Source organism: Pteropus medius, unplaced genomic scaffold (assembly GCF_902729225.1).
Source record: "Pteropus medius unplaced genomic scaffold, Ma_sr-lr_union100, whole genome shotgun sequence".
Taxonomy (NCBI): Eukaryota; Metazoa; Chordata; class Mammalia; order Chiroptera; family Pteropodidae; genus Pteropus; species Pteropus medius.
In genome coordinates this window covers 6,974,547-7,118,725 of record NW_024344437.1, presented here as the reverse complement: position 1 = coordinate 7,118,725, position 144,179 = coordinate 6,974,547, and the positions used below count along the sequence as shown (strand labels likewise).

Below are 144,179 nucleotides of genomic sequence, written 5' to 3'. Positions count from 1 at the left end.
GCATTCAGGTGAGGAGACATGAACGTGTGTGTTGTGTGTGATCATACACAAGCACACACGTGTGTGTGCAAGAATGAGAAGCACCTTTAACCCGGGTCTGCTTCCAGCACGGGGTGCCTGATGATGGAAGAGACCGGAGGGCAGAGCAAGCCACCTTGCCGGTCTAGAGCACTCATCCAGGACATCAAGCCCCAGTGTCCACGTGAGGAGAGAACAGGTGTGACCACCTCTGTCAGCCATACTTAAGGAAGGCGGGTCTGTGGGAAACTACTGAAAACGGACTTGGCAAAGGAGCCGCCGTCCTGCCCCGACTTTCCTCCCTCCTACGTGCAGTCACAGCCCGAAAGGCGATCTCCACCCGTTATACCCTCCCTGGCTTCCTCTCAGGAAAACTTGGAGGAGTTCCCTCTCCCTTCTGCCTCGAGGAAAGAGGAGGCACAAAGAGATACAAAAGGAATCACGAGCGCCCAGTGGGGAAAAAAAAGATGATGTGGGCAGAGAACGGTGCGCACAGGGCAACGGACAGAACTCTCGCCATCGTCACTTCCCTTGGAGTCCCTGATTCTCACCTAGTTTCTATATCAACTTGTTAACCTCGTGAGGGTTATCTTAGTCAAAACGAGACAATATAACGGGTACATTCACATAACAAGGTGCACACAACATGCGCCATGTCACAATACGCCTAACGTGAATAGGGGAGTGAGGGCATGACTGGCGACCCTTCCATGTCATGGAACTGAGGACACGTTGAGTACATACATGACTACATGACAGGCCGACTGATTTACACACTGAGCGAGGACACTGTAATAAATCTGTATAGGAGCGACAAATAAGGTATCTGTAAATTTCATTTTTGACTTCACATATTTAAGAAAGAATACTTTTCAATAAATGATGCTCGAACAATTGGATATCCACATGCAAAAAATGTGAATTTAGACCTCTATATCTCACCAGATACAAAAATTAACTCAAAATAGATCACAGACCTAAGTATAAAAACTAAAACTATATAACTTCTAGAAGGAAACAAAGAAAGGCTTTGTGATTTTGGATTAGGCAAAGAATTCTTAAATGGGATACCAAAAACACAAACCATAAAGAGAAAATGATGAATTGGATTTCATCAAGGTGAAAAATGTTTGGACTTCAAAAAACACCAGTACAAAAATGAAAATACAAGCCACAAAGAGAAAATATTTGCAAATCATGTATCTGATAAAGGACTTATATATCCAAAAACAGTTCAATAAGACAACCCAATTTTAAAATAGACAATAAGTTTGAATAGAGACTTTACCAGAGAAGAATACGCAAATGGCTCAGAAGCACAGTAAAATGTTGTCAACATCACTAGGGAAATGCAAATTAAAAACAACAGCTATAATAAAAGGCAGACAATAACAAATGTCAAGGATGTGGAGAAATTGGAACCCACACGCATTGCTGGTGAGAATGTAAAATGGCACAACCATTTTGGAAAACATTTTAGCAGTTCCTTAAAAAGTTCAACAGAAACTTATCCTTAACCTGACAATTTTACTCCTAGAAATCCAGCACGAAAAATGAAAACATCCATTTACACAAAAACTTGTACACAAATGTTTCTAGCAGCATTATTCATAATAACCCCAAACTAGAAAGAACTCAGATGTCCATTGACTGGTGAATGGATAAATAAAATGTGGTATGTCCATACATGGAATACTATTCAGCTATGAAAAGGAAGTAACAACTGTTAATATATTCTGTGACATGGATGAACCTCACTGAAATAATGCTAAGGGAAACAAACCAGCTCTAAGGTGCAGGCACCCCCAAGTTAAAAATCTCTGTGATCCTTTCATAAGACTCCACTCCGAGGAGCTCATGAAAAATGTTGGTTCCTGAGCCACATTCTCCCGCCCTGCACCTCAGGGACTGATTCAGTGTGTCCAGGGAAGAGGCCAAGAATCTGAAAGTTCATCAGACTCCCAGGCTGAGTGAGCACTGCCCTAGAGCTCCAGAGGTGGTGGGAAGGCAGGGTACAGATGAAGGAGCCCTTGGACCTGCAGCTCAGAGGAGGGCCGAGGGCTGTGAACTGGGAAGCAGAGCGCACCCTGCTTTCGCCTGGGTGAGAAAGAGGCCCAGGGAACCCTGGGGTGGGGAAGCTGCCTCCACGACTCAGTTTTTTAATGCCAGTGAAAGCCTGTGCCTCTGCCACGAAGATCAAATATTACCTACAAACAAGAGAGACTGTAACACGGGTGCCGTTTGACAAGACTGTTGAGTCCTGCACTAATTTATCCATTGCAGAGTGCTGAGTGCAGGCAGAAGAAAAGGCATAGAAATGCAAATGCGCTTTGCCTACATGAGAGTAAAAGTAGTAAGGAGACCCACTTCCTATTTATGGCTAATTACCTCATGATTGTGAACTATCGTTATCACCCTGTCCTGAGTCAGGGAGAGACGTGGAGTCTACGTTGCATGGTGGGGCACTTCTCAGCTCGGGGTGCTTACACAGCCTGGCTGTCTGCCCCAAAGCATGGGCTTTCTCCCAACCTAAAAAAGGTGGCGGGGTATTACTGACGCACAGTTTCCCCCCCTGCCTTGTTTTGAGAACTAGATGTGCATTTCCCTCCCGACAAAGCCCAGAAGCCGAGAAAGGCAGATTCCTTCTGCACAAGGGATCGCGTGCTCTCTACATGCTGGATGGTGCTGGATGGGACCCAGGGGTCCCTGGAGAAGGGGTGTCTCCCCTGCGCTCCCTGACTCTCCTAACTGGACACCATCGGAGAAGCCACACACGCAAGTTCCTCCAGCTCAGATTTGAAGGGCATGGAAGCTAAAAGAGGAAAGGGGGTGGAGTCTCACTCTGGGGGAGGTGTTGGTTGGATTGCATGGAAATGATTTACGTTCTTGCAACCATTCATTATGGATGACAGACTGTATGCCTTATGATTGATAGACCATCTTTTCTTAAGTCACAAGAAACTTTCCTTAAACGCTTATTTCTCCTATGTGTTCAGAGGCATGGGTGCTGCCAATTCTGTTATGCATGCTGCCAAGAGACAGCACTGCTGAAATCTACAGTTCTCAAGACACAATTTTACGTGGAAAAGAAGTTTCTACCATCCTTCCCTAATCAAGCGACCCTAATAAAAACCAGAAGCACAGCATGAAAAATATAAATACATAATAAAGATATAAAGTCTTGCTGCACACTCTCTTCTTAACCCCCCTGGCACCCACAAACGGAACAGAGGTAAACTCGGAGCCCCCAAGGCCCTCTTGGCAGACTGGCTCCTGCATACTGGAGAATTACCTGCATGGGCGTAACTCGATGTCAGTGATGTTTTGAGAAGTTAGCATTTAATATTTAATTTGCTATCTGCTTCATCGTTTCTATGGGCTAAAAATACTTAAGAAACGTGAATGTTCATATTGCATTAATTTTCAATATTTTTTTCTACTTTCTTGCTGAGGTTTAAGAGGAGCGACAAAGACAGATGGACATTTGGACAAAGGCTATTCCTGAATTATTTAAGAACCTAAAAGCTTTAGGTTGCGTCTTGGCAGAGTACCAGCTGTGCTCCCAGGGCACTCCAAGGGCATGGCGCTGTCAGGACGGAGGGGAGCCTGCCCTCCGGGGTCCCCAGGGCCAGGCGGGAGGGGCAGTTCTCCGGAAGGCGCAGGGTCGGGGTGTTGGAGCAGCCATTTATGTCCTTTTAAAGGACAGTGACAAGATATACCATTTCAGTCTGCCTGAACTTTGACAAACAAGTCAAGAAATGTGCCTAGCAAATATCCTCTCAGATTATGGAGAGTGAGGAGCACATTTTATGAATAAAGTGTAGAATCCAGCCGCTAAGTCGCTAACCGTCTCACCTGCGCGCCCCAGGCGCCACACCCCTCCCAGGCAGGCGGCAGGTCGTCTGGGGGGCGGGGGGAGGGGGCGGGGTGCATCTCTACCAGAAGCAGCCCTCAAGCTCTCACGCTTTGAGGATATAATCTCTTATTTTATCTCCCTCGATCTCGGCATAGTAGCTACTTCCTGGGATTATAACTCCCTCTGGTTTGTGCTCTTTCAGCCCCCAACACCTATGTAACCAATGCCCCATATTAAATTCTTTGTTGAAATAGCTGTGTTTGTATTTTTTGACTACACTGTGGTTGTGAACTGAAGAACAGTCTGTTGGAGTTACATCTTTTTTCAATATGACCAAATTTCATCTGACTTACGTTCTTTGGGATTGACATGAATTTGAAGTCTTTTCAAGTTTAACCATAATTATACACTTTCTATTTGTTTCTTTTTAAAATATCTCAGCAAGTGGGGTTCTTTAATGCAGAGAAATAAGAAGAAAATATGTTGACATTCTAAACAGTATAATCCTTAGATGATGGACTTTTTTGTTGTTTTTAAAATTTTCACAATAGGTATGTATTACTTCTATAAGCAGGAGCTAAGAGGTGTTTTTTTTTTTTTTTAAAAAAAAAAAAAGCCCTTACAGTAATTTTTGGTAAAAGCCAGCCCTATTTCAAAAATAATGATGTACGTTGGGGACACAGGTCACTCACTGTGCAAATTCTGCAGGTCAGTTTCCTCCTTACATTCATTTGATCCATCTGCAAAGGGAAGTTTTCCCCTTTCTCCCAGGATGTTGGGAGGACTAAAAAAGGTAAAATATGCCTGAAAATGTGAATTCTGCAGGGGGGGGAAAATGTGATGGCTTTATAAAAGAGGAACGTAGGGGCCATTCTGGGTATTTTAAAGATTTGGTCCTAAAATGACATCCTATTTAGAGAGAGTAACTATGGGGCCATCAAATTAACAAAAGGGCAGGTTTCTTCAGGACATAAAATACACACCTAAAAAGAACTCACTGAAAAGTCATCTGTCTCTAAAACTTGGGAACACGACCCACCACTGGCAACGATTATCTTATCTTGTCTTTTGGAAACAGATGTTTGGCATTCTCAGTGACTGATGCGTCTGGCTCTTAGAAAACAATCTAGTGCAGACAGCCCTGCCCTTTGTTTTTCAGTGTTAAACCAGGATCGAAGACCCTTAACAAGGCGGCTGCCACTGCAAAGTGAATTATGGCAACTCCCTCCACATGAAGAGCTATCTAGACAAATGTGTCCCCCTCTGGCTGGAGATTACTCAAGCAGAGAGACTGCAGATAGCATTCATTGAATGCCGTGCATGAAAATGCACAGCGAGCAGCTCGACAGTTCTGATTCTGCATTTTCAGTTGCCCTGTTTGTCTCTTTTCTGGGATGTTCTCTATGATACAGAGGCTGTTTGGTATTTTTCAGGACTCTCTTCCCTTTTCCCCCCATACCATAGAAAGGTTACTTTTGCAAATCTTCAGAGTCATTCCAAACACATAAACTAGCCAATTTACCTTCAGTGAAAGATCTTTAGGAAGAAGCAGATTTATATAAAAAAGATACTCCTCCAGCCCATCCGAGGCATTCTTCTAATTTTTTTCAGCGTGGCAGTGCAATGAACTTTTGGAGCAGTATTGTCAGTGTTTGAATCACAGAGCTCCAGTCCAGCTTGTGAAATGAGCCTGGTAATAAACCTCTCTCTCAAAATAGGGACGTGAATCACCCTACCCTGAATAGAAATTGGAAGGTTCAAATTATAAATATATTAAGTATTAAAAGGCAAATGATATCAACAAAAGAGTGAGTAAAACTAGAAATCAAAGATAGTGGAAGCAAGCATTAGTCCAATCCTATGTAAGAAAAAATAATTCCCACTGTGATTTGGAAATGTGGAGAGTCAGGGGTGGATAGGTCGGGGGCCAGACAGAAAGCTGACAGCCCGGAAACGTAACTGGCAAAGTTGCTGCAATCTGAAGATCAAGTTCTCAAGACCTAGTAAGAGGCTCAAAGGAAGAATTTACAAAGGTACAGTCACTGCTCAATACAAGTTTCAAATAGTTGGTGAGTGAGCCTTTGTACTTGTACACCAGCTTCATTTATTGGGAAAACATATTAAAGAAAACTCTTCCTTGTTCCCAAATGGGATCGATCTGATGTAAAAAATGAATTAAGCTTTGCTGCTGCTTCCCCAGAGGAAATTCCATGTAGTGTACATTTTAGTTCTATTTCAAACCCCTAGTCTGGGCTCCCTCGTGTCACGGGTAAAACCCATATAAACATCCACATGTATAACGAAAGGATATCTACAGCTGACTGTCTTTTTTTTTTTCCCACCTCAAATGCTGCTGCAATTCCCAATCGGTTCCTTTTGCTCGATACATCTATGGGGTCAGATTGGAGAAGGTAGATTGCCTGGTGATAAAAGAAGCAGTGAAAAATAAATCATGGGAAACTGAGGCCCTCCAGCTAGAAACAATAGACACTAGGTAAATTACTCTCATACCTTTTCAAGCATTACTGAGTTCACAGGTAGGCATCAAAAGTACCAAAAAAGGTGGGGTTGGAGAAGGCTTGAAAAAAATGAGAACAGTGAGCTGAAATGGGAATAGCAAGCAATGAATGAGCTAACTTATAAGACAGGTTCTGCCCACAGCTAATACAAAGAAAATATTCATAGTAATTATAAAACGGCTGGGTTACGATAATAATCGTAATAATAAATGTGAATGGGCCTAATTCACATATTAAAATAAAAAGATTTTCCATTTGGCTTGCAAAGCAGACTCAACTTATGCTGCATATAGCAGATACATTAAAACAGTGATTTGGAAAGGTTAAACATAAAGGGAGGAGCAATAAAAGTAACAAAGCAAGAGATGAAATTGAGATATCAAAGTAGAATTTCAGCCCAATGCATTATATGTGACGACGAAGGGCACTAGAATTCTAAAACCGACAATGAAGATATAGCATTTATGAATATCTATGTTCCAAGTAACGCATCAACCATATTCATAAAGCAGAAAACTATCAGAAAACTAGAGGATTTAAGAAGAAATGGATATATACACATTAATAACAGATTTTTAAGACACCGCTCTTGTCTAAAAAGTAAAGATACTGAAAAGCACTAAGTATTGGAATCGATGAGACACTTTAAAAAATAATGATAAAATTTATAGTCACAAACACACATACCATCACAAACGAAAACTAAGGTATCAAGGTACGTGCTGTTTATAAGAGACATGCCAAAAATGTAAGGACACAGAAAGACTGAAAGCAAAAGAAGAGAAAGTTTACATCACACAGATACTAACAAAAAGAAAGCAAGAGTGACTATATCACTAAGAGACAAAAGGGATAACAGCAGTATTACTAGAGATAAAAGAGGTTCTGCCTAAGGATAAAAGATTCCATCCACCCGGCAGATAGCCTTACTGTGTATAATGAAAACCGGATAGACCTTCGGTGTGAATGACAGCTGCATCAACATTGTGGGAGGCCTTTGCACCCCAAGGTTGTGACAGACGGTGCAGCGTGGCAGGTGAAGAGCAGGGACTCGACAGCCAGGACACCAGGTGTGATTCTTGCCCTGGTACCTACTAACTGTGTGATCTCGGACAAGCTACTTAATTCATTTCGGTTTCCTCATCTGTCAAGTGAGGATAATAACAGTATTCACCTCATATGCAAACATAATTTCACATATTAACACATTAAAGGAGAAAACCATACTATCTCTCAGGGGATGCAGAAAAAGCAAGAAATTCAATATCTATTTATGATTTCTTTAAATGTACACAAAGGAACTTCCTTAACTAGATAAAGAGAATCTTAAATTAAAAAAAAAAAAAAGCCTAGTGGTGAAATGTTGATAACTTTTCTATAAGACAAACACACTGCCTATTATTTTCACTTCTATTCCACACCATATCAGCCCACCCAGCCGAGAGGAAAACAACAAAATCAAGTAAAGGATTGGAAAGAAAAAACAAAACATTATTTGCAGATGATATAATTGTCAAAGTAAAAATCTCTAAAACACATATAGACAAATTGTTACAATTAATAAGGGTTTAGCAAGATTGCTGAATACAAATTCATTATATGAAATGTAGCTGCATTTCCATACAATAAGAAATGTTAACTGCTTTCTTTAAAAAAATGATACCATTTGCAATAGCAATAGAGCTTGCACAGAAATCTAACAAATACTGTGCAAGGACTATTATGGGAAAAGTCTTGATTTTATTAAAAAATATTAAAAAGACCCAAGTAAATAGAACTCTATACCACGCTCGTTGATAGTAAAAAGTGTTATATGACTTCATTATCTATAAATTAATCCATAGATTCAATGACGGTTAAAACAAGTTTCCAGGAGGAATTTTCATGAAACTCGAAAAGCAGATTCTCATTTTATAAGAAAAGCAAAGGGCCAAGAACAAGCAAGATACTCCCTACTAGAATTATCTTGAAGTCATAGAAAATTAGGCTCATAATTTAGCATCTATAACTTAATTGTTATAGATACTAAACTGATGCTGGAATTAATGCCGGGAGAGATAAATAAACCAACCGAGCAGAACAGTAAGAAACGTATACGCATACATGAAACGACCTAGGACACAGGCTGCACTCCAAGCAGTGGGGAAATAATAGATTATTCAATAAATGGTGCTGAGTTTCCATGTGAAAAACATAAAATCATTTCTCGCACCATATGTAAGTCAATTCCAGTTGAAAAAAGCGAATGCCCAGGCGGTTTCCTGATAGGCAAAAGAGTTTTAAATGAACCTTCCAAAAAAACCATAAAAATCATAAAGAGAAAAATGAATAATTTCAACTGCATTAAAACTAAGAACTTCTGCTCATCAAGACATAGTATAAGAAAAAGACAATCCAGAAACTGTAATTAAATCTTTGCAACATATATTGTGCTGGCTGGAAAATTACTGCTTGGCTATCGCCCATGGGAACATAGGCTATCGCCCATGGGAACATAGGCTATCACCCATGGGAGCATAACATTCTAACAATAAGCTTTCTGCTTCTGTACCCCAGCTTGCACAACCGACCTGTGGGTTGACAGGTAGTGAATGGGAGAGAAATAGACCTTTGTGTTTCAGACAGAATGAGGAATGGGATTTAGGGCTTAAAAACTTTGTACCTCTACATTTCGGGGCTGCTTAATTTGGGGTCTGCGTACCCCTGGCACACCCAGCTGGCTGAATAAAGAGTGTGTTTCCTATAACTCACTGATTTCTGGTGGTCCGTGTGTCTTTCGGGGGCTGGTGGCTTCAACAATATAACCAACAAAGGATGAGCAACTAGAATTTATGAGTAAGAAAAAGATTAACAACCCAATAAGAAAAACGGGCAAAAGATATTGCAAATATTAACTGAAAACGTGAATGGCCCATAAACAAATGAAAATATGATCAACCCTATTAGTCAGGTTGTAACTAAAAATTAAAACCACCAGGAGATAACATTTAATACCAACAGACTGGCAAAAATTAAGGAATCTCTCAGTGCTAATGCCAGTGAGGATGCAGAACAGGGGCTCACAAACAGTGCTGGTGAGAATGTGAATCTACACAGCTCCTGCGAAAAACAATTTGAACATTTTCATCCTTAACACTCTACAGAGATGCGGCTTTAAACCTTTTGACTACCAGCCACGATGATACATATTCTATCCCAATCTGGTACAGCAACATGCTTTTGAGTGAAATTCATTTAGGAAAACGCCACCTACTCTTACTCTGCGTGACATGCTTTAATTTTTTATATTTTTTTCGTACAAGTCATTTCTTTTACACCAATCCTGCAGCGAATTTATGTGGAATCAGCCCCAGTAGCGCAGATTTCTTACCTTGGACCACAAAGGGAGTTTTAAGGAGAGAGGCTGATGTTCCAGGTGAACCCAGGTACCTTTCTCTCAACTTCCACTTTTGTCTGATCATTTTTCTTCACATTTCAGGAAACTCCCTTGGTTCGTTAGAATGCCCAACATGCATAAATCTCACATAACTCTCTTGGTAAGTATCTTCTTTAATCCAACAATTTCAGAAGCATGAAGTTTGACATTCTAGAATCTTCCCAGTTTTGCCATGGTAATGTGTCTGAGGCCTCCCTCTTAGAATAGGATATATTTCTTTGATGTTTACAATGTGATCTTTCGTGTGGGTTCCCATGTATGAGAACAAAGGAACAACTCCATGTTTCAACAAGGCCTGGGGGACATGCACAAAGTCCCTCCTCCTTTCTCCTCTCTGTTCACCATTCCGGTGATTATTAACAGCTATCAGTTCTGGTTGAAATCTATTGAAGCTGGTTGCATTTATCGGGGAGGAACAAACTTTCCTCTACACTCAAGGTTCCTCCAGCTGGTCTAATAATCAAATAGACAGGAGGCAGATTAGCAAGAGAAAACAGCCAAATTTAATACATACATGTGTATGGGAGCCCCGCGTACATGAAATTCAGAGGCAAAAGGGGACATGGGTGCATAGGACATCCTGAGCTCAGGAGGAGGCGAAGTGCCCTGGGGGCTTTGAAGGGTCATTGCAGGATAAGAACAGAGGTTTAGTAAACAGAATTTTGCTCCACCCTATACATAGGTCAAAAGGAGTTATCTCTGATGATAGCTGATTATGGACAAGGCCCCTAACTAGTTCTTCCTTCTAGGTGGTTAAGGGAGGGGCAGAAGTTTCTCTTGAGCCTTTAGCTCAAAGGAATGTGCACACCTCTGAGGCACATCTTGGGGTGGTTCCTTCTGAACCCCACACATTCTACTAGATTTGTTTCCGTGACTTACTAAGAGGTCGTGGTCCAGTTTGAAACAGCGCCCTAGAGCACCTCCTACATGGTGTGTCAGGGAGCACATTCGGAAATGTTCCCCACAGCCATTTGTTCATAGCAGGAAACAACGCAGAAAGTACAAAGGGCCTGCTCTCAGGAGGGGTAGTTACTTCACACGACGAGTGTTCACGCAGCCATGAAAATCCATGAACCCAGACACACAGATACAACATGGACAAATCCTGGAAATGTAACGCTAAGTGAGCAATTTGCAGACTACATATACTGTTTTTATAACACTAAAAATCAAGCAAAATAAAATGGTTAGGGAAATATGCATAGGTGATAAAAACTATTGTTAAAACATCAAATGTAAAGAGGAGAATGAAATTTAGGACAGTGGTGACTTCTGTGGGGAGCCGGGGGGTGGGACTGGGTGAGAACATACAGGTAGTTTCAACAATATTGATCTTGTTCTGGTTGCTAAATTGAATGATGATTTCATGACTGTTTATCATTGTTGTTCATAATTTATATTTATTATTAGTTATGCTTATTTTGTCGTTATTACATATATGCTTATTATTATACTTACTTCTGTACTTATTTTATTATTATCCCACATAACCTATACTTTTTGTATCAGATATATCTTTTTTAAATGAAAACCAACCAACCAACCTGCAGATCTGGTCCATGGTCCCACGTGCAGGTGTCAAGAGGGAGGCCCAGAAGCTCAGACAATTTGCACCGGATCCGGAAGCCCCACTTGGTGATTCTAAGAGGCGTGCTCCAGGCAACACGCCAATCCCGCCACCCAACCCACAACCTTGACACCAATCAGAACTAGGCTCACAGCGCCCTTCACCTTCATGTCAAACCTGCACAACCCCAGGACGACTCGCTTCCCCCCATTCCCACATTCAGACTCGATAGGCCTTTGCACATTGACCTAATCTCATCTTCAATGCTTGAATCCCGTGTCCTCTCCAATGAAAGGCCCTTATCGCCTGAAACTCTGAACAGCCCCTCACCTTCCGGCTAGAACAGAAACCCCCCTCTCCTGAGGGCTCCGCTTCCCTTGCTCTTTCGCAGCATGGCTGCTCGTACCTCCCTCCCATACCTGGCCAGGAGGTGGCGTGGCTGTCCTTGCTTGTCACTGCTGCTCCCAGGCCTTCTTCCAAAACAATCCCCACGCTCTGAAGCTCAGACAGTCAGACTCAGCACCGGCCACTCTAGGCCACTCCTCCTTACCTCATTCCTTGAAGGCTTTAGCTCGGGATTTATGCCCAAACTTTCCAACTCAACTCCTGCTGTGATTCTTGGTGACTCCAACATCCATGGAAACGACCCATCCAGCACCCTGGCCTCAGGGGTCATGAACTTCCTTTTCCTCCCTGATCTTATCTTCACTTCCACGGTCACACACCCAGCACTGTCTGATAGAGGAGTCTGTGATGATGGAAGTGTCTTATACCTGTGCAGTCTGGGATGATGGTCATTTGTCACACGTGCCTTTTCAAATGTGGCTAGTGTGACTGAAGAACTAAATTGTTTTATTTACTTTTAATTAATTTATATTCGAATAGCCGCCCAAGGCTAGCAGCTATCATATTGGAAAGCACAGCTCTAGACTTCCTCACTGTTGGTAAGTGGAAAACCCCTCCCCGATCCGAATTTCAATCATCACTTTCTTCTACCATCATCTACTTTTCCAGCACATTCTCTTTAATACCAAATGCATCATCCTTTCAACTTTTTAAGACCTAAAACCCACTGATTCTACAATTATATCACTGTCCGATCTCCATCTCCCTCCTTCTCCAGTTTGGATGCTATAATCCCAAACCCCTTGTCAGTCTCAAGCTTCACTTTACCAGCACGGCAAAACCGGACACCTGGTTTTAACCCGTCCCTGCTTTTTACGCATCTGAATGCAGAGAAGAAAAACGCCAGACTCTGTGTTTGCTGAATTCACGACTGGCAGCCTCAAGAGCGTACTCGATGTTGCCTGGGAACCCAATCTAGCCACTCTCACTGTCCCAGGGTGAGTACTGGGCATCTTCTTTCTGCTCAGCCCTCCACACCTTCCCCTGCTCCACCTGGCTCAGCTTTCGAGGGCTCCCACCACCAACCACGTGGTCCCGCCCACCACCAACCACGTGGTCCCGCCCATCACTCTGCATCCCCTCAGTCACTGTGGACCAGCTGTCTCTCTTCTTGTTTCAGACAGATCCCCTCTCCCCTCACGTCTCCAAGAACACCACTCCAATAATTCTCTCCCCTCCCTCCTGCATCAACAATTTGTCTCTCCATTGGGTTTTTTCTGTCAACATACACACATATCATTATTTCTAGCATCTTCAAAAAATTTCGATTTTAATTTGCCCTCCAATTCTTACCTTTTTTTTTCATCAATCTTCTCAAAAGGGCTGCCTTTCTTCATTGCCTCTTTCTTTTACTTTGAGGTAAAATTGGAGTACGATAAAACCCATATACTTAAAGTGTACAATTTGATAAGGTTTGGCATATGTATGCACCTGTGCAACAATCACCAAGATAACAAACATTTCTTTCACCTCCAGAAGTTTTGGTATGTTCTCCTTGTCTGCCTTCTCTTAAATGTTTCTGCATACTTAGCATTCCATTTTAATTCATCTATTGGCATTTTGGCTATTTCTTTTGTATTTTTATCGCTGGTAGTGGTGGTTTCAAATCTGTTTGGAGTTAATAAACTGTAGAAACCTTACAACCATAGACCCCTTTACTCTCCCCTCAGTGCCCTTTGTGTTAAGTTATAAGTATTATATCTACATACATTTTCTCTCAGCACGTTAAAGTTTTTCCATTGTCTATTGTTTATCATGAGAAATCCACAGTTATTCAAATCATTATTTTTCTATAGTGACTTTAAATATTTTTTTATCTTTGGTCTTGATATATCTAGGCATAATGTCTTTTAATTTGTTCTACCTGTGGCTTCATGTCTTGAATCTGTAAATGTTGTCTCTGCTTCCATATTTATTTCCTCTCCTTCTGAGATTCTTATCACGTTAGATTTTAAAATATTAAGCCACGGGTTCCTAAAACTATTCATATTTTGAAATTTTTTTCTTTTCTTCAGACGATCATTTTTATTGATCTCCAAGTCCACTGACTTTCCACTATTATTTTCATTTTGCTATTAATTTCAACAGTGAATTTTTCATTTCAGATATTACAGTTTTCAGTTCTAAAGTTTTCATTTGGCTCATTATATTTATTTCTCTATTGATATTTGCTGACTTTTAGTCATCTCAAGTGAGTTTTCTTTCATTTCATGGAGTATTTCAGGGTTGCCTTTCCTTGGGGATGGGTCACATTTTCTTGGTTCTTCATATGTCACATAATTCTGTATTGTGTCTTGAACATTGTCAGGGTTATTTCGTATGGACTCTGGGTTCCATTCTAAGCCTCTGGAGGATGTTTTCGTTTTAATGTGCCCTGTTTACAGTCAGACCGTAAGCTCCATTTTGCCTTCAGTGGTTCAAGTTTCAGTTGAGTTCAGGTCTCTTACGTGTTTGCTACGCTGGCTGGGGTCTGCCCATACCGGTGTGGTTCAGGGTTAACCTGAGACTTACACAGATTCCTCTGCAGAGTTAGGCAATCTCCTTCTGTTTTTTTCCTTCTAGATCTGTCCATTCTGCCCTCATCCAAAGCTTCAAGGCCACAAATACCCTCTCTCTCTATTCCACAGGGACTCCTTGACCTGATCCCTCTGGCCCAGAAGACAGAAGTTTCCACAGAATTTTAGCCACCTGAAATGTACTGATAAGCCACTGGGGCCTGCCCCGGGGGCAGAGCATTGAGAAAAAAATTTCTTTTTTTTAAGAAAAAGGAAACTGGCCCCTGCTCCACAACCTGTTTTCCGTTGTAGACTCTTTATAAATCCTCAAGCAGTTGTCTTTTCGTTTCGTCCAGTTTGTATTTATGCGAATCAGCCGGCGAGGGGGGGGGGGGGGGGCTCTTTGTGGCGGCGGCAGCCCTCAGGTGGAGTTTTCCTCCTCGGTTTTCCTCCTCGCCACCACCAAATTCTGCTTCTCAAGGTGACCAGACTTCCTCTTGATAGTTCACTCTCTCCTCCACCTCACTGGACATCCTAAGTCTCCTTGACTGGTTCCTGTTCATCACTCTGACTCCTTTACACTGGAAAGCCCCAGAGCTTGCCTCTTCTCTAATTCACAACTTTGTTGATCATCTGGCTTAAGAGGACTCCCACATTTATATCAGCACCCAGGCCTCTATTTTTAGCTGCAGACTTGTGTTTTCAACAGCCCACTTAACATGCCCACTTGTGTCTAAATGTCTAAAGGCATTTCAAACTTAAAACGTCTGGCTATGGCCATGATTATGCCACCTCTTCCCCATCTCTCCTCCCTCGGTCCTACCCTTCTCACTTAACGCCAACTCCATTTTCCCCAATGCTCAGACCACAGTCCTTGAAGTCATACTTGAGTCTTCGTATTCATACCCAATATCCCACCTGTCAGCAAGTCCTGTCAATTTCAACTTCCAACATATATGCAGAATCATCAAGCTTCTTCATCACCTGTGCTGCCCCAGCCTGACCCAAACCACCTTCCTTTTTCAGCTGGAATCACCTCTCAACTCGTCTGCTATTTCTTCCTTGCCCCAATGTTTTCTAGCAGGACTTCTACTGACATTTTGTGAAGATTATTGTATGGTCACAAAATGTTTAGTGTTCCCGATCCTCTGTCGTTGTGGCAACCAAACCCCCTCACCCATGTGTGTGCACACACATGCATCTCCAAACATCCTGTTAGGTGAAGGTAAGATCTTGTTAAGACTTAACATCTTATCAACAGTGAAAGCCAATGCCCCTCTAATGGCCTATTCGGCCCTACAACCTGATCTCATAGTAACTCTGTGATCTTCTCATCAATTCCTACTCTCCTCCCTCTTCCTTCCAGCCACACTGATGCTCTGAATGAGCCAACGAGTCCAGCCCTGAGGCCTGTGCCATTTGCTCTGCTCGCCTTGTCCAGGGTTCTGCACGGCTCCATTATCTGCACCTTCTCTCTACTTAAACGTCATCTTTCTCCAGCTCCTTTATTTAAAACTGCACGCCTCACCCACGACAGCCTCTAGCCTTTTCTTTTACTTTCTTTCCATAGCATCTATTACCACCTAACGTTGCCACGTATTTAACTTATACTTCTCTATATTGTCTATGTCTCCCAAGACATAAGAATGAATTCATAAGAATGAAGTGCATAATACACAAATGGCCAATAAACATGAAAAAATGCTCAACTTCACTTAGAGAAGTTGAGAAACGCAAATCGAAACCACAGTGAGCTACTCCACACCCACTGGGATGGCTAGAATAAAAACAACAAAAGCAGGATATGAAGGTATTGGAACCCTCAGACTTTGCTGGTGAAATGTAAAATTGGTCAGCTACTTTGGAAAAGTCTGGCAGTGCCTCAGAATGATAAGTATAGAGTTCCTACGTGATCCAGCAATTTCTCTCCTAGGTATACATTCAAAAGAACTGAAAACATATGTCCACACAAAAACCCATCCATCAGTGTTCACAGCAGCATCATTCATAATAGCTAAAAAGTAGAAATAACCCAAATGTCCATCAACTGATGAACAGGTAAATAAAATGTATTATATCCACATAACTTCTCTCCTAGGTATTCAGTGATAAAAATGAAGTACTGATATACCCTACAACATGGACGACCCTTGAAAACATTAAGCTAAGTGAAAGAAGCCAGTCGCATTTATATGAAATGTCCAAAATAGACAAATATATAGAAACAAAATAGATTAATGGTTACCTAGGACTTGGGATGGCGGTATGGAAATGGGAGTGACTGCTAATGTGTATGGGATTTCTTTTTGAGGTGATGAAAATATTCTAAAATTAGATTGTGATATTGCACAATTTGGTGAATACACTAAAAACCACTGAATGTATAAGCAGGTGAATTGTATAATATGTAAATGACATCTCTATATAGCTTTTTTTTAAAAAAAGAATGAGTTGCATAATTCAAGTTAACAAATATTTAATTCACTAGACTTGGTCAACCGTATTTTGTATCAGCTCTTCCTATTCCATCTGTGAATTTCCCTCGATTCCTTATGAACACTAGATCAGTGGCCTACTTCCCAATTCCTTTGAACACACTATCTACTATATGATACATTGGATTGTCCTTAAATATCAAGGGCAAGCTGTCTTTCCTGAATTCTAAAAATCTTGACCAAACTCACTCTAAGATACATAGTCCTGTTCTTAAATAATTCACAAAATGACAATCAGAAGCTCCTTGCCAAGTTAAGTATTTGCTGATTCAATGAGCTCAGAATTGGATTTTTCTTCCTAGTTCATTGGTTTCTGTAACACTGGGTTTTCGAAATCCTGTTAAAACCTGTGATTTGCTGCCTGAGAGAAAAAGAAAAATAGTTTAGACTGTATTATGACAATGATAACAGTATATATTTATTGCATGCTTAGCTTGCACTACAGGTACTTCAGCATCTTACATATGTTCTCATTTTAATCTTTACAACCAATCTGTAAGATGGGTATTAATATTTCTAGTTTACTAATGAGGCACAAAGATGTTAAATAGCTCGGCCAAGGTCATACACCTACTCAGTGGTGGAATATTCTAACTCTCGAAGGCCAGTTCCAACACCTACATGGAGAGAGGTCAGCAGTGGGTCACTGAGTTAACCTTTTCCCTACTGCATTAATTACTTAATTCAGAGATCTTTATGAGTCCAATTAGATGCTAAGTATTAAAGATACAAAAAAAAAAAAAAAAAACCAAGACAGGGCTCCTGTCTTGGTATTACACAATCTAATGTGGGAGGTAAACAGACTATCAAGTAACAAAAATAAACGCTGTAAGCCTGTATCATACACAAGGTCCAAAGTCCACTCAGGGTGAGGAGGTGGAGATCCGGCTGAAGGTTTGCTGGAGGAGATGGGGAAGGGTGAGGAAAGATCGTTTCTCTCAAAGAAACAGCATGTGCAAAAGCAACGTCGTGGAAAAGAAGACAGCGCTCCGGAACGGCCTCGGTGTGTGAGCAGCAGCAGAAGGGGCTGGGAAAAGCAGAGGCCAGGTCGTGAGGGGCCTTTTCTATTATGCTAAAGAGTTTGGAACAAAGAACAGCTGAGTATGGGCTTTACCTAATCCCATTTGCATTTTGTGAAGATAACTGTAAGAATCCTGATGCTGGACCAGGGCAGAGACAATGAGAACAGGGATACTAGGTATAAAGCCATTGGAACAACTGACACAGAGCAGAAGCGAATTAAATATCTGCAATTTATTTCTCTTTTACATGTGTGAAAAGCCATACGTTAGTACCATCTGAAGCAGCACTGCCCAGCAAATATAAAGCAAGTCACATATGTAATTTTAAATTTTACATTAGCCACATTAAAACAAAGAAACACGTAAAATTAACTTTGATAATGTTTATTTAACCCAATATACCATTTCAACATGAAATAAATATTAAAATATTAATGAAATATTTTACATTCTTCTTTTTATACTAAGTCCTGTGTGAATTTTGTACCTAAATGCTTCTTCTCAATTTGGATGCTAAGTTTGCCTTGGAGCCACTTGATCCATGTGTGGATTTCACAAAATTCTTGAGACAGGAAGAAATGCTGACCGCATTACTATTTTTGGCTAAGCTATTTAAAAGAACGTTGTTCTTTAGACCAATCCTTTGTTCCGCTAATACAGAAGATGTAAATCATGATCGGAAAAAAAATCATACTTTGTTATGAAAGTACCTAAAATAGAGTAAAACAAACACACATAAAACAAGTCTCATTACAGAACTTTAGGCCATAAAATAGCAGGTCGAGAGAGACTGATAACAAGCCTTGAGCAGGAGGGAACCCTGCCCCCTGCTGTCAGCTCCCTGCACTGCACAGCTTCGGTCTGGGGATCCCTGTGTCCCCAGTGACTGACGGCCAGGGGCTTTCCCCAGCACTGAGGAGCTGACAGCATGGTCCTTTCTAATGCGTGTTTCTGAGCAGATTAACCATCGTGACATCTGTGTGGACTCGGAAGGCCTACTAGGGGCCTGGCTCTATGCGAGTCAGTTTTCCCAACTCGAAAACGGAGGAAGTATCAACCCCTCTTTACCAGTCCAGTCGCAACACTGAAGGACCGTGTACAGAGGTGTCCTGTGATAGGTAAGGGTGCAGAAGTGACAAAGTCGGTGTGAAATATAGCAAATGATTAAACCGGTGCAGCAGGTAATTCGACAAGTTAAGGTGATGCGCGTGGAAGGGGGCGTGGGGACTGGGACACACTGGCGGGTAAATGACAGCTCTGAGGGGCGGCTCCCTGAGCAGGTGGGGAGGCCGAGGCACCACCACCACATCCACTGGCTTTTCGGCAGTAAGCGATTTGGAATTTCATGTAAAATCTGATTTTCAAAACTCAGCAAACATTCTGTAGACGAAACAGGTCAAGTTGCAGGCCCCTAGTTTGAACATAAAGTTATAGAAGCTAAAAATAAAGAGAACACCAGAAACGGTTAAAGTGAAAGCTAAAGTAGAGTTAAAATAAAAGCTAAATAAAAGATAGGATTTTGAAGAAAGAATAATATAAACTAGCTCATGGACAAAAAGGATAAAATAACTACTGGGATTAGATGCAGTCTTGGTCAGTTTACATTCATATCGGAAATAAGATAGATTCAATAAAATATGTACCCATAAAAATTAGGTAAAAGCCCTCTATTTAAAACTATATTTAGATTAGACCTCCTAAAACACACTCCAACTACAAAACACCTGAAAATGATGGGTACAATTTTCAAAAACATCTTTTAAACTCATAGCTGAGCTAACAAGAAAAGCAAGGTAAATTCCCAGCAGCCAAAAACTAAATGAAAGCCTGCGGGCAGGGGGAGGGGCGTGCACTGAGACCCAGAGGGGTCAGCACTTGCTCAGGAGGAAAGCCAAGGCCCAAAAGCCTGTGGCCGTCTTCTCATTGTCACCCCGGTGAGTATTCTCCCTGTCTTTACCAACAGGAGTTTTAGCTGAGGGTGTGACCACCGACCAAGACGCTTCCCAGCCTCACTTGCAACTATATAACTAGGTTCTGGCCAATGAGGTGTCAGCAGAAGTGACAGACACAACAGGAAAAGAGGTGTTCTTCTCTCCACTCTTTCCCCCTCCCATGACTACATTAAAATTACAACAAAATTATAAAACAATCAACTTGGAGAACCACCTGAAGTCTAACTGGACATATCGGATATAACTAAAGATATAAAGAAGACACATCAAGACCAGTAGGAGGGGTGGAGACGTAAAATGGGATGACCCCAGACCCACATGTGACAGTTGAGCTCTGGGAGAAAACTGTGGCTGCAGAGGTCCCCTCTGAAGGAGCAAGGGGCCCTAGCCCCACACAGGGCTCCCCAGCCCAGGGTTCCAGTGCCAAAAGAAGTTCCCACAAAATCTGACTGTGAAAAATCAGTGGGGATTTTGGCCACCTGAGTGAGACAGAAGGAACCTGAAAAGCCAAGACTTCCTCCTTAAAGAGCCCACGCACAGACTCACTCACTCACAGACACTCACCCTGGGTATCAGCGGGGGGACAGCAGCAGCTCGGGAGGCACAGGAGAGATGAGTTGTGCAGCATCAGTGAGGGCTAGAGAGACAGCCGCCATTGACCCTATGTCGGCCCCTCTCTGGTGTAGTCTACAGGTGGGCATCATCTTGCCAGTGTTGAGCCCTGCTCCCAACACCAGCTCTGAAGCTGCATTGGCCCGAGATGAGCTCACTCCACCCTGCGTCTACCAGGAACCCCACCCCACTCAACCCACAAATTGCCTGTGGCAAACTCACTGCCCTGAGACCAGCTCCACCCTGTGCCCCTGGCAGAGAGTGCATTAAACAGCAATCAAGGGTCCTCAGCTAGTGCAGCCTGAGGCAGCTCCCGGAAACACTGGGCCCCATCCCAAGCTCCAGTGTCTCTTGAACAAGTCAGGAAGGTCTGCAAACATGAGACGGGCGGTGGCTGGTCTCAGTGAGATCCGACTCTTGCAAGTGGCCACAGACTCAGCATGCACACCAAATCTGAATCTGCCCTAGCCTGATGGGATTCCTCACTCCATCCCATGACTCCCTGAGACCCCCATCCTACCCAACTCACAAATCACCTGAGACAGACTCCTGGCCAGGCAAACCAGCCCCACCCTGTGCTCTCGGCAGTGGACACCCTTGACAACAATCAACAGTCCTCAGCTCCCAAGTTCACCTTGCCAGGAGACCCCTGAGACCCTTCCAACAACTGGCTCATTACTCCAGGCATATTCATGACTGGGTCACCAGACCCGCCCAGCCCTCTAGGCAGCAGGCTCCGTTAGCAGCAATCAAGAGGCCTCTGCTCACACACCTCTAAGACGATCCCTGTGAGGCCACCAGCCCTGGCCCGAGTACTTCTTGAATAGTGTCTGGGGAACCAGACACTAAGGTGGGTGGTGGCTGGCCTGAGATCTGAGACTTTTGCAAGAGGCCACAGGTTCAGGTTCAGCACTGGCACCAAACCACAGTCTGCACTGGTTGGGTGAAATCCCACTGGCTTTACCCCAGTGACTCCCTGAGTCTTGACTCGACCCAACCCGCATACCACCCAAAGGCTCCTTCAGCTGCTGAGCCTTATGCGCACCCAGGAGGCAGCTTCAGGCCTCGGGGTGCCTTGGCCCTTTTGCTAAGCTGCCACAGGTCCGGTACTGGTGGCAACCAGCTTGGCCCGCAGCCTGGTTCGACCACTTGCCTCCAGTTCCAGGACAGGCAGCAACTAACCACGGGCCGCTCTGCAGCTCTTACTAGGTAACCCCGATTAACCAAAGGCAGAGGCTGAGGTTGGCCTGCACAGGAGCCCGTCCCTATGGGGCATGGAACCAACAAACCGGGGGGCTGACATCAGACCACAACAGCACCAGCTAACTAGACCCACAAATAGCACACCTAAAGGGTGGTTTCCAACAGGTACAGGAGCCCATTGGAGCAAATCCCACTCTGTGGGGTCAGTCCCCACACGGCAGCTCACACCCTGCAGATGTGGCCAATCCTCACAGCCAGTCATCCCTGAGTCATTATCATCTAAGCAAGGCTTAGGGACAACAGAACACGCGCATAACCCACACTAGGGACACTCCCGAAGCTCCTGGAGCAGGTAATCAGGGAGATTGCACCACTGGGCCATGCAGAACATCTATTACATAAGGCCACCTGCTGGGAGATGTAACAAATCTACCTATTACATAGAAATGAATCCAGAGAGGCAACTAAAATGAGAAAACAAAGAAAGATGTAGCAAATGAAACAACAGGGGGAAAATTCAGAAATAGAACTAAGTGAAATAGAAGTAAGCGACCTACCAGATACAGAGTTCAAACCACTAGTTATAAAGATACTCAATGAACTTGGGAGAATAGATGATCTGAGTGAAGACTTCAACGGAGAGACAGTAAACGTAACAAGGACAGAGAAACCATAAAAAAGAATCACTCAGAAATGAATACAATAACAGAAATGAATACACTAAAAGGAATCAACAGATTAGGTGAAGCAGAGTATCGAACTGACTATTTGGAAGATAAGGAAGCGGGAAATGCCCAATCGGAACAGCAACAAGAAAAAATTTTTTAAATGAGGAAAGTTTAAGAGACCTGTAAGACAACTTTTGCATCATATGGGTACCAGAAGAAGAGAGAGAGAGCGCAAAGGATTGAGAACCTATTTGAAATAATAATAACAGAAAACTCCCCTAACCTGGAGAAAAAATAGACACAACAGTCCAGAAAGTGAGAAGAGCCTCAAACAAGAGGAAACCAAACAGGCCCACACCAAGACACATCATAATTAAAATGCCAAAGATTAAAGACAAAGAGATAATTCTAAAAGCAGCAAGAGAAGGCAGCTAGTTACATATAAAGGAGCTCCCATAAGACTGTCAGCTGACTTTTCAACAGAAACTTTGCAGGCCAGAAGGGACTGGCACAAAATATTCAAAGTGATGAAAAATAAGAACCTACAACCAAGACTACTCCACCCAGCAAGGCTATCACTTAAAATTGAAGGTGAAATAAAGAGCTTCCCAGACAAGAAAAAGCTAAATGAATTTATCACCAACACGCCAGTATTACAGGAAATGTTAAAGGGACTTCTTTAAGAAGAAGAGAAACAAACACATATATAAAACATAAATATAAATAATCCGATGGCAATAAATAGGTACTTATCAATAATCGCTTTAAATATAAATGGATAATATGCTCACATCAAAAGACATAGGGTAGCTGGGTGGAGAAAAAACAAGACCCATATGCATGTTGTCTACAAGAGACTCACTTCAGATCGAAAGACACTCACAAACTGAAAGTAAAAGAATGGAAAAAGATATTTCATGCAAATGGAAACTTTAAAAAGCTGGGGTAGAAATACTTCTATCAGATAAATAGTCTTTAAAACAAAGACTATAATAAGAAACAAAGGGCACTGCAAAATGATTCAGGGATTGATACAAGAGGACATAAGGCATTAGAATTAAGTGTGAAAATGAGACCGAGCTAAAAGTGGTGCCCACGTGATAAAGGTGGTATGTATTTCAAAAGGTTTTACTAGAATGACTGACACTTGGGGATACTGAACTTGAGCCTTAGCACCATCACTACTAATTGTTTAACTCTGGGCAAATTATTCTGGGTAAAGGAGAAATGGTCATATAACCTACCTTAATGTTACTGCAACGATCGAAACCTTTACAACTCTCAAAGTGTTATGGTCCAAAGTCCGTGTGCCCACTTCGAAAGGCCAAAACTCAACGTCAGAGTCTGGAGTAAGGAAAGTTTATTGATTGACAAGTCGCCAACCGAGAAGATGGAAAACCTGATCCTCAAAACCATCTCAAAAAAGTACAGAGTTCAGGCTTCTTCCATGTCAAGGGAAGGGGAGAGAGGAGGAGCTGTTTTTTGTAAAACTCAAGCTACAAGCAGAATTCCTCTAATCATTAGCTCGTCTACACGTAAGACTAACAGAAGGCACTGGCCTGACGGCCGTGAGAACAAAGAAGGCTTTAACAAGATGCAGTCGAAGAGAGAACGAGCATTTCACTGTTAACATTTTTGTTGTTCATTCCTCAATCTCCAGATTTAACTAAGAGGGAAGATCAGCTCTTAAAATGGAGTCATATTTGTCTGTCCATTGTGCCCCTCTCATCCGGCTCTTACAAACTCACACGCCCACCTCTTCCGGGAGGTTCCCTGAGCCTTAGAGGGGGCATTCTGGGTGTTCAATTTGCAAGCCGAGACCACAGCAATGGTAGAAGCAGCAGCAGGCCAGGATACCTGTACCCTAATATGAGACAAAGAATAAAGAGTAACTTTTGTTATTATTTCCTCCAGCACCCAAAGCATGATGAGTTGGCCACTGTACAATCATTCCTCGTTCTGCTAACAAGTAACCGAGAACAATCCTGTTACCCACGGACGGGACTCTAAGGTGATCTATCGGAGTCTTAGTTTGGGCAGTAGAACAGGCCACACGGCTGACTATACAGGTTACATTCCACACCATCGGTACTTGATACAATTTATGGAAACAAAAGAAAAACAAAGGTTAATGATCAGAGCGAATTATAAACCAGTTTCTGCATTTGTAGGCTGGGAGTATCTTTTGTAGTTTTCAATGTCTCTGATGTCCTCGGGTGCCTAGGTAACCTTTCTGTGTGGCTCACACGGCATCTGTCACTGAGACTGTTTAAGCGTGAGCTGTTGTGGCAATCTCTCTGAAACTGTCATCTAGCTGTGGTTTGTAATCACAAGTTCAGGAAACGGGTAGTTTTAGTTCTCAAGGATTCTAAGTCACTAGAATTCGGGACCCAGCCCAGTTTACGAAAAAATAAAACAAAACTCGAAAGACAATGGACAGCACTAGAATCTAATGTCCACAAAGGTATAGTATAGTTCCTACTGAAACATAATTTTCTCTCTAAAATCACCCCTATTTTTACCAAAGATAGCCCAGTTAAGACTACTTTATCTACAAAACAAGTCTAGTGTCAATAAACTTGGCCTGATTAAGTCTAGCAAGAAGAGTAATTAACCACATAGGAACCTTTAAATCAGCTTTGCTGGAATTTTCCTAAGGAATCTTCAGACTGAACTTAAAAGGCCTCACGAGGCCAGAAAAGCCAAGGCAAGGCCTCACCGTCAGATGTCACCTGCAATACCTACAGGTCTGGGTGAGACCCTCTCTTCTCCAGGTCCCTAACACATTCTGAAATTCTTCCTCTGATCCTAACAAGTGCAAGTGGCATTATCTCTACCAGTTAACATGTATGCAGCCTGGAGGATTTGTGCAGGCAATGAACATCAGGCATGCTGTCCCAGGGGTGAAGGTGCTGGGATCATTTGCAATGTGAGCAGGTGGCAAAAGGCCATGTTAAGTGGCCTGTCTTGGTGCTCTTGGTGTCAGTTCCTGTCCACAGAGCGTCTGAGTCCAGACTTCAACAGGACCAATGGGGACCACTACAGCTGGCCGGGACACCCCTCCCTCTCTGGCAGGAGGTACCCTAGCCACCTTGGGGGGAGCTGTCAGTCCAACCCCCATTCAAGTACCCTTCCCTGGCTCAGTATCTCGAGGAGCTCTTAACAGTGGCTGACGCTGGCCCTTTATCAGCTGTGGTGCCAAGGCATCAGGCTGCCGCCTTGACAGACACGGCTGGAGGAACCTCCTGTGCAGCAGTCCTTATGCCTCGGCAAGGAGCAGCCCTGTGTCTTACCAGCCTAATTCATTCTTCTCACCGGCTGGGCAACAACCTGCGCCTGCCCGTGCGAGGCAGAGGGCTGTTAGAGCCCGCAGATGCTGGTCATGGCTGTCAACCTAGGGGCTGACGAAATGGAAATGCTCAGCACCTCACTGCATATATCTGCATGTGCCTGGTTGGGCACGGTTGTCCTGCATCACTAATATTTTGATGCCCTGGCCTATGGCTCTTGTTGACCAGTGCACAGACACCTCCCTGTTCAGCTGTAATGTAATCCAAAGCAATTCAATTACCTAATACAACTTCGACCAGAGTCTAAGGCCTCCTTTTGAGATGCTGTGGCTTGAACAGTCTCGGTGGCTATTTTCCTTAGTTACTGAAAGATTTCTAATCATGTGTTTAGAGGCTAGCAAGCCCTACCAAGGAGATAAGGAGGTCCTGGCGAACACTGTCCAAAAAACCATCTTCCCAATAGTGAGACAGATAGAATACTGGGGAGCTTCCCTTTTGAGTCAGTTGAATAAATTTAAAGGAAGCTAAGGAAATGTTATATGTACAGAGAAGATGGCTTACGGCAGTTGAAGTACTAAGAATACAGGCAAGTGCAGTGAAGACAAAGATGCATGGAAGTGAGCTGTGCATTACTTATCTTTTGTTTGTTGTCTTCTAAACAGTAACTTGAGATCTGTTAGGGGTGTGCATGTGTATTCCGACTTTTGGGGAGTGTCTTTGGCCTGAACAGGAGCACGTCTCCTTCTGCCTTCTGGAGGCCTTCTGAATGAATGTTTGTCAGCAGTGGGGCCATCCTGGGTGTTCTTATGAGGAGCTGGATCAATTTAACAGAAGAATGGGTTATTAAAAGAACCAGGCAGGGCCCATTTGGGCTCAAGCTGGTTATCAGGATGCTTGCTCTTCCATGATTTTACTGGCCAGTCTCTGGGACCAGTGCGACGGAGAGGTACATCAGTCGGGTACGTCATCCTGCTAGAAGCAAACTTATGAAAAGCTATTAAAGTTAGAGCTAAGGACTGCCTGTAAATGACAAAAATCTTAAGATGGCATGGTTATAGTTCCGATTACAACATAATTGACATAGGAATTGCTTTTCTCTGTCACATAACATTTTAAGATACCAACTGAAAATATTATATCAGGACACTGTAGACTCTTGGAAATTATAATTTCTAGAACAGTCATTTACTAAGAATATATGCATACAAATACAAAGTAATTATTTTTTTTATTTGACAAAGCTTCCCATATAATCTCGACACACCGAAATAAGCTTAATTAGTTTAATATTTCTCTTTTGTAAGGAGAGAAAAGAAATCTTTTGAGGTGTTCCAGGGGCCCTTCTGAAATACCGCAGTTATTCCCAGGTCAAGACTCTGTAACTTAAATTTTGAGAAGTTTGTCAAAGTATATCAAGAGGTTTAGGCATTTGACAAAATAGTATAAGTCATTATGAAGCAATAATTATCCATTTAAACAAAGTGGCAATATAAAATTTCAAACACAAATACAGAAGTTTACACAACTGTTAGCAAAACTTAGTTCTTACTATTGAGGAGACTGCTTTCTTAAGTAACCCAAGATGTGGTTATAGCAACGTAAAACACAGACAATTACTTTGATAGAACACAGAATCTTTGCTTTCTAAGCAAAAAATTTCCCTACGGTATCAGTAGCAGACCAATAGGCCGAGAAACTTTGTCCTTTTTAGCAAAGAGAGAAAACCTAACTCTAATTCTACATCAGCTCCCTTCTGATATTTAATTTTTCTTACTTGATTAAATTTAATCTTAATAAGCTTGACCACACATAAAACTTTCTTTCAAAAATTCTTATTTGGTAATGACCTAGAGAGTCAATGAATATCCGTCATTTAATTTAACTAACAAAACTTTCAAGTTCCAAGGTATCCAAGAGATTTTAAAAAACCATTTTAAATACACTTATACAATTATTGCTAAAGAGTTAACCTAAAAGAAATTTTTCATCCCACTTACATTTATTTAATTTACTTGCTCCTAATAATTAAGTTTAGATTAGTTATAAAAATTTTATCATACCGTTATTTTCCTTGCTGAAAATTCTGCATCAGGGATAACATGAACATATTTGACTAACGCAAGTAGAATAAAAGTATTATTTAATGAGGATTCTAAAAATATGCCTATTTAACCAAACCAAACTCAAAACTAAATCTAATACCAAATATTTTCCCAGATCACGTGACTCTGAAAAGCATTTGAGATAGTTTCTGTTATATTCTGGGAATTCTCTTATAAGCGTTTGTTTAAGCCAATTTAGAATTACAAATTAGCAATACCATTCAGCAGCAGACGTGTTACATACATACACAGATATACCAATAACCAATGACAGATCTCATAGCTTTCGTTTTAAAATGCTAGCTTGTGTGTCTCAGGTACAATATAAAACTCAGAGGTATTTTGCTCAGATGACTGAAGCTTTCCATGCCGTAAAAATTCCTTTAAAGCCATTTTAAAATTAATTTATAATCAAAGAATGCATTGTATTCTGAGGGGCCCAAGATTCTACTTTGAGGGTGCCCCTTCAGGTGGTCTTGTTGACAAACAGAAAGCTGAAGCAAGTGTACACAATAAAGTCAGAAAACTCAGAGAGTCAAAAGAGCAGTTTCAAACTGCCTGAATTTCATATGGAAGATTTTCCTGGAGGAAGATGGTGCTGGGATGGAGCCTCAGCACAAGACGGCAGCTGCCACGTGTCGAGATGAAAATGTAGTTTGGGGGAGAAGCAGCCTCAGATGCCATTTTACTTCTTAGTTCCAAACCAGGAGGGGAAGCAGCAGCCTCAGATCAACACACAAATGATACACGAGCAAGACAATACCTTGAGTACTCTCCTGACTAAGCCTCAAATGCGCCAGGCCACACAAATGCAAACAGACCAGCTTACAAATCAGGTACAAGTCTTACGATTCCCCTCTCCGACAGGGCACCGCAAACAAATTCAAAGCAAACTGGCTTACGCCGAGGGAGAAGCCTCAACGGAGGGGAAGGGAGCTCCCCATTGTACGTGCTGGGGTGACATACTCTACTTCCAAATCGTGCCCCTCGGATCGCAGAGGCACAGCAAACAAATGGGTCAAGTCCCACAATCCTGATCCTGCTCTCACAGAGGTCCCCAGATGCAGATAGCTTTGCCCCAGGGGCAGAAAGCCCAGCTGGAGAAAGGGTTCTGGGCTGCACACGTGGGAACGACTTACTCCAGAAACGAAACCAACAGCAGACCAAAGTCCGAAGGTCCTTATTGCAAACGAGCTGTGTGCCGAGCGCGGCCAGTGCCTGCCAGGAAAAGTTCCCCCAGGTCCCAAGGCAAAATGGCCTTGGCAGCTGCTTGGGACTCAGCATGGGGAACACCAGATGGGGCTGGCCTACTGTGGGCACCATCTCCTGGCAGGCTCGCCAAACTGGTACCGGTCCAAAGTCCATGTGCCCAATGCTTGGAAAGGCCAAAACTCAAAACATCATAGTCTGGAGCAAAGAAAGGTTTACTGATGGAGAAGCCACCAACTGAGACGGGAGATTTAACCTTCAAATTCATTTCAAAAAAAAATACAGAGTTCAGGCTTCTTCTCCGTCAAGGGAGGGAGAGAGGGGAAGGGCTGTTTTTGTAAAACTCAAGCTGCAAGCAGAATTCCTCAATGATTAGCATGTATATATATCTATGCAAGACTAAGCAGAAACTACTGGCCCCAAGATCCTGGGAACAACGCAGGCTTGAACAAGATGGAGTTAGGGTCTGAACATTTCACTGTTACAAATGCACTCTGTAAAGTGGTATGTGTGACGTCTCCTTTCAGTTCTGCCACTAATTATGATCTGACCCTAGCCACACAGCTGAACCTTTTAAAGACATTTTCATACAGTTATGAAGTTTTAATGATATAATAAAGATGAAAGACTTTATAAACCGTAAAACATAAAATGTCTTATTCTTTTTTCCACCCATTGAGTTCTTACTCATTCACAGAAAGTGATTTAAAAAGACATTTTGGCAACATATTAAAAATAAAATTTCTAAACAACAAAAACAAACAAACAAAAAAATTAACAGAGGTGAATGAATTAACTGTAAAGCATTTGCAATACGTAGGACAAATAATTTAAATATTAAGAATGTTTAAAGGCAACATGAAATAGGGATGATATAATTGCCATAAAAAAGTCACATGGATCAAGGACTAAAGATTTTAAACTGTTAATTTTTCCAAACATCTTTATAGTGATTATATCCAAAGAGCTCTTACAAATAATTAAGAAAAAGATAGCCAATCTTTTGAACATGAAAATGTTCAAACTCTCAAAGAAATGTCAGTAAAACTGGACACCATTCTTACTTATTCAACTAGATTTCTAATAGCAAAAAAATAGAAGTATTTAAATAGTCACCAAAAGGAACTAGTTAAACAGAATGGAACATATATGCTATACAGCTATTTAAAAAAGTGAAGAAAAACAATATGAATCAAGATGAAAAGAAAATAGAAACATTCTCTGGGGAGGGGGGTTTAGTTGCTTTTAATTTTATCCCTTCATGTTGCTCAAATTCAGGATTATTTTTAATTAAGTAAATATGTGGTTCTTTATATTCGAATTGGAAATACTTTATAAAAAAATAAATCCTATTCACACTCTTTGCTCAAAGCCACCCATTACAATAATTTTTTGATTCCCTTAAGCTGAATTAGTATCTCCTCTGTGCTTTCCACAATTTCCTTTGTGTCTTTATCCAATCACTCAATAAGAAATCCCACCTTATACTTACATACAGTAAGAGTTAAGCCTAGACTCTGGAAAGACTGCCTGGGTTTGAATTCTGGCCCATCCACTTGGTAGCTGAGTGATCATTAAGCTATTTAACTTCTTTGTGCCTGTTTTTCTTTTCCTTTTTTTTTTTCATTTGTAAAAACAATTAGTATCCATGTCAAAGGACTGAGGATTAAATGACAACATATGGAAAGCTCTTGAGAGTAGGCCCTGGCCTCTACTTAGGACTCAATGTCAGCTAACATCACACAGATTACTGAGCGCAGACAGTGTCTTACCCGTGCTTGTAACCCTCTGTGCTCCCCGCAGTGACTCACACGTAGCAAGTATTAATAAATGTTCACTGAACTAAACTGACTTGCTACCAGGGGATTCAAAGGGGGGTGAAGATGACAAAAACAAGTTCTCTGCAAGTTAAATCTACAGCCCACTCTTCAGCACTGCAACCTTTGTGGGCCTGGTAGTTGGTGGTTACTGTTGTTATTGATAGATTGGGTAGAAGAGAAAAAGTACATTAGATTGAATGAGTGGGAAAGACAAAAAACACTCTGGGCCGTGACCAATTTTTCTAGTAACCTCTTTCTTCTACCTGCTGCAATGTTAGCACCTAGAGCTTCTTGCCTCTGTACCCATGGTTTTCTTGGGCCAGTTGAGATTTGCCCATCTGTATAAGAAAAGGACCAGTCTCAGCGAGTCTGAGCAAACAGTGTGTTCTTTTGGGTTCCAGGAGTTGGGTAAGTCTTCCTGGGAAGGTTTTCTTATTAACAACTTCTTGACAGTCCCTAAGATTCAGATAGTCAGCATTACCCCCATCGCCCTTGCCAAGGTGAGCAGGGATGCCCATGCTGGGATGGCCAGCTGTTCTCTATGAACCTCTCACAGGGAAACAGTGAGCAAAGGCCAAAGATGGCTAGACCAGTCTGGCCTTTGATTCTTCAAACACTCTTTATAATCTAGATATGACTATTGTCCCTCAAGTCCCATGCCCTTTATACTTACCTTACCTTGCCATGACCTATATATAGTCTATTATATACTTACGATTTCACCATATAATCACATTACCTTCTGTGCCTTTAAGAAGTTAGGCATGAAAACCAGTGTGCTATTCCTGTATCACAGAAAAACCTCATGTGACCTCAAGTAAACTGCCTAACCCTCTGCTTTATAGGGAATATTGAGATTAAACAAGGTCAAGTTTATAGAGGTCTGAGTGTGGTGCCTAGAACAGACTACATACTCAACAATGGGAGATATCTGATAGGCAAAGATGACTTTATGACTTTATGAATGAGATTTAAATTAGGCCCTCCGGCTCAGATTTTCCAGGACACTGGCCCTGTGTTAGCAAGCCCAGGGGCGTGTCCCCAAAGTAATAACCTTGTGAGGTGTGCCCCGAAAAGTGCAGTGCGGCCAGGCTTACTCACAGTGACAGGCTGGGGCGGGGTATGGAGGGAGAGGATGCCAAAGCAGTATCTTGTGATAGACCATTCGAACATAAATATTTTACACACACAAATCTCATTACAATATTTCTAAAGGCACTGTCCAAATTCCTTTGTTACAAAAAATACTATTTGAGATTAGTAAGACATTAACTTGGGCTTACTATATTATCACAAAAGAACAGGTAATCTGCATTTATAATAATGAAAATGGCCTCGTACCAGCTACAGGATAAAAATCCAGAGTCAGAAATTAAATCAAGATGCTGTCAGGAAAAATGATTAACCAAGAATCTAATAAATAGTGTAAAACCTTGCTGAAGGAATAAAAGACCCAATAAATGCACATATCAAGCTGTATGTATTAAGATGTCAATTCTTCCCAGATCGTGTTTTATTTGTATATACCCAATCAAAATCCCAATAAGGTTTTAAGAAAACTAAAACCTGACAAAATAGGTTCTGAAGTTCATCTTAAAGAGAGTAAGTGTCCTAGAATAGCACTCCCTCCAATCTCCCAAAACGACAACAGCAGCTTTCCCTATCAGGTACCAAAATAAAGCATCCAGCTACAAAAATTAAAGCAGCAGTTCTTGGTGCAGGAATAGTAAATGCTTGCAAAGAGTGAGGGGCTTATGCTACACAAATGCTTAATTATTAATACAATTATTCATTTTTATTATCCCCTTTTCAGATGATGAAGCTAAGGTCTAGGAAAGTTAACTAACAAGCCCAAGATCATACAGGGTCAAGGCAGGGGTCTGAACCCAGCTGATTCCAGAATTCCAATCTATCTCACAAGAAAATATTAATACCCGTTATCTACAGAGATCCTACAAATTATTAAGAAAAAACTCCTAAATAACCTGGTTTAGAAATGGACAAAGGATATTAACATGCAATTTAACATGCGCGTGGAGAATGTCTACATATTAAAAAGTTCAACCTCACAAATATTTAAGAGTGACAATATCAAAGGTTAGAGACTGCTGGGAAATGGGTACTCATGCACACTGCAAAAGTGTATATTTATGTAGCATTTTTGGAAGGCAATCTGATATTAAAACAAAATTTGTATGCCTTTTCAGCAATTCCTCTTCTAGAATCGATCCTAAAGAAACATCAAACATAAGCACAAAGAATCATTGCAGTTTATTCTATAATATTGAAAAACTGGGAAGAACCAAACTGCCCACCAGCAGGTGTCAGAACAAATCATCGAACTTCACGCTATAGGAGAGTATAGAAAAAGTGAATCTGCATAAACTGACATGGAAAGATGTCGATGATACATCATTAAAGGGGAAAAAGCAAGTCACAGAATAGACAGATTTTTAACCCATTTGTCTTTTTTTTAAAAAAAGGATTTAAGAGAGAATGATAAAATGTGAGAAAATAGGAGAAAAGACAAACAGGAGTATGAACATTCGTACACGTATGCTGAAAAAAGCATTTTTTAAAAATGGTCCGGAAGGATATACACCAAATCATAAGGAGTGGACACTCGGGGGAAGAAGGCCGGATTAAGGTCTAGGCATTGAAAGGGACTTTACATTTCACTCAAACTTTCTTTTTTGCTTTAGTTAAAAAAAAAAAAAAGAAAAGAAAAAAAGAAAAAAAAAAAGCGAGATGTGTAAACCAGTGAGAACACTAAAAATTGACCAAAGAAAGAGTAGTAATTAGAAAATTACATATTAAGAATAACTACTGACACCTATAAAGATTCAAGGCAACTGACACAATAGATTTTATTGTTTCCTTAACGATAGGCTCTGGACAAAGTGAAGACAATGGAGACGATGACAGCACGTTTAAACTCCTATCACAAATTTATCTGTTGCAAATTTCCAGTGGTTCAACATATTAAAATGTAAAATATATAAAGAAAAAAAACAAGAAATATAAATATTCAGATTTTTGCAGTACAATGCAATGTCCTTTTAAAAAAGTTTGTTGCAACTGTGTATTTAATTCTGACGGTAATTCAAAACACAAAAATCACATGTTTTCCTGTTCTTCCCCAAAATCTGGATCTGGGGACTGCAGTATTAGAGAAGAGTGCAAAAATAAAAACAGCTTTAGAGCTCAAAAACAAAGCATTTTCCTTATTTTAATGCATCGAGGCGCAAAAATTTCAATTCCAAAAAGCCAATCATTGCTATATGCGGATAAATAAAAACAGATTTGACAATACTTTTATAATCAAACCCAACATTATACTAAAAATATATGTGTGTGTATATATATCTATCTATATATACACATATATACGCAATACCTATTTTAGAAAAAAAAGGTGCCTTGGTGAAATGCTTCTGAAAATATTCACTTGATGCACATTATGTACAAAACCTTCCATATAAAAAATTAAACTATTTTCATTGAAATTCCATGTTCACATCCCATTTGAAAACTGTACTTGAAAGATAAATAGGTCTACCTAATGGTTTCTGTCTGAAATCGTGGCTAAGGCAGATCTCTTTCCAAGGGCTCTTTTTCATCACTCTATGTCATTAACACTAATACAGACAAATATTACACAGATGCAACCTGACACACCTATGTGTTATACTTGGAGCTCTGTTCACTGTTAAAATGGGATAATTTATAGTTGCTACAAAGAATACCTTTTTTCTTAAAATATATTGTTTCTCTATTCCAAATTAAGCACTTACTTAAGACATTAAGAGGCTGATAAGCCACTCCATTTGGTGTCAGTATCAATAGCCCTATAAGGAAGAACTCTGCTACTGGAACAGTTAGAAAAGTCTCCACTGAAGTCATAGTGCATCCTTCACCTGCATAGAATCAATTTGGCTTAACAGCTCTTCACACCCAGAACACCAGTCTGGAGCTCAAATATGCTCTTGAGGGTACATCTCGGATACGAAAAGACTTCTCATGTAGGTAATATGAGGACATACAGGATAATAAAAGTTGTTCAAATCTGTTTGATGAGTTTTACAGCATTCCTCATTTAGAGCAGCTGCTAAAGGTTAAGGTAGAGAACAAAAATGGAAAAGCCTAGGGGAAATGAAGTGGAATCGGTCAAATATTTACACCAGTAACCATTTCACTAAGTCTCTGAGTGAGTAACTGCGACGACCTGGTTCCTCCAGCTCATCATTCTACAGCACTGAGGATCTGACAATTAAAAGGTGAAAAATGCAATACCCTTAGAAAAAGGAACAGTCTGAGGCAAAAGTTGTAGATCTGTAAATATATATTCTATATGCACACACGATTGTGCGTATTATTCTGTATATATTTACATACATATTCACAAGATGCCCTGCAGTTCAAAAGGCCTTTATCAAGGAACCAAATGATTCTTGTGTAGGCCCTAGAATTCATATCATCCGTATAAGAAACACATGTGCATATATTCACATAATGTAAACACTATCAACAAAAACATAGCTATTAACACTAGGTTAAATAGAAGTCTTTTACCAACCAGTGATGCAATCAGAACATTTCTTACACTGAGAACCAAAATAATGGAAAATATACAACTGGGTTTCAAAATCACAAGAAAAAAGATATTTAGCGTGGCAAATAAAGAACAAAGTTCAAACCCCAGAGTAGGGAAAAATATCAAAACTTTAGAAATCTCCTGGGATGCAATTTAATTACTGCATCGATTTTAGAAAAATAGACTCATAGAATGAACAATGCCGCTATGGATTCTCTCAACACATCAACCCATGTTTATCTTTTTCCTCTTTTGTTTCCAGCTGGAGGTTTCTTCAACTGAAGGAGTTGTCCTCCTGTTCCAAAACCTGCAGAGGCAGGATTGGACACCCCAAATGTCAAACCAGCTGATGCCGTGATGCCAGGATTGCTGAAGTTAAACCCAGATGTACTTGAGCTGCCAAAGCCTTATGTTTAGGGAAGAGAATATTCAGATCAGAAATTAGGTCACAAAAACAAATATAAAAAAATGGGGATGAGAGGCAAATTTCTAGCTGAAAAAATATACGATCTATATAAATAGTAAATATCTTATGGCCCTAAATTTCTAACATGCAATTTTACAGGAAGATAATTTAGTGAACAACTAAGGGGCACCTTTAAAGACAGAAGTTTAGTGATCCAGCTCAAAAGAGAAACCTTAGCACAAATAACTGAAATCTACAGAAGACTTCGAATTACCAGACACCTTCCTGTTACTTCGATATGCCAACATGCCTTCCTCCTCAGCCCCTTCAGAAACATATTCTCACATGCAGAAGAGACTTTCACAACCGTTGGACGCTCTCCTTGCAATGTGAAGTCCTCCAAGAAAACCACAACCCACAATTTTCAGGACAATGAACACACCGAAGAACGGTACCTATTGTTTTGATTTTACAGGAGCCCTTGCATGATTCAGATCCAATGTGATTACTGTCTAGTTCACTATTAACATATTTGTATTAGAATCATGATAGCACTGAATTCTACTATCCTACTCTGTTGGAACTCTTGATTTTAAACACTACTTAATATTAAATGGAATGTTTTTCGAAATCCCTCAATTTAAACACAATTTAATTGGTATTATGTCATTATTTTAGACTTTGCACATTAAAACAAGCCATTATTTACAAATACAGAGAAAGTGCAAAATTAGATGAAATTTGGAATTTTCTACTGGAAGAGTCATAAGATTATACCTATTTCAAAAATAAACAAAGAATCCAATTAATCATCATTTGTTTTGTAAGATAGGACTTACAACTAAAGAACATCTCTTTGGAAATCATTCTCCTGAATGAATAATGATAAAAACTGGGTTAAAACTTAAACAACAATGGGTTCATTTTTGAAATAATGAAGAAAATTGTCTCTGAGTTCAAAATAAGCTCTACTTAGTTAAGAGAGGATATAATCATTTATTATATCAAACTAATAAGTCTTGTGAAAAATATTCTAAAAACCTGACCTTTAGCTTATAAGAGAGATAAAGCTCGAAAGTTAGGCTTGCATGCTTTGTCCAGGGCACAGAAACTAAATCAGGGATATTTTCCATATATTGGAAATAACAATACTTATCCTTTTAAGTTACTTTGCACCTTTAAATGTGTCTGAAATTCAGGCTGAAACACACAAACCTGCACTAAGACTTCCTGAGGGTTTATTTGTTGTTCCAAATCCAAATGTGGAGGCCCCTGTGGTGCTGCATCCAAAACCAGAGCTAGTTCCAAATCCTAGTGGAAGGGTAATAGAGAAATATACAACGGCATGTAAAACACAGGTTACAGGATACTGACAAATAAAACCTAAAATCATCAAAGATCTAATAAATACAGTGTGGAAAAATCTGGCCTTATGAAGGAAATCTGCTATTTACTCCTTTGCCTATGACTTCTGAAAGAACTAGATTAATTCAATAAAACATTTGTATGTATTTAGATGAAATTTATACCTATCACTAATTTTTATAGAAACAGGCCATAAAAAATAAGATTATTTTAGTATTTTTTCTCTCAAATGAACTAGAAATTTTAGTGACTCTTCAAGCATTTTAGTCAAATAGATATATCTACTTCAGTTTATTTCACTTTGCAAAAAAAAAAAAAAAAGACTAAGTTCATAAATAAGCATGACATGCATTACAATTTAAACACAAAGTACGAAGTGATTTTACTAAGCTTTTTTTACCGAAAAATTTTCACTTAAAAACCTCTACCATTGAAAAACTGCATAACTAGTCAATCACTTTAAAGCTCTTCAGTTAGCAGAAGGCTCCGGCCATAGGACCCACCAAAGCAACGAGAAATCATGAGTGCAGCATCATGGTTTTCTCTTAATGATACGATCATCACAATTTAAATAAACATTTTTCATCATACAAAATTCAAGAGGAGATTCTGCTAAGCACCTGAAGACTTGTTTCCACTCTCCTAAAAGCCAAGTGCTCTAAAAATGAAATTCAAATTCTTCTTAGGCTACTTTACAACAGCTTATCTATAATATTGAGTTTGACAGTATTATTGCTTCTAAGAAATATGATGGTAAATTGGATTAGAGATAATAGGAATTCTGTTGTCATAATTCTAATAATTCCTAATAGTCTACTATATTAAGTAATCGTAACAGCTTACAGGCTTCTTCTTATATTTTAGTGGAAATAAGGGAACCTTATTCATTATGACGATGTACTTGTAAAAATACAAGCAACTTTTAATTATCCATACCAGTCATGAACGCATTTGTATTTAGAATGTTTTTGCTGACTTACCTTACTAGAGTTAACTTATGAAATTATCAAACTTAATTGCTTAAGTATGCAAGTATGTATATAGGCAAATATGCCCAAAGTGCTTAAGAATGAATGGACAGAGTCAAGCTGTTCAACTTATAATAATAGTTATTTCCCCATTTAAAGTGTTCATTTTCAGAAAAAGATGATTAGAAGAACATAAATCCAGAAGTAGTCTGGACTCCAAACTGATGTTAAGACTACTAATTTTTTTAAAGTTTGTTAAATTTATTAAAACTAAGTTATTTTTAAGTTCACATTTTAGCATATTGCTTTGAAAATATTACTACCCCTATCACTTAATTTTAATGGTTTTTAATATCTACTATCCACAGATGGAATGACTTTTTAGGTTCTAAATCTAATACTAGAAAGCACTGATTATGTTTGGAGAATCATTTCTGCCAGATGGAACCTTAACTTCCAAAATAGTAGATCCCCTTAAAATTTTTTTACAGGCTAATATCAACTCAAATGTATATAGTCCAATGCAATATTAGAAAAGTTAAAGTGTACCTCCAAGGTTTGAAGAACCTAAGCCACTTGATTGCAAGCCAGTGCCAATACCTGAGCCGAATGGCGTTCCAAAACTAACTCCCAGAGATGGCTGTGGCCCTGGTATAAAAAAAAAAAAAAAAATGGGAGGGGGGAAAAAACAAATTTGCCTTACTCTTTCAAGATTAAAGTTTATGAAGTTATTTTTTAAATGAACAGTGATTACTTTTAACAAATTCTATTTGCTAGAACTTAGTTTTCAGGATGTCTCCCCAGCCTAATGTATCTGTCCCAAGTGATTTACCTATTCCAAAAGAATTTTTAATTAACTTATTCAAACTAGACAATTAAAAGAGGCTTACTTCATTGAAAGATGAATGTTAGTTTAATCTGTTAAATAATTTGAAATCTTTAATGTATTGTAAATTATAGTTCTTTTAGTTTTAGTTCTAGAATGATTTTAGATCTCCCCACTTGTTTTCTGATAAAATTAGTGTAATCAGTAAAGGTTTTTACTTTTTTTTCTTTTTAAAACAAACTCCTTACCGTTAGCGTCAAGTCTCAATTGGTCAAAAGAGACTGACGTTAACATGGCAAACTATCATGTTACTTCATAAGAGTAGTACCCAAAAACTAGGCATGATTTCTTATATGAAATATAAATGATATATATACAATAAATAGATAAAAAACAAGACAATGTTTTATTTTATTAAATTTATTGTTCATTTTAAAGCAAATCAATTACACAGTAACATGACAATTCCAACTTGTTCACAAAAAGTGATAATTGAGTTCTATTGTTAAGCTCTGCTACATTCCACCACTTATCACCTGATTAAATAAGATAGATACCGAACATTTTACAAAGGCACCGCTGTGTACCTTGACAGATTCAATACATTCAAGATTTCAATTCAGAAGTTTCTTTCCAACATTTTGGAAAATGTACTCAGATGCAAAACCATTAGTCGTCCTTTTCCCATTTGTTACTTTAAAGATTTTGGCTGAGTTTGTTTGGCAATAGCATCAAACTTACTAGCCTCTCTTTTTTTAACTACATTTTTTTTTTTAACTAAGCAGACTACAAAAATCTAAAAATCTCTCATTTGATAAATAATTTATGAAAACTATTCAATAAATTTCATAGTACAATCTTCAGTCTTGTCTTTTTCAAGCACAGTGATCAGTGCATCTCAAAGTTGAGGGAACTGCCAAAGTAGTATACAGATTGAAATTTTTAAATTTTCAAAGAAATCAAAGCCTTCAAGTTGTTCGATGAAGAATGAGGTTTGTATATTCAAAAGGTAGTGTAAAATTATAAAGCATTAAAACAAAGAAAAGAAGACTGAAGAACTACATTTTCTACACTGGAACAAAAACTGGACTTTCCAAATAGCTTCCACCCAGAAAATAAAGAATAAGAACTAATAGCAGCCAGAGTTCTTATACTATTATTAAAAAATAAGTTAAAAAAGGATTTAAATTTTCACATCCAGTTCGAGATCAATTTGAGAATAAAATACCTGCCTAGCAGCTCTTTTATAAAATGTTACTACAGGAAAAAGAGACCAAGCATACTACTTTCTTATTCCTAACAAAAAGAATATGTAGAAAACACATGTCCAGTTTCTTTAACGTTGAGAGACTTAACTGTCACATGTTGATAGGAGGCACTGCTGGTGGAAGACCCGAAAGAACAATGCACACCACAGCCCTCAGCCCTACAAGTCATATGAGTTACTCAAATAACATGCATTTTGTTGTGTGTGGGTCTGTTTCTAAGAGCAACTCTAATCATTGATACTTAGGATACAGGTCATCAAGAACTCTAACAATGACAAGACTTTCCACTGCAAGACAGGTACATGATATTTTGAGTTTTGTACCTTCGCACAAATTCTGAAGGCAACGTCATTTATAAAACTAGTAGGCAAATGTATAACATTTTTTAATAGTAAAAACTCATGATAAATAACTCCCATGCCAAAGTACTAGCATATATTACACTCTGGCCACCATATAAATTAGTTTCACTATTAGAAAGCACAGAATCTAAATCCTTCAAGCAAAAGTTACGTAAACAATTCAAGAAGTCTGTTTTGAAATCTGAATAGTCATTCAATGAGAGGCTCTTAGTTCCATAAATAAAACCAAGTTAGTAGTAATAGATCCCAACGACTGCCCAAAGTGAAATCTTCATGTAGAGTAACATTTTACAAAAGTTACTGTATGATACAGTCACACACAACAAAATCAAGTTTAATACTGTAATTCATATTTTCCAGAATAAATTCTACTTTTTTTAAAGTAAAACTGCATTCACAGGAAAAGGACTAAAGTGCTAAAATTTTTAATAATTTTCAATGATCACTCAAAATACCTAATGTAATTAGTCTGGTTATCCTTAGTCATATTTTAAAATGACATTTCTTAAAAAACAAAAAAATGCCTTTTCCCCAATTTAAAAAATTCTACTCTACTCACTTAATGGGGAATGTTCCTTTGGTTATTAAATACAACAAAATCACAAAACCACAAGAAACTAAAATAAAATACTTAAAAGTTTCCTATTTAACATTATACCTTAAAATTCCAAACCTACACTAAAAGCTACAAAGTAGGAATTCCTAACAAAACGTCTCAGCTTTCCTTAAAAACAGCAGCTAAGTCATACGAGAAAAGTCTTATCATGTAAACATCAAAAACTTTTAAAAATGTCAAAACACAACAGCAACTTAATCGCAGTACATTAGCTTAAAACAATCTATCCTAAGTTAAATTATACTGAAAAGTCTAATGTAAATCTAAAGCTTTTTAAGAGGCTTCAGAAGCACTGGCGAGTGGACAAGTGTGCTCAAGCTCTACCGACATGTAATTTATCCATGTACCGACACTTATTTCATACCTAAAGAGCCTGCTGGTTTTTCATCAATTCTCTTCAGCCTTCAGAAGCAATAACCAGAAATCGCACAGGCCTACGCTCTATTATACATTTTCATTAAAAATCACAGATGGTCAAGAAGTCACTTAACTGCATACCTCTACCTCCAAGAAAGACCACACAGAAACCACCTTCGGAAGTTAATAGTCGCCTAAGAAGCCACCTGCATTTTTTACAATAATGAAGTCAAAATCCACATGTAAATAAAAAGCAAAACCCTTTTGACAACTGAAATCCCACACAAATCAACAGCGATATAGAAAAACTGCATACGAGCTTTACCTAGCTTCTTCTAGATGGTCTTTAGAATCTGTTACTGGTAGTTAAAAAAAGATTCCATCAAAGTCACAGGAGATGAAAAATAAGTCACTGCACGATGGAACTGATAGAAACATTTCTAAATGGGCTGTAACTCAAAGAATGAGTACATATCTAACTGACCTCATCAATCTTGCTATAGTGGTGACAGGACTAAAATAACTAACAATCTAACAGGCAGAGGTATAAAAGAATGGACTACGGGGATCGGGAGACCTTCAGAGAATCAAAAGGAAAAAGAAAACAATGCAAAACTGTGATTATGACTGTTATGCTTCTCATTTCTAAAAATTCACACAACTCAAAATGAAAACAATGTAAGACTGTTTAGGTTGATAAATTACAATTCCTGCCACCAGATAAGAAAACCTTTACGTGGGTTTCAAAACTGCAGCGAACACAGAAAGCAGTTTCCCCTAAGCATGGCAAACGTCATAGTCAGAATTAAAGTATATGAGCAAAAGGCTCCTCAACATGATTACTATAAAGCAAGCTATATTCTCCACCGCCACAGAGAGCAAAGACCATATCTGTATTGTTTGCATCTATATTCCCAGAACCAAGCACATGGCAAGCACTCCAAGTCATAGGATGAACATGTATCTTCGTAAGTCCGTAAGCCCAAAATAAGCAAAAACCTACACATTAGACTGTTAAAAAAAAAAAAAAAGACAGGTAATTTTGCTTCGATTTTAGTTGCATAACACATAATACAATTCACTTACAGCATAATATTTTAGAGAATCAATTTCTCTCTGGTTTTATTAAAATGAAAAGTCCTATGTGCAAAAAAAAAAAAACACTTAACAAACCCATGCTTATCTCGTCTATTTTAGGAGAGATACTGGCCCTAAAAAGTAAATTGGTACTATGGTTGGTTTGACTTATTGGTTAAGTAATCATGAGAACTGAGGCTCATAATTATGGGATCGATAGGAATCAAAAATCCCATAATGACTTGGAATCAACCCCATGACTTTTTCCCTCCGTTACTTGGGAACAAAATCGCACACCCCAGCCAGCTGGAGAACTGTTGCACAGCACTTACACGAGTCGCTGCGTGTATCACAGGGGTCCAGCCACGGAATGTGGAGGATTTGGCAAAAACTCATCACCAGCTGTTTACTGATGGAAACTCAATTCTGTCATCTTCAAATGTGAAGAACAATTTTTTAAACTTCCAATAGTGAGAACCAGAGACTGCTTTCCTGTGTAGGCAGCCTGAATACAATCTAGATGTCTTTTTTTTTTTTTACTATAACTTACTACTAGACTATATGAAACTCTCAGAAAGACACATGCTGTAGAATAATAAGCATTACTTGAAAATTTATCAATGAGTAAAAAGAAAAAAAAAATCAATATCCATTAAGACTATTATTTTTCTACGTCAAACTTCAAGCCTGAACAAAAAAAGGAACTGCAGGAGTAAAAAGACAGGTAGTAATCTCTGGAAGACACAAGACCAAACTAAACACTGCGGAACTGACCACAAAAATGTTTCTCTCAATATAACTGGAATTAAACCAAAGACTAAAACTATCTGCTTTCCAATATCTCATCAATTATTTTCATCTGCTCAACTTTTCACTTCAGATTTCTTAATGTTCAATCTAGAGCATCTCAAAACATCTTTTCCTGCTCTTGCTGTTCTGTTTGCATTGAAAAGGTACGAATAATTCTAGCATGTACCTTCTTCCAAGCCTGGCTGAGAGGCCCTGTACTCTTACTAGTCATTATACATACAAACAAAACTGATCTTCAACACACCTTGAGTCAATAAAAATGTACTTATTCCTGAATGTGGCTATTGTAATCACTATGTATGAGGAAACAAGAATGCACCATCTATCAGTACCATGTATTAAAAATGCAACGTATGGCTGGATTATCTCTGACTTTAAAATAAATGATACAATCACGATTTTAGAATCTGTTATTCTTAAATGGAACTCAGTAGTGAAACATCATGTTCTAAAGGGTATTGATAGCAATACAGCAAATAACATTAAGTAAATTCACAATATTCAATCTCATGGATGTATAATTATTGCTAAGACTACCCTGCGTTTTTTATCAGGTATATGTTTATAATTGTGTCCATCACAATTTTTAGATTGTATTGGAACAGCTATTCATAGAAATTTCTTCAGTGCTAACATAAAAGGAAGACTTATAAAAATGCACATAAATGTTCTGCATTTTAACAGTAAGAAGCTATAACTTGAATGCATTCAGACCTGTAGCAGGCTGTTGCTGCTGTGTAAGTGTTGCAGCCATGGCAACGGCTGCTGCGTTTGGCATGTTGCTGAAAGGGGTGGGTCCAGTAGTAACTCTGGGTGCATTCTGCCACTTCTTGGCTTCTGCTCGCCTGGCTTCAAACACATCAACAGCATCTCCCAAGAACATTTTCCTGTAGCCAAGGTACTGTTCTTTGAGCACCTAAAAGAATTAAAAAAAAAAAAAAGTAAATCACATTCTATATTGACTTTGGTAACAAGTGAATGAATATAACTATGAAATAAGTTAGCAAAGACAGATCAAAGGCACTGCCAATATGATGATGCATTCCGCCTAAATTGCAAATTAGACTGCTAGTAATGCATGGTGTGGGAAGGGATGAGTTCAAGAGTTTTATCACTCCTTTTAATATTTTAATATTTTCTTCCTTATTTTTGTCATTTGTCCTTACAATAAACTGCTTAAAATATTCGGGCTTCATGAGACCCTCTTTAAAATGAGTTAGCTAAGCTTTAAGACAAGCAGAGTAATATCTATAATTTCATTTTAAATATTCGTTTTTCATGGACTTTTCCCCTACCATGACCAACCTCTTGATAAATTTTAGATAAAAAAGGTTGAAAAATAAAAAGTATTAAAAATATATATATGTATATATATATATATTTTTTAAATACCTTTTCTTAAAGGACTGGGTGACATACGTTAAAACAAGATGTTAACCTCAGTAGAGAGAGCGTGGATGATACAAAGAGGGCCTTTAATTTATCAATATTGTTTTTGACTATTTTACAATAAGAATGACTCCTGTTGAGCTTGTTTAAGCAAATACAAAGAAAAAAGGTGAGTTTACATTTTAAGGGTAAGAAAGAAAAATTACTAAGTTTATAAAATGGGCCAGTTTACCCAATGCAAAATCTGCCCTGACTAAAGACCATTAATAGGAATTCTTCTCATAGCAGAATTATTAAATACTTCCATTGAAGGTTTAACCTAAATTAGATCAGTTTTATACTACTTTTTGAAGAGACATAGAATTTTCATTATTTCCTACTTGTTCTTAGCAGAAATTAATAAATTTTAGGCTTTGTGATTATAACAGAGCACTTACAAATCTTACTGTTATTTATAGTATTTAAACATCTCTTTTTGTGTGGATGTCAGTATTCGATGTTCCAGTTCCAAACTTTCCTACCTCTATAAGGTACTAAAGTGGGCCTGCCAAAAACTGAAACTTAGGGGAAAATGCAGTCAGAATTATGGTTGTGATACAGAAAATACAAATCTCATTAGAAGCGATCTCCTCCAAGCCCATCATTCCTTTTTCTATGTAATTATGTACACATATCCACAATGTCTGGCATCAGTAGCCCTTAATTTAAGTTTTACTTCAAATACTGAGAAATAATAACCTGCCTTAGAGACTTGAGAAAGCCAATTAGTTTAAAAAACAAAGACCTGAAATCAGCCATGATTCATAAAATTCATAATTAATGTCCAATTTTGTTAATGTCACAGAGCCTGGCTGGAGCAGGTAGTTTAAGGCTATTTCAAGAGATTAACTGATGAAAAACAATATAAAAGGAAGAAAAATACACTTCTGAGATTTCTATAAGTGAACAAGTCTAGAAATTATAGTTTGCTCATTAAATACAGCTGAAAATAAATGACAACATAGCAAAGCTGATCATAGCAAATCTGATCTGATCCTTTGGTTTTTGGGAATGTATATTAAACAAAAAAAGAGTAGGTCAAAATTTTATGTCAAGTTTATCTAACATGATCTGGGGCTGCTTTGTGCAAATTTCTCTCTCATTGTTTTATAATCATAAAAGGATAGTTTTCAAACCAGAAAAAAGAACCTGCCATTGAAAAAAAACATATATTTACAAATGACAAATCTGGGGTTTGCTTTAAAATACTCCAGGGGAAAAAAGCATCCCTGTGTAGAGAACTAATAAAGCAAGATCAGCAGGATCTTGATAATAGCTGAAGTTGAGTAGTCATTACCTGGGAATTCAATATAATAGTGCTCTACTTCTGTGTATATTTGAAAACTTTTATAATAAAAGTTAAGGGAAAAAACCACCTGAACAACATAGCCTTCAAAGTGCTAACAGAGAATCATCTTTAGCACTTAAAAAAGTAATATTATAGACACAAAATTTTGTTTTAATTTGATAAAAATTCCTCCTTTAAAATTAAATTATTTTAAAAATATGGTTTAGAATTTTAAATGTATTAAAGCAAAAGGTCTAAAGTTTGCTATCGTTTCAAAAATGGTATAATTTAAATGGTTAACTTTTTAAAAAATTGTTACCATGCATAGGATTAAAATAAAAATGAAAATATCTGGTTATCTCGATTAAACTCTATACAGTAAATATAGTTTATTTAGACTCAGATTTGAATGCTTTAAATTTTAAAGATTTTTTTTGATCATATGTAACTCCAAAAAATCAATTTAATTTGCTTGATTCATTAGAAAAAGTGCACTTGTATTTCATATTTCACTTAAATTTTAAAAAGATTATTATACAAGGTTCAAAATATTCAGTGACAAATTATTTTATTTATATATCATAAACACAAACAGTTCCCTGCATTTAGAAGGAACAAATGTAAGCAAGTTTTTTAATGCAGTGCAAAATAATTTTGCTACTAAGAATGTTTATATTATTATGCTCTTTATAGTGATAAAAAGATGGAAAAATACTAAACGTCTGACAAGAGAATGGGTTAAACAAATTATGCACATATACAATGACATCCTATGTAACTACTAAAAATGACACTGAAAAAACATGCGTATGAACACAAAAAGTTGTTCACAGCATGATCATGGCTTATTTTAGTTTTAAGTCGTTTTCACTTATATGTAATTTCAGCTATTTCTATAATAGGCATAAATACTTTTATCCCACTTGGACCTGTATATCCAGATAGATGAACTGGTATTAAGAACTTACCTTTACATTTTCATGAATAGACTGAAGTTGTGCCGCTAAAGCTACAAATGTTTGATAAATTTTCTGCATAGCCATTGACAAATCTATAAAAGAAAATAACATATTATCGCATAAATATATATATTAACACAATCAATATTATTTTTCTATTACTTGAGTTCTATTTTTGGTGCAGTTAATGTGTAGGGGGAAAACTCCATCAGCACCTCCATGCACGAGAGAAGACTGAAAGATGTCCACGTCAGGAGGCGGGCAGGCGGGGGAGGCGCAGACTTCTGCCATTGACAATGTAGTAACGATTCATAATAAAGCATGTTATATTCACAGGAAATAAAGATCTAATCAAAGACTTTTAAGGAAATTTTCTTATGGCAGCTTAAGATAATTACTAGTGGTTATCTACTACACAAAAATAGCAGAAAGCATGTTACCTTGAGGAGTTATATGTGAATTATTTGCTTGAGTGGCAAGATGGTTTTCTAGTTCTTCAATCTGCTGTCTGTACTGCTGAAGTTGTACCTCAAACTGCTGAACCAAGATTCTGAAGTAGCTATATCAAAACAAATTCAGATCAAAGTTTGAAAAACGTTTTCTTTGTATTCAAAATACCAAATAAATAAACATTTGCCCCCATTTAAGTAGAGACTTTGAATTAGTCTGATGGCATAATTTAAGTGGCACAGATATTATCAAAATAAAAACTCAAACTCATCAGTTACCAAGGTATCAAAAATAGATGCATATCCTTACTCTGATCAAGAAAAATCCCAATTAAGAGATAATCTACAAAGTAACAATACTCTTCAAAAGTATCGAGGTCATCAAAGACAAGGAAAGACTGAATAACTGTTACAGACTGGAAGAGATTAAGTAGAAATAACAAATAAATGCAATGTGAATAGGATCCTGGAGTAGAAAAAGTACATTAGTAGATAACATGTTCCCAGAACAGAAAAAGCACATTAGCAAGAAAGTCAACAAAATTCAAGTAAGTTCTGTAGTTGGGTTAATTATCTGTGCCAATGTTAATTTCCTGTTCTTGATAATTAAACTATGATTAGGCAATACATTAACAGGGAAGCAGGGTAAAAGATATGAGAATATTCTTTGTACCGCCATTTTGGCAAGTATTCTGTAAGTCTAAAATAAGTTTAAAATAAAAAAGTTTTTAAAAAGTGAAATTGTTAACCAGATTTTACAACCAAGTACTTACAGTTCTTATACTTATAACCTGAAATGCCACTGATAAACTGAAAACACTGCAGTGTATTACAGAAAGAGCATGTAATCACTGCTACGATTCTGATCAATTTTACCAGAGAATGCTAGGAAGATAAAAGGGGACTTAAGTAGCATGCAAAGCAGTCTGAATGTTATTCTATATGAAATGGGGACCTGTGAAAGCTTTTTGCAGTGGAAAATGATATGAGTCAACCTATTTCAAGACTAGCTCTGACGGCAGCACGAAGAACAAAACACAGGGATGAAATACTACAGGAAGTCCACTGAGGAAGCACATCCCATGCTAATCTGAATAACGGGAGTATCACTGTCGTCATTAATTTCCTGGTTTTGCTCACTGTGCTGTAGTTATGAAAGAGAACAGCCTTATGTTTACGAAATACACACTGAAGTACTTAAGCGTAAAAGGAATCATGTCTGCAAATAACTCAAGTTGTTCAGGGAAAAAATATGTATGTGCATATGGAGAACAAGGAACAAAAACAGTAAAAATGCTAACATGCAGGGCACCTGGATTACTAATCCATGAGAATTGTTTTATTCTTGAAACTTTTCTGTAAGTCTGAAATTATAACAAACTTAAAAGACAAAGAAAAGTGAGGGACTAGGAGTCAAACAGACCTCTCCCTAGCACTCACAAGCACAGGCCTCACTGCCTCATGTCTCAGGCTCCTCATCTCTAAGACAGGAACCGGAACAGCTATAGAGGTCTTGTGGAAAATGAGATAAAGCATGTAAAGTGCTAAACACATTGCTTGGCATACAGTAAGCATTTGATAACTATTAGCTATTACTGTCTCTAGCGATACAAAAGGATATAAAAAGAGACAGGATATATCACATGTATAACTAGATGGATGTATGAAGCTGGTTGATGAAATCACAGGTGGAGTTTTTATTTTTACTTATGTACATTTTCTTCCTATGATTTATTTCCTGTGTAAATAAAAGCTATGCAAATAAGAGAGTTAAACTATATTTAGTATGCACTGTTTAAGGAGTAACTAGCACAAAAATATTTTTAAACAAAGTACTACTGGGTAAAAATATAAATTTCTACTGAAAAAAAAAAAAATGGAATAGACCCCATAGGTAGCATGTAAATGAAGTGTAATGGCATAACAGTGGTTAAAAGCTCAGATCTTAGCCTTTACTTACCCTTCAATAAAATGGGGAAAATAAACTACCCTCTTAGGGTTTTCATGAGGATTAAATTTAAAAATTCATGTAAAGTGCTTACTAACTCAGGCTTGCTTTTTAGTAAACTAAAAATCCCTAGCCTGTAAACTGTTTTTACTGTTCTGTTTTTTAGAGTGAAAAATGTCTGTTTTAAAAATTCCAGTAACTTACTCAGCTGGAGCTGTATTCTCATGTTGGAGTCCAGGTGGTGTTTTCTGGGTTCTTAGAGCTATTTCGGCATTCTTCAACTCCTAATACATCGGAGGTTTAAAAAAAAGGGCCAATTAAAAGCTAGGCTAAAATTACCAACTACCTCTGGTTTGAAACTTCAAGCAATGCCATTCTTGGAGGTTTGTACTATGAAGACATAGTAAGGATGAAGCCGCTAAAACCTCTTTCCAGAGAAGACAAACTATACTTTCAGAAGCAAGGTAGCAGTAATAATAATGCTGAGGCTGATGATGGCAGCAGTTAACATTCCAGGTACTCACTGTGTTCCAAGCACCATGCTAAAGGCTTTACTTACATCGTCATGGTTAATCCCCAGTAAAAACCCTATAACATAGGTCATGTTTCCCTTTTTACAGATGAAGAAATGGGAGTTAAAGGTATTGAGTCATTTGCCCAAAGCCATGTAGCTTGAAGGCCTGAGAAATGAACCTAAACAGTCCAGTTTTTGTCAAGGCTTACACACTCAACCATTCTTAAATCGCCTTCAACTCTTCCTCAATGCCATTCCTATTTTCTAGTCAGGGGTTTTTAAGACTGATATTCTGTTTTAACTCTTTATATTTCACATTCCTATCATTTGACCACTTGTCTTAGGTTTTCCTTCTTGAAAAAAAAAAAAGTATCTTATCTTTATATTTTCTATAGCAACCTCTTGCCCTCATTTTACTCCCAAGCTCTTAAGTCTCGAAGTCTGTTACTTTCATCTCTTTCCACTCTTCCTATCTGACCCCAGGACACACACCCGGGAGAGGTCTGTGCTATGCGAACTCTGCTCCCTCCCTGCCCACTTTTCTGAGCACTGACTCTTGCCAGGCCCAGACTCATACTCAGCGCTCCTCTGACAGTAAACTGCTTGAAGATCCTCAAACACGCCTCTTTAATGCCTTCATGCCTTTGTTATCCTCTTTCCTCCCAGCCTGGGGACACTTAAGTATGTTTCAAGACCCAACGCAAAGGTTCCTACTTTGGACAAATGATAAAACTGTCCACTTGAGCCCTTTGTGTCTCTATCATACCTTGTACTGAACATATTGATCTGACTCACTCTCTCTAGAATATTGTTAAGTGTTTGATTCCAAATGCCTGTTGAAATGCTGTCCATAACAGATCCTTAAAAATGTTCACTGAATGCAAAGACTCAGCAACAGCTTCAACAAATCGTTTGGCATCCGCCCTACCCAAAAAGAACTTTAACCACCCTACTTATTTAAACGCTTGAGTTATGTACCGAAAAATGATGTTTATAAAAGATTTTGCTTCCATAAGGTCTACACAATCACGACACCGCTCTTCACCTCAGAATTGCTTATATTTCCAAGAAATGCTTTCTTTGAAGAAATGGTTTGAGTTGAAATAAGATTATTACTTCACTAGTAGAGTCAGAATATTTTTTTTTCGGTTCATAATTCACTAGACTGTGGGTACTAATTACTGTATATTTGAAATAAGAATAATCTTAGATCAAATTTCTTAGATATCTCCTATAAAATTTTCTAGCCTCAACTCAGATTCTTTCCTTAAGGAAACTTGCTCTGACTCATCTTCTTCTTCATCTGCTACCTTTATATTCTACCTAACCTTTTATTATTTCATTTCCCCAACTAGACTTTTTAGCACCTTGGGAGTTGTCTTTTTATCTCTAAAAGACTACTGAGAAGTCTGATATGGTGCAGGTCCTCCGCAGACAACTGCGAATGGGATCGCCCGGTGCTGGCGTTACAATGGACACCTTGTCAGCACTCGTTTCTCTTTTGCTTGAGTCTGACTCCTCTACTACTTTGCTAAGAACTTTTTCCTTATAATTTCCTATTTCACATAGGAAATTTATACTTTCATGTAATGTTTAATCAAAGTCTAAACATTCTCCACAGCCTAAAAGCATAATTAACATTTTCTTCCCCCTAGAAAACATAAAGGAAGAATAAGTAGGAAAGAAACATGAGGGAATACTTTATTCATATTTAACCAAAGGATTTATGAGTGACTAGGACATCTAAAAGCAGAAAACAAAGCCCTTGAATTCCCTTTAAACATCATAGTTCAGAATAGCTAGTTTAGCAACACATTTTTATTAAAAAAACATCATGAAGTATTATGCAATAGTTGACTTAAAAACACCGATGCAGATATAAACTTATAGTTATAAAATAAATAAGTCCTGGGGATGTAACATATAGCATGACGAATACAGTTAACAATACTATGTTGTGTATTTGAAAGTTGCTAAGAGAGTAGATCTTAAAAGTTCTTATCTCAGGGGGAAAACTTTTGTAACTCTCTGTGGTGATCAATTTGCAGCATATATAAATATTGAACACTATGCTGCATACCTGAAACTAATGTTATATGTCAATTATATTTCAATTAAAAAAGACACACTTAAAACTTTTACTTAAACTTTTACTTAAAATATTATCACTTCACTTATGAAAAGCATAGCCCTCTGATAAGCCAATGTTAAGAAGAAAGAATTACATATTATATGTTGTATATATACTGTATATTATACCATAGGGTCAAAAAACAAGTAGACATGAGTGACAGAAGATACGAGCCTCAATACCATTTTTATTACCTAAGACTAGCAAGTCATCAGTAGAATTTAATATCTATAAAGCATGATATAATTTTTATTTAACAACAGATTAAAAAGACATTTTTTTCTGTCTAGCTGTTTTCCTCTTGTAACCAATCAAGCCAGCAGGCACCCTAATGAAATAAAGCAGTTACCATCATAAGCTCGAGTCAGATTACCAGGGTCTGAATCCGAGCTCTCCCACTTATGCACAAAGCTCTCTGCCTGTTTTCATATTTACATAATGAAGATAACAGTACCTACCTCACTGGGCTGTCATGAAAACCCCAGTTTAAGGTTAATATACAAAAATTGCTTAGAATACTGCTTCATCTATAGTAAACACTCAATAAAAACTACTGTTATAATTATAGCAATTTAAGAGTATATGAGCTATATGGTTTTAAACTTTATTTTCAAAACACCTATTTCCATGTGAAACAGACAAAAAAAAACCCTACGACAAAATGACATCAAGTTTACCTGAGCGGTTTCTATTTTCAGTTTGTCAATATTGAGCGTGTTCCTCTGTAACCCGCTGGCAGCCAGCGACAGAAGCTGCTTCAGAGCTTTAATATCTTCTTGTACTTTAAGCATTGCTTTTGAAGACATTCTACTAATTTCTTCTTGGACCTGTTTCTGTTCCTTCACAAATTTCCTTAAAACCAAAACAAAATGGGGTTTAAAAAAAAATACCTTTTGTTTCCCACAGGAAAAAAGGAGCATTTTTTAATAGGTTGGTCAGAGTCCAAGTGTTTTAAGCAAAAACTTAAAATTCCCCTATAGTTCACCTGCTGTTTCACAAAATGGCAGTTACAGAAATTTAATTCCTGTTGTGCTGCATTCACTCTAATTTCTAAAAGCATGAGAATGTAAACCCAAGGTAAAATGTTTAGGAAGAAGAGATGTTCCCCCTAAAATCCACTCTAGCATTCTGCATGTATGATTTATCTAATTATATTTGACACACTTACTGGAGATTTTCAACATCTTGGCAGATGACAAGAGGTAGATTTTCATCCTTCAGTGCTTTACTATCCCTAAGAAAAATGCCATAAATGTATTAAAATCAGTGAGATTTTAAAAAGCTGAGATCTGAGTTTTACTAGAGTATGTGTTAAGATGCAAGAAAATAAAGCAAATATTTCCCATTTACAGCTTGGATGATTTCTATTCTTTGTAAAGAACAATAAATTTCCTGACCTATACAATAACTTTAACAATTCACCAGATATGAAGATTTCTAAGAAGATTGGCATCTATGTAAATAAATTTGACTAAATGTTTAAGAAAAAAAATCAGAAAATACTACGGATTGCATGAGATAGTCAACTAAGGTCCTCCTAGTTCAAAAATGCTATGATTGACATTTTATTCTGTTCAAAAACATTAAAGCATTCATTAAAGAAAGACTATAAAACTTTGCATAACGAGATGCACAGAATATTTTACTTTATTATTTTATAACTTCAATTTGTTCTTCAACAAAATAAGACCTAGGAATACTTTAAAGGAATCAAAATATTTAATAAAGACAGGAATAAGTGAAATTTGACATACTGTAGTGGAATCCTGAGTTAGATTTCAGTCATAGATCTGCTACTACTTCCTGGATATAACCCTAGGAAAACATGTCCCTCAGCTTCCTCATTTACGCAATAGGACTAAAATAATTATAAGATGTTTGGGAGGAGTGAAATTGATCACTTATTTACAAGGTTTTCTTTAAGATGATAGAAATTAGGTGAGAAAATACATAAATAATGATTTTCAAACATATGTGTGATGTATATGGAAGCTATTTCTCCTCTTAATCAGGAAATGAACAGTACTGGCATAGTAATTTGTGTAAAAGGTATATACACACACATACATATGCTCACACATATATATTGTCATTTATATACATAAAAAGTGTTCCAAGAGTAAAGTTCCATGAGTTGTTCAGTATTTAATAAGTTAAACACATACATATATTTGTATTTATTTGTATTATCTCAGGGGAGAGCCAACCACTTCCCAGAAAAAATTGGTTATAAATTTTCTTAATTAAAAATTAAAGATTTGACTTTCCAATAATCTTTCTAGAGAGTATGTTTATTAATTTTTGACTGAAACCGGTTAAAAGTTTTTTCTTCTAAATATCTATGTGATTCCATTTACTTTCAACCATACCACCTGCCTACGATATAATAAATTAAACTCTTTAAAATAGTTTCAAGTTAAATTGTAAACTTACTCCGGTCTTGTTCCTGTTTTATCACCTAGAAAATTCAAGAAGCTTTGTGTAAAAATAGGTAATTTAACAATATATTGCAAACACAAGTTTTAAGTTAACTCAAACTGAGGTACAAATAGAAACTGTTGAGCATTTCTTAGACTGCCCCTTAAACATCATGCAATGTCGTTATGTCACAAACTCCAAACACAATATGTTATGGAGACATGTTTATATACCCATGAACATGGTAATGTAGCTGATTTGCATCTATTTCTTTCAAGGGCAAGAATCTTCCTTTTTTAACTATCTTCCATGAAAAATATTCCTGCCTAGCAGAGTTTAACTCCTAAGAGCTTTCCTTGATACTTTCTTAAGGCCTGATCACTATGGAATACTAAAACGTCAGATTATCTGAACTTGATTTTACAAAAGCAGTAAATTTTTTAAGTTTTTAACGTGTGCAGATATACAGCTCAGTCAGTAATAACACCTATTAGACATCAATAGTATATATCTAAAAGCAGAAAAGTAAAAATGCTCCTTCAGCAAAATGATGCAGTGACTTACTTTCTCCTTTCCCAAAATGTATTTCTGGCTATAAAAATAAGACCTGATTATTTAAGAAAGCATAGAAAATACAAAAACGCACAAAACCTCACCCCATCAGAGAACCTCAATGGTTCCTTCCAGCCTTCCTCTGTATGCACACGTACATTTTTTTTAAAACAATCAGGATTACCATATTATATTTTAACATATTGTGAATGCTTTCCCTATCAATTAAAATGACTTTAAGTGACCCTAGAGTAGAGATGATGTGGTTGTAGCATGGCTCTGTGCCCGACCCTTTTCTTAGCATATCAGCATTTATTATAGAAATAATGATGCTGCCACGAACGTCTTTACCTACAAATATCTGCATGCTGCTTTACTCATATTCCAGGAAGGACCTGAGGGGTCAAAGAGTATGGCAGGGAAGGCCTCTGACACATCCCCACACTGTCTCAATCTACCTTTCCCTCTACTAGGAATAGGAGGACCTTTTCCATTACACCCTCAACAATAAACACATTAAAAAAAAATAAATCATGGTCAGTATGTAGGTGAAAAATGCCACTTCGTTATAATCTTAATTTATATTCCTGACAGTACTAAGTGAAATAAAACATTTTTCAAATGTTAATTATCCAAGTGTATTTTTCCTTTTATGAACTCCCTAATTCATGCTATTAGTACATTTTTGAGATATTTTTCTTATTGACTTCTAAGAGCTATTTCAACATTAAGTGTATTAACACTTTGTCTCATATATATATTTCATAAGTCTACTTCGCAAGTTAGATCCTTGTAATTCTAAGATACGTTTCGATTTCAGAGACGTTAAAATGCGAAAAAATAATCTGGAAATCAAGTATTTTACTTTCGATTTGTCATTTACCTTTTACCTTTGTACATGGGTTTTCTTTTCGTTTATCTCTTAAATATTTTTCCATATTTTGTATTTCATTGATTCTAAGATTTTTCTTTCAAGTTTAACATTTCTGAAATTGGCACCCATGTTCTATAGACAGTGTGATATAGTAATATAAAATATAGTGTGAACAGTAATATAAACTAAGAATTTAATTTTTTTCTAAATAGTTCAACGTTTTTATTGACTAATGTATTATTTTGTTATTTCTTTAATATTCCATTTTTATTATACTTTATAAAAACTGACAGACACGAACATGTGTAATAAAACTTGGGCCTGTTTCTGGACTACTGTGGACTCTGATTAGTCTACCCCGCTGTGCCTCGGCAACACCTGTGGACACTAGACACGCTTCCTATCAGTTCTTTAACATCTGCTCTTGCCTCCCTGCGTGTTATTCACCACGTGGTTGTCAGAACGCTCTTCTGAAAACACAAATCTCATTATGTCACATTAACCATATCAAAACCCTTTACTAGACCCCAACTGTCCTCAGTACAATTACAACACTACTTAATGTGGCAGAAAAAGCCCTTCATGACCTCTGGAATCTGATCCTTCTGTTCTGTAGCTGCACTGGCCTTCCGGCAGTTCTTCAGAGGGCCAAGATCATTGTCATCTCTAGGTCTCAATCCATGCTGCCCCCTCTTCATGAAATGTTGTTTTCTACCACTGATACTATAGGTCCATACTAAGTGATATAGCTACTAGAGAAAAAAGATAAATCTTTTAGATTAAAAAAAGAATCCTTTGACATATACGACAGACGTGAACCAAGACGTGGTACACGTAGTCACTTGCATTTATTCTGTGCTCCTCTTGCTCAAGCCTAGCTAAGGCACAAGATGAGAGGAAGGCTTGTGAGAGGGGCTAGTAGGGATTAACTCCTTACATTTCTCTTACCCCTTCACCCTGATCTGCTCTTTCACATGGAGCCTAAAAGCAATTACGATGAAGAGAGAAGTAGTCTTGGGCTCAAAAGAAAAGTAGTTGGAGGGTACCAGCCTGCTGCAACTGAATAAAAAAAATAAGCTGCTAAGACATCTAAGGCTATTTTTCTAATTAAGGAGTTGCTACAATGAAAACTACATAAAAACAAGAGATAAGACCCTATGTTCCGAAATTGGTAAATTTTCATTCAAAGAGAAAGAAACTCAAATTGTTTAAGTTTAAAAAGCCTTTACCAACTTTTAGGAGAGTAATGCACTCTAGAATAGTTGTCTCCTTATGCTAAAACCCCAATTTATAAAACTCTTCTTATACAGATATATGGACATTGACTATTTTACACCTGCATCCATTACCTCATTCTAAGTTCTTCAAGGTTCAATGCGACATGTATGTATAAAATCTAGTGAACCACGTCTTCATAAAAAGCAGAAGAGATGTTTCAAAACAAAAACAATAAAAAACTTTACAAAATGATGTGGGTTGGCGAATTTTTAAAAAGAATATTCTGCATGGCAAGGGCACAGCAAGGACATTTTCATATTTGGTGGGCAAATAAATCGGTGAAATCTTTCCGTACAGCAATTTCACAATATGCACCAAGAGTCTCCTCAAGGTCCTTCTCTTAAAGTCAATGATTCAATTTCTAGGTATTTACCCTAAAGAAATAACCAAAAATATGAACAAAAATTTATAATGAAACTATTAATGTGACGTTGACTGTCCCTATGAAGATGCCCAGTACGGTGCTACATTCCAGAACCAGACTAAAAGAACTGGAAACAAACACAACAGGATGATGGCTGACTAAATGATGACACAGCCATTCATAACACTGATATTAAGCAGCATTAAAATATTTTTAAAGAATTACTGACATTGACAAATACTTGTGATATATTACATGAGAAAGAACAGGTTTCAAAACAATATATCATGATCCCAAATAAAACATATATATATTAATACGCACATCAAGATAGCTACTATGTAAGACATAGGCACATAAAAATCTGTTTCTACAAAAATGAAATCTTAAATGCACAACACACAAAATTTATAGAGTATAATGCAAATAAACTTAACAGTAAAAACTTTACTATTTAATATATAACTATCAATCTCCCAGACACAGGAATTTAAGTCCCCTCAACAGGACTGTTAGAATATAAAATAGCAATAACATTACTTACTCTTTTTATCTGACGAGCTACTAAAATCTATACCACCGAGGCCTTCGTTGCCTGCAGTTGAAGTAGCTGCTGGGGTTCCCAAAGTCAAGCCTAAAGCACTCTGTCCAAGTCCTACAAATAAGCCAGAGTCATTTATGAAGTTCAGTGGTAGTCTTAATAACCATTTCTCCTTCTGATCAAAGCACTCAAATACTTTTAAGTCAGATTCCAGATTTCCTTCATACTTGTTTTAGGCAAATAACAAGAAACAAGTCTCAACCATGCTCTGGACAAAGACGGATAGTCTTACCAGGATTCAATGATATATGTAGTTTAGATGATGTGATTTTTTTTTTTTTTAAATAAAAGGAGTCAGAATGTATCTGTTAATTCAATATATGTGGATACTCAATTTTATTACTTGTTTTTAAATCTCTACAAAAGCAGTTTTAGTTTATATATTTGCAGGTGAATGTATTTTGTCTTCTAATCATGGTTTGGAATTACACACTTTTAAAATAATCTAGGGTTGGAATGTTAACTCAATAGAATCCTTTTACAATGTATACATACATCAAATCATGCTGCGCACTTTAAATATCTTACAATTTTATTTGTCAATTATACTTCAATAAAGCTGGGGAAAATAAATAGATAAATATCTGATATGAATTTCTAAAATTTTAAAATAATGTAAATAGTTTCACTATTAATAAAATTATAAAAACTGGTAATTAAAAGTCTTACAGTTCCAACATCAAAATTTCATACTCCAAGTTTTTTCACAAAACTTTTTTAAAAAGTAGATTTCATTTATTTAAATCTTACCTCACTGATAAAAGGAATTAATGAGCTACATATAATCTTGTTATTAATATATACTTGTGAATCAGGGAGCAAAATTTTGAAGATCTTGCATTGGTAAATCATGTAAGTCCACACATCCCCAAGCTCACACAACAGTGCTTCTTTTTAGACAAGATGCTGTTTACTTTAAAAACAGAGGAAACAGTAGTATGTACTGATAAAAGCACAGGATAATTGAAAATTGGATTGAAATCTTGGCAATGTATGAAAAAACACAGCTAAATAACTGTTATTAATTTTTTAAAAACCAGTGGCATCTTTAACATAAATAAAATTACACCTTGAATATTGTGTCAAGAGCCTAAGAAAAATCAGAGCAGACCTAAAACCTCAATAATGAGATGCAAAAGCAACCCTCTACCTCCCCTTACTATTATTTTCATGTTTTTCTTGCATAGGAATCTTTGTAAGGGATGTTTAAATATTTATCCTGCACAGGAATGTATGTTATACATACATATTTGGTGATTTGGTTATTAGAAAACATTTTGAATACCTACAAAGTTAGACAATAACGACAAAGATAAGTATTTGAAAGATCAATGCAAATTTGAACACTACAAATTTCTTGACCCAAGTCTTTTTTTCCTCTTCTGCTCACCTGGAATTAAATTTAGTATCTGAATAGAGGACACCAAAAACTATAGCTTTAACAGAAAACATTACGTCATATTCCTTCATGTCTTCCACACAACCAAAGAAAGTGTGGCACGCATATTAGGTGCTATTTTCCTAATCTGTAAACAATTAAACAGAAATTCTTAATGTTATATTGCTACAGAAGGTACTTACACAATTCCTTCAAATAAGAGGAAAGCTTTTCTCACTCCCACCAGGCTCCACTGGCTTTCCTACACTGGCATTAGCTATAGCCAATATTCGAAACAGCTGCAGAATCCTTAACATGAGGCTGATTTCAAATTAAGCATGAAATGAGAAATCAACCTAAGATATATAAAATATTACCTCGGTGTTCTCTGTCAGGTGAACTGATACTTTAAATTTTGCCTGGCTATTAAAAGTATTTAATATTTGTATTTTAAAATCTTGCCTTCGAAGCATGCTAACACCCTTTCCTGGTGTCTATAATGGAAAGCCATTCTAGAACAGGGACCTAAAAGGTCAAGGTGTCTGTTACAACGAAGGTAGACACTAAATGATCCAAGGCCATTCAACTTTTATTTATTAAGATAGGTTTCTGTAGAAACTTTACTCTTTAGATATGCCCTTCTTTCTTTTTCTAGTCAGTCAACATTGAGAAATAGGGACACGTACTTCTAAAATATGGCTAAGAGGTCCAATTACGAATGAAAAACATTGTAATTCGGTTTTCATACTCAAAGGAAAACATACAGGTTAACAAGACAAAGTGATCCCAAAATGCCTAAAGATAAATTTAAATATATTTATTATTTCTGGAGAGTAAATGCCATCAATTACCTGATGTTGCTGTGTTTGTATTCTGGAAAAGCGAACCTCCCAAACCAGCTAAGGCTCCCCCTAAAGAAAGGCCTGTTGATGCAGTTGTAGTTGTGGCCGTCGTACCACCCAAATTATTTAGGGTAAAACCTGTGGATGCTATGAAAAGTGAGACTGTCAGCCTTCAAAAGGAAACATTTCTAAGCGCACCACAGAAAATACAAAACACTTTCTTAAAAAAAACTGATATCCATGATAAAACTGGATCTTGGAAAAAACTATTCCATAAAATATACACTTAAGAATAAAGAGAAATAGTACGTTCAAAGCAAAAACCAGTGACAGAAAACAAGACTTTGGGTAATAATAGAACAGTACCAGGTAACTGAGTCTGGACAGTAATGAAGAGTTTTCAGCCCAGGCCACCAACTCCACCTTCAAAGGTGAATGAATCTGAGCCAGGCAAGGTTTATGAAACTCCTTGTCCTTCCCTATCACCAAAATGCTCCTTGAAAACTAAGTGGATATTAATAGTTTTACATTTCGCCTCTCTCACCCTCTCCCCTACTTTGTTCTGTAAGTAGAGACCAACTTCCAAGATGGCCTCTCTGCTTCTTTAATGCCCAATATTGATCTTGTTCACTTTCAGTAATTTAGGTCAAAATTGCTGAATGACTGAAATAAAAATGTTCCCAAACTAAAGTCATCTTTAATAAAAGCGGATACCTATGTTTGCTAACCAAATAAAATTAAAATTTAACCATAAAAAGCAACTTTTTTACATTATACCTCACCTGCTGGAGTTGATGTCAGAGCAGACGAAAGAGTAAGACCGCTAGCTGAGGTAGAAGTAATAGGCAGAGCGAATGGCGTGGCAGATGCTGCAGGCTTACTAAATCCTAAACTGAAACCTGTTGTAGATGCAGATGTAGTGGCTGGCGTTCCTGTTAAAAAAAAAAAATCCAATTTTACCATAACTCTATACATATATTATACCAATTAATCAGGGTCCCTAAAAGTTTGCGATCCTACTTCTTGTAGATAGAACAAGGATGTAATTGTGTATGTATGAGAGAGAAAAATATAAATGTTGGGACCAAATCCTGGTGAATACTGAAAAGATGGCCCTGTGAATTAAGAAAAGCAAAAGAAAATTCAGTGGATGTGGTAATACTGAAATCCTTCTTTTCCTCTATACCCAGCAGAAATATAGTCCAGTCCCCCTGCCCCCAGACTACTTAAACAACCATCCCCAACTGCTTAAACGCCCCTCTTCCTTCTGGCTTCTGTGTTTCTCACCTCCCAGTTCTCTTCCTACTTGCTGCGCTGCTCTTTTCAGTCTGCTTTTGCGGGTCTCCTTCCTCTGTTCACTGATTAAATGATACTTCTTATGGCTCCCTTCCTGCTCCCTGACTTCCTGAAAGATCTCACCTATTTTCAGAATATCAGCTATAGGCACATGGGTCTAAATCTACATCTATCCGAGGATGAACTAACTGGCTGGCTCTACCTGAATGTCTCTTTGGAGCCCTATGTGTCACCCTATAAAAAAACTTTCCTAAAACTTCAACTGTGGTCAATTCAGCTGCTCAAGCCAGAAACCACAATATCCTTGACATTTCTTCTGTCTCCTGCATTCTATTAGCCATAAATCCAGTCAATTCTACTTCAGAGCTATCCCAGGAATACAAGCATCCCCAAAAACCTTAGCTCAGGCCATCTTTCTTTTAAGAACTATTACAATAACCTCTTAATTTGTTTCTCTGTTGTCAGTCTCCTCTGAACTCTAATCTATTCTTGGAATGATCTCAGGAGGGAGGGAGGGAAGAGGAGGGAAAGGTAAGGTAAGAGGAAAGGTGGGAGGGAGGGAGGGAGGAAACCAAAAGAATACCCTGGTGATTCTCTCTGGCTTAAGGTTCCCACTAGCTCTACACTGTCTCTAAAATACAGTCTCAACAGCTGGCACACAACCACCTTCCCTATCGGGTCCTAACTGCTCCTCAAGTCTCCTCTCCCTACCATTCCTACCTCTGAATCCTAAACTCCAAGAACAAGCATTTTTCCTGTTTCCCTGGATCCTTTATGTTTGGGCCTTTGCACCTTCCACTCCCCCATCCAAAATAATATTTCCTGCCCCAAAATGAACTCCTACTCTCTTCTTCCTCTGCCTTCCTTGGTGCCTTTCATACATGTTAGTTATCAGATTACACAAGAACACATTATTACACCTGCCTGTTACCTTCGCCTCGTGAGACTGCCTTGCCCATGCACTCAGCAGTTCCTGAAATCATCAGCACCATCCCCACCACCACATCAACAGCTAATACTAAATGTTCAAGGCATCATGTATACCCAAGGCCACAGAGTTAGGAAGTAGTAGCCGCTCAAAAATCTAAATGAAGAAAAGTAAGAACCTGTATTTTGGCTTCTCCTGAAAGTACTAGAGGAAAAGAAGCCAAAATGACGATTCGGGATTGCCTTTACCCCAACTGGAGTACAGCACTTAGAAATCATGCATGAGTTCTACAATCTCAGAAAATAAGAGGCTACAACTGCTCTCCTGGTAGCCAACCCTGTCCCAAACTTCAGCGGTAAACAGAGGTGGTTTCCACAGATAACAGGTAAGTAGCATCCAAGTAAGAAAGTCCACCTATCTTTATTTCAATATTTAATTTTATTAATATAATTGTATTTGAGATTTCTCAATGTCCTTTCACTCATTTATTTCCTTTCACATTATTTACTGCCATCCAGATTCGACAGGCTGTCACCCTAGTTATTCACAGTCCCTTCGGCATACCATTACAGAAAACTGTGATGTTTTTGAGCTGGAAGGGAATCCAAAAACTTGTTAAGAGTCCAATACTCTCATTTTATAAGTAACGAAAAGCTGCCAGGTATTACGTGACTGTCTAAGGCCTCACAACTACTTAGAGGTGCAACCGGGGCTTGAGTCCAAGACTTCTGGCCTACAGTTTGGTGCCTTTTCCATTAAAAGGACTCAAATAACAGAACAATGTATTGTGAAATAAATTTCCATAGAAAAATCATTTCTGTATTTAAATTATTTTTAACTAAAAATGGACTATATATTTTTTTTAAATACTCAAATACTGAAAAGTTCTTTGATAAGTCAGTGTCTCTGAACTCTACTCAGTTCCTCACACACTTTCTTCTTTTCACACACCTGCTCTGTAAGATATTAGGAAAAAGAGTCGAAAACCACAAATCTGGGATCTTTCCTCAAAAATTCTTACCCAGAGTTAATCCTGTAGTTATAGTTGTTGCTATTCCTAGAGACAAAAAGAGAAATAAAATTCAATCATCAACAGAAATATGGCGTTCTTCGATTTGCTGTAAGGGCAGGACGTGGACTCACCCTCGGGGAGTGAGACACCGCCAACAAGACCAACACGTATCAGTTTCTTCCTCTACCATAACCACAAACCAACAGAAGCGTTCTTCATAGCTCCACCTTTCATATTATGAGCTGTATATAATCAGATTAATTAGGGTATAAAATTTGTAAGATGCAAATAACTATTGCTTATAAAAAAATGAGACGAGGGGAAAAAAGCTACTCCAGGCAAAGCACTGGCACAGAGCTGTCCCGGGCAGCTCACCGGCTGGGCTCGCATTTACTCCTGCAGTTCGTCCACTTCCTACGAGTGGCTGTGACGAGCGCTGCAATCGAGGCTGAAAGGTCAGTGCAGAAGGTGGAAACAGAGACCAAGAGGCCGAGGGTCGAGAAAAAGGTTAAAAACAGAAGCAATTCCTGTGAAGCCCTTTTGGCTTATAACAAAATAACTGTAGGTATTTAAAAAAAAAACGTTTTATTACTGAAACGTCTATCTTTACCTCTTGCTCTTTCCTCGATGAAACAATTAATAACACAACAGTTTAAAACATCTCATAGGAATGTAAATTATGTTATAGCGAAATAGGATGCTGTCTCATTTATGCTAAATTAATGTCCAAATTGGTAAACTTAACAATCTTTACTAAGATAAAACAATGCATTAGATAATCTAATATAAAAATTTTACTTACTTAATTCATTATATTTAAAGAGATATAACTTCTCCACGACTTCTTTTCCTTCCTTCCACTGAAGTGGATCAGAGCTGATGACTAAGCTGATGACTGGGCCTATCACTGGCCCTTACTTCCAAATCCTTATATTTCTTTTCATCTTAGTATTTATCACTTTAGGTCTACCACCAATGACAATCGTATAAAGGGAGGAGAAACAGTACAGAACATGAAAAAGGATAAAATCCCGAACCTACTTCCTGCAAACGTGACGATCCTCCTTACCTGTATTCGTTCCTCCTAGTGTGAACCCAGTAGCAGATTTAGATCCAAACAGCCCGGTTCCGAAGCCACCTGAAGGAGCAGATGTAGTGGCCGGAGTTGCGGTGCTTCCAAGAGTTCCAAAATTGAGCCCCACCGAAGGGTTGCTTGTTTATTAAAAACAAAACAAAACAAAAAACCACAAAATAAAGTTCTATGAGCCAATACTTACAAAAAATGAAAAATGAACTCTTCAAGATTAGTTTCTTTCATTTAACATATCTAATACATCTCCATAGGATACAAAAAGAACAATTTGAACCAAATTTAAATATTTTCCAGTTCTCTTTAAAAATAAATCCACATATAAAATTAGTCTTTAAAAATACAATACCAACCTTCGAGAAAAGCATAATCTAGAGCAATCAGGATTTCAGATCACAAGTTATCACAAACAGGATGATACATATTTTGCTGTCAACAGTTTTGTTTGAAGGAGAGCATATTCTAAAACGGCCATAAGGAAATCCTTGAATGTGGATCATTTTCCTCTTGAACTACTCATGTGCAGTTCACATTGCTAAATTCAATTGTTCTTCTCCAACTACTAATATAAAGTATGACATACCCAGAAATAGAAAGGTATGCTAAGTTGTCTTTACCATCTCTCTATTGCCACATTACCTTATTCATAGGGTAGGGTAGGGTGTGGTTAGGTATCTTTCCACAAAAAAAGCAATAAAAAGCAAATGGGAGGTAGGCGGGAGCAGGGAGAAAGACAACAAATGGACATATCCTGGTAAGAGCAAAATGCAAAACAAAATTAATTACCCTCTGTATCAAGAGTATGTGTTCATCAAAAATACTCTTCAGAGAGTTTTTGAAAGCTTAAAAAAATTGCTAATAACAAGTTATATGAACAAAATTCACATCTTTTCAACTATTCTTATCAAGCCTCAGAGGTTCCAATTTGCTATCTACAGGTGGAAGAACAAATTATGAAACTAGGCAAGAAAATCTTGACAACTTGATACTTCAAAAATTATGTAGGAGAGTTAAGAGACTATAACGTGTAACATAATGAGAAATCTCATTCATCCTATATATGTATCTTCATCACTTCTGTCCCTATACTTCCGTTTAGACATAATCACCATGAGAGAACCCAATGTCAGTTTTAAAAAGCATGAAAGCCTGGGGCGTTTCAATTTAAGGAGAAGGCAGCAGTGTTGTGGCTGGGTTCCACTACTGAAACCTTATCTGAAAATGGGAAATAACAGTACCCACTTAACAGGGTTTTTGTAAATATTAAGAGATTATGCAGAAAGATACATAGATAGATATATAGATATCTATATATCTATCTATATATCTTGTTGCTACTATTATCATTAAGAACACTTATAAACTCAATGCATTTAAATACGTGGTATTATGCCAGCAAATCACTGTGAGGACAATGGAGAGGGACAAGTTTAATTCGAGAGGTAGAATTTGAAGTCGGTCATCAACACCGAGTGGGAAAAAGAAGAGGGCACACCCTAACTCTGTCTTGGTTTACCACTGATTTTAAGAACGATAGCTAAGAACACACGTGTGTGCCCTGGGTGTATGAAGTACAGCAGGTTGTGAGAGCAGGGCTGCAAGGTCTCAATGACAAAGCACAGATCTTTCAACACTTAATAAACTGAATTTAAAAGATATTTTAAAACACATTATTGGCAAGTTTTGATGACATCAAATTAAGAAAATAATTATTATGCTCCCCTTCCTCCCAAAGAAATCAGTGATCCCATTTGTTTTTACCACTATTCCATAAATATACAAAAAATGTACAGCAAAAGTATTTTTAGACAATTAAAATATTTAAAATTTCTTGGCAACTTAAGGTAATGATAACTGAAGACACAATAAAGTGTTTCATAGCTAAGCTAAAAACATTACCAAAGAAATACATCAAAATGAAATCGTCTTACTCTACCAGAGAAGCAAGAGAAATGTCTTTGCGGCAGAGAAACTTTCTTACTTTAAGAAAAACAAAAAGCTACCCCAGACCTGACCAATTATTGCCTCAACCCAGTATTATCTGCCAATCACTCCAGCAGATCAGGAATGTTATTTTAACTTCTCCAGCTTACATTAACATGGACTTAGGAGACAAAGTCATGGCTAACATTTACAGAGCACTTACCAAGTGCCAAATATGATGCTAAATACTTTACAAATTTTATGTCATTCAACCACTCTTTGAGGTAAACATTATACCCCTTTTCCAAATGTAGGAACTGAGGCTTAAAGAGTAACTTCCCCAGAATGAGACCAAAAACCAAGTAGCACTAAGGGGAAGTCAGGCCTCCAAACCAGTATTCCAATGGAGAAAAGTTAGATTGTCTGTCTTATTAATTTATCCAAGCCTTCCTAAAACCTGTGTAAAATTTTCTTTTTGCTAATAAATAATTCATTTATTTGATCATTCAATAAGTCTTTATAAAAGGCACTGTCATAGGGATTGAGGACTGAGGATGGAATAGTAAATGAGACTCAGACTCTGCCCTCTGGAAGTGTCCAGGCAGTGAGAGAAAAAGATTACTCAATCATTCATTCAACAAATATGTACTGAGCGCCACTGTATCTACTGGAAAACAGTATGAAAAGGTCTCTACTCTCAGGGAGCATACAATCTATTGCTGGGCTCAGACAATTAAGTCAACAAAAAATAGAATGAACTGATTACAACTGTGATAAGTGCTATGGTATCGGGTGCTATGAAGATGGACATCCTTACACTGAGAGGTCAAAAAAAGGTCTCTTTGATAAAGTAACCATTTGAGTCCCAAAAGTAGGCAATAGCGTTTGGCACATGGGTAGGAGGTGGTAGGGGAATTCCAAGCCGAGGGACTTGCCCTAAAGTGAGGTGGGGTTTGGCCAGGCCCACTTCAGGAACTGAGAAAAGGCCCAATAGTTAGAGCAGGATTTTTCAAACTAAGATCAGGACTCGTTAGAGGGTATAAAATCAATTTGGATAACCACCAGCATTTTTAAAAAAATAAAATAAAATGCAACAGGAAATATCACAGTGCATCACACAAAGTAAGGGTATCTTTCTTTGAATCTTTCTTCAGGTACTTATTTGTGATCCTGAACTGGGCGATAATACAAATGTTATTTATTTTTTTTTTTTTTACAAATGTTTATTTTTTTGCAGTGGGTCTAGATCACTGAATTGGAGCAAACTGAAATAGAAGATGGGCTCAGAATGAGCCTAAGAGGTTCCAGATTGTTTGGGTCTTGTGGACCATGGCAAGATGTATTTGTACTTCACTCCAATGATAGTGGAAAAAAAAATCACTGAAGAGAGGCAATCACAATTTAAAAAATATATATAACAACCTTGCTAGACAGACATGAAAGTAGATTTTTGAGACTTTTTTGAGAATTGAGATTTCACTGAACCAATCTAAGAGGTGATAGGAGCAGTTCTCATTTAACGAGAGAGAAAGGTCACTAGTTGAAAACCTGGCAGGAATTTTAAGTATTTTCATAAGAATGTAACCTTCAGGGGACCAAGACTCTTATTTATTTACCTTACCACCTAAATCAGAGCCTACTATATAGGAGTGTGTCCAATAAATATTTATTCCAGGGTAGTAGCACTGGAAATGTGGCAAATTGAAAATGAAGAATTAAAATTATAAGGCCTTGCTGATTGTGTACAGAGCAAAGGAGATTGTGTACAGAGCAAAGGAAAACTCCCAGATTTCTGACTTGACTGTGTAGTCTGCGGTCCTCCTCCTCTTTAATACAGACAATGCTGAAGGTATCTTTGCCTCTTTAATCTACAACCACATTCTTCAAGCTTCATGAGCTACCTTGTAACTCATTCTATGCACACTTCTTGATTTAATAGAATAGTAAATGAGACTCAGACTCTGCCCTCTGGGTCTGTACCTTCAAAAGGTTGAGTTTTAAAAGTTCCATCTGTCATTAAAATGGTCTTTAACTATTTTATCTGCCTTCTTTTGGACTTCTGCTTAGCCAAATTTTTGTCACCACCTGAAGTGGTGATGTAGCAGGTTTCTTAAAAAGGATGAATTTGCTACCTACATTTCGCAATTTAAAGATAATGTGAGTCATTAAAACACGACATTCTCACCAAAGTTGTACTAACTTGCATTCTGTTCAAAATTATCATCAACAAATGCAGTAAAACGTATTCAAAACAAACAAACAAAAAAGGACGGAAAAGGTCCCATGAGGCACAAACACCTGAAATCTCATTAAGCACGAAATCATTAATACGCAACGTCTAAAACCGTGTATCCTGCAATGAAATCTGAATTATCAGGGTGGAACTCTTATTTGTCCTCCTTAGAATTTTCTATTAATTGTCTTTTGCTAAAACCTCACGATAAGCTATACTTTCACTCATTCGTGCAACATTCTGTGCCTAAGATTGACGAAGTGCTAAGGTTTGGGTGTGAAATCCCAGGCCCTTTCACTAAGCCAGACCTCGCTCCGTAGGAATCATGTCCGAACCACCGGGGATTTTAGGGACCTCACAACAGAGACACCATCCATCTTCCTCTCACCAGGCTACCTGTAGGAGCAGGGCGGCGAGCGGAGGACCCTGAAGCTGGCGCGGGCGATTATTTTCCCCTAGGCCCACCGAGAAAGGAGCCAGCGAGAAGAAAGAGGGGCAGGACCACCCCACCGGAGACCCGCGGGTAGACTCAGGCAGGGAAAGGGAGGAAGCGCCGTTACCTAGACGACCCTGTGCCGAAGGAGAAACCGCCGCCTGTGGCGGTCCCGCCGGCGGCCACGGTGGTGGAGCCCAGCGCGCCGGTCCCGAAGGAGAACCCCGTAGACATGATTGCCCGGGGATCAGTGCCGTCAGCAAGCGGCAAGAGGTCTGGGACGCGCTTCTCGCCTTAAAGCCAAGGCGGGCCGCGTACCATCTCTCTGGACCAGCCCTGGCCTGGCGGGAACCTCAAACCCCAGCGGTCGCGGAGACAAGGCCGAAGTGGGCGGAGGAACCACTCAAGAGCACGTTCCGGCGCTCGCCGCGCGCGCACAGCCCGCCGGGAGCGAGCCCGCCGCGCAGGGAACCCTGGGACGGGCGTGGGGTTGGCGTGCGCGCGTGGCACGCTGGGACAAGGCGGGGTTGGCGCCCAGGTTTCAAACCAAAGCCAGCGGTTTTTCTCTTTTAGTTCTATTTCAGTATCCACGGTGAGGTAATCTGTACTCTCTGGGTTTCAAATCCCAATTATTGCTTCCACCCTTGCCTGCCGCCAAAAAGGATGCGCGGAATCCCTTTTGCGCCATTTTAGTCTTTCGTTGGCAGTCACCCCTTGAAGGATGGGGAGCGTGTCTGCTTCCTGACCGTTCGGAAATCAATCGATGATAATTTACTCATCTGTTGTGCGACGTGAGCGCCTCCGGCTGGCTCCGAGGCTTCTGGAGCCCGATGCCGTGGCCACCGAGAAAGTTCGGAAGAGCGTCCATTCGTGGTTGCGGGGGCCGGCCTTGTTGGCGGTGCCGAGGAAACAGAACTGGCCATGGCCTTGGATGTCAAAGCATGTTGTGAAGGCTGCAGATAATGTCAGAGTGTCCTGCTGAGGCAGAGCTCCGGGAGTCCCGCCTTGCCCGCTGCCTCCCGGCTTTACGGCCCTCCCACAGAATCGCAAAGTGAAAGGGATCAGAAAACTGCAGAAACAAGTACAATGTACGGTGAAATTTGAGGGTTTCATGAGCAACCCTTAACCGTAAGAAAAATGTGGGTTCAAAGAAGAGACTCTATGGAGGAAAGGTCAGGAAAGTTAGCCTGTCGGTGATGCGTTTGAGGTGCGGCCATCATGATGGGGATCTTTACTTTTCCATCAGGGATTGTTACACTACTCCTGCAAATGATTTTCCTACCTGCGATTTCTAACAATAAAATAATCCCATAAGCAACCACGAGATTTGCTTTCCTAAAACAGAATTCTCACCACGACACTACCTTAATCAAAAACCCAGTGGCTCCAGTCTGGCACTCGATGCCGGGCTGATGACCACTCATTCTAAGCTCACATCTCAGAACTCCCCTTAATGCCACACTTTCTCTTACATTGAGCTTGGGCATTGCCACTTACTATGAACTGAATTAAGTCTCTCCAAAATTCATTAAGATCAGAGTGGTTTAAGTACCCGCCCCCTGCCGCCCCGCAAAAAACCCACAGAGAGGAGCATTGCAGAGACAGAAATTGGAATGTTTAATGACCAGTATTACAATCTGTGACATGCCTCTAAATGCACCAAGTTTAAGATTGGACCTCAAAGGCCCTTTCTAAGATGTCTTCTGTTTGTCCTATTAGCAAAATAGAAATCATTTTATCTCCTTATGTTCTACAGGAATAAAACTCCAATGAAAGTTTCTGTAAGCTCAATTTGGTTATTCAATTGAGAACTTGACAGTAAAATGGTAGTAACATAATCTTCCTGCCTAAAACCTATCCAGCCAGGCAAAACCATGGAGCACTGGAATTTGGCTTAACCAAATTCCTTACCTAGTGAGAGTAACACATCCTATTCCACAGGTTGTTCCAAATATTCCTCTTTGACATCATGTGACCCAAACCCACATATCAATTCTACATGAATTACTGCTTTCCAGGATGAAGCAAGTGATTCAGATTCTAAATTCTATGGCAAGCCACTTTGTTTCCCCTTGTTTTTTAATATCGTGAGACTCCTGTTAAGAAATCCCATCTTTTTCTGATTTATTGGCTGTATAATGACATTTTTAATGTCATAAACAAACTGAATTATCTGAAATGCAATAGCACTGTAAAAATATTCTTATTTAGATTTGCATTAAAATATTTAAATAGGCTTGCCTCACTGGTATGATCAGGATAACCCCTTGAGAAGTATCAGTTGAAAGGCTTATCATAAAAGGGAAATAGAAATCTCAAGTCTAATTAAAGATCTATAACATGTACAGTGTGATCCTGTGAAATATCCAAGAGAGAAGTTATCTTTTAAAGACTATGTATATAACCAGTTGCCTTCTATCTTGAATTGGTTCTCAGAATGGGTCTATTGATTTTAAAGAGTTAGTGTCCTTTCTCTTAAAAATCCTATTAAATTTTCAAAAGATCCAACAATAAAATTTACAGAGAGATCAAAAAAGAAAATGTGACAAAATGTTAACAAATGGTGACTCTGCAAGCAAGGTATGTGGATGTTCATTGTTGTACTCTCAGCTTTTTCGTTGAATTTTTTTGAAATAAAAAGTTAGGTGGGAAAGCCAAAAGTTAGAACAGAAGTTTCCAACAGCAGATCAGAACAGTAATGATATGTTTCCTAATAAAGTTTGTACCTATAACCCAAGAAATGAGAGAAATGAAAGCATATAAAGGGTCTTCATGAAACTGAATATATTCAATTCAACATGTAGTCATTTATTATGGTCATTTATTTTGAAATTATGTCCTTTCTATTGGTGAGTATGGGGGATGAGATATGATAAAGTTGTCTGATAATAGTAGTGGATGAGGATAAGATCGAGAAAAGAAACTTGGCAATGTCAAAATAAAATTAATGACGGAAGCTATCTTGTTGCCACCAATTTTCATTCGTCCCTTTTTCCTTAAAAAAAAATGTCAATTTTTTTCAAGGTGGCACACTAACCAGATAAACTACATATCCCAGCTTCCTTTACAGGTAAATGTGACTAATTAGATATAAGTGGGATACGTGAGCTGAGATTTCCAGTATGACTCATTTAGAGGAGGAGGTGGCTGGCATACATCCCTTTTGTCTTTCTCCTCCTTATTCCTTCCTACTGCCTGGAACTTAAACATGTGGCTGGGGCTCCGGTAGCCATCCTGGACCATGAAGAACTTAAGAATGGAAGTCATATGCTAAGGACAGTGTGGCAGAAAAATAGTATGAACATAGATCCTTGATGATATCAGAGCCAGCATACCAACCCTGGTCTGCTCTGCCTACCTTCTGATTTCTTTCAAATGAAAGAAAAATCCATTTCAGTGTTGTTTAGGCCATTATAGTTGAGTTTCTATTATTCATAGCTAAACTTAGTATACCATATTTAATAGGAATCCATACTAAAAGATTTACTTTACATCTGTTACCAAAGGAACATAGGGAATATCTGAGATGAACCAAGTTCCAAAATATCTCTAGGGCTGGAATATAGCTATGAAAGCAACAACAACCTGTTATCTAATCGTTTTGATATATGCTAACAGAAGGGCAAAGGGCAGGTTCTAGACTCCAAAACATGGGAGCCAAAGAGAAAAAAAAATTGCATTTGTTCTTTTCATCTTCCAAGGAAACAAGTGACTCTACCTGATAGATACCCATATTCTGGCCACTAGACCAATACACATTTCCTTAGGGTTTATGAATGCATCAGGATTTTGCCAGAATGACAGCAGCCTATCATTTTGCTTTCCTTTGTTCTGAATTTTTTACTGAGCAAACTTCTCAAGTGTAAAGTGTCCTCCTAGCTTTACCAGAAAAGAATATGCTGACCTTCATGCCACTCTGCTTTAAACTTCTGTTTCTCGTGGTCAATGATTAAGTTGGTATTTTGAAATTCATGGTCTAACTAATGCTGAGAAATAGATCTTATAAGCTGGCTGGTCTTCCATCAAGTTAGCTTTTAAGTCTCCATGGACTTTTCCATTTAAACCGTAACTGTATTAAGTGCCCTCTTTGAATGAACGATAAGATCAGGACAGCAGAAAATACTTAATCTGATGTATTTTACTGGTTTCAGCATTTTCGGGGGAGGATAAGGTTTAGGAACACTGGTGCATGTTGAAGTCTTCTTAAACTGGACCATGCGCTTTATAAACAGTAGGAATAAAAACAAATCTCAGTAAACAACCCTCTTCTTCCTAGTGTCTATTTCCCTTAAGTGAATCCACCCCTCGTGGTGACAGAGGAATGAGGCTCTTTGATTCTTGTGGTAATCACTAGGTGGTACGAATCTAGGCTGTAAATCCATTTTATAACCTTTTGTGATTGTTTAATATTTCCAAGACAGCAGTTATTGCCCTCACTCCTCTATTTTCTCAATGTCAGGGTAAATTTCCCGCAGTATTCTGGTGTTGGATTGGATGAGTTTCCTTCTGGCCCTGGATTTATGTAAGTAGATTCTCCCATTGCATGCATCATCGAGGTGGACCATCTGCTTTGACTTCTGAACTTTCTGTCCTAAATTCACCTGGTTTGGAAATGGTCCTCTTGCATCAATTTCACATCTGCTCACATCTCTGTGTAAACAATTTCCCTTGTATTTTGCACTTGTAAGCCCTCACTATCTTGTCAGTTACCGGATCCTTTTTAAAACTGATTTTTTATTTAACCCTCTATTTTAGTTTTTTTAAATGCAGAATTATTTCCTAATTTATCATATTACCACTTCAAACTGGAACTTTTACATTGATTTTGAAAAACAAGTCAATATAGAATAGTTAATACAGACTGTCATTAGATTGTCTGGCTCTGTATCACGATCTAGGCTTTATTTGTTGTATAATGTCAGGCAGGTTATTTAACTTCATTGTGTTTCACTTTCCTCATAATACAGGTAAAGCAATTTACACTTTCGGCCACCTGATAATTGTATAATAGGTGTTGGCTAACATCATTATTACCTCTTGAAAAGAATTGGTAAGAGAGAAAAAATGAGAAATGACAAGAGAAGAGAATGGGGAGGATAACCTGGGATGTAAGGAAAATTTGTATGGGAACAAGGAATGGGAAAAATGACAAAAATCTGGAGGAGAATAATATAAAAAGAGGTTTTATTAAGGAAGTCTTGACGTATGTTATACAATATCATTCATCCTCTTCTGCTTTCTCAAAAGGTCTTCCATAAAGACCTGCAATAGTTTTAAATAATTCTTTGGGAGAGGGCAAGATTTGTGTTTCTTTTGGATATGAAAATCTAACCAGACTGGTTTCCAGGTGCCTAATTTTATTCTTATTACATGTTCGTCTTACAGGAGTAGGTGATTTCACCACAAAGGCTCTTGTGTTTAGTAAGCATCACCATTGCTTTGGCAATCTGTCTGAAACATAGCAGGCACTCAAAACAAACACAAAGCAACACCAAGACAACTTAAATAAGAAAAATGAACGGAATGCTGGAAAATGAAACAAAATTTTTCATTAGAAAAGAAACTTAGATGTTAGGGAGGTTTTTCTAACACCAAACATGGTAAGAAAGATGATGCAAAAATGATGATATTTTTAAAATAGCATTTTCTAGTTACAAAGAGTGAAACTGCTTAGTACAGAACACTTGGAAAACCTAGAGCAGGGTTTCTCCACCTCTGAACCATTGACCTCTTGGGCCAGATAATTCTCAGTGGAGGCGGTGGTGTCTGGAGCATTGCAGGATGTCCAGCAGCTGACCAAGCCTCTACCCACTCTCTGCCAGTAGCACCCCACACCCACACCCAGTTATGACAACCAAATATGTCTCTAGAGATTGCCAACTGTCCCCTGAGGGCAAAATCACTCCAGTCTGAGAAACCACTAAAACAGGATTTACAAAGTCACCTGTAATCCTACCATCTAGAAATGTAAGATGTCTGTTTGCATAAATAAAAATTACAAAATACAGTCACATTGAACTCACCTTTCTAGAGCCAGTTTATATTTCACTCAATAATACAGTATGAATATGTTTGTTATGTAATACTCCTCAGTACAATTTTTTTGGTAGTGTGAGTACTTTATAATAACAAAATCCTAATTCCTTTCTCCCATCCCTCGTATCATTGCCGTCATTTATTACACTTATACATAAACATATTATACATACCACAAACAAAAATAATCAAACGCATTGTTGCTATTATTATTTTGAACGAACTGTTATCTATTAGATCAATTAAAAATGAGAAAAATAATTTTTTATTTTTCTTTCACTTATTCCTCCTCTGATGTTCTTCCTTTCTTTATGTGGATCCATGTTTCTGACCTATATCATTTTCTTTCTTTCTAAAGAACTTGTTTTAATGTTTCTTCCAAGGCAGGTCTACTGGCAACAATCCCCTCCATTTTTGTCTGAGAAAGCCTATATTCCTCCTTCGCTTTTGAAGGATAATTCACAGGGTACAGAATTACAGGTTGGTGGAATTTTTTTTCTATCAACACTTTAAATACTGCACTCCACTCTCTTCTTGCTGGCATGGTTTCTGAAGAGAAGTCAGACATAATGTTTATCTTTACTTTTCTATAGGTAAGATATTTACCTATAAATAATCCCCCGGCTTCTTCTTTATTTTCTTTATCTTCGCTTTTCTATAGTTTAAGAATGATATGTAGTTTTTCTAGCATTTATCCTGCTTGGCGTTTTGTTAGCTTCCTGGATCTGTGGTTTGGTAAATAACATTAATTTGGGGAAAATTTTCAGTTATTATTGCTCCAAATATTTGTTTCTGTTCCTCTCTCTCTTTCTTCTCCTTCAGATATTCTCATTACAGGCATGTTACACCTTCTATAGCTATTCTACAGTTCTTGGATATTCTGTTCCTTTTTTCTTTTTTTTTTCAACCTTTTTTTTTCTCTACTTTTCAGTTTTGGAGGTTTCTATTGAGGTATCATGAAGCTCGGAGATTCTTTCCTCAGCCATGTCCAGTCTACTAATAAACCCACTAAAGGCATTCTGCATTTCAGTAGCAGTGTTTTTTGTTTGTTTGTTTTTTAATCTCTGGCATTTCTTTTCGGTTCTTTCTTAGGATTTCCATCTTTCTGCTTACATTGTCCATCTGCTCTTGCATACTATCTACCCATTAGAATCTTTGGCATATAAGTCATAATTGTTTTAAATTCTCTGATAATTCCAAAATTCCTGCCATATCTAAGTCTGGTTTTGATGCTTGCTCTGTGTATTCAAACTGTGCTTTTTACCTTTTAGTATGTCTTGTAATTTTTTCCTGGATAGTCAGATATGATGTACTGGGCAAACGGAACTGCCGGGCACTGATTCCCAGGGAGATTTCTGCTTGTGGGTTTCTGCTCTGATAGCTGTGATTCTGTGAAGTCGCCCGTCCCTCTCTCTGATTTTGGGAGCAGTGGTTTGCCCTGTGATCTCAATTCCTTTATAGATCTAAGAAAAGTTGTTGATTTTTCAGTTTGTTCAGGTTTGACTTGTGAGGAGCTGCAGCATTTTTTAAATGGATGCTGGTGTAACAATGTAATAAACAGAGCCACTTTAAAATGGAGTCGAGCTGCCATTCCAGAGGAACTGCCTTGCATGTTTTATGCCTTAACAAATCTTTGGATTATTAAAACAAGGCACCATACCCTTTGGACTGGGCCTAAAACGACTTTGTATCCAGAACGACATTGTATCATGTGGGAAGATAACAAGAAAGCAGATATTATGACTACTGGACTGATGACAATTAGAATGAAAATTAAAAACATTGTTTAGAATAAGAATCACTATGGTAGCTTATCAGCACCAATAGAAATGCCTTCTTTCTAGTAATATAATTGTTTCCCTTCCCATGTTCATATATACTCCTTGCCTTCGTCTCCTAATTTGAACACTATTTGGGTTTCTGCCTGAAAAAAAGTGCTTCCCGAATAGCTATTCTTTTTTGACCTCGAATAAATGCTTGTTTCCTTGCACTTTGGCCTTTTATATTTAGGTCATCACTGGTATTATGCACATAACTAATCTTATAGTATGGGAGATTTTGATTGTTTCAAATAAGGCTTACACGACATATCCGATCATTTCCTGAGAATAGATTCTTGTGGGCTGATGGACATAGCGACATCCTGTCTCGCCCTCACCCACTAAATTCTCTTTGCGCAAGCCCAGACCCCTGCTTTCCTGGTCCTCGGCCCGCTGAGCCATAGAGGACGGCCCTCTGTCAGGGTTGGTGAGGCCTCCACGGACAGGGGGCGCTGTAGAATCCACAGCGGCCCCGGAGGAAGCAGACGCCGCTCTCCTTGGGCCGAAGCTCCGCCCCGCCCTCCCACGCCCCCTCGGCCGCCGCCTAGTTTGGGGAAGTGTTTCTAGGAGACGGCGCAGGCCGGCTGCGCCTGCGCGGTGGACGCTGCCGAGGGCGGACGGACGGACGGACCGAGGCGCTGGCCCGCTGAGCTAGTTCCTGCTGGGTCTGGGTCGCCGTCGCCGCCCGGGTCCTGTCGCCTGATGGTCCGCCTGTGAGGCGGGCTGCCGGCTGACGTCTCCTCGCGATGGAGCACATCCGTACGACCAAGGTAGTGGGGCGCGGGAGAGCCGTTCGCCGCCGGCCCGGGGCTGACGGGGCGGAGGCGGCGGACGACGGCGGATCGTTTGGCCCGACGGGGCCGAGGACCGTTCGGGAGGGGGCCTGGCCCCGGGCTTGAGGGGCCTGGCCGGGCCTGGTCTGGGAGGGCAGGGGCAGTTTAGGCCAAACAGGCTGTGGAAGGCCCCCGTACCCGCGGAGTAGGATCTCGCTTTCAGTCCAAGGCGTTGGGGTGCAGATGATTTGGGCTGCTTGGAGTTAAGACTCCTGAAATTGGTCGCCGCCTTCTCAGCAGTGCACGTTCTTGGGCAAAATGGGGGCTGCTTTAGCTGCGGGGCCTTTCAGCCTTTCGCCACCCCGGACCGGAAAACCGGTGGGTCCTCGAGTTGATATTATGATGTTGCATAAGCTTCTTCTTTTTCTTCGCGTTTAATTGTCCCGTGTCACACCGTCTTGATTCAAGTTTTGGAGGAGAGATGAGCTCTAGGCTCCACCTCACTTTCTCGTCTCGGTCTCCAGTCGTTTAAATTTGGTGTTTTCGTCTCTGTGGTCAAACTTTATTGTCTTCAGAGTCAACAGAGGAGTTACCGAGAAAGGAAAACTGTTATCCCAGATTTTTGAACTGTTCTTCAGTTGAGCTTATTAAACTCCATGCTTCATTTTTCTGTGTGGAAGGCATTTGTTCCGAGAACAAACAGGTATTATGGTTCTTTTGCAAATGTTAAAACTGAAGGAGTCAACATCAAAATATTACCAAATTACCAACAACATTTCACTTAGACTTCAACTTTGGGACGGAGAAAACAGAGACCAGAAGAATTGAATAACATGATTTTAAGATCGCTGGGAAGAGGACCCAGTGTGCATCTTGACTCTGTTTTGCTGAAACTGTCAGTTAATTGCTGCTCATCCTAGAGACACTGTTCATTTAGGAAAATAGCAGACATGGGTCATCTTCATTTGTTCTACAGAGAGTTTGAGAGCTATGTCATTAAAATGTTTCACAGCCCTTTTTAAGGTGTACGTGAAATTTTACTAGAGCTTGTTTTTAATATTTAAAAAACTTTTTTTAAAAAGAAGAAAGGTAAAGTAACTAAAATTCAAGTTGCTGAAGCCTAAAATTTGAAAACAGAAGGGTGATTAAGTAAATAAACTAGTAGAGGATGTAGAGGTGGCGTAAAGTAGGCATCGAATCAGATTCTTATCCTGGTTGCAAGGTTCCAGACGTGTGTTTTTAGTAGCTGTGTGCACACGACTTCCCTCTGTACCAGGTGGAACCTGATCTTTGCATCTTCCATAACGCTGCAGTGCACATAGCACACAACAGCAAAACAGTAAAAGTGAACTGAGTTTAATCAATTAGATTAGAACAAGCCTTATTCCTAGGAGGATGGTAAGAGTGAACAGAATGTTGGAAAATGTTTAGGATCCCTTGCCTTATTTTAAGCCTTTCTGCTTTAATTTTACGGTGAATGTTTATCTTTGTTTTTATTTGTATAGTTGTAATTTCTCTGACTTCCTTAAGGTTATTGCTAGTGACTTTCACTTGGTCTAGTGTTCTTCTTTAAATACCAGTTGATGGACTCTCTTCAATTATTTTTCTGAGTTAGTCTTACCTTTTTATGGTGGGTCCGTGCTGGTGGTTTAGTTAAGGTCCTTTTATAACCTTTTAAAGACTAAAAGATTTCTGACTAGTTTTCTATTAAAAATACTTCTCTAGTGTGCTCCTTTATTGCTTCAAATTATTTTTCTAGCATTGGAGCACTACTACCCCGGAATAACCTTCAGCGCCTGTTGACTGCAGTTAAACAAATATTTGCAATGTACCTGTTACGTGCTAGGCACTGTACAGACACTGGGTACACAACAGTGAGCGCAATTGACGTGGACCTCATAATGTATTCTGATCATTGTTGTGTGGGCTATATTTTCTTAAATCATAACTTAAAAGATTGATTTGAACATAGCCAACTCTTTGTTTCTATCATGCATAGCCTTCACTTGGACATAGTTAATTTGCTGCAAAAATAATTGTAAGTATTACAAACTAAAAATGAATTACTTTAAGTTTATTTAGCTGTTCTGAATGCTATGTGGTTTAGCCACTATGATCAAGAATTGACTGTGGAGTACAACTGTGTAATTCTTGATTTGTTCTGTGTTGTTCAGATAGCTGTACAGTTGACCCTTGAACAACTTGCGAGTTTGGGGTGCTGACCCCTGTGCAGTTGAAATTCTGTGTATACCTTTGACTCCTCCAGAACTTAACTATCCTTGGTATCCAGGGGGGATTGGTTCCAGAACCCCCCCACAGATACCAAAATCCATGGATACTCACACAGGTCTGCTATAAAATGGTGTAGATCAATGCATACTGTCAGCTCTCTGCATCCGCAGACTTCCAACCATAGGTTGAAAACAGTACAGGTGTTTGTTGAAAAACATCCTATAAGTGGACCTACGTAGTTCAAACCCATTTTCAAGAGTCAACCGTATTTGAAAAGTAGTAACTATATGTCAGTATAGCAAACTATACAGTATTATTTCACAATTTTACATTCAAATGTATTAGTTTATACAAAATTATCAGTAATCTCTTAAATAACCCTGTCAGTTGGGTACCTTTGCAGATAAGGAAATAGACTTAGCAAGTGTAAGTAATCTGTCCAGTTAGCTCATGAGGGTTTGAATCAAGGTTTAAACCAAGGTTTGTCTAACTCCAAAGACTATGTAATGGTTTTTCCATTGCCTCTGTAGTTTTAATCTAATCGTAAAAGTATATTAATATTAATTCATAAATCTAAATAACTCTAAGAGCTTTATCTTCCTCAAACCTCTTCTCGACATAAGTAAATAATATACATGTGGTATTGTTTTTTTGTATATATTTTTTTGCCTAGAGTTTTATCAGATAAAATATGTTACTGAATACTAATAAAGTGGCTTTATAGGTCTAAAATTCAAGAATAGATATATCATCCTGTTTTGGTCACATTTGGTTTATTAACTGTATAACATCAATAAAAAGGTTAAGTCGACTTTGAATTTCTGGAAGAGCATCTCCGAGCTGTCATTGTGAACAGCGTAGTTATTCCCTATCACTTTGAGCTCTAATTTTGTCATAACAAGTAGTCTTGCCAAGAAACAGCGGGAAGTATGCAGAGACAGATCTTTGTGCAGGCTTTCTCTTCTCTCTGCCAGGCTCCAGTGCTTTGGCTGACATCATGTATTGATGTCGAATTTTGTGCTGTTTGTGAATGGAAGTTTACAGAATGAAATGGAAGAATGTTTACCTAAGTTCTGTATGAAAGACTGCTTCCTCGAGTTTGTTAAAGAATAGAATGTCCCATGAAAATCTGACCCCACTAGAGCTCAAATTGAGTTATTCCAAAAATAGTTCCCAGTTCGTCTTAGCTTGTTACCCCTTTTGTCATTAGAATGTGAGATCATACAGGTATGTACACAAATACATGTTACCTGTTACAAAGAGTGAAGGAGGTGCAAAACTAAGAACGGATGAAGAATAAGGAGAAAGTGATATTATTTTAATTGTCTTTGAAATATGAGCCAATAGACTTTGAGAAGCACCTAATGCTTTCCCCCACAAACTAGTAAAGTACCATTCTGACTCACTCACAAGTGAGAAAACGGAAACTCACAGAGATCAAATAAAATAATTTGTTCTCCCTGACTCAACAGCTAGTCCTCCTGAGGAAGAGGGGGAGCTGGGAAATCGAATCTTGGTCTTTCTAGTACCAGTCATGTTCTTTTAACCATTACACTCTCCTGCCTCACAGCATAATTATCTAGTCAAGAGATTTGGGTGATGAGAGGTAGATGGGCCAGTGGGAATAGGAGTGGAAAGGAAGGGACTGATGGGAGGAACTCAGTGGTAGGGTTTTGTTTAGTAGGTAGCTGATTATGAGGGTGTAGAGTTAGGGAAAATGTCTGGCCCAGAGAAATAGATTTGGGGGTTGTCAGTATTTAGGTAAACATTGACATTTCCTATTGTGAGTGAGTTTATGCAAGAAGAATACGTAGAGGCTCTAGAGAAGAGTGTGAAGGGTAGAGCCCTGGGAATACGCAGAGGAGGAAGAGCCAGAGATATAGAGTATTAGGGATGAAATGGGAGTGGCGAATCAGGGATGGGGAGGAAGCAGTCTTCCCTGTCTAATACCAAACAAAAAGCCCTGCCGTTATAAAACTTATTTCCTAGTTGAGAAAGACATAACAATAAAGAAAATTAGTCAATCAAATATATAATATGGTAGAAGGTGGTAAATGCTGTGGAGGGTGCCAGGGCCCAGGTGGGGAGGACAGTTGGAAATAGGGAATTAGGGAAGTCCTTACAGGGGTAGTGACCTGAGAGAGGTGAGGCAGTGGGCTGACTTTACATGGGTGGGGAGGGGTGGGAAGCATCCCCGCAGGTTGGGCATGCCTGGTTGGTGACAACTAGCGAGGAGACCAGTATGGCTGGAGCAGAGTAAGAGAGGAGCGAGCACAGTGGAAGGTTCAAGTGGGGGACGTAGAGCCCTGAAGGGAAATGTGGAATCTTTGCTTTTAGCGAGTGGGACAGGAAGGGATTCATGGAATGTCAGCTGTGTCCAGCGCTGCAGGAGAGCAAAGTAGGGTAGGTCAGAAAAGTGCCCCAGGATTCATGTTCTGTTTCATTTGGCGACTTATACAAGCAGAAGCTGTTGTAGGAACTGGGGATACATGGACAAAACAAGATAAAAATCTCTGCCCTGTGATGCTTACCTTCCACTACATAGAGGCTCTTTCTTTTCGATAGCTGATTCTTGGCAAGGTATCAGGACTCTGAGTGTGAAATAATGATTGTAAGAGGCTCAAATGGGTGCCTGGGTAGAGAGGGCTTGACGGCACACTTCGTGCTTCCATAGCCATTGTCATGTAGTTGTCAAGTGAGTACAACTGTTGGTCACAGAACTTTGCGGAAGGCCAGTGGTCCCTTCCCACAGGCCACTTTTGTCTCTTGGGAGCAGATAAGGATCTGAATTTTCCGATGGTGATTCTGTGTATGTGTGATATCCTGTGTTTTTCATTTCCTGCTTTATAATCAGCTGAAATTCGAACTTCCTGTATAGACCATCAGTGGTACCTTTAGTGCAGGCCCGGAGTTGACAGCAAGTCAACAAAATGGCCCTTAAAGTAACGTGCTGGCATTTCTCATCCTCACCAAACGACCACACCCTCCAGTTCTTTTCTCCCTGTTCCATTTTCTTCTTCTTTGTTTCTTCTCTATTTTCCCATGATGTCTTCCCCCTCCCCCAATTTCCTTTTTGCCTTGGCGATACCTCTAATTAAAGGATCCTGACACTTTCTGCGGTGCCTCAGTGTAGTGACCTGAAAGAGTTCTAGATGCTTCCTAAACATCTGACTTAAAACATTTCCAAGAAGACACTGGGAAAAAATCCGTAGCGACGTCTGGAAAGTACTTTAAGTTCCTTGGTGAAAAGGGGAAATACGAAGCAGCAGCTGGTGTTTAGAGACTGGCTAAGTCTGGAGTTTGAAATTTGTGTGAAGATTTAAGTGAAGAAAAAGATCTGATTTCCCTTATTTTAAAAAAATTTATCTTAGGATTTGCAGCAAAAGACACAATAATCAGTGTATTTTCTCAGAGATTTTCTTACTTCCTCCAGAATAAGTACTAAATAAATGTTTTGGGATGATTTCAGATTAATTTTATTATCTATCACATCCACGTGGAATTGCTGTATTGAAACATCATGTAATGCTTTTCCGTCATATTTTTTTGGGTTGAATGTAAGTGTACGTTTATGAAGGCAGTGAACAATCCCCAAGTTGTGATGGGCAAGGTGGACTCTTTTCTCCCAGACTTAGATTTCCTTTGATGGACGGCAGCCAGTTGGACGAGCTTAACATCTTTTAGAAGCCTCTGTTTTTCCTTCCTTCCTTCTCACATCAGTTTTAGCATCTCAGGATGAGCTTCCTCTTTGCCCTGTGTGTTGCAGCTTAGTCTACGCCCTTACCGCATCTCTCCCAGACACCCCTAGATAACTTAATTAGCCTCTTACCGGGTTACCCCACTGCCAGTCTCTTCTCAGCTCAGCATTTTCTCCACATCGCCATCGGAAAGAAAGACCTTAGAAACCGTGTCTGGACGTGGACTACTGTGCTTAAAATTCTCCCTTTTTGTCCTTTTATCTACAGCACAGATTTTCTACCTTAGTAGTTGTTTCTTTGTATCAGATAACACGTCAGGCTCCTCCTCTTTTACATTATGTCTTTTGAGAATTCTGTACTTTCTCTTTATTAGTCAAGAAAATTTTAATTGTTGCTTTCAACAGTTATAGTAGGAAAACATAGAATATCAAATTTGCTTTTAAAACCTGTGTGCCTCCTTCCTGTCTCCACTTGAACTTGACAGTAGTTTAATACAGAGAACCATCAGGGCTCTATTTACCTCATCAGCTTATCAGCTGTAGTAATTAACTTGAGCACTCGATTGCTTCCTATTTGGCAAGCAGGCATGGGGTGGAGTACCAGTGTTTATCACCCAACCTCACAGCAGCCCTTGAAGGGGAGAGTCAGTTTTTAATGAATGAATTAGTAAATTCTCTTTCTTGGTACTGTATATTGATGTGCATGTTCTTCCTGTGTTCTTTCAGGACGTGCGTGTGGGAGTGTGCGTGCGTGCACGTAACACAGTTGTGTGTCTTAAAGGCCCACCATGAAAACAAGTGGGGGGAGGACTAGATTAGCTGGGGCCTTACCTGTTTGAGAAAAGAGCACAAAGGTAGAGAAGGAACCTACCTGAGTTAAGAGCAAGAGGGACTCATTTGGAGTTAAAGTTAGAAGGAATATTGGTAGCACAAGAATGACCTGGCAAGCCTCTTAAAAATGCAGATTCTCTGTGTCTAGCTCCTGAGCTGGTGATTGGAGTTGAGATGGGGTCTGGGATTTGTACTACGCAAAGCTTTGGAGATGACTTGAATGAATAGCTAGGCTTTGGAATGTGTATCTAGGTAACCAAAATGAAAACTCAAACAAAGGAAATTTCAGGTAATTAGAGTTATTAAAATTAGGCTTATAGTGTTGGGAAGAGTATTTTTAGCTGAATTTCCAATCCTGATAGACACCCAGCTATAACTGTAGTATTCTACAGCTCTAAAGGAAGAGCGACTTTGAGCTAATTGGGTAATGGATTAAGAATAGAGGACTGAGTCCACACATATGTTTAAAAAAAAAACAACTGAACTATCACTGTATACTCTATTAGTAATTTGTCTGTTTGTTTTAAGTTTGTTCATTTCTTTATGAATTGTTGAATGAGTATCTACTGTTCACCTACTGTGTAGGGCAACAGTTCCCAACCTTTGTGGCACCAGGGACCAGTGCTCCTATGAAAATCTAACGGCCAAATAATCTGAGACAGAGCTGAGGCAGCAAATACAAATGAAGCTTTGCTCACTTGCCCACTGCTCACCTCCTGCTGTGTGCCCTGGTTCTTAACAGGCCATGGACTGGTACTTGTCTGTGACCTGGAGGGTTGGGGACCTCTGGTGTAGGGAAAAGGTGGCAGAGAAAAATGAGGGTGGTATGTTATAAAGAAGAATTCTATTTACTAAATCCCCTGGTGATTTCAGCAAAAGAGACTACTGGTAAATTGTGGGCCCCTTCTGCTTTCCTCACGGGAAGTGTCTTTGTGGCAGTTCACCCGAGTTCAGCAGACATTTGTTGTGTCAGATGCTCTACTAGCCATCAGTTACTCAGACATAAATGAGAGACAGTCCTTGCTCTGGGATATGTTGCAGCCTTAATGAGAGAGACGGACGCGTGAACAGGTGCCTTCATTACAATGTAGGAACTGCTTTAATGGTGGAAGGGACAGATTTTAAGAATATTTAGGCTCTAGAATTGGTAGGAATTGGTGATTCATTGAATATTGGGGGTTGAGAAGAAGCTGTAGGATGATTCCCAGATTTCTAGTGTGGGTGGCTAGATGAGGATGGAGTAACATTAACTTGGATCAGAAATACAGAATTAGGAACTCACTTGTGAGTGAGGGGGAATTTGTTTCATTTTCAGCATGCTTAACATGACTCTGAAGACATCCAAGGTGGAGCAGCATCGCACATTGGGAAGGTGTGCCAGCTCAGGAATCAGACCTGTGACATAGGGTTATAACCGTGCCGTTCCGCATAGAGCTGTTACTAGCTGTGTGACATTGGAACATTTAACCAACCTCCCTAAGTCTCAGTTTCTATGGGTATAGTGATATAGTACCAAACAGGAGTTATGAAAATTAAAAGAAATAATATATGTTAAGAAGTTATCATAGTACTGGGCATACGGTACCTCACTACTGTCAGGAATCATTATGTGTAGAGCAGACAGTGATCTCTCAGGAGAGATCAGAGCTGGTCATACGGTTTTGGGGCTCATTAACGTACAGACTAAAATAATGACAGTTGGATGAGATTGCCTACAGAGGATGGAGCCCTGAAGAATAATAGTAAGAGATAGGGGATGGGCGAAAGAGGGTAAAATCCAAATGAAAGAGCTGTGATTGCATGGAGATGACTGTGTGTAGAGAGTTGTTTGCCTTGTAGAGAATTATTACTTAAGAAACACAAGAAATATTTGTGACCTTTTAAAAATCCTCAGATTTAAAAACCTCGGATGGAGTTTAAAAAAAAACAAAACTGTAGTGTTCAAAAGTAGCAAACAGTAGTTGATCCTATTGTTTTACAGGTATTTAAATTTAAGTTTTGATGCGAAATGTGTGGTATAATGAAGTTAGATTTTTATTTAAGGAAGAATTAGTCCTAAACTATGAAATAATGTTGACCTCCAAAAGAGGTCAACAACTAAATTTATTGGGGTGACATTGGTTAATAAAGTCATATAGATTTCAAGTGTACAGTTCTATAATACATCATCTATATGTTGCATCGTGTGGTCACCACCCAAAGTCAAATCTTCCGTTACCATATATCTACCTCCCTGTGCCCTTCCCCACTTTGGTAACCACTGTACTGTTGTCTGTGTCTATGAGTTTTTGTTTGTCTTGTTCGTTTGTTGCTTTCGTTTTTATATCCCACATGTAAGTGAAATCATATGGTTCTCCACTTTTTCCGTCTGACTTATTTCGCTTAGCATGATGATCTCAGGACCCATCTACGTTGTCTCAAATGGCAGTGTTTCATCTTTTCCTATGGCTGCGTAGTATTCTGTTCTTTACCCATACCACATTTTCTTTATCTAATCATCTATCAAAGGACGCTTCTGGAAGGAAGTTTTCCTATTGTGTTTGGGACAAAGTGTGAAGATCTGATAGCTTTGTATTGTCAAATAAACTGTCAGGCCTGAGCTGTATGAATTAGATCATGCCTCTGAGTTTCCAGAGGGAAGTGTTACAATTCATTGCAAATAAAGTTTTGTATCAAAAACAAATATTTTAGTTTTACATTTAAATTTTAATTTATTTGAATAGGTGCTGTCATAAGTAAAAGAATTTCCTATGGAATTAAATTTCTTGGAAGGGGATGCTAATTAACCTTTTATGTGGTTATTGATTATTTTGGAAATCTTAACTTCAAAATGGGGGCATTTTTTTCTTCAAATTTAGTAAGGGAAAAGAAAATATATGAGGAGGGAAAGTATAGAATTAATGAGATAATGGTTGTTACCTATCTGAAGACATACACAATTTAAGGATCTATAAGGTATAGTGCTATAACTGTGGATGGAAAATTTTAAGTTGGTGTTAGTTATTTTATCCCCTCCCCCATAAGAACAGATAGTAATAAATACTGTTTTTTCAAAATAGTAGTCCCCTGTACATCCCTGGCCAGCTCTATCCCCACTCTCCAGTGGCAGCCTCGAGTGAGTGTTGGTGTGTGTGTGTGTGTGTGTGTCCACTGTTAATGAAGATGTGCTGTGCACCTCACTGCCTCAGCCCGGAAAGGATGCAGAAGCAGCATGTGATGTAATCTAGGCCGGGGGTTTCAGAACCCCTGGGAAATACAGACCTAAGAGGTTGAGGAATTGATTTTCTGAGAAGGATTCCTGGGAGGAGATGACATCAGTGAGCCTTGAAGAACGCTTAGTACTTAGCTGGACTGAAGAGACTATTTTAGGAAGGGAGGACGGTGTGAGTAAGTGGAAGCACAGAGCTGGACACAGGAGAACAAGTGGAAATTTGGAACCATGTAACTATTCTTGATTTAATTTTTCGGGTAGTTTACTTCCATAACTCTACGTAATAACCTTATATATTCACTACTTGACTTGCCAACTTGAAATAAAATATATTGACTCTTGGATACAAAAAACACTTTTGCTTATTCATACCACACCCCTCCTTCCTGTTCGCCTTAATATGTGTGTTAATATTTTTTACAAGTTTCTTCTCTGTTGGTTGTATTTGTAACTGTAAATAGTACCAATGTTGTTTGTGATTTATGTATTCCCCAATATATGTGAAATTTAACATTCAGCATTAAAGTAACTCATGTTTTTGACAGAAGAAGGAAAATTTTGAAAATAGTACATTTAAATCCCAGGATAACAGAAAAAGAATGTATACTACCTTTGAAATGAAAATAACATCTTTTTCTTTTTTAGGTTGAGCAAGTGAAATTACTTGACCGATTCAGTACCAGCAACAAGTCATTGACAGGGACACTGTATCTTACGGCCACACACCTGTTATTTATAGACTCTCATCAGAAGGAAACCTGGGTAAGGAGGAACTCTGTCGTTCTGTTTACTGTAATTATAATAATGGACTTGGTCTATTGCGGTGTTTCATTTTGAACACATACAAAAAATTTTAATCAGTTGCCTGTCTCAACCAAAAAGTTTTCAGTCACCTGATCACTTCTTCCTTCCCCCCTAATAAAACAGTGATACCATGTGGAATTCTTTTGTAGAAGACCAGAAAGATTCTTTTATCTGCATATATAATAATAAAATACCTACTTATCCCTTTTAATTTTTAAAAATCTAAGTACTATAGGTACATGTTAACAGATCAAATGGCATATATTCCATAGTATTTTTATACCAAATTGAAATTAGGGTGTTGATTTATTTATTTGCTAGTACAAACAGTGCAGTAATGGATATTTTGCATATGTTTCTTCCCATATGTGTGCCAGAGTTTCTCTGGGGTTATTTGTCTGGGAGTAAAATTACTGGGCCTTAGATAAGTGCAGAGTCACCCTTACTAAGTATGCCGCCTCTCCAAAGTCATTGTTTCAACATGTTCTCAGTAGAGTGTGGCACGTTCGCCATCTTCAGCCACATGATAGTGTTCCCTTTAAAATTTTCGCCTTTAAAATTTCGTCGGGCGTGTAGTCGTGATTTTACTGATTACGAGAAGGCCTTACTTTCAGATATTTTGACTTTAGCTTACCTTTTCTTTTTCTGTTGAGTTATTTGTCCTGTTATTGATTTTCCAAGCGTTCTGGCTTTTGTGTTTCATCGGATATGTGTGTTGTACATTACTTCTCCCAGCATGCGGCTTGTCTTGAGTGTGTCTTTTAAAGTTTAAAATTTTAGCGTAATAGATTTTTTCTTTTTTCTTTTATGCTTTATGCTGTTTTGTGACTTAAAGAATCCTTCCCTACATCAAGGTCATAGAGATTCTCCTATAGTTTCTTCTAAAAGCTTATGTTTTATATTCTAAGTATAAGTTGTTAATATACCTTGGAAATATTTTGGTGAATGGTATGACACATGTGGACTAGGTGACGTGAAGGAAAAGGGTAGGTTGGTATTCAGTAGGAAAATGGAAGGAGCCAAGTGAGGAGGTAGAGCTGCAGGATCCCAGTTAGGGGAGACGCTGAGAGTGTGTGTGAAGGAGCTGGGCTCATCTGAGGATCCAAGAGAAGGCTGTTGTCACTGGAACTTAGCGATGTGGGGAGGGACTTGAAATGAGACTTGCGAAGTGGGAAGTCGTCCCCAGCCATGCCATGCTGAGTGCCGCTGAGCAGGGTAGGGCCTGGTTAGTACTTGGATGGGAGAAATGGGAAATAACATAACTAGATTGCTTTTTTTGTTTGTTTTTTAATGGTCACTCTCCTGCCTTGTACAAAATGGATCAAAGAGGGTCAAGAGTAGATATGGAAAGAGCATCTAGGAGGCTCTTTACAGTAATTCAGGTGAGAAGCAGTGAGAACATTGCAGCTGGGGGAATGACAGGAGATGGGGAGAAATAGACAGCTCACAGATACCTTTGGGGAACGCGGTTCTCTGGGTTTGATGACGTATCGAATGTGAGGAGTGATGGAGAAAGTATCGGCACACTTCTGGCTTGGGCATTGGCATTTAAAAATTTTGAGTGTGAGTATGTAGTGTATAACACTGGAAACTTTATTCGAAGAGGGCATTTCTAACATTTGTGCACTGTGGCGCGACTGAGATATTTAGTGCTTTTTAATAATGGCAATCGAATGTTTTTTCATGCTGTAGATTTTGCACCATCATATTGCCTCAGTAGAGAAACTGGCTCTGACGACTTCTGGGTGCCCACTTGTGATTCAGTGCAAGAACTTCAGGATTGTGCATTTCATTGTTCCCAGAGAAAGAGATTGCCATGACATTTACAACTCTTTGCTACAACTGTCAAAACAAGGTAAGCTGACCTGCTCAGTTCCGAGACGGATTATCTAAGAGCTTTCATTTAATATCTCATTGTTATTTTGTACTTTAAGTTACTCTTAAGTCAAGTTCTTATGAACTCTATTCTAAAAATTTTGGCCTAGAAGTAATTAGAAATGTGAGATCTGAGTTGTAAGGATGGTTTCCAAAGCAGGGGTGATGGTAAGGACAAAGTAAGGCGTTTATGGTACAGACTTAAAAACTAGATTTGTATTAATGTTTCTAAAATCTGTTGGTACCCAGTAGCACAGCTTTTTTTTTTAAGTGTCCCATAACCAAGGGAGTGACTTGGAAATTTATTACTAAATGAAAAATTAAGGAAGATCAAGCTCCTCTGGTAGCAGTGGGACTGATTTATTTAATCGACTGGAGTGGAGCGTGAGGGAGATGAGCAGAGAGAAAAGAGAGGATGAATCCTGCTTTAGCTGAGGTGTGAGTGAGAAGGACACAGGCCCTAAGCCGGGTCTTAGCACTGCTATGCCTTAGGGATCTGGAGGTTCCTTCCCCCAACAAAAAGGAACACCCAGGAACTACTCCGTAATTCCAGAAGTTCCTGGGTGTTCCTTTTTGTTGCTGAACACCTGGATCGCAGTTCTCTAGGGGCGAGTCTGTGTTCACACTTCTCTCCTAATACGTGAAGCCTGTAACATTTATCTCATTGTCCTGGGTTAAGCCACATCTTATGGTAAAGATGCTTCTGTGACTTCAGGGGCCTAAAGTTTTTCAGAAGTAAATGCTCTCTGGACCAATGTGCATTACCATTTTTTGGTCAAAACTACTATAGGAGTATACACGCAATTTCATGTTCCGTATGCTACCTCTAGTTTTTCTCTACATCATTAGTCAGTTTTACATATCATTTGGGATAAATAAATGATAGGAAGTGTCTACTTGTATCTCTAAAATTTTACTTTTAAGAAAAGGAAATTTGCAGTAGGGTATTTAATGTATAAGTCTCATTATATTATTTACTAGCTTTTACCGATGATATAAATTAAATCTCAGATTCAGAACAAAATGTTTGGTTCAGATACGTTCAGGTGTTAGCCATATCTTTGAAGACTTTAAGGAAAAAATGGAGGGGTAAAACTGAAAATTACTTTTATTTGTGGTGTATTAAGTCTCATAAGTTGCATTTTAACATTTATGTATTTTATATGCTATAGCAAAATATGAAGATCTCTACGCATTCTCTTATAATCCCAAACAAAACGATTCAGAACGACTGCAAGGCTGGCAGCTCATTGACCTCGCTAAGGAATACGAGAGGATGGGAGTGCCAAATTCAAACTGGCAGCTGTCGGATGCCAACCGAGAGTACAAGGTACCTTCGCAGCCTTCAGGGGAGTCTGGAAAAATGTGGGTACCGGCGAGTCAGGGACTACCAGAGCAGCAAGCTGTCTCTGTATTGCTATATACTCTTCTTGCATTTACTAAGTTCTAAAGGTTTTTAAAGACGTTTTTTAACTTCAGGGTTTTCAAACTATGTGTATGGAATGGTTACGTTTTATCTGATTTTTACAGATTTGTGAAACTTATCCCAGAGAACTCTATGTTCCTCGAATAGCAAGCAAGCCAATCATCGTGGGCAGTTCCAAGTTCCGGAGCAAGGGGAGGTTCCCGGTGCTTTGCTACTATCATCAGCATAAGGAGGTGGGCGCTTCCCCTGACTGTGCAAATGTGGTGGTTGATCCCTCTTCAAGTTTAAGTCTCGAAAAATCACTCACTTTTGCATTAAGAGGTCATTATTATAATGTCGCTAATAGAGAAGTGCTGGCTTTTCACTTAATTACATTTTCAGAATTTTAAAACAAAATTACCCTGAAATACAGAAACTTTCATACTTGCCATCTTTCCCTCCTGTTCTCTCCTCCCTCCCTCCCTCCTTCTTCCTTCTTCCTTCTTCTTCCTTCTTCCTTCTTCCTTCTTCCTTCCACTGTGACTTGAAAATAACGGGATTAGTAAACAGACAGGTTCTCTTCCTTGCCTGTGGTTATCTTTTGATCCTGTTGGTATTGGATGAAACCAGATACTTTTGACAAACCAACTACTGAGCAAAGGGAGAGAACCAAGGGTATTTCAGGCTCCCATTTAATAAATAGTAAGCTCTTCAAATTGGGAGCGTTTTGCAATGTGAAGAGGCGAAGAGGGCATCTTTGTACTGAGATGCTATAATAGGGATCGCTCATTATGGTAAAATTTCCTTGCGGCCTGTTAACAGTAATCCAGGAAGTATGATACGTTAAATGCTTTCTGTGTATGAAGTCCTCGCAGTAACTTCCTAAGGCGGGCTCTTCTGATTACCTGTAACTTTCAGATGGGGAACTACAGTTCAGAGGGCCAATGGCTTTTTCTATACGACAACCAGGAAGTTGAGTTGGGTGCCATTTCTGACTCCCAATTTCTTGAGACCTGATTTTTTTTCCTCAGGAAGTTTTTAGGATCTTCTTGCCCCTGCAGTGTTCTGAAATTTCACAGTAATGTGCCTTTCTGTGTTGTTTTAAATTCTATCTGGAAACTCAGATCTCTGTTTGGGGAAGTTGCTCCTCTGTTTCTTTGATAACTTCCTCCCTTCTATTAATTTTCTCTTACTTTTCTGTGTGTGGTTGAGCTGACGAGTTGGCTTCCTAACATAAACCAACATTTTTCTTAACCTTCTCTTTGAATTTTTATCTGTCTTTATTTTGTGGAAGATTTCCTCAGCCTTATATCCAGTCCATCTCTTAGATCCAGCCCCCCTCCCCAGTTTTAGTGTTTTAAAAATCTAAGAACTCTTTCCTGTTTTTAGACAATTTTCTATTCTTAGATGTCATTACTTCTCTGAAGATATTAAGGATCTTGAAAAAGAATTCTCGTGCTCCCTACGTTAGTTATCTGTTTGCTCAGAGTTTCTTTGTTCTGTTTATTTTGTTTTTTGTTTTTCATGTCTTTCAAATATCTGATTCTTGGCTGGCCTCTCATACTTAAGAGTGAGGTACTACAAAGCTGTTTAGAAGTCTGTTTGTATGCATGAGTGATCCCTATCTTTGGATTCTTTCTGCTGTAATTTTCATCCCAATGTATGTGGTAGGTCTGGCCAGGATCCAAGTGTGGGAAAAGGGATTGGAAGATCAGGTTTTACTTACTCCTGGTTTTTTTGTTTTTGTTTTTGGGGGAGAGGGAGTGCAGTACAGGGCTTCACTCTCTGCACAGCTATGCCCATTGTCCAGAGTCTTCAGGTTAGTCTTCTTCATAGAATAAACTATGTTCAGGGTGAGGAAAGATCTGGAAGTCTGAACTAGTCCTTAACACAGACGTTCAACCAGCTCTGCCGTTTTCGGCCATACCCCTTCCAGGCTTTCAGAAAGCCAGATCCTACACCTTCCTCTGATTTTGTTGCTCAAAGTATTTGCTTCTCATTGACTCAAACAATTTGGCAGCTTTCTTTGCTCTGGTAAATTGGGTATTACTTGTCACTCTGCTTTCATTTCCCTAAATTTTATTGACATCTGTACTCTATTTTTGTCTCCTTTCTCATTCTCTTTGACTTTTTGGTTTTATACATATTGTTTCTCTATTAGAACTTTAAGTTGGGTTTTAGAAGAGAGCCAGAGGTAAAAAGTAAAACTTTGAACAAAAGTTCCTAATCTGCTTTTCAAAACAAAGTCATAGGGAGTTAGGACTGGTTATGACCTGTTTGACACACTCATGTTTGTATACATGTTTTATTGGAAGTCGAGGCTGAAAATAAATATTCAGTGCCCAGCTTAACAAATCAAGAAGTAGGTCTGAAAGAAATTTAATAAGGCAGTCCTCATTTTCTTCTACCTTAAATTTTTATGGGTTTTTTTTTTTTTTTGTATGTGTGAATTTAAATCATGTGACTGTGAATTTTATATATCGTTTTTTCCCCTAACGATACCGTGATTGGAGTGTTTGGGTAGAGTTAAGTTGGAGTTGGTGTGGATGAGAGTAGAGAAAAAATATATGAGTCTAAATCTTGTAAATCTTTTCTTAAGACTTTGAACAACACTAAATATCTGATTTAATGTTTACTACTTCTTACAGATATTTTTGCTCTCTTAGATTGGCTATATTTTAACCCAAATTGAATCGAAGCTCATTTTTCTCATTTTATGTACCATTTTATATGAAGATTACTGATTTCTAATTAGAGCTCTGAAAGCCTTTGGAAAGTAAAAGTTCAAATCCTGTTCTACATTTATTTACTGATCTCTTACTTGAATTCGAGTTGAAGGTATCTTGTTTTCTAGGGCACAGAATGCAAGTATCTTTGTAGGTTACATGATAGGAGATTGACTAGAACTGCTTCTAAGGACCTAAGATTTTTTTCATCAGACTGGCTAGGGAGGCCTTTAGGTTTCGTAGAAGAGGATTTTGGGGAAAATTAAGTAACTTCAAGATATTAAAGTAGTATTTAATTCAAATAGGATTTCAACATTAATTGTCCTACCAATTTTTAAACAGATTGCACATTTGAACTTTTTTTTTCTTTTAAGCCTTTTTTTGACACATGTTTTAGACATCTTTGGATAATCTGTTTTCTGTCCTTTTAAAATTAGGCTGCCATTTGTCGGTGTAGTCAGCCACTGTCAGGATTCAGTGCCCGGTGCCTGGAGGACGAACATTTGCTTCAAGCCATTAGTAAGGCCAACCCGGTCAACCGCTACATGTACGTCGTGGATACCAGGCCCAAAGTACGTGTCTTGGGTGCAGTGCAGTCTCTTAGTTTAGTTATCTTCGTTACTTTAATCATAAAGGGTTGACCAGCTTGTCCGTATTTAACATCTGAATTCTAGTTTTAAACTAACCGAGGCTAATGATCCTAAGGGATACCAACTTAGGAGACCACTTTCGCAGTAACGCAAATGATGATTTCTTAGGTTTTCTGATATATGTAAATTTAGGAAAGCTTAGTTTTATTGGGAACTATTGATGGTGTATTAGTATTATGTTATTGCGAAGAAATACTAACTAGTGTGTGTTGTGAAACATTAGAAATTTTTATTACTTTTTTGTAGAATTTTCAATTGGCAAAACACTTTGTGTTAAAATAATGGACATTAATTTGAAATATTCGGGAAAATAAGGAAAACAGTCAATGAGTTAGCTTAGGAAACATTAAATTAGAGAATCGTAAACAGGAAATAGTTGGTCTGTTAGACATGTTACGTAAGGTTAAATTTTTGTCATTGGAACAAATGTCAGAATCCCATTTTCTTTTTATAAACAGTTAACCAATTCATATAGGATCCTGAAACTAAAGTAATTAAAATTCTCAATGATAATAGCTAACATTACTTTTAATTTTTATTATAGCATCGCATGCAGAGCTGGTGGGCTACACAAAAGGACATTGGCAGAATTATAGTGAGGATTTCTTCAAAAATCTGGAATGATGAGAAAATAAGAGAAAGCGATGAGAAAAAGCGAGTGAGCGATACAGACCACAATTTTAGTCAGCTTTGTTGAAAAGATTGGTAGCGGTTTTAGAAGTAATTCTCATCATTATGTAGACTCACAAAAGATAATAGAGAAAACAGAAGATAATTAATTTGAGTAAATTAAGGAATAGTAAAAATTAGAAACTGATAATTTGATAAGCTCTTCTTTTGTTAAAAAGACTTTTTTAGAAGTGAAGAGTGTTGATGATATCTATTGTAAGAAAAATTCTATTTTACTTCCTTGTATAATGTAGGTAGATCAACTGTTACAACTATTTTTAGGTAATGTTAGATATAGATGATTATAATACAAGACTTTCTGAATATAAGATCTGAGGGCGATTTGTTTTTCAGGAATCTTCTATTTGTGTAATTGACTTCTGCAAAGAAAATATATCTTTGATTGTTTTGTTTTAGAAGTAAAACTTAAGTAGTAATACTGTGAAAACATTTTAATATCTCTTATCTCAGTCGTCATAGGTGCTAAATAACTAATGAGTCAGTAAATAAAATTCAACTGTATTTGTTACCAACCTGGGCCCCAGTCCACTGAATGAAAAGCGACTTTTTCTTCCCAAAATTTTTTTTTCATATTTCATATGAGTTCATAAGACTGTTTGGTCAGTTGTGATAATGTGCTATATAAAATCCTAGCCTGAAAGAATTAAACATGGCAAATCTTAAGAGAACCTCTGATAGTATTTGACTACGAGCAGCCTGCTTTCTCCCTAGAGATCAGTTTATCTTTCACCCAATTCTTGGAGCTGTGTCAAGCTAGCAGACTATGTTCTGTGTTACATACCGTGTGGGCCCCCAGTAATCTCTAATACGGAGGACCTCAGATAACCTGACGTATACTTCAGGTCTGATTTCCAAGGTCTCTGGGGCTTTCTGAATGATCAAGTGCTCCAGGCTTGTTTTGAGGTGACTCTCATAGGTTCATTCTGTAAAAGAAAAACTGCTCAGCTCTGAATCAGTTAGGATTTAGATAGGAGAGCTTTCTTTTTTAAAATTTTGAAATATTACAAACATATGGAAAACTGACTGAAAATATAAGTGAATTAGTTTTATATATTATTTGTGGGGAACTTCCGGTCTGACCTTGCCATCGTATAGTAATCACGTTGTTACTGTATAGTGTCCTCCTTTACTATTATAATTAACATGTGACATGTTGACTTATAAAAAATGGTAGCACATTCAGTTTTGATAAGTTCCTTTAAACTTTCTGCTAGCTAAACTGTGGTTTATTCAGTGTTTTCATGATATTTTGGGAAGTTGAAAGCAATTTGTCTCTAAATTTCTAAAATTTAAATTTTCAGCTGAATGCAATGGCCAACAGAGCAGCTGGAAAAGGTTATGAAAATGAAGATAACTATTCTAATATTAGATTTCAGTTTGTTGGAATTGAAAATATTCATGTCATGCGGTCCAGCCTTCAAAAATTATTGGAAGGTATGATTATTGCTTACCTTCTAGTCCACTTTGTCCTACAGAAATATGCTAGTCAAACATAAAATTTAAAGTTATGTAATTTAAAACTTTCTAATAACATTCTAAGAAGTAAAAAGAAACAGTTGAAATTAATTGTAATAATGTACTTAACCTAATATAGTAAAAACATGTTAATGTATAATCAATATAAAAGTTAGTAATGCTATGTTTTACTTTTTTTTGCCTTTAATCTTAGAAATTGACTGGTGTGTATTTTACACTCAAAATACATCTCAATTTGGACTACCCACACTTCAGATGTTCAGTAGCCATATTTGGGTAGTAGCTACTGTATTGGGCAGTATAATTCTAATGGTTTTACAAAAAATTGTTATTGTTAGATATTTTCGATTAGTCAGTACAGTTAAGATTAATTTATGATACTATCCTATTCAAGTATTAAGGTATCTTTCTAGTCAAGGTGTGTAATTTAAAACATTTAAATAGTAGACTTTTTAATTAAACACTTGTGCTGTAATTTTTTTATAAAAGTAGTTAGGAACATTTTTTTCAAGCACAAAGAATGACGGGAAAATGTAACAAAAATCCATTATTGAGCTTCTAATAGCATCTTTTCATTTTTAGAGTCTTGCCTATGTATTTGTCCTCTTTTTCCCCCATTCACTCGCATGGATATCTTGAATAGAAGTGCAAACTCTAGCCATTCTAATTGAATCATTTCTCTCCTTTTTTAGTCAGTGGTACCAAAGGGCTTTCTGTCAATGATTTCTACTCTGGTTTGGAGAGCTCGGGTTGGCTTCGCCACATCAAAGCTGTAATGGACGCTGCAATCTTCTTAGCCAAAGTAATAACTTCATCGCTCTTTCTGGTTGTGGGGTTTATAATGGTTGGGAAGCAATGGATATATTCTGTTGAGTGCTGGTATCTTTTCCAGTCAGATAACTTTTATTATGTTTTACCTTTTTTAATGAGGTTCACTTAATTTGAGCTTTAAAAATATCATGTAGCACTTCATGTAGGGACTTAAAAAGAAATTCCCAAACACTTTGAAAAGCATTTTTGTCTTTGTTTGCTTTGTGTTTTCTCATTTTTTGGAAATGATGCTGTGACAGCGTTTTCATGGCAGTCCTAGCTCTTCTTTATAATGCGATACTTAATGGTTCTGATAAGTAGACTTACCGATTCACTTAAAATGTGTTCTGCTAGAATCTAAGTATGTGATCTGTCTTTTTCAGGCAATAATGGTTGAAAATGCTAGTGTGTTGGTGCATTGTTCTGATGGCTGGGATAGGACTTCCCAGGTGTGTTCCCTTGGCTCCCTGTTATTGGATTCCTACTACAGGACAGTCAAAGGATTCATGGTAAGGAGATATTTGGGTAGACCAGTGGTTCTCAAACAGTGATTTTTGCTCCCCCGGAGACACTGGGTAATGTCAGGAGAAGCTTTGATCGTTACAGCCAATGGAAGGGGTGCAGCCGGCACCCAGGTGGCAGAGGCCCAGGATGCTATCAGTATCCTCTGCTGCACCGGCAGCCCCGCGGCAAAGGGCTGTCTGGCCCACGTGTCAGTGGTGCTGATGCTGAGAGACCTCAAGTTAGACCAATTTCCATTTTGGCCACCTTTTTTGACAAACAGTTTTAGATTTAAAAGTTTTTTTCCCTAACAGTATTAGAATAGAAATACTCAGTATGTTCCCTTCATATTTATCTAACAAATGTAAGTAAAGTAGTAAAACAAGCCATAAATAAAAGTACTTAAAAATCATATTTTTGAAGAAATGTTCTATTTAAAACTCCAGTTGTTTAGTTGTATTTACATGTTAGGTTTGTATCTGAGGATTAGATTTCTAATTGAACAGATTTTCTGCTTTGTGAAACTAATACCCTGGCTCCTGTTTTTTTGTTTGTTTTTTTAACGTATGATCAGATTAACTCGTGTTTTCAAAATTTACATCTTAACTCATGGCAAGTAAACAAAGAGATGGGGGAAGGTTTTCATTTATTTGGAATTATTAATTGCCATCTAACAGCAAGGAAAGGTCCCAGCAGCATTGTTTTGTGGCGCTGACTTACTGAATCTGGAACAAGACAAATGGAAGTACTGCTAATAAAATAGCATCCAGCTTACCGTGGGAGTGTAAGATAAGGAATGTTTTCTTTGCCGCGTTCGGCTTTGTTCGCTGGCCATCCAGAGGAAATCACGTGATGCATGACCAGGGACAGTGCGAGAGCATCTCAGGCAAAAGGAGCAGTGGGGACGAAAGCATAGCTGCTTTAGGTGACCGTAGGGGATCGGGGTGAGCTGGGGATAGGGGTGCTTGGGTGCAGGAGAGTAGAGTGAGGTGAGGGCCTGGGGAGGAGGAGACCAGAGTTTGGATAGTGAGCTCCATCAGAAGGCTTTAAACACAGGAAACAGTAACTTGTTTAGATTTGCTTTAAAAAAAAAATGTCTTAAAGGCAAAGGGGAGTGGGAATGGACGCTAGGAGACCAGTATACGAAATGGTAGAACTTGAGAGAGAGAAGAGGGCCAGGACTAAGGTAGGATGACAGGGGTGCAGGAGGAGGTGACGGGTTCAACCCCCAGGGATGTTAAGGCAGCAGAGTGGGTGAGTCTGGTGCTCAGGGCGATGTGGAGAGGAAGAGGGGAGGCCTTCTGGGATGAGTCCAGGCTCTGGGCCCCGTGGATGGTGCTGTGCTCCCGCTGTTCACTGAGATGAGCAGAGGCCAAGTTCAAGTGAGAGGGTCTGAGATGCGGGTGTGTAGGGGGGTGGCAGGACTCGCAGCAGAGGCTGAGGCTACAGCTCGAGATCACCTGCCTGAGGCCACGTGGGCATAGAAGTGGTGAAGCTAGGACCTGAGACCATGCAGTGCAACTCCAGAAACCGCATCTTTGCCCGTCCATCTGGCCGTCCAGAGAGGTTCAAGACAGAAACTCTAAGTGGCCATTTTGACACCAAAAAGAATGCAGTTCATAATTATATGATGAAATTATAGCATGTAGTAAATACTAAGGAGATACATTGTTTAGATTAGACTGAAAAAAAATTAGAAGCCTATTATTTCAGTATAGTTGTGACAGAAAACAGATAAAGATGGTCCATTGAAGAAGAGTTTAGATATAAACGTTTGGATTTGAATATAAACTTTTCATTGGTCTCTTTATTATTCTGTTTTTAAAAGTATGGTGGAAGTAGCGTACAAGTAAGCCAAAGGTTGGAAACATAACCCCAGTCTAGCACCCATGATTAACCACTATTAACATTTTGATTTACATTTTTCTACCCTTTTTCTAGGCATGTATCATTATTACACATACAAAAATGTATATATAATAGTGCTATATAAAGAGACACTTTTCACTTAAACTGTAATAAATACAACCAAAAAGTTATGACTACCATATTTCTTTTGATGTATCATTTTTACTCTTTATTAAACCAACCTCTAATCCAGGTTGTTGCTGTCTTTAGCCTATAATTAAAAAATATATATAGATTTTTCTTTGCAACCATAAGTTAAAAGTCTAAATACTGTTTTTAAGATAATAGGATTTAAGCCATTCTAAAAAAAAGGTAATTATAAAAGGGATTTTACTTTTTTTCATCAAGGTCTTAATAGAAAAGGATTGGATCTCCTTTGGACATAAATTTTCAGAGCGGTGAGTCACAGTTATACATTTATATGTTTTGTAAAAATAGTAAAACTAGTTGGAGAGCCAGAATGTTTCTGTTCTCCATGAACTCGCATGTGCAGTGGGAGGTGAGAGTGTGATACGGATTTTTGTATGAAGACTGATGTAATTTTTTCTGTCATTTCATTCGATTCTCATACCTTTGTTAATTGTCATGGCAATTTATTACCTTCCTGTTTCTCGGGATTATAGCAGGTAGAAGGTAATAGACCCTTTAAAATTGTGGTTGGAAAACTCATAGGTATAAATTGTTTCAATAAAACATTACAGTTTTTTTATGCCAATTGTAGGAGTCTTTTAGGATTTCGTTGTTGATTTGTGTTTAAATTTAACAATATTTGAACAATTGACTTCTTTCAGAGACAGTTTTAAAAACTTGTACTTTCTGGGGGGTTAGGTGTGGCCATTTGGATGGTGACCCAAAGGAAGTCTCACCGGTGTTTACTCAGTTCTTGGAATGTGTGTGGCATTTGACCGAGCAGTTTCCACAAGCCTTTGAATTCAACGAAGCGTTTCTTCTTCAGATCCATGAACACATTCATTCGTGCCAATTCGGAAACTTCCTTGGAAATTGTCAGAAGGAAAGAGAAGAACTCAAGTAAGACGGTTTGATTAAATGGGCTCTTTTTTTTCCTGCTTAAGTGAGGTCTGACATAAATCATTGTTGAAGTGAGTAAGATATCTTGACAGTATGAAATAGAACTGAATTTTATTGTAAAGGTTTTATTGTTCGTATTTCTGAAGCCAAGTACCGTCTGGATATCCCTCACACCCTCAGGTTAATAGTAAAAATATGTTTTTAAAATCTGTTTTGAAGCGTAGCATACATATATCGTAAGTCTGAAGCTCAATAAATCTTAAACTCATCCACCTATGTAACCAGCACCAAGAAGAGCAACCATTATCAACAGCCTATAATCTCTTGATGCTCCTTTCTAGTCTGAATATATATTTAGAACAGAAAAATCTTTATTTCCTAGAAAGTATTGGTAACTAAGTTTTAAAGTGTGGTAAAAGATCTAAAAACTCTGGGTAATATAAATTCAAGTGAAGCCTTATAGCTGTCCTCATATTTCTAAACAGACAGTTCTTTGGGGAAATAAATCTCCCTGTGCTGGCTGCAGTATGTCTGTCCACGATTGGGTCTCATACCTGTTCTTTGGGATCAGGGCTTCAGGGAAATCTGGGGTGAGGCTATGAGAGAGCTTTATCTATTTTTAGGTTGGATTTCTGAGTTTAGATTTCTTACAGTAGTTGGTAAAGAGTAGTTATAGATTTTTGAACATCCAAGTGGCATATTAGAGAGGCTAACTCCGGTAGTAGTTGGAAGACAGCTCCCAGCAGACAGTATGATTCTGAGATGTGTAAAGAGAATGAGTGAAATGGAGTGTGATGGAGATGAGTGACTCAGCGAACATGAGACTTTAGCTCTGTGGTTTAGTATCTCACAGCAGATTTTCACAGTCAGAAGAGGTGAGCCCTGGAGTACAGAGCTATTTTGAGAAAAAACTATCCTCTGTTTATCAGACATCCTCATAAGGAGGAAGATGTTCATAAAAATGTGTACTTTTCAGCAGTTTTTCTCTAAAAACATACCTGTTGGTCATCTTAGGGGTTGTGAAAAAATGAGCAGATTCTCCCCCTTATCCCCACATCCCTATCTGTTTTATGTTGATTTGGTAAATATACCATCTAAAACCATTTACTCACCTGCTTCACCTACTTACTCTTAGATTTGCAGTATAATTGGCTTTTTTAAATTCTGAATAATGTCCTGATTTTTCCTAATTCCTTTTTTTTTTTGGTACCCTCTCACACTGAAATTTGTCTCTGCCCTGTAGTACATGCCATTATGGCCCAGATGTGGGGCCAGGAGAATAAGGCCAAACAGACATATCAGTACGTCGTCTGTGTACATTTGACCCTTGAACAGTAAGGATTGGGACACCGACCCCCCTCCCCACTCAGTTGAAAATCCCTGTGTAGTTTAAGTTGGCCCTCCATCTCCATAGATTCGAAAATACCGTTTTTGGTCATGGTTGGTTGAATCTGCGCATGTGAAACTCAGGGATGTGAAGGGCCAACTGCATATATGTTGACATGTTGTTAAAATATCCGTGTGTAAGTGGACCCGCACACTTCAAACCCATGTCTTGTGAGGGTCGACTGTCCGTGTGTGGTGATTTGAAGCAGGTTACCGGAGACCAGGATTATGAAACTGTGACCTCAGAGGAATCTCTCTGAAAATGTGTGGTCGTGAGAGAAAATGGCACGTCTGTGTTGTGTTGGTTTTATTGCACGATTATAAGTAAAAAAGGAGAAAAGGAGAATACAGAATCCAGAGACAAGGTGATATTAAACTGAATAGAAGGAGAAACAAAAGCTTAAATCTGCTGGGGAAGTAATTGCCTGATTTATAAAACTGCGTGTCGGCATCAGTGGGAAAGGTCTGTGTGTCTCTCGTCACGTAGGTTGAAGGAGAAGACGTACTCCCTGTGGCCATTTCTTCTGGATGACCAAAAGAAGTACTTCAATCCTCTGTACAAGTCTCAGAAATTGGCAGTTTTGGAGCCAAATACAGTATCTTTCAATTTTAAGTAAGTTGGCGTCATCGAAGTGTTTATATTCTATTTTTCTCATGCACAGTTTATTGAAAAAAAATTTTTTTTTGGTCATAAAGGTTTTGGAGAAACATGTACCACCAATTCGATCGAACATTGCATCCTAGACAGTTGGTGTGCAATATAACTGTGAATATGAATGAGGAAAATGAACAGCTAGAGAAGGATATTAAAGACTTGGAATCTGTAAGTATTCTGAAGTATCTAATGTAATATGTTTGGAATGTTAAATTTGTTTACTTGCCCGTTCTTAGTGTAAATTCGTATATATAGAAACCTCATAAGTATTCATGATTGCTTCAAAATCAGACCTCCTTTGATTAGGTTAGTTTGAATCATTTTCCCTGAATTTTAAAATATATTGAAATGTCTGAAGTATATAGAAAAGTAGAGATATAAAATAATAAGTATTGGGGTAGCTACCACCTAGCCGTGTGATATTTCAGCATTTACCATATGTGCCTCAGCTCTTTTATGTTTTTGTTCTAAGAAACGAAATATCATCGATCTTGAAGACCCCGTGTACGCTCTCCCGCCTCCCGCCCACTTCCTTTCACTTTCTGCGTTTGGTGTTCGCCATCCCTGGGCATACTCGTATACTTCTGCTATATCTGTTCGTAGCCACGACAATTTATAATAATGTTTTGTGGGTTTTAATATTTTTATTACATATCGAAAAAGTACGAAAGGATATAGTTTCTGTATGAGGTGTAAAGGGCAGGCAACAAATACCATGACCGCCCTTGTACCCTTCACTCAAGAAGAACCTGCATGTTTTAAACCTATGTACAGATCGTCAGACCGTCATGCTTCATTTTGCCCAACATTGTTTTGAAATTCATCTGTGTCGATACATGTAGCTTCAGTTCACTTTTGTTAATAACTACTGTATGATATTCTCTTGTATGAACCTATCGCAGTCTGTCCGTTCAGCTGCTGAACATTTAGATCGTTTTCAGTTTTGGATTTCCATGATAACAAGTGGAGTCGAATGACTTTTCATGTGTTTCTTGGCCATTTGGTTTTTCCTTTCTGTGAATAGCCTATTCAGACCTCTGGCTCATTTTTCTGTTGGCCTAGCGGCCTTTTTCTTATTGATTTGTAAGAGTTCTCTATAACCAGACAGTGATTCTTTGTTAGTTATATATACGTATCACAGATGGCTTGTCCAGTCTATTCTTGTCCTCTCCATTTTATTTATGGTACGTTTTATATAGATGTTTTGAATTTTAATGTAGTCAAATGGATCGATCTTTATGTTTTATGCTTTTTGTGTACCTCGTTTAAGAAATCCTTTTCCAACCCAAGAGTTTTCTAGAATCTTTTTTTTGCCATCATATATAACCAAAAGGAAATCAGTAAGTGCATATTTTTAAAACCCTGGACAGTTGTCATAACTCAGTTAAGACTGTCTTGTCTGCCTCGCAGGCAGGCGTGCGCCTTAATCATCAGAGAGGTGACTGAGTAAACTGTAGGAGGACATGTTAAAAAGGGGCAAGTTCAAGATCCATGTAATTTCAGATGATCGTCTGGAGATCAGCCCAGGGATTTGGAGAGTGTGACATTCTGCCAAAGAATACTTTAAAAATCTTCTGTTTTTTAAAAAACCAAAGTTCCGTTGTGTCCTAAAGCCTGTGTGTTCAACTAACCGTTGCAGGAAAACCATGTAAGACAGTTTAAGAAAAAAATCACTTAATTATAACTAGCTTAAGAAAAAAATCAATTATAACTAGTTTTCAACTAAACCGTTGCAGGAAAACCATGTAAGAAAGCTCTTTAGGCATAAAATCTTCAGCTGAGTATGTGTTTATTGTATTTTGCAGTTGTGAATTTAGGATGAATATACATTTCTTTATAAAATGTTTACTTTTCATACTTTCTGGTTAATGTATGCCTTTTTCAGATATAAAAGCCTAGTGATCGTTTGCTGTCGAGTATAAAGACTTAACCATTTTCCATTGCAAAAGTCGTAAATGTGAATTCTCCACCATGTCTTATTCACCTGCACTAGATTTTATTTTTCGAGATTTAATTTTGTAGTAAACCCGAAGAGAACATTTACAAAAGCGTGTTTTCACATACATTGAACATGTACTATGTGCAGTTAGTAACTTCTTTCAAATTTGGATTTGTTCTAGAAAATTAAGCAACACAAAAAAGAGCAAATAGATGGAGTTTTCACCAAGGAATTGTTACATTCAGTTCATCCCGAGTCACCTACCCTCAAAACCTCCCTGTGTTTTAAGGAGCCAGCTCTGCCCCCCGTGAGTGACACTCTTCGAACCATAGAGGGCAGCAGCCCCGCAGACAATCGCTACAGCAGCTACGCCGAGGAGTTTGCCAAACCCGAGCCCGCCATGGTCAGCCTGGAGTACGGCGTGGCCAGAATGACTTGTTAGAGTGTGTTCTGGACCGACCGCGGTGCAGGAATTGGACTGTTATTGTGAGGGTGATCTGTGCGCATGACCAAGAGGAATTTGTCTAACAATGATCTTAGAGTTTAACAGTAGGTTAATAGTTGAAGAAAGGATAATAACTGTTCTCGTGAGAGGAATAAGTCAGTTTAATTGCATTTCTAGCAAGGAATGACTTTCATTTCTTTAAGAAACAAGTCGTTTTGGCAAATTTACTCAAAACAATTTGCATTGTATACTCGTGAACTGCCATTCTGTATGATTTGTATTTCAGTTACAGCCAAACATGAATAGCCTTAAATATAATTTAATTGTCAGAAAACAAAACTTGAGAAGGGGGTCCCTTACTTAATAATTTACATGGCATGTACTTTCGACGATGTAACCGTGTGACTGCGACTATTTACATGCTTTGCCTATGAGTGATGTTTAATGTCGAAGTGCCACAAAAAGCATTTCTCAGAAAGCCTTAAAATCTCAGTTTATTCTTTACTCTTTAATTTCATAGCGTAGAGCAGGATTGTTTCGGCTTTCTTTTCGTCAGCCTTGTTTTATTTGCGAAGAGCCGTGTGCTCATTCCCGCTGCTGTGCAGGTGCGAAAGCCGTGGCAGAGGCACACCATCAAGTTCATGTTTAGCTGGTCCCACCTCCACAGTCAAAGTTAATGAAACCGAAGTCTTTATTCCAATTCCAACTTGGAATCAGATGAGTACTACATTTGATGACTTATTATTTATAACATCGGTTATTGACTTTTTGGATCTATGTAAGCACACTTGACTGTCTTTTATGTGTGGATTACTGCATTCTGTTGATTATTTTGTGGTTGGTTTTATCCCTTTGATAACTGTGTGAGTGTAAAAAACCTAAAGCTCTAAAGCTTCTTAGAAACAATGAATAGTACGTGTGTATGTTCTTAAACTGTCGCAGCTCTCAGTGAGTCACTGCTCTTACCGAGAGTATCTTACGTTCAGTTTCCCAAACATTTTGGGGGAAAAACAAAAGGAAAGTACAGATAGTTTAGATTTCGCTTGCTTCTATGAATCTAAAAGCGGTCATTTCTATGCGAAATTTTATTTGCTCTTATTATAGAAGAAAAAGGGAAAATGAAGGCTAGCCTAATACAAAATGCTCAAGAAAACAAATGCTAGGAAGAGTTTCATTTTGCCATGTTATGTTAACTGTTTATTCCATGGACTAGTACATATCTTTAAATTACAAAAAAGAAAAAAAATCACTTGCCGTCGATGGCTTGCCGGGAGGGGACAACCCACATTCACACGGGGCCTGGGGGCCTGAGGACAGGACTGCCCAAGCCAGCTGGCTTTAAAATGGAAAGTTTAAGTAGCATGGGTAGCACGAAGTACAATTCAAGGCTACTAGGAAGTATACGTGGGATCGCTCATGCTTCTCTTTATTACACTTGTATCTATTACTAGTTTTGAACATAAATATCTTTTTCAAGTGGAAAAACAGCTTTAGTGTATGAGAGCTTATGTAATCCTGTTTATTTTTTCAATGCTTTCTGTAACATTAGATAAGAAAAATCCTCCTTTTTAAACAGTAACAGAAATGCACTATATATAAAATATAATTTGTGATATTTCAGCACTGGGACAGGAAACTTAATCTTCGCAACCACAAAGGGAAAGCTTTTGTGCCTTGTTACTTGGTTCCAGTACCGATAGTGGTTTTAGAATCTTCCATGGGAGACTTCTTATATTCAGTTCTTTGGTTTATTATCTTAATCTTCAACTCGAGGCACATATATGTGTTTATATGCTCACATATGGACTGAAAAATCAGTTAACATCCTAAGTGACATATAGGGCATATGTTGGCAAAAAGCGTATTGTAAAATTGGATTTACATTCAGTGTGTTTGGGAATGTATAGCATGTAAATTATTTCATATATTATTTAAAAGTAATTAAATGTTCACGTTTTACTTTGAATGTTTTTCTTTTGGGAAAGAAACAAATGGGATCAAGTTGTAGTTGTGTTTTTTTCCCGTCACCTAGGCAAATGGACCTGCACATTATACTAATTATAACAGTACCAGGTTGGAGAAGTTCATTTTCCAAAAGATGGATATTGATAACAACATATACAAAAGTAATTTCCAAACTATAGAAAAGACTTTAAGGTTTAGCAGATATAGTTGATTATGTTATTCAGATTTCCTTCTGTGCTCCTGTCTCTGTCAGATGTGACAATTAGCATTTTGTTGTGTGTCCCTTTGCCAGCCTGTCGCTGGAAGGCAGTGTCCAATGAGCACATAATTGGAGGTTAAATATCTCACCAAAGCCAGCTCTGAGGGGAAGTAGGAAGTAAATGATTGGCATAGAAGGGTATTCATTTTATTTGGGGGTGTTTTGAACAGGTTAGCTAGGCTCGAAGTAGCTCAGGGACTCTTGACTAAATAAAGATGAAAGGAAGCCTTTTCCTCCCCGCCACCCCACCCGAATTCTCTTTATTTGATGGGGTAGCCAGACAGGGAGTAGTGTCAGGGTAGCTTTATTTTTTAAAGACTACTTTAGATTTTGGAGCACCTATTTAGCACAGTTCGAGGTTCACAGCAGAATTGAGAGGAAAAGTCTGGAGAGTTCCCATCTCTCTCCTGTGCCCACACATTCATAGCCTCCCCCATTATCAACACCCCCTGCCAGAGCGGTGCATTTGTTGCAACGGATGAACCTACACTGACGCATCGTAACCATCAAAAGTCCATAGTTAACCTTAGGGTTCGCTTCTAGTCCATATTCTGTGGGTTTGGACAAATCTATAATGACCTGTAAGACTACCATACAGAGTGTTTTCACTGCTCTAAAAATCCTCGGCGCTCTGCCTGTTTGTCGCTTCCCCTGGCACTCCGGGTCATTCTACTGGCTCTGGGGTTTTGCCTTTCCCAGAATGTCATATAGTTGGAATCGTGCGGTACACAGATCGGCTTCTTTCACTTAGTAACATGCATTTAAGTTTCCTTTGTCTTTTCATGGCTTGATAGCTCTCTTTTTTTTTAGTGCTGAATAATATTCCATTGTCGGGATGAACCAGTTTACTGATCCATTCTCCCACTGAAGGACGGCTCGCTCGCTTCCAAATTATGGCCATCGTGAATAAAGCTGCTATAAACATCCATGTGCAGGTTTTCGTGAAGGCAGACGTTTTTGGCTCCTTTGGGTAAACATCAAGGAGTGTGACTGCTGGAGCATATGTAAGGGTACGTTTAGGAGAAACTGCCAAGCTCTCTTCCAAAGTGGCTGTACCATTTGTCCCCACCAGCCCTGTGTGAGTGTCCCTGTGGCCCCACATCCTTGTCAGCGTCTGCTGTCATCAGGCTTCTGGATTTTGTCCATCCTGATAGGTGTGTAACTAGCTTGGCCTTTTTGACTTTTTTTTTTCCCCAGAAGGTCTGCTTTAGAATACCGAAAAACTTGCAGTTGGCAGCCTAAGTTGGATGAGATGCCCGTCATCTGTAAAACTCAGTTGCAGACTTTTATCCATGACGTTGATCCATTTCATTAGCCAAGTTTTAGCTGTTTTGTTGGCTTTCCCAACTAGTAGTCTGTCTCCTGGTTCATTTATATTACCACGGCTCAGTAAGATGCTTGTATTCAGCTGTCTTCTTTGCCAACACCTCCACCTTCCAAGATGTTTTCCTTCCTCCAGAAATAATGTCTTCCTAAGATGGCCACACATTTCCCAAGCCCTTTCTTCTCGACTGCAGTTTGAGATACGTTGTTGGTATTTCTTCACTCAGACAGAGATGCTCTCTATGGGAATGAACACTAATCGGTGTTAACAGTCCCATCGCTACCCAAACCTCCTTGCATGCAGCCTTTTCTGTTGATTCTCCACGTGACACTCTGCTCTAGTGTGGACTGTGGAACCGACTCTGCCGGTCTCAAATCTTTTATCTCCCCAGGCACATTTAAGTTGAAATGCGTGAAATTCTCTGGCAAGGAAGTGCCAAGGGAGACTTGATTTGTTCATCTGTGTGGTTGTAATAATGAACGTGTGGAACTTAGAATGGGGGTCATTGAACCCCCAGGTGGCGGCACTCACCTCCAAACGCGAGGCAAGTGTGGTTACCTCAGTGGACCGCAGAATCAAAGCAGTGGGCAGAATAGTCTCACTCCCAACGACCTATGGCACTGGCTCATTCATAATGGTGTTTCTAGAAGTGCAATGGACAGGAAACAATAAATTCTTACTTGTAAGTCTATAGAAACAGTAAAGTTCTAGGTCAAGTGGACAGAAGTCTAACCTGAATCATAAAAATGGAGAACCACAGCCTCTCGGTTTCCAAATGTAAGATAGTTTGCAATCCCAGATCCCCTTGAATGAAGGGGAGGCTGGTCCCCTGGAGGAAGGACCCCAGTATGCTACCCCAATTTCATACCGTTAATCTTCCTCACAGCCTTCTCCAAAGGGACTTGCAGCCTTAGCAGAGTGTGCCCTGGGGAAGAAGGATTAATAATCAGACCTTTGCGAACTGCTGGATGCTGGCTGAACTAATGTTAATTTCAGGAGACCTAAAAACTGTCATTCTGATCCACCAGTCAGAGCCGGGACTTGTGGAGTTCAGGTTATCAATGAAGTTTTCGCTCAGGTCTGTCTCCTCACAGTGGGACCAGCAAGTCCCCAAACTATCCTGTGGTTATTTCCCGCAATCGCGAATGCATAGTTGGAGCAACACACTCAGCAGATGGCAGAGTCCCCATCTTGGTGCACTGACCCATGCGGTGGGGGCTATGACGGTGAGAAAAGCCATGTAGAAGCCACTGGAACCACCTCTACCTAGGAAAACAACAAGCCGAAAGCAGCACTGTATCCTGATGGGATGGCTTGAAAGATGCAGGGGTGGTGAATCCTATCACGTCCTCATTCAGCTTGCTTACCAGCCTGTGCAGAAGGCAGACGGATCTTGGAGAATGACAGTGGATTATTATAAACTCAACCAGGTAGTGACTCCAATTGCAGCTGCTCTACCAGATGTGGTTTCATTGCTTGAGCAAATTGACACCTCCCCTGGTACCTGGTATGCAGCTGGCATCTGGTAAATGCTTTTTTTCTCAATACCTGTTAGCAAAGACCACCAGAAGAAGTTTGCTTTCAGCTGGCAAAGCCAGCAACACACCTTCACTGTCCTACCCCAGGGATATATCAAACCTCCAGCCTTTTGTCATTAGTTAATTCACAGGGATCTCGATCACCTTTCCCTTCCACAAGATAATCACACTGGTCCATTGACAGAACTGTGCTGATTGAGACTTATCCCGTTATGCCAATTAGAGCAAGACAGTGAGTGATTCCTTCCCACCATGAGGAGACAGACCTGAGCTAAGACATTTGCATGCCAGCAGGTGAGAAATAACATTCAGGGGCTTTCTGTCTCAGTGACATTTCTAGGAGTTCGGTGGTATGGGACAGGTCGAGATGTGCTTTCTAAGGTGACGAAAGAGTTGTTGCATCTGGCCCCTCCAGCAACCAAAGCAGCACAAGGCCTAGTGGTCCTTGTATTCCTCATCTGAGTGTGTGAGACCGGCCCATTCACCAAATGACCCAAAAAGATGCTAGTTTTGAGTGGGGCCCAGAATAAGAGAAGGCTCTACAGCAGGTCCAGGCTTCTGTGCAAACTGCTTTACCATTTGGGCCATCTGGTCTGGCGGGTCCAACGGTCCTGCAAGTCTCGGTGACAGATGGGGATGCTGTTTTGAGCCTTTGGCCAGTCCCTATAGGTAGATCTCAACGCAGGCCCTTAGGGTTTGGGAGAAAAGCTCCTCCATCCTCCGCAGCGTATGCTCTGAATCAGTGTCCAACATATGGCGCTGTTTCTCCCATCTCTAGGAATCAAGGGATAGAGATGGGGCGGCACCCCTCACCAGTACCCCTAGTGATCTGCTTTCCATTCCGGCAATGTCATGCTCTGCCACCCGACAGGTCTTAGTGCCACCAGGAGACTCAACGGTGTTCCCATTGAACTGGAAGTTAAGGCTGCCACCCGGCCACTTTGGGATCCTCATGCTTCTGAAAGAACAGGCAAAGAAGAGAGTGACTGTGCCGGCTGGGGTGACTGAGCCCACCTAGCCAGGGGAAGTCATACTGCCGTTCCACAGTGGAGGCGAGGAATACAGGGGGTCCCTCTGGGCAACTCTTAGTATTATCACGCCCTGCAAGGTCAATGGAAAGCCACAGCAATCCGATCCAGGCAGAACTGGTAATGGCCCCGACCCTTCGGGAATGGAGGTTCGGGTCACTCCACCAGGTAAACAAACATGGTCAACTAAGGTACTCGCTGCAGCCAAAGGGAACGCACGAGGGCTAGTGGGAGAAGGTACCTGTAACTGCCAGCAGTGACCAAGTGGCCAGTTATGGAATGAGGACTTAATAATGGTCGTGTTTCTTGCTCATTTGTGAATACGTTTGCGTGTGTGCATATGAAGCAAGATCTTTGTTTTCTTTCCTCTCTTATTCCCTTATGGAATAGCATACAACGTATTCACTTTCTATCAGAGTATTTCAGTATTGTGAATTTTATATCATAATATTTAAGTTGCAGGACATTGAGGAGAAAAGTAAACCACTCGAGGATTTGATTTCCTTTTCTGGGGCAGGGATTCGTGCTTTTTCCGTCGTATGCAGGACAGTCGTATCATGTTAGGCAGAATTAAAACCTTGCAATTGTCTTTATTTGGAGATTAAGTATGGTTTAAGGAGATACGGACCGAACTTGAGCTTAATTTCATGTGTCAACTTGACTGTGTCATGGGTCCCTAGATGGTTGGCCTAATGTGATTTCTGGATGTGTCTGTCGGGGGGGTTCCAGATGAGACTGGCATTTGAATTGGGAAACTCCGGAAAGCAGATGGCGCCTCTAGTGTGGGTGGGTGCCCCCAATCCACTGAGGACCCGGACAGAACAAAAGGTGGAGGCAGACAATGCACCCCTTCTGCTTGATGCTTGAACTGGGACAATGGTCTTCTCCTTGGACTGATGACTATATTATTGGCTCTCCCTAGGTCTCAGACCTTTGAACTTGGACTGGATTATATATACCACGGGCTTTTCTTGGTTTTCCAGTTTGCCAGTGGCAGACCATGGGACTTCTCAGCTTCTGTAATTATGTGGGCCAATTCCTCATAATAACTCTCTTTCTCTCTATATATCATATTGGTTCTGTTTCTCTGTAGAATCTTGACTAATACAAGTAGCTACCGTTATCCCGTGGGAACCCAGAAGCCAAATACACATAACATCAAATTTACCACTTTAATCATTTTTAAAAGAACAATTCAGTGGCATTAAGTACATTCACAGTGTTGTGCGATCATCGCCTAATCGATCTGCAGAACTTTTTCATCAGAGTTTCAATCGAAAACTTTGTCCCCATAAAACACTAACTCCCCATTCCCCTGCCTGCAGCCCAGGCGCTCACCCTTCTGCTTTCTGTCTCAATGAATCTGACTATTCTAGTTATCTATATAGGTAGAATCATGCAGTTTGGGTCCTTTCGTGTCTGTCGTAGTTCATTTAGCATCATATCTTCAAGATTCATTCATGTTTTAGCATGTATCACAATTTCATTCTTTTTTGTGGCTACTTTCCATGGTATAAATAGGTCACGTATTTTATTCGCGCATCTGTCTATGGACGTTTGGGGGCATTTCTGTCTTATGACTACTGTGAATCATGCTGCTATGAACATCGGTGTACAATGCCCTGGTTGAGTCTCTGCTTTCAATGCTTTTGGTTATATATCCGGAAGTGGATATATATGTCTTCTAAGAGTTTTATAGTTTTAGCTCTTATGTTTAGATCTTTGATCAATTTTGAGTAAATTTTTATTATATGTGGTAAGACAAAGATCCAACTTTATTCTTTTGAATGTGCACAACCACTTTTCCTAATATCATTTGTTGAAAAACTGTCCTTTCCCCATTGAATGGTCTTGACACTCATTGAAAATTAACCACGTATATGAGAGTTTCTTTATTTCTGGACTTTCTATCTTATTCCATTGATCTATGTATTATCTTTATGCAAGTACCACACTGTTTTGATTATTGTAGCACTGTAGTAAGTTCTGAAAGCAGAGAATGTGAGTCTTCTAACTTGGTTCTTCTGTCTTTTCTTTTTTCTTTCTTCAAGATTGTTTTGGTTATTTGGGATCCCTTGAGAGACCATATACATTTTTAGATGTGCTTTTCTATTTCTGTAAAAACAAAAACAAAAACAAAACCCAAAATCTGTGGGATTTTGATAGGCATTGAATTGAATCTACAGATCGCTTTGCATAGTATTGACATCTTAATGATATTGGCTCCGATCTACGAGCAAAGGGATGTCTTTCCATTTATGTGTTTCTTTTTAAATTTCTTTCAGCAATGTTTTGTTGTGTTCAGTGTACAAGTTCTTCACTGCCTTGGTTCATTTTATTCCAAAGTATTTTGTTCTTTTTGATGCTATTATAAGTGGAATTGTTTTCTTAATTTCCTTTTCCAATTGTTCATTGCTAGCATATAGAAGCATAACTGATTTTTGTGTGTTGATTTTGCATCCTGCAGTTTTGTTAAACTCATTTATTAGCTCTTACTGTGTGTGTGTGTGTGTGAGAGAGAGAGAGAGAGAGAGAGAGAGAGAGAGAGAGAGAGAGAGAGAAAGAAATCTTTAGGGCTTCATACATATAAGATCATGCCATCTGTGAACAGAGATAATTTTACTTCTTTCTTTCCAATGTGGATGCTTTTTATTTCTTTTTCTTCCTTAATTGTTCTGGCTAGAACTTTCAGTACGTACTGTGAATGGAAGTAGCATCCTTGTGTCGTTCTGGATCCTAGGGGAAAGACTTCAGTGAGTATGGTGTGAGCCCTGGGTCTTTTCGTACATGGCCTTTATCATAGTGCGAAACTTTTCTTCTATTCATACTTTGTTGGGTATTTTTATCATGAAAGGGTGTTGAATTTTTTTAAAATGATTTTTCTGTATCAACTGAGATGCTCCTGTGGATTTTTTTCCTTTCTATTAATGTGATACATTCCATTAATTGATTTTGTATGTTTAATCATCTTCACATTCTGGAAATGAATCCCACTTGGTGTGATCTATAATCTCTTTAATGTGCTGTTGAACTCAGGTTGCTAGTATTTTGTTGAGCAGTTTTCCATCAATGTCTATCAAACATATTGGTTTGTAGTTTTCTTTTCTTATGATTTCGGCCCAGTTATTTTTTACTGTTGACATGAAATAGGTCAATAAGAGTGACCACCATGAAAAACTGTCACTTTGGCAAGGAAGAGGAGAAAAAAAAAAGCATTTCTCAGCTTCATTAACTGAGCCATCATCCTTCAACTCATCTTACATTTTTCTTTCATTATGATTACCAGAAATATAAAAATCAAAGTAAACAGGGCTAAAAGGCTCATGGGAAATGTAAGAGAAATCCTAGACTCATTACAGTCATCTGAAAGCAAACACAGAGCATTGCAAAATAAATGAAGTTGGAGATACGTTGAATAGCACAAATGAGTGTGAAATTGGACAAATGAGATGCTCTTATTCAAATGATAAGATCAGCAGATGTTACATCAGAGGGTGTCCCTGCGGTAAAAGAGTGACCGATGTACAGTGGCGGAGAAAGTCCAGATCAATGCTCTTTCATAGAAAGTAACATAAGCCATATATGTAATTAAAAACTGTCTAGAAGTCACATTAAGATAGTAAAAGGAAACAGGTAAAATTAATTTTCATGATATATTTTCTTTATCCAAAATGTTATCATTTTAACAAGTAATTGATATAAAAATGATTAATGCATATTTAACATATTCTTTTCATACTAAATCTTCAAAATCTTGCACGTTAAACTTACAGCACATACCGTTTTGGACCAGCCACATTTTATGCGCTCGATAGCAACTTGCGCCTACTGCATTAGACAGCAAAAATCTGAACAGCTGGATCTTGCTCGTTCAGATCTGTTCAATTTAATTTCTGAAAGCTTGAGAGATGAAGCTGTCAGCTTTTCTGCCCTCAGTTCTTAAGCAATCTGATTGTGTGCTTATACACAAGACAGTACAGAAATCGACAGGAAGATGTAACTCGATCCTGGAGTCTTTAATTTATCTCATAAGGCATTCTTTAGAGAAAGCAAACGTTGGACAGATTGTCAAGAAACGAGTCCTCGGCAGCAATCTTGGCACTTGAGGAGATGGAAGGAGGGCTAGTGTCTAAGTAGTTGTGGCAGGTGAGCACCTCAGGGAATTCGTGAAGGATTTTAGGCTCACTGGATCCAGCAGGAGGTAGATTTTTGGAGCAGTTGGCAGATAGGGCAACAAAACATCAGAGAGTTTGGGAACAAAAGTTGAGTGGTTGAGTGGGCAGAGAGGGTGGCCTTTCTTCCTTCTCTTCTTGCCCGTGTGTGTGAGCGAGACGTGTGTGCATGAGAGTGACATCTGTAGGATTCTGAGTGCCTCGGATATGGGGTATATACCATCAACGGCAGCTTACATTAGTCCTTGTTCTATATTTCCCTTTAATCTCACTCGTATTCCGCTCCCCCACAAAAACACCTTTAGTATATTTAAAATATGTCTTTCTAGATGCTTGTCTTTAAAAGTCTGCGTGTGTTTTAAATTTACATAAATGACACCGAGCACTTCTTTCCCTCTGTTTTTTCTGTCTCGCTCATGCCATCTTCTTACCATTCTTTCCCTCAATGCTCTTCTCTACTTTGTTTCTTCCCCCCATTTCTTTCCTTTCATCCATTTGGCATTTATGGAGTGCCTACCGCATGACAGGTAGGTTGCTGGGTGCATCACAGACGTCGTTTCATTAAAGTCTTGCGATGGTGGGTGGCATTTTCTGATTTTGTAAAGGAAACGACTCAGTTTAGTAACCTGCCCACCGTCTGAATTCATTCTTCTCCTGTCTGACTCCCAAGTTCATACTCTTTCTGCTATTCCAAAACCCTTCTTGTTCTTCTTTAGGAAAAAATGTATGCATCCCTCTTTTAAATGAAGAAATGATACAAACCAACTTGGCTAGCTTGGGTCCTCGGTCATCCAGCTCTTTGCAGATTGGGGGATGACGCCTGCTAATGTTTGTTCAGTACTCATGAGAGGCAGTGTGGTGCAGTGGTGAAGAGCATGGACTTTGGAGGCTGGCCGATCCCAGCCCTGCCGCCAAGCCCCGAAGCACCTGTGGACCTCGGGCAAGTCGTCAGCCCTCCCGGCCAAACTCTATATGGTGGAGTGAGTAAATAGCAAGAAAATAGAGGTTTGCATGTTTTTTCATTCATTCATTCTTTCTTTCATTCGTTCGTTCATTTGGCAAATATTTGACAGCCCTACCATGTGCCAGGTGTTATTCTAAGAGCTAGGGATATAGAAGAGGACAAAGTACAAAAAGTCCCTGCCCTCAGGAATCTTATCTTCTAGTGGAAACAAGTAAGAAGCTGATTCTAAAAGGGGGGAGGGGGCGCTCAGCTCAAAGAGGAAAGAGTAACAGGCAATAACTATTATTTACTGCTGCCTATCGTGTGCTAGCTCCTGCTTCCGACTAAATTCCATTCTCTAAGGCAAGATTTCATTTCTTAACAGCTTCATTGAAGTGTTATTTACATACTCTAAAATTCACCCATTTTAAGCCTACCAGTCACCCATTTTTAGCAAATCGATAGCATTGTGCGACCATCATCTCCACCAATTCTGAACATTCCCATCGCTCCAGAAAGCTCCCTCTTACAAGGAGCAAGGTGTTGTTTTTGTGTTCTCGATAAATGCAGTAGGAGCCCAGGAGAGACAGACAGACAGACAGACTCCAGTGAGGAAGAGAGTTTGACTGAGAAAGGTATTAACTGTGTCAAATGCCAAATGCAGGTCATTTAAAGGGTAGAGGTCATCTATGGCTGTCATTTGGCAAGAGCAGTTTCAGCATCAGTAGAGGCAGAAATCAGATTTCAGTGGCTTTATAGCTGAACGGGAGATGAGTAAGTAGAGACCACCAATGCAGTCTACACATCTTTTTAGAAAGAAAAAAAAAAAGTTCTTAACTTACCTGTATAACTTTTCCATTAAAAAAATCGGAGCATATGAAACATCATCGCTTTAAAACATCTGCATGAACATGTCCTATAAAATGGACGTGGAGCAAGAAAAACGTCTCCCAGGGGATTTTGGCCCTGGGCCTACAGGCTTTCAAGGGCAGAGGGGGTCTTTAGCCCACTGACCCCTGAGCCCGATGCCAGGACCCGCGGCTGCGCGGTAGAGCTGCGCTGATTGGATGGATGGAGGGTCTAGGAGGATCTAGGCTCATCTTTCATCCATTTTTAGTTCAGTTTTTTTTTTTTTAGTTTAGTTTTTTTTTTTCTAATTTCAGACCAAGTTAAAAGAAGGGAATTAAAAGGAACCATGAAAAACATATGGATACATACCAACAACGATACTTTAAATTTTCAAATAGCCTATGGTTTTTTTTCCCCCCGATTTGCTGCGCTTGTACGTGCGCTTCCCCTCCCTCCCTCCTTCCCTCTCTTCCTTTTCCCTTCTCTTCCTCATAATCTGAGCCGAGTATTTAATCTAAATATTTTAGTGTCTTGTAGAGCTTGGCAGTGAGAGAGGATTTTAAAATTCGAATGTTGACGCCGGGTAATAAGCGCGCAGGCCCCTGGTGGGGACGCGTGTGACGCAGCCCAGAACCCTGCGTTTGACGACGATGCCACTTAGGAGGCCCGCGTGGGCTGAGGGCGGCCGGGGCCGCTGCTCCCGGAGTCAGGCCAAGTGGCTTTTGGCTAAACGGTTTCTGAAAATGGACAATATTAATAAATGTTTAATGCGCCTCCTTCCTATGCAGCTGCGGCAAAGCGCGGTCCACTCCGTGAAGATCTTGCGTTGGGCGCTGTTTTGCTTGATTGTTCCCACGGAACGTTTTAACCCAGTTTCTCGCTACACTGCGATGGTCTCTATTACCTTTCCTACTGCTTCCTCCAAAGCCTCTGATTTAGTGGACTTTGAACTAATAAAATTTATAGCAGTTGCTCTCACAGGATCATATTTTAAAGGGTAAAAAAACCATGAAAAGAGAGGAAGCTGCTCTCTAAGGTAACGTGGTACACAGACGGGATGTTTAGCTGACCCCTTCCTTGACCCCTTCCTTGACCACGTGACCATACGGGTTTCAGGTGAACTTTAATTGGCCCAGTTCTGGATTCCTCCAGGCACTTAAATGACATACACATGAAATAAGTGGATGATTCACCGAAAGGGACCGATTCGTGTTGTTATTCAAGAAATACTTAGTGAACGACCTATGGGCCACTGTTCGAGGCACTGGAAAAAAAAAATTAAGGCATCGTAGTTCCTGCCTCGACACAGGAAATTAATAGGTGGAATCTCAGAGCTGTTGAGTACATTGCTCTTCCCCGTGGCTTTTCCTTTTCTTTCTTTGTTACAGAAGCAAAAGAGGGAGCTCGGGCTCTTTCTCTGTGGGCCCAGCTGAGGGCGTGTGCAGTCAGGGAGGAGCCCGAGGAGAAACGCTAGCTGGGCTGAGTGTTAGACGATGAGTAGGGATTCACCAGGAGGAGAAGAACATTCGAGAAGGAAGAATGAACAAACGCACAGGAAAGAGAAGAATGAGAACGGGTCTGATCCGGTGGGGATGGGTGGTGGGAGACGAGGTTGGGGAGGTGTTGCGAGCAGGTCATGCAGACGTGGTACTCTCTTCTGGGGGCTGTGGGTGCTGGGTTGTGTCCTCAGGGAACAGGAGGATTTTACGTGGGGGTTTATGCAATCAGATCGATGTTTTAGAAAGACACTTTGGAAAGAAGGTGGATTCTGTTGGGCGGGTGTCAGATGCATCTGCTGCCTTGCCCCACACCTTTCACTGTGCCTCAGAAGAGCACAGTGAGAGGTAAGGGACAGTAGGTAGCTGCTTCTCTTGGTCAGCGAAAAACTCAGAGGAGTTATGGGATCGAGCCCCAGCTACCCAGAGAGGTGAACTGAGCAACTCATCCTTGTGCTGGTTTTTGCTCCTCTCATCATTCTCCTGGGTCCCTTCTTCCTGCTGTCTTGAGCACCTCCCACATCAAGTACCCACCCATGGGTTCTAGTCAAGCTCTACTTTTGAAGAGGGCGAGGGAGACCCAGGCTGGGACAGCAGGAGCCAGTGATGTAGCTCTTGCCGTGGTTCACGTGAAGATGATGAAGGACCAAAGCCAAACATTAACTTCCCGGATGTCAAGTCGGGGAAGGAATGAGGAGGTTGTAGAGGAAAGAACCAAAATGTCTCGATGGCCAGTTCCGTGTGAGGGGCGGGAGAAGAGGGAGGGCTTTCGGATGTCTCTCGGTTTGCTGACAGGGATGGACGGTGTCATCGACCTAGTTGAGAAATCAAGCCGAAGGTGGTGCGTATGTGGGGGGACCATGGGTTCCACTTTTCACGTAAAGAATGTGAGGCATTCTGGGAAATGCAGGCAGAGATGGTCAGGAGGAGATTGTATTCAAGAACCTGGAGCTCAGGGAAGAGGTCCGCGCCTGCATTTACTGAGTGTCTAGTGAATCGGTTAAATGTACGCGTGCTCCCGATGCTCAGAGGCAAGGGCAGGGGACGGTAGCGAGTGCCGTGAAAATGTCCCTCTTTCCTGCATCCCGCTCTTCCCGTCATTGTCTTTGCTTTTTAGCTAAAAGAACGTTCATTCATTAAGTTATAGTGTCATAGTTTTATTTTTTTAATTTTCTCTTCCGAAAAAAGAAAAAAAAGGACTCTTGCTCCCTCCTCAATTTCAAATGTGTAAAAGAAGCTGCAAAGCTGTTATTCTCTGGAGCGCTGGAGATCTTGCTCCCTGGCATATGTCATCAGTGTAGCTCAAATAAACTCGTAAAAATTCAAAAATATATAAATAAGTAAGTAGGGACTCGTCATAAGGACACAAGTCCCTTTATCGCACTTGAGAACAGTAGAGGGAGAAGGAGGCCCCTAGGGATGTACGTAAGGTAGGTGCTTGGGTTTTATTCCCAGTGCACCGGGAAGTCGTTAGAAGGTGTGAGCGCTCAGGGATGCTGAGTGCTGGGGACCTGCGGAGGAGACCTGCCTGGAATCGGAGGGAGGTTTGTTGGCCTTGCCAGCATCACTCAGGTTCTTACTCCCCCTTGTCTCTCTTTCTGGCTAACTTCTACTCATCCCTCAAGCTTCATCTTTAGCCAATGAATTCTTGAACGGATGGCCAACAAGGGGCTTCCCTAGTCAGGGCTGAGGGGTCCACCTGTGATCTCCTAGCAATTCAGATACACCTACGTATGTACGTCTCCAGCAGAGCACTGTGTAATAAAAACGCTCACTACATTTTGAAGATTTGCGGTGTTATTCTATGTCCTCGAATACTTTAGAAGCTCCTTGAGATCGGGGACCAAGGTTTATTTCATCTTTGTATCCTCAGCGTCTGCCATATAACAGGCACTGTTGAAAATGAATCGTTGTTGAAAATAACTGAGCGTGACACCCACGGGTACCCGTCAAGCGTGGGTAGAGCAGGGGACACCTGAGGAGACTCAGAAGGAGCTGCTAGGGAGGACGGGGCAGTCGATAAACTATAACCATGAAAAGTAATCTATGTCGTACAGAAACTGATAAGTGCCATGAAAAAAAGCAATACGCTTAGGAGGATGGGAAGGTGTGGGTTGCATAGGGTGATCGTGGTGGGCTCCGCTGGGAAGGTGACATGGAGCAAAGACGAGCAGGGGATGAGGAGTGAGCCAGCAGATAGAAAAGCTCTAGGCCTGAGAAACCACAAGGATGGGAGTGGGCGGGAGCAGATGGCGGCCTCCACGTTCCCCAGCCGTGCCCGTGCTCTGGTACATTGTCAGCACGGCTCCAGGGCAGCCTTTTAAACGGTCAGTGTGGCCAGAGTTACTGCTATAAAACAGAAACTTCCTTTAAGGTAAATTTTCTGTTATTCTAAAATTAAACCATGTCTATTGTCCTCCGGCCACTTTATTTACTCATGAAAGTCTATCTCTTCTGGCTTCTGTTCCTTGATTGAAATTAATGCGGGCCTGATTAAAAGCCGTGAAGAATTTTTTTCTCATTTATTTGGATTATCTATTTTTGTCTTTATTTATTCATTTATTATCTATTTACCTTCTATTTATTCATGGTCTCTGATTGACCTGTAGAATATTCAATTGTTGTCCAGAACAGTTTTACTAGTACGTTTGGAAAACAGATGGGAACAAACCATTTAAAGAATTATCTAAGAGTCCAGCCAGCACGAACAGGCCCGCCCTGTGGCTTAGCTTCAGGTCCAGAATCAAACAGGGTAGTTCACTCTTGGAACGTGGACTTCTCGTGTCTATTTCTTCATAGTGGACAACTCATGGTTAACACTGACTCAGAAGTAAATGATGGCCAGGAATTCACTTGTCCGTTCGTAGATAGCAATAGGGTGAAACTCCTTACTTTAGGATTCTGGTGTCTGGCATTTACTTTTTAGAGTCCACGTATAATGAGTCGACTGCCGCAGAGACAACAATGTAGGAAACGTCTGAGAGGAGAATCTTTTACTATTTTGGAAGTGAAAATGAGTGATCAGAAAGCGAAAAGACAAGGTGAAAAGCATTGTCTGAGGAATCCAGGCTGAAGGGAAGGCTTTCGAGGTCTGGGATTTGCTGTGGGTGTAAAGCACAGTTGTTTTAACAGAGAGAGCCTGCGTTAGCCAGCTCAACTATTCAAGTACTTGACTTCTTTCCCACTCGCCCTTAGACTAGAAGTACATTCAAAGATAAGCATTTTAAACCACAGAAGAAAGTAGAGGGTCCTGATGGAGAACACAAAAATGTGGGAGGGAGGAGAGATGTTCTATTCAGTAAAAACATGTTTTATTCAGTAAAAGCAAGAGCGAGGATGCGAAATTGCTTCCATCAGCTTTTGCAATCACGGAGATGTATTAGAGAAAAAAACATTGGCGATCCAGGTCGGTAAAATTCAAACCACTTGCAAACAGATGAAGTCCAATTTCTCGTGGAAGACGAGGCCATATCTAGATGGGTGGCTCTGCCCTACTCAAAAATGTAGGGAGGCTGGTCCCCGCTGAGTGATCTGCTCTCAGCCCGCACCTCTTGCTCGGTTTGCCTGTCTGAGCAATCCTGTGTCCCCCCTCTGCAGACACCGGGGGGACCTCCCCCGCTGCTGGCGGTTCCCTCCACTAGCTCTGGCTCTAGAGCGGGATGCGGTTTATCCAATTTTTCTTCTTGCATTCTCTGAAACACATACACACACGTAACGGATTTACTGCTACAAAATTGTTTAAATGTTGGGGAAGTTTACACATGTTCAAGAAATCTCAAAACGTTTTGCCGACCTCGGCAGCCGAGGGTCGGCCTTTCAGTGTGTGCCCCATGCTCTTTTTCCTCAAACCTGTCACATTCCCTACCGCCTCCCTCCTCCCTTTCCTATTCACTGAGAAAAAAGAGGTGCTGTCACAAAGGCTGGCCTTAGCTTCCGGTGCCCCCGATCTCCCTGAGGTCACCTCCGATGACCAGTTTTCATTTCTCCCCTTAGCTGATCCTCTAGGAACACTGGACATATTTGGCCACCCTTCCTTTGTGGAATTTTTTTCTGCTTTCGGCTTCCACAGGCTCCTCTGCCACTGTGTGGGGGTCTGTGGCCCGTGTTGCTCCTCTCTAGCAAGGATCTGTATGGCCGCCAGTTCTTCCTGTCACTGGTTTCTAACTTAAAGTCCTAGTACAAGGGGAGCTGGGAAGGTGCCTGGGACTGTCACCTCATGTAGGGCAGGCATGTTGTGTTTCGTATGGTGGGGAGTTCCTCAACCATAAGAGGTTCAAAAAAACCCTGATAATTGTCTATGTGGCAATGTGCTGTTGAAACTAAGGTTTAGCTCCCTATCAGATTTATGGGATATACTGAGATCTCTAAATGTTTTTGTTTTTAAAGAGAGCAACAAACAAATGAGCTAAGAATCAGCAAAGAGCCAAAAAGAACAAAAAGTAAACAGAAAAGTAGACATAAAATAATCGTAGAGGTCAAAATACCATTAAGAGTTGTTGACAAAGGGCCACCAGAAGAGTAATTCAAAACACCCAAGAGCTGTGTTTTAGGCAAAAGCAACCAAGTTAGGCAAACTTCCAAAATATCTACTCATAAAAGCCAATCAGAAACGAATGAAAAGGGGGATACTATCAGTTTCTACCTGGGTGGGACCACTGAACCCCGAACTTGCCTCCCAAGCTTGCCACTTTTTGTCTCCTGCTCCAACACCATGTAGTCTCCCCAAACTGATCTTCTCTTAAAATGCACATCATGTCAATTTTGCATTAAATTAGTATCTTCCCATTGCTATTAGAATACATCCAATTCTTCCTCACTGGTGGCTAAGAACATGTCGCGCTGTGCTTGGCTCTGGCCTCTTATCATGTATAACCCAGTTTTTCAGACTTTTTTAATTCCATGCAAGCTTTTGAGCTTAGCAATGTTGGCCCCTTTGGCCTCATGGACAACAGTAAATCAAGTGATCTGTTTCCCGCCAAACCTCAGCTCCTTCTTTGTCTGGCTGGAGAGACCCTCGTTTCTTGACTTCCTGTGTGCTGTTGTCATCTTCATCACAGGCCTGCTGAATCATCTTCTTGTCATTGTCTACAACCTTTTTTTTTTTTAACTTCATCTATAGAGTTTCCCCCTACTGGGATGTAAGCCATGTTGGAAAAGAACTTCTCTAGTCACATTCACAACTGTGTCACCAAATCAGCATCAGGCACAGTGATTAAGTGCCTAAAATGTGAAGCCTGCATGGCAGACACCTTATTACAAATTGAATCTATAAAGTCAAACATGATATTTGTTGAATGAAGGGAGGTATGAATAGTATATAGGAGTTTCAAATATTACAAAACACAATAAATGCTAATAAACAGAAAAATCTTTAACTGTACAAGATGGGAAATATGAATAGACCAATAATAAAAAGTAAAGTTTAAAATCGTGTGAAAGATTTTCCCCAAATTCCAAAATAGAAAACTTTAGCTCAGCCTCACCTTTTAACCTAGATGTGACATTCTACCTAAAAGAGTAGCAAATGAAATTTAACAGCACATTTCCCATTTAAATAATAATTTATCGTGATTGTGTAGAATTTATGACAGGAATACAAGAATAACTATATTAAAATGTAGTAATCAATAACGCAAAAAGGAAGAAAATCATCTCAGATGCTGAATTTTAATGATATATTCAGAGCTCCTGCCCTATCGAGATAAGAAAAATCTTTAAAACAGCAAGGATATGAAGGTACGCATTTACGACAGAATATGCGACTCTATTAAACATCAGCTAACTTAAATGCGAAACCCTAAAAGTATTTTCATTAAATATGGGGAGAAGCCCCCAAGATGTCTGCTATCATCATTATTATTTACCATTTCCTGGAAGTTCTGGGCAATGCAATTAGATATCAAGTAGAAATATGATATAATTATTTAAAAAGTGAAAAAAATCGCCGTCAATATTGTTGTTTACCTAAGAACACACCAGATAATCAAAGAAGCATTTCATTCGATAAAGAATCAGTAAAGTGGTGGAACGCAAGGTAAATATCTGAAAATCGATCGCTTCTTTCAACACCAGCAAACTGGGGCGTTCTTTACCTGGTCTGAAACAAATAGTTTGTCATAATTCAGACGTGGAACCAGAGCCTTTTTCATTAAGAAAATGTTCTATTCCCCATTGATCGTGGTTTTGCCTTCTTGCTCACGCTGGGAATACCAGCTGACAGAGAAATTTGGAGCCTGAGGAAGCAGCTCTACTTAAAACTGATCTTAAAGGTAAGAGTCATTTAGATAAAGTAAGGGTGTGTAGGGGGGTGGGGGGTGGGTAACACGCATACGACACAGCGTTTTGCTCTGTTTAAAGAGTGGCTTGAAAAAAGAATTACCCAAGAAGTCGATATCAGTTGGTGCAAGTTGAATAATTGAAGACCTTTAAGCATTCTCTTTTGGAAAAAGGAATCAAGAGTGTATTGATTTCCAGAAGTCATGATCGCACGAGGCAGTGGAATTCATGGAAGAGAAAGGTGACGTGAGGTGGCACCCTCTTCCCGAGCAAAGGCACTGGGACATTACAGTGCTTACCTTTCACGGGACAGACGCTACAGATCAGAGGCTTCCGTTTCTAGGGAAAGAGCAGCGCGCAGCGGGGTATGACATTCTGTTGCTTCCACATCACGTGTCCTATGAGTAGGGTCGTCTTCTGGCCCAGTGGCTCCAGATGCCAGTTAGCCCGTGGGCTGCTGCTGACCTCGGCCAAGATAAACTTTCCCAGTCTGGCAAAATGAGCCAAGGAAGGACAATACAGTGTGTCCACCTGTGTTGGGATCAGATTGCCAACTCTCTTCTCTTGGGATGAATGATCTTGACTCTGTGAGCATGTCATCTTTACGTGTTATAATATCTTTTCTTTATTTCCGTTTGCTGATTGCTTAAAGACCTCACTTGGGCTAGTGAAAAGCTACTGTTCTCTTCTAATTCTGCTCTTTTAATTCTCTGCCTAATTCTACTTCCTCTTTTGCTCTCTCCAATACATCTTATCATTTTCTTTTCTTTTTTTTTAATCTTTTTTGCTTGTATCTTCATTTATTATTTTAACCCACGTATATTAAATTAACCATCTACCAACTTTGCTTCCTTTGAAACACACTTGGAGCTTCATCAGTCCCTTAAATCTCAATATGGGTAAGTTTTAGATTCCTTTCTAAGAGGGTGGGGTGGGGAGAGAGAATGAGAGATTTTGGAATTCTAAAGAGAGTGGAAAGGATCTAGAAAGACAAACAGGACAGACTTTGTTAGTGTCCCAACATTCCTGGTGTCTGAGGGATTGGCTGTTGACCTTGGTAAAATCGTGACTGTCAGCAGAAAAAGTTGTTAAATCACACACACTTTAAAGATGGTTCAGCTATAAGATCTCGATACCAGAGAAAAATTGGGTATCAACCTGTAGATGTTTAAACTTGGGTCGAGTTTATAAAACTTATAAAAGTCAGATGGAATTGGAACTGATCTTTCCTAACCAGCCTCTCTCCAAAACTAGGCTGCAAGTGTCTTAAAGGCAGAGGCCGAGTTTTAGTCATCATTATTCTTGGTTCCTAGCACTCTGCCTAGGTCACTGCTGGTACCAAATAAATATTTGTTGATCGGTGGATGGCCTAGAATGACAAGATCCCCTTCCCAAATTAAAACCTGATTCCATCTTATTGTGGGAGCCCACAAAAATAGCTGCTCGTAGGGTAAATTGTAGCTATTTTTTTTTTTTTTCAGGAAATCAAAACTTTGGGAAATTTTTTTTTTTAATCCTAATTTTCTACCACGTCATTAAAATTTATGACAGAGATGAGAGTGCCAATAAACTTCCCCCCAATTCCAGGCAGGTCTCTTACATTCCCCAGCACACACTGCCCTTAAATGCCTGTACCTTCCAGTGATTTCCCAGTGTCCTTGGAATAAGATCTAAACCCCTCGCAGCATACATAACCTCTTCCGGGCCAGCCTCCCCCTTGCGTGCTGCTCTAGACTGTGATGAAAGGAAGCTTTGTCCTCATTGCGAATCTTCTCTTAGGAAGACAAAGTCAAATCCACTGTCAAAACCACTTTTAGTACCACTTTTAGTACATGAATGCTTACTTATTGAAAAGGGCAGCGATAGGAAATGACACGGCGAGATGCCACAAGAAGGGACACTTTCGCAGCACCCTTGGCCTGGCCTCCCCCTTCCTCAGGCAGCCTGGGAAAAGAGCTGCGTCTCTTACCGACTTGGCCTTAAAGAGTAGGGCCTCCATTGTGCCGAGCTGGGTTTCCCACTGAGCCGCCACTCAAAGGGCAGCGTGACTGGAAGGCATCGACCCGGTTGCCATGGCCAGCCAAATGAGCGTCTGAGTACCATCTCCGCTGAGACACAGCTCTGGGAAAATGGGGCTGCTCTCACCAGCATCACCAGCATCGTCTTCACCAGCATGGTGGGACTAAAAGCTCTGCTCCCTTCACCTAGGACTGGCGGCTGCTGGTGGTGGGTTAAGTTTCTCCAGGTAGCCAGAGGCACAAGAGAGGACTCTGGTACTGAGTCCTCCATCGGTTCGCGCGCCGAGCCACCGCACTGGAGGAGAACATTCTGATTCAAATTTCTGAGGCGTCGCTGCTAAGGCGGTTCTCAGTTCAGAGATGTATTCAGCTGGGATTATTCAGGCGAGAAGGGAGCAAATCTGAAACTCAAAATTTAAATCGAATCATAGTCTAGTTAATCGTTTATAATTAATGATTCCGTATAGAGTCACGATCATTTCAAAATCCTAAATCCCAAATCTGAGGTAATTAGCATTCGGGAAAGTCATCATCTGCTTTTGATTCCATTTGTGCAGTGACAGGCTCCAGGTGTTGTTGGGCATGCGTTTTTTTATTTTTATTTTCCAGTTTTCTATTCCTTAGTCTTATATCAATGGGTTAATATTATTTTAGTTTAGGCTCACCTCATTTTTTAGGAAATATTTCATTTTAGAGTAGTCTCAGGTCTACAGAAGAGCCGCAAAGATGTCACGGAAAATGCCATATGCTCCATTCCCTGTTTCCCGTGTCGTTAACAGCTTCCATTACTATGGCACATTGTCGTAACTTAGGAACTAACATTGGCACGTTACTGTTAAACTGCATACTTTATTAAAATTTCATGAGTTTTATCCTAATCTCCTTTTTCTGTTCCAAGATCTTATCCAGGCTACCACATTACGCTTAGGTGTCATGTCTTAACCTCCTTTGGTCTGTGACAATTTCTCATTCTTTCCTTGTTTTTCATGACCTCAGCAGTTTTGAGGAGTACTGGTCAGCGTGAACTGAGTTTAAGAGACCTGATCCTCTATTGGGATATGTCTAATATTTTTCTTGTGATTGGACTGAGGTTATGAGTTCTTGGGAGGAACAGCACAGAAGTAAATTGCCATTTTTATTACATTGTATCAAGGGTACGTGTTATCAACATGACTTACCACTGTTGATGTTGACCTTGAAATTCTGGCTCGGGTAGCGTTTGCCAGGTTTCTCACTGTGTTAGTCAGGGTTCTCCAGGAAAACAGAACAAATAAGATATATATCTTATCGCTCATATATATATATTACAAGGTATTACTTATTTTAGCATTTATTGTATTAATATCATAATAATATATTATTATAAAATTTAATTTTATTATTTACCATAAGGTATTGGCTTATTGACCCATGTGATCATGGAGACTCAGAAGCCCCACAATCTGCAGTCTGCAAACTTGAGGCCCAGGAAGGCGGGTGGTGTAGTTTGAAGGCTTGAGAGCTGGAGAACTGTTCGAGCAGATAATGGAGCAGATGATGGTCCAGCTGACCAGTCAGGCAGAGAGCGAATTTGACCCTCTCCTGCCATTTTGTTCTCTTCACGCCCTCAACAGACTGGATGATGCCCACTCGCCATGCGGAAGGTCATCATCCATATTCCGTCCGCCAATTCAAATGTGAATCTCTTCTGAAAACGCCCTCACAGACACACCTAGAAATCATGTTTAACCAGATATCCGGGCATCCCGTGATCCAGTCAAGTTGATCCAGTCAAGTATCAGGCGCACCGTGGAGTTATTTTTTCCTCCTTCCAAAATACTCTTTGGAGGCAAGTCACTAAGCACAGCCCATACTCAAGGAGTAGGGAGTTCAACTCCACTCTTTTGAAGGAATAGCTGCATAAATTGTTTGGAATTTTAAAAAAAAATTTGTTTTTCAATTACAGTTGACATACAATATTATATTCTTTTCAGGTATACAACACTGTGATTAGACATTTATATACCTTACAAAATGATCACCCCGAGAAGCCTAGTACCCATTGGACACCATATGGAATTCTTTCATAAAGAATTTTTTATTTTATTTTATATTTACATTTGTTTCTTTTCCTCCACTTACTTACTTATGTGTTCGCCCATTTGTATCAGTAAGGACTCGTGGATATTTATTTTATATTTTGGATTATAAATTAAAACTACGTTATCTATCTATCTATCTATCTATCTATCTATTTATTTATTTATTTATTTTCTCGTTGTTTAAGCTTTGACCTTGGAGCTCTTTTGGGTTAGAAACTGATAAAGATACAAAATTCCTGTGGAGTTTAGAATCTAAGTCAGAGAGAAATCAATGGCCCAAGGGTTAATTCCTTGGAATGGCCTGTTTTGAGTGTGACAGCCCCAAGGCAATTGACACCAGGTGGGGTAGCTCATCTCTGAGATGCTGCCACCTGTTCCTTTCCTCCCTGGACACAAAAGCCACTTCCCTTTTGAGAGTGACATCTGGTCTTCCCTCCCCCTGGCATCTGGACTGGCCTTAGTTACTCTCTTGATCAAGAGAAGTGGCAGAAGCGGCATCTGGGACGTCTAGATCTAGGTCATAGGAAGCTTTGCATCTTCTCCTGGGCCTCGTGGCAGCTCACCCAGGAATGCTTGCTCTGTGGGAGGCCAGTGCCATGTACATAGTCTGACGACCCTGAGACCACCCTGTTGGAGCAGCCCACAGCCCAGGGAGGGGCCATAGAGGATGAGATGCCAGGTAGAGAGGGAGAGGCCAGGAGGCCCTGAGGTGCCAGACATGGGAGGGAAGATGCTGTCCTAGAAGTGGCTCCTCCAGCCCCGTCTCCCATGGATCAGAGACAGATTGCCCGGACATGCTCGCGTGGCACCAGAAGCAAAATCAAACAGTGGTTTCTAGTGACTAAATTTTAGGGTAGTTTTGGAACTGGTGAAGAGCAATTATGCAGACGCTTGTGAAAAATGATGAGGAAGTCTTTATTCAAGACCATTGGAGTCAAGACTATTGCAGTAGGAGAGAGAGACTGAACACAACTCAGAATGCAACGGGGACACGTGGGGAAGTTTACCCAATAGGCAGGATGAGGTAGTGGACGGAAAATTGCAAAGAACTTGGCTAGGTATCAAGGTAAGGGGAGGAGCTTGCTTGGATATCAAGGTCAGGGGGGTGGTTCTCGATGAACTTGACTTAGACTCTTTGGTGAAATTGGACTTGACAGACCAAGGACAGGGGCCAAGGATGAAGCCTAGTTAAAAAGAGGGCTGGGAGCCTCACTAAAATTCGGTCGAGGAGGGAGTCCTCGTCTGGCACAGCCATGGAGACCAGAGAGCAGGCGTGAGGGGGGCTGGAAAGCAGGGGGAGGTGGGAGACACATGAGCGTCTCCTGAGCTCCTGGGTCCTGACTCAGGAGTTACTAGAGGAGCTGGCCCCCTTCCCTCTGGCCCCAGGATACTTTGCTCAAAAGACGATTGTGATTTCAACATAGTTTCACATTTCAAAGAAGAATCAGGAAGAAGAAATGACAGTGAGCACTTGGGAAAAGCCCGTCGTGGCCAGGGTCGAGTGCGTGTGGATGCATGAGTGACGGCGTTGGAGAATGAACTCTGGGCCGTGGAGCAGACACGGGGACAGCGAGACGTGCTGCCTGCTGAGCTTCATGTGGCGGCTGACACTGGGGTCTTCGCTTTATCGCATCCTTTGGACAGTAAATCGATTGCTCGCCTCTCTCTATGTTCGTGAAAGGGGCCAAACTGGGACCCAGGAGTGGGGACCCTAACACCCTCTGCTCATCCCTATTTGCACCACTATCCCTGCTAAACCATCCGCTGTAGGAGATGTCACCTGTAATGACGTCATTCTTCCCATTGCCGTTGCTGAGAAACGGATGCACTTTCTGTGAAGGTGTCTTTGTAATCAAGGCTGGTCCCCAATGTCATCCCTTTAGGTACAGTGTGAGCCGTGGCTCAGCGGCCCCTTTGGGAGTGCGGGTCGCTTGGCTGTGGTGTGCCAGGGACCCTGCCGTACCCTCGTTACCTCGTGAGAACGCACCTACTTACTACTAGGGCACGACAAGGACCCTTGCAGAAGGCGTTGGCACATTCTCCTCCCCATGCCAGTGTTCCTCGGCAGAGCTGGGGTTGGCTCCATCAGCCACTCTGTGGTCACATGCTGTCATTGGTCACCTCCAGCCTCTCACTTGCCATCTTGGAGAAGAGGGGGAAGAGGGGAAAGTATCTGACAGACTCAGCATTTTACTTACAAAACTGTGCCTATACCCACAGGTAAAGCGTAAATGATTACATCAGACTGAGTTTACTGAGTTTACTCCCTCCCTACCCACGGTGCTTGGAGCTTCTGAGACAGCAGCTCAGGCCTGGGGAAACGCCGAGACCATTTTCTCTGCTCAATAGGGGGAAGGGCTACATGTAGGACTCTGCTACACATGCATGTGTCCCCAGTATAGTTTTTATCCTGTGACAGCTACTGGGGGAAAACCGAAAACCATTTTCTAAATTTCATGTACCTAGCATTTCTTTGAGTATTGGCTGTATAGACGGACTTCTGTATTTCCTAGTGATAAATTTTATCCTTAATCATCACTCCCACGAAAGGGACCTGTTATCTGTTTCAAGATAGTAATCATAGAATAATGTGATGAATGGAGCCCAGGGCTATAGACCTACTTCCTGTGACACTATGACTGTGGCTTGGCTAATGAGTTAGATGATATATTTATGACTCTCATGTTTCACTTTCAACCCCAAGCTCAGAATATTTCATAAATATTATTTTATATCGAAGCTTGCAGAAATCACTCACTATTCCAGAAGTATTTTATTAGCCATATATATTTTCTCTCGGAACTGGCTCTCACGAGGTCAGAGCGGGTCCAAGCAGAGCGGCCCGCGCGCGGATAAAACGCGGCGGGTTCCGCTCCGGCCCAGGCGCACGGGCGATGCGCACGGAAGAGATGAAGTCTGAAATGGAATTCGAAAAGGCGCGAGACCCACGCTCCTCCTGCCCTGGGGGTGGGGGCCACCCATGGGGAAGAAGGGTGAAAACCAGAACTGCATCCCTCCCCCCAGGACAGCGATATGACCTTTGGGTAGAGCGTTAGGGTTGACAGAAGCCCTCCAGGAGGGCGTGCGTTTGGCCCCACGTTACGAACGAGAAAGAGGAGTCTGAGCGGTTCCGGGGATTCAGATCAAGGTCCTGGGGCTGCCACGGGGCAAACAGGGCTCCAAGGGCTTTTCCTGCCCCCCCCCAGAGCCACCTCTGGACAAACAACACGAAGCTCCAAGGGCCCTGTTGGTGCAATGCTTCTGACTTTACAAGAGTAGTACCACTGAGCATCTCCCTTGGGCTCCGCTGTGCTGCTGGGGATTATGGACCACGAGCATCCTTCTCGTCTGATTTAAGGAATAGGAAGCTCAGAAAGGCCGTTCTCCTGGCGTGTAGCAGGTGCTGAACCTCAGAAGTTGGGGGTAGGAGAGAGATGGTGCTGGGCTGGTGGGCGGTGGCGTTTCTCAGCCCACTCTCTAAGCGGGGCTGTGTTCGCCCCTCCTTCCAGGTCACAGCTGTGACCGAGGACAGGGGCTTGGCAGGCAAAACAATCTGCATGAACATCCCAAAGTCACTCCAGCAGTCTGACATGACCACATTGACTTCCCGAAAGCTATTTTTATTACTCCCACTCCCAAACATCAGTTTCCTCCTTTGCACGCTGAAGACGTAAATTCACGAATACACGTACCCCTGGCAGCGGCCATACACACGTGCACCCTTAATGAGCTCCTGATAGGATGGTTTATGAACAATGTCCACACTTAACTCGCAGTGAGAGCTTTCCCATGCGTTTGACACTTGGCATGCATTCTGTCACTCGATCCTTGCAACAGCCCCAAGGTAGGTACTATTGTCACCCTCACTTTATGAAGACCGAAGCTGGGTTGCAGGGGTGTCCCTGCCTGAGGTCACCCATGGGTCAGCAGAGCGTGGACCCCTGATGCCAGAGCTTTCAGCCCACAGCCCTGCCTGGCATGGCACCTGGCACATGGTGAGGGTATAATGGGGACAGTGGTGGCTACTGGTACAGCCCTGACCTCCACAGAACCAGGAGATTTGGAACACGACCCTGGTCGGTCCACTTGGGCCGTGGCCTCACAACACAAACCTAGGAAAAACCAGCCTCCAGCTGGCCTGGCGTTTAGTCTCTCTTTGGAGAATCCACATCGTTATGCTCACTAGGTGGAAGTCATTTATTTTGTGGAAATGGCTTATTTAAGAGGCTTCACACTCACTGCTGTCCACAGCAGGGCACTTTTCTGGTGGAGAGCCTTTGAGAACATTCATCTTTAATGAAACAGACTAATATTAAGACATAATTAAGATGGTAAAACCAATACAGTTTTGTGAGGAAAAATCCTAAAATGACGATTTCTTTGCAGGGATGTAATGTGAGGAGCCTGAGGTTCTCGTTAATTCTTTCCTGCCCCTCTTGGTTATGCTGAGTCAGAGTGTAAGAGAGAGGGGCTTCCTGGTGGAAGGGGCTTCCACGTCCTCACCGTCCCTCCCTCCCCAACTCCCTCCTTCCAGTGTTCATTGCCAGGTTTCTCCATGCCGGCTACTGGGATGAGGATCAACGAGACAGGTGGGGTTCCACCTGAAGCTTACGGTCTAAAGGGAGCAGGCAGTTTTACCAACGAGCATAACTCCTCCACGAGGGCACTGACTTCTTGTTCCTTCTCTATCCCTCCCTGCAATGGAGATTATCCTTAACCTGGCATATCTTAGCTGCTTAATATTCACAAATAGATCACTTGGTTTCTCAGGGTACAGTTCTTAGACCACCCGTGGGATATTTCTTAAAAATTCAGTTTCTTGGACCCTGCCCCAGACCTTCACAGTTGGAATCTGTAGGAGCGGGCCCAGAAGTCTGTAATTTTAATAAACTCCAGGTGATATAGTCTTCCTGAGAATGTCGAGAATCACTGTTTCTTAAATATTTTGGAGGCGCCTACCATATAGTAGACATTGTCCTGGGCATCTGTCCCTAACAGCTACCCCTACCATCTGATCGTACCTTTCTGGAAGGAAACGAAGCAAAGCTGAAGCCAGGTGAACACAGCCAGAGTGACGAAAATAACTTTGTCAGTGTTGAGAGTCAAAACTTCATAGAGAAAGTCTTTATTCAAATGCTCTACTTTTTTGCCCTATTTTGTTTTGTTCAGATTATTAGTCTAATTTCTTTAAAGGCCCTTGGTTTGTGAGTTTAAGGTCAAGGCATGGTTTCTTGCCAGGAATTTTCTGTGTTTTTTTCATGAGTAAGTTCAAACTGGTGTCACCGTTTTTACCTGTACTAAGAACAGGGTGGAGAGGAGGAGGTGGAACGAAGCATCTCACGAGCGATTCCAGCGGACGCCACGGTCTCTACGCAGCTCCCATCCAGTGCCGAATACTCCAGGCGGTGGCGATCTGAAAATAGTACACATGGGCACGTAATAATTCTGTGAGCGTAATGCCCAGCTATTGCAAAGAGTCTGACAAATCATTCTTTCCCCCCTTTTGAAAGTGCGTTCAGAGCACATTTCTCGCATCCAGGTTTCACGGATTCAAAGAGAACACAAGAATCGATTGGACTTGTGAACGATGCCACTGCCTGAAAAAGTCCTTTAAGTGCAGTGCAGTTGAGCTCAGCACAAGCTCGGATTCTGGCCTCGAATCAGCCAGCCAGTTAGCTGCAGTGCATCCTTCTTTTCGATCGTTCCAAATGTAGCCAGAAAATGCTTTGGAGAAATCACTCAATCTAGGAAAACCTGGCGTCTGACGTAGATGCGTCATTTCCTTCCCCTGGACCGCTCTGAAACTCTGGCCCACAAGTGCTTGCACATCTAGAAGCCTCTTTGGGATGAAACATTACAACACTGTTATAGTCGCACTTGGCCTCACACACCTTCACTGTCTTTCAATTTTAAAAGCCAAACACACAGCCACCACTATCCAGAGCCACCTTGTCCCAGAGCTGGTTCTCGGGTTGGCCTCCAGATGCCAGAAGCCCCAGGGCCCAACGGGTGGCTCTGCACTGGAGGTGCTGGCAGGAGAGTTTCGGATTGTCCCCGAGGACAGGCTACCTGTCCAGAAAGGACCAAGTGGCAATGAGAGATAGGTGCTGTCATCAGCCTGGCAGAGCCCCAAGGTGCACATCCAGAGATTCTTGAATTGATCTCCATCCCCTATCAGGAAACAGAAGGCCTCGTGGTCCTGTCCCCTTTCTTCTTCCCGTAAGCCAGTGGACATTTTTTAAAATGTTTCTTGCTCCATAGTTCGCTTGTTTTCGTTTTCAGTTTTTCCATGCTCTTTTTTAAGGTGTAAAATGTTCCGGATTGAATTAATATTTTAGAGCCATTTTTCTCATCGCTGAAACCTCATCATCTGGCACCTCGTGCATATTAAATACATACTGGATAAATAAATAAACTAATGAATGAATTTATTTTTCGGCCACTCAGGCAAACGCTAGTCATACCAGACAACTCACAATAATGTTGCTCATGAATACAGAATTTCGCTGTCAGAAAAATATTCTTATTGATTTAGGATAAAAATTGAGAAGCGATAAAAGAATGTTAAGAAACAGTATATACTGAGCTCTTTAGTGCAAAAAAAAAAAGGTACTTCTCTGGGTCAGTTTCTTTGCATTCTGTTGATTTTTTTTTCTCTTCTTGGTCACAAGATGGCTGCCACAGTTCCGTGCATCACATTAGATGCAAAGGCAGGAAGGAAATGTTCTTTTTCTTTTCTTTTTTTTTTAAAGGAGGTCTTATTAAATGGATACGTGAGGAAATAAGAAATGAAGAATTGTCACGTGGCAGGGGTCTCAGGAGGACAGAGAGGGAGGCCATCTTTCTCATTCTGCATAGAAAGGCTCTCAGGACAGGACTGCCTGTTCTCCACCGCCCCCCACGCCACCACCGCCAGCGGGAACAGGCTGAGCTTCATTCCATGGTTCTGCTTCCCCCCCGCTCCACCCCATCATGGCTTCTGGGTTTCTGATACTAACTAGCATGCCCGTCTCCACCACCCAGCGACTTTTTCCAATGACCCTTTGGCCACTGCACTGTTTTCTTAGGCTCCCGCCCTGCTGGCCTCTGACATCTGCCTTCTGCCTTCTGCCTTTCCCTTTTGCTTCTGCTATTTTTTTTTTTTTGCTAACTCTGTCTCTGTCATTCATATTCAAACTCCCCAGGAGGAGAATCAGATTAGTCTATTGCACTGGTGAAAATTAAATCAACCCCCAAACTCAGAGCATGGATAGTCAAACTAATTAAAACAAGCCACATTATAACCAGCTGAAGTGTTCGCCAGACACCAGAAGCCAGGAGAAGAGACAAACAAATCCAGAAGAAACAGCCTTTTCTCTTTTCCTTGTCATTCCCCTTTCCCTGCCCCCATTCTCCACCTCCATTCTCCTTTTCCCTTTTTCCTTCCATCTGGTGAGACGTTTACATCTTCTCTCTGTAGTAGCGGCGGCGGCGTCTGCCATGTGCCGTGAGAACTCCAACACCCCTCACATTGCTTCTGGCTGATTTTCCCATTACATTCCACTTCCTCTCTCTCCTGTACCAACCCTGAGGGATCCTTGTGTTTCTATTATTCGTAGCTATGTTAGTCCTGAGCGGCACTCTCCTCCCTGGCCAAGCAAACCCAGGCTGCCACCTGAGAGAGTCAGAAGCCAGAGTGAAGCTCCCCTTGCAGCTCAGGGGCCCAGTGGCGAAGCCAGGGCACATCCATCCCCAGGTGAGATGGAGAACCCTCAGCCTGGGGGCTCACGTCTTGGTGTGGCCCCCTGACATGGTTCCCACTCTTTGATTCAGTCTGATCAGGGCTTCAGAGGGCGTTCCATGTACGAACAAGCTTCTTTAAACTGGAGAATTCAGCTTAGTTCCCATCGCCCAAGTCATTCACGTGGGTGACTATTTCATTTTGAGGAAGAAGGACAGACGAATTCTGTCTCATGATTTGCCATGAGCAGAGCCATGAAGCCGAAGGAGGTGGTATTTGTCTTTGGTGCTTTTGGTGATCATGTGGTGGCCTACCAACAGCCAGTCCCTCTTTTGTTAGTGAAATCTCAATTTTGTTCCGGAATCAGTGACTGAAGGAAGATGGAACCACTCTAGAGGACGAATCGTGATTAGTTTGAAACAATCGTGAGATTCTCATTCCCCTTTGCTAGTGATTGGGTTTGGGCAGAAGGGGTGTGGGGGTGTGTGCCCCTGTTCTGGCCAATGAGATGTAAAAGAACGTCATTTGGAGAATTTAGGGAAACGTTTTCCATTCTGATGAGAATGGAGGTACATGAAGTGAACTTACCATTCCTGTCCTGCTTTTATATATATATTATTGTGCATAATGTGATGCTTGGAACTTGGCAGCCATCTTGTCACCAAGAAGGGGGACAAAATTAAAAGAATGCAGAAAAGCCGACCCAGAGCCTTGACGTCATCAAACCACTGGATCAGCGTGGGACTTTCTACCTCTACACCTATTATATATAATAATAAACCCCTACTGCTTAAGCCACCCTTACTCAAGTATTCTGCTGCTTACTGCCAAAAGCTCCTTGATTGATGTACCAGGCACCCACAGGACTTGAGGCCTTCTGGGAGAGGCCCAGTGGTAGACTCAGTCTGGAGAAGCTCGTTGCAAACCTGGCAGACGGAAAGGATGATAGCAGAAGATGGAACGGGCTTTGTTTTTGATAACCCTTAGGCAAGAAACAGCGCTAGCCCCCAGGAAATGTCAGGACCTGCCGTTGTCCCCGCCCCTTCCCCAGACTGCTACCTCAGTCAAGTGTACTTATGTGTCTGTCTCATAGGAGCATTTGGAAATGAAACAAATGAAGAAACCTCAAAGTCAAGGAATATGCTCTGCCCTGTTGCTGGGGCATTGGGCTAGGATGAGCTGTGGTCTGCATGGAAGAGGGAACCAACCTGGGGCCATCTTAAATGGGACATCATGTGAGAAAGTCATGGGCGGGGATGTTGGGGGCAGCAACAGAGAGTCTGTGTATCTGTGTGGGTAGGGGTACAGTGCTGGAAATCTGGAACCTTAGCTGGGAGTGGGGGTGGGGTAGATAACCAGTGGTCCACCTGAGGAAGCATCGCGCACTTCAGGGGACCTGTGGGTGAGAGCCCCAATAAGGGCGAGTCTCTGAAAAATAACGCAGCAGTCTACAGCCATGCCATCCTGAACGTGCCCGATCCCATCTGATCTCAGAAGCTAAGCAGGGTCGGGCCTGGCTAGTACTGGGATGGGAGACCACCTAGGAAGACCAGGGGCTGTAGGCATAATAAAAATAAATAAATAAATAGCAAAACATCCCCCCGACCCGGAAAAAAAACTTCAAATATCTGCCAGGCCAGAAAACATCAACATTAGATCTCAAGGGCACCTGTCAGGTGAGATGGCTCCTGTCCTTCCTTCTCTGGTCCCCTTCCCAGGGGTCCCCACGTGGGTGGAAGGAGGGGTGAGGAGGAGGACTCATGGAGAAACAGGACCTTCTTTTTCACTCCGTAGCCTTCCAGCCCAAAGAAGAACCGAGCTGGGCAGAAGCTTTAAGTTTTTCACAAAAATGTTAAAAATTATTATGGAAATTTTCACATATACACAAATGTAGAAAGACTAAAGAAATGAACCCCATTTCCTCGTCCCCTCGTTTCAACAGTTACTAATATTCCACCTTTTAAGTTTTACCTATTCTTCCCCAACACCATTCCAGAGTATTTTAAAGCAAATCCCAGACGTTGAGCACTGTACTCTAAGTACTTCAGTGTGTGTGCATCTGTAACACGTAAGGGCTTTTTAAAAAAATTTAAATAATAGTATAACCATAATGCTATTATCACATCCAACCAAATTTAATACTATTACCACAATATCTAATGCTTAATAGGCAGTCTATGTTTGATTTTCTCCCTTGGCTAAAAAGATGAATTTTTCAGTTAATTTATTCCAAACAGGATCCTCACATTCCATCCGTGTCATGCGTCTCTGAGGTCTTCACATGGCTCCTGGTGGCTTTTAACAGCCACTGATGATTGTTCTCAAGCTCCGCCATTTCTTTAGGGGGTTGCAAAACTGTGATTTTCTAACAATATAATTACTTGCGCATTCATTAGCTGGGTTTTTCTTATTACGAAGGATTTTTCCTCCATCAACTGTTTGGTTACTCTGAAGTACAGACTCTGTAGGAAAGGCAGAGGAGATGCTAGATTCTTTAGAATAATGAGTAAGTGTCCTAGCAACCTCCAAGAAAGCCAATAGGTTTGGGTTTCTGTGTGTGTGTGTGTGTGTGTGTGTGTGTGTGTGTTTGATTTGTTTGTTTTTTTTTATTATTATTATAAGCCCATGAGTTTTTATATAATCGATTATACTCTTCCTTTTCTTTTCTTTTTGATACTAAATTTATTTGATCTTTGGTGAACCGGTGGGTCCTGTGTTGTTTTAAAAACACTCTGTGATCTTTGATGGTTCCTTAACCTTCGGGTTCAAGATTTCTCAGGCTCATCTTGTGCATTTCCTGCCCCAAATCTGACATTGGTCATTTCTCTTATTTAGAGACCAAATCTGTAGGGAGAAGCATTTTAACTTTAAATGAATTTGAAGCCTCAAATGTACATGGAATTGGACATTTTTAATTACAGGGAAATGAGATTGTACTAAAATTGACAGGAAGACTTCTATTTTCTGAGGCTGACGAGAGCTATGGGACTTGCCCTAGCTCGTGTCTAGCTCTGGGCGACTGAATGAACATTTCTAGCCCCAGGTTTTCTCATTTGTAAAATGGGAAGCGCAATACCTACCTCAACGGGCTGTGGTGGGGATGAAGCGAGAGAGTTCATGAACCAAGTTCTTATTTTCATAAATGTTCACCAGTGGTCGTCGTAATGATAATTGTCGTCATTTCTGAAACTCAAGGGAGAGACTCACCCTCTGGGATACAGGAGTTACCCAGAGGATGGAGGGTTCGAGATAGGGGCAGACACCAAGGGCTGGCTGTGCACACACGCTGATGTGTGGGCACGTGCATGTGCACAAACACACCGGAAAAAGTGAGTTAATGAGACAGCATATCAGGCGCTCTGGTGTCTGGGCTGTCATTAAAAGTCATTGCATTAATCATATGCAAACCCAGCATGGGAGGAGAAGCTCCCGTGACCCTGAGCACCCGCGGGTTCGCAACCAGGCGTCTGGAATAAGGAACGCAGATCACCTCTGGCGGTAAAAGGACAGGAAGAAGCGCCATGCGTCTGGCTCTCCTAGGGAGCTGGTTTTGACTTTACCCGCTGCTTCGTGTTGTGCCACTGATCATCACGGACACCCAGGCTGCAGACGACAAACTGAAGGCCTTTCTAAGGGAGAACACCAGGCGGGCAAAGTGGTAATGAGTGACAGGAAGCACCGTGTGAAAAAGGGTGTGGCCGCAGGGGGCAGGGTGGGGGCGTTTGGCCGTAGGAAAGAACTGTCTTTGGTGCTGTCTACTGAGGGCTGGGGGTAGTTTGTTTCGAAGCACTAGTGCAGCAAAAGCTCACTCGTGTGTGGCATTAGTGCAGAACAATGCCTGGCACTTAGCGGTGAATGACTAAATACTGCTGCTTTGATGGTTAACTGTATGCGTCGGCTTGACGGGATGGCAGGATGCCCAGAGAGCTGGTGACACTTGATTTCTGAGTGTGTCCATGAGGGTGTTTCCAGAAGGGATTAGCATGTGACTTGGTAAAGTAAGTAAAGAGATCCCGCCTCCCCAGTGTGGGCAGGTATCATCCAATTCATTGGGGGCCCAAGTAAAACACGAAGGTGGAGGGTGAATTCATTCTCTGCTTGGGCTGAGATATCCATCTTCTTCTGCCCCCAGACATCAACTCAGGCTTTGGGACTCAGGCTGGGACTTACACCATCAGCCTCCCTCTCCCTCTTCTGAAGGCCTTGACTCTAATGGAATTACACCACTGGACTCTGGTTCTTCAGCTTGCAGATGGCAGATTGTGGGACTTCTTGGCCTCCATAACTGAGTGAGCCAATTCCTGTAATAAATCTTCTCTTATCTATGTCTATAGGTCTCTATCTCTGTCTCTATCTCCCTGTCATTCTTTAGTTCTGTTTCTAGAACACCTGTAACAAATGCCAACCTGAAGACATTTTGAGCTGGAGATGAACCCAGGGCTTGTCACATGTGGAACTGTCATTTATTTGCTTGCAGGTGCAGTTGGAGTCAGCTTCCCAGGCTGAGGAAGAAGGTGACTGAGATGCCTCTGTGCTGGGATCTGCAAGGACCTGTTCAGCAAATGTCGCTCAGGCCTCCTAAAAGCTGCCACTAACCTGAACACAATGCAACCAGGAGGAGTGTCTGGTGAAGCACTATACACATGCTAGAGGGGGGTCATTTGTTTATGCTTCACCTCAGGGCAGCGAGTTTGAGGACAGGACTGTGGCACATTGTGGTGGATTAAAGGCGGCCACAGACCACAGATTTGTTGCTTCTACTGTCATCACGAGGTAGCAGCCATTCCCCGCCCCACCCTTTATATCTATGCTGGCCTCAAAGCTGGCTTGGCCGATAGAATGCAGCAGAAGTGTCAGTTTGGGGGAAGGCTGGCAGCATCACAGTTGTGCTCTTGGAACCAGCCGCCATGCCGTAGGGAAGCCCAAGCTGGCCTGCATTTAGAGAGGCCATGTGGGGGGCGGGGCATGGAGGATTAAACACGATATGGGGAAATAGAGGCCTTGTGGGGGGCAGATGAATCAAACACGTGCTCCGGCCCCCCAGATGGAGGCATAAGTGTGAACAACCCGCAGCGAGGCCAATGAAAGAGCGGCCAGTCAGGCCACAGAATCACGAGAAATAAAATGTTTTAAGCCGCTGTGTTTTGGGGGTGATTCTTTTATGCAGCAACAGATCATTGAAACCCCTACATAGCACAAAAATGGTTAGTGGCAAGATTAAAGAAATATATTCAGAAAAACATTCTGTCCTCACAAGAAAAGAGGAATGAAGACTTGATACAAGAAAATGCCCCATGGACGGCTTACTTCAAAGGAAACTCTGCAAAGAATAGGAAAGGGTCTAACGATTGGAGAAATAGTAATTAGGTGGCACAGAAGTTTCTAGATGCTGGAGAGAATCTCATGTTTGCCAAAGGTGGCTGAGAGACCGTGGGCCATAACTTTTCAGATTTGTGGCTTGGAGGGGAGCCCTGAAGTTGTTGCTTTCCGAGCTGCTGGTGGAGGGCAGTTTGTCACACAGGAAGGCATGCGGGACAAATGATTTTGGTGGCAACCTGGAGGAATCTGGGAAACAACCACTCAGCCCACGGAGCCCCACGGGCCTGTCAGGAAGGGGAGCAGGAGGCTTCGACGTGATAGTGAAGAATAGAAATGAAGACGTTTCGACGGAATTTCATACTCCTGGTGTGACGGCTTTGGGAATCTGGGGCCCAAGTGTTAAGAATTCGGGGTGAAGGTAAGCTGAGGTCTGGTTACTGTCAGAGCCACATGAAAGCCAGTCAAGGGTGTGCCTGCCCCACGGAAAGCCAGGTCTTCCTGACTGTCTCCTTCCTGCCCCCCGCCACCCCCCACAGGAAGTTAAATTCAGACGGATGAAGGCAGGTGGCAAGCAAGTGAAGTTGTTAGCTGCGTACAGCGGGGAGCTCCACCTGCCCTGTGATCCAAAACAAAAATGTCCAGAACCCTCCTTCGCTGTCGGTGGGATTGCAACTTGGTACAGCCACTGTGGAAAACAGTCTGGAGGTTCCTTCAAATATCAAAAATGGATCTACCTTTTGACCCGGCAATTGCACTTCTGGGTACTTATTCAAAGAAAACCAGAACAATAGTTCGTAAAGATCTATGCATCCCTATGTTTTTGGCAGCACAATTCATAATAGCCAAGATATAGAAGCAACCTAAATGCCCATCAACAGACGACTGGATAAAAAAGTTATGGTTCATATATACAATGGAATATTACTCAGCCATAAAAAATGAAATCCTACTGCTTGCAATGACATGGATGGACCTAGAGGTTATTATGCTGAGAGAAATAAGTCAGGCAGAGAAAGATAGATACCATACAATTTC

At 40.1% G+C, this 144,179-nt stretch overlaps 2 protein-coding genes and 1 non-coding gene across 6 annotated transcripts; 2 read left to right on the top strand and 1 right to left on the bottom strand.

Moving 5' to 3' along the window:
- Positions 1–23,591: 23,591 nt before the first annotated feature.
- Positions 23,592–69,701, bottom strand: NUP58 (nucleoporin 58). 4 transcript variants are annotated; one of them, XM_039873052.1, is made up of 16 exons: positions 69,385–69,701; positions 64,648–64,790; positions 63,588–63,623; positions 61,125–61,274; positions 60,352–60,489; positions 58,066–58,176; positions 54,469–54,493; positions 53,204–53,269; positions 52,713–52,887; positions 49,595–49,674; positions 47,434–47,552; positions 47,003–47,085; positions 44,033–44,234; positions 38,552–38,650; positions 36,885–36,980; positions 23,592–26,352 (listed from the first exon to the last, which is right to left on the bottom strand). In XM_039873052.1, exons 1-16 carry the CDS (start codon positions 69,489–69,491, stop codon positions 26,168–26,170), a joined length of 1,815 nt encoding a protein of 604 aa, XP_039728986.1. In that variant the 5' UTR covers positions 69,492–69,701; the 3' UTR covers positions 23,592–26,167. The 4 variants fall into 4 exon arrangements, with proteins under 4 accessions (XP_039728986.1, XP_039728988.1, XP_039728987.1 ...); XM_039873053.1 differs by lacking the exon at positions 23,592–26,352 and adding an exon at positions 33,508–35,669 and having other exon boundaries at positions 69,385–69,609; XM_039873054.1 differs by lacking the exon at positions 63,588–63,623 and having other exon boundaries at positions 69,385–69,700.
- Positions 69,702–77,678: 7,977 nt separating this feature from the next.
- MTMR6 (myotubularin related protein 6) lies at positions 77,679–108,122 on the top strand. The gene is made up of 14 exons (XM_039873051.1): positions 77,679–77,883; positions 88,503–88,619; positions 90,354–90,516; positions 91,709–91,866; positions 92,067–92,195; positions 95,105–95,239; positions 97,309–97,441; positions 98,176–98,285; positions 98,677–98,802; positions 101,051–101,100; positions 101,531–101,731; positions 103,605–103,730; positions 103,814–103,940; positions 105,893–108,122. The coding sequence occupies exons 1-14, from the start codon at positions 77,860–77,862 to the stop codon at positions 106,151–106,153; spliced, it is 1,860 nt and encodes a 619-aa protein (XP_039728985.1). The 5' UTR covers positions 77,679–77,859; the 3' UTR covers positions 106,154–108,122.
- Positions 108,123–139,271: 31,149 nt separating this feature from the next.
- LOC120610746 (5S ribosomal RNA) lies at positions 139,272–139,390 on the top strand. The gene has a single exon (XR_005654997.1). It is a non-coding gene; the product is annotated as a 5S ribosomal RNA (ribosomal RNA).
- Positions 139,391–144,179: the final 4,789 nt, after the last annotated feature.

What these genes read in the sequence shown, in the direction of transcription:
- MTMR6 (XM_039873051.1), top strand. Translation starts at nt 77,860, where the DNA reads ATGGAGCACATCCGTACGACCAAG. An exon ending in ATGCCAACCGAGAGTACAAG is followed by an intron (nt 91,867 to 92,066) that starts GTACCTTCGCAG and finishes TGATTTTTACAG; the next exon opens with ATTTGTGAAACTTATCCCAG. An exon ending in ACAGTATCTTTCAATTTTAA is followed by an intron (nt 103,731 to 103,813) that starts GTAAGTTGGCGT and finishes TTGGTCATAAAG; the next exon opens with GTTTTGGAGAAACATGTACC.
- NUP58 (XM_039873052.1), bottom strand. Translation starts at nt 69,491, where the DNA reads ATGTCTACGGGGTTCTCCTTCGGGACCGGCGCGCTGGGCTCCACCACC. An exon ending in TCTGACATCAACTCCAGCAG is followed by an intron (nt 60,490 to 61,124) that starts GTGAGGTATAAT and finishes CACTTTTCATAG; the next exon opens with CATCCACAGGTTTTACCCTA. An exon ending in CTATTCATGAAAATGTAAAG is followed by an intron (nt 44,235 to 47,002) that starts GTAAGTTCTTAA and finishes TAATTCTTTTAG; the next exon opens with GTGCTCAAAGAACAGTACCT.